Below are 125,535 nucleotides of genomic sequence, written 5' to 3'. Positions count from 1 at the left end.
CTGTAATACCAACATGTTTCAAGCAGACCACCATAGTCCCTGTGCCCAAGAACCCTAAGGTAACCTGCCTAACTGACTACCGACCCGTAGCACTCACGTATGTAGCCATGAAGTGCTTTGAAAAGGCTGGTCTTGGCTCACATCAACACCATTATCCCAGAAACCCTAGACCCAATCCCATTTGCATACCGCCCCAACAGATCCATAGATGATGCAATCTCTATTGCACGCCACACTGCCCTTTCACACCTGGACAAAAGGAACATCTATGTGAGAATGCTATTCATTGACTACAGCTCAGCATTCAACACCATAGTGCCATCAAAGCTCATCACTAAGCTAAGAACCCTGGGACTAAACTCCTCCCTCTGCAACTGGATCCTGGACTTCCTGACGGGCCTCCCCCAGGTGGTAAGGGTAGGTAACAACACAACCGCCACGCTGATCCTCATCACGGGGGCCCCTCAGGGGTGCGTACTCAGTCCCATCTTGTACTCCCTGTTCACTCATGACTGCACGGCCAGGCACGAATCCAACACCATCATTAAGTTTGCCGATGACACAACAGTGGTAGGCCTGATCATTGACAACGCTGAGACAGCCTATAGGGAGGAGTTCAGACACCTGACCGTGTTGTGCAAGGACAGCAACCTCTCCCTCAATGTGATCAAGACAAAGGAGATGATTGTGGACTACAGGAAAAGGAGGACCGAGCACGCCCCCATTCAATTGGGCTGTAGTGGAGCAGGATGAGAGCTTCAAGTTCCTTGCCTTCCACATCACCAACAAATTAACATGGTCCAAGCACACCAAGACAGTCGTGAAGAGGACACAACAAAACCTATTCCCCCTCAGGAGACTGAAAATATTTGGCATGGGTCCTCAGATCCCCAAAAGGTTCTACAGCTGCACCATCGAAAGCATCCTGACGGGTTGCATCACTGCCTGCTATGGCAACTGCTCGGCCTCCGACCGCAAGGCACTACAGAGGGTAGTGCGTACTGCCCAGTACATCACTGGGCCAAGCTTCCTTCCATCCAGGACCTCTATACCAGGCGGTATAGAAAAATTGTCAAAGACTCCAACCCTAGTAATAGACTGTTCTCTCTGCTACTGCATGGCAAGCGGTACCAGAGCGCCAAGGCTAGGTTCAAGAGGCTTCTTAACTTCTTGGATATAGGGGGTGCTATTTTAATTTTTGGATGAAAAACGTTCCCGTTATAAACAAAATATTTTGTCACGAAAAGATGCTCGACTATGCATATAATTGACAGCTTTGGAAAGAAAAAACTCTGACGTTTCCTAAACTGCAAAGATATTGTCTGTGAATGCCACAGAACTGATGTTACAGAAAAAAACCAGATAAAAATACAATCAGGAAGTGCCGCCTTTTTGAAACCGCCTCATAGCAATGACTCCTTATATGGCTGTGGAGGAGCTAGGAGTCAGCTTACCTTTTCCACGTTTTCCCCAAGGTGTCTGCAGCATTGTGACATATTTGTAGGCATATCATTGGAAGATTGACCATAAGAGACTACATTTACCAGGTGGTCGCTTGGTGTGCTCCGTCGCAATTATTGCGTAATCTCCAGCTGCAGTATTTTTCCGTTTGCCTCTGAGAAACCGACTGCCAGGAATGATTTTTCATCGAATAGAAATGTGAAAAACACCTTGAATATTGATTCTAAACAACGTTTGCCATTTTTCCGTCGATATTATGGAGCTAATTTGTAAAAAAGGTCGGTGTTGTAAGTGACTGCATTTTCATTTTTTTTCTTAGCCAAACGTGATGAACAAAATGGAGCTATTTCTCTTACACAAATAATCTTTTGGGAAAAAATGAACATTTGCTATCTAACAGAGTCTCGTCATTGAAAACATCCAAAGTTCTTCAAAGGTAAATTATTTTATTTGAATGCTTTTCTTGTTTTTGTGAAAATGTTGCCTGCTGAATGCTAGGCTTAATGCTATGCTAGGCTATCAATACTCTTACACAAATGCTTGTGTAGATTTGGTTAAAGCATATTTTGAAAATCTGAGATGACAGTGTTGTTAACAAAAGGCTAAGCTTGTGTTTCAATATATTTATTTCATTTCATTTGCGATTTTCATGAATAGGAAACGTTGCGTTATGGTAATGAGCTTGAGGCTATGATTACGCTCCCGGATACGTGATTGCTCAACGCAAGAGGTTAACAGGTTCTACCCCAAAGCCATAAGACTCCTGAATGTCTAATCAAATGGCTACCCAGACTATTTGCATTGCCCTGTATATAGCCTCTATTGGTATTTTACTGCTGCTCTTTAATTATTTGTTGCTTTTGTTCTTATATTTTTGGGGTATTTTTCTTAACTGCATTGTTGGTTAAGGGCTTGTAAGTAAGCATTTCAATGTAAGGTCTACCTACACCTGTTGTATTTGGCGCATGTTACAAATAACATTTTGATTTGATTTGTAAGGGCTATTTGACCAAGGAGAGGGACGGAGTACTGCATCAGATGACCTGACCTCCACCCTCACCTGTTCTCAACCCAAATGAGATGGTTTGGGATGAGTTGGACTGCAGAGTGAAGGAAAAGCAGACAACAAGTGCTCAGTATATGTGGGAACTTCTGCAAGTCTGTTGGAAAAGCATTCTTCATGAAGCTGGTTGAGAGAATGCCAAGAGTGTGCAAAGCTGTCATCAAGGCAAAGGATTTTTATTTGTTTAACACTATTTTGGTTACTACATGATTCCATATGTGTTATTTCATAGAATGTAGAAAATAGTAAAAATTTAGAAAAATCCTGGAATGAGTAGGTGTGTCCAAACTTTTGACTGGTACTGTGTGTGTGTATGTATGTGTGTGTATATATATATATATATATATATATATATATATATATATCACTGCTCAAAAAAATAAAGGGAACACTTAAACAACACAATGTAAGTCCAAGTCAATCACACTTCTGTGAAATCAAACTGTCCACTTAGGAAGCAACACTGATTGACAATACATTTCACATGCTGATGTGCAAATGGAATATACAACAGGTGGAAATTATAGGCAATTAGCAAGACCCCCCCAATAAAGGAGTGGTTCTGCAGGTGGGGACCACAGACCACTTCGCAGTTCCTATGCTTCCTGGCTGATGTTTTGGTCACTTTTGAATGCTGGCGGTGCTTTCACTCTAGTGGTAGCATGAGACGGAGTCTACAACCCTCACAAGTGGCTCAGGTAGTGCAGCTCATCCAGGATGGCACATCAATGCGAGCTGTGGCAAGAAGGTTTGCTGTGTCTGTCAGCGTAGTGTCCAGAGCATGGAGGTGCTACCAGGAGACAGGCCAGTAGAAGTGGAAGTGGAAGTGGAGGAGGCCGTAGGAGGGCAACAACCCAGCAGCAGGACCGCTACTTCCGCCTTTGTGCAAGGAGGAGCAGGAGGAGCACTGACAGAGCCCTGCAAAATGACCTCCAGCAGGCCACAAATGTGCATGTGTCTGCTCAAACAGTCAGAAACAGACTCCATGAGGGTGGTATGAGGGCCCGACGTCCACAGGTGCTTACAGCCCAACACCGTGCAGGACGTTTTTCATTTGCCAGAGAACACCAAGATTGGCAAATTCGCCACTGGCGCCCTGTGCTCTTCACAGTTGAAAGCAGGTTCACACTGAACACATGTGACAGACGTGACAGTCTGGAGACGCCGTGGAGAACTTTCTGCTGCCTGCAACATCCTCCAGCATGACAGGTTTGGCGGTGGGTCAGTCATGGTGTGGGGTGGCATTTCTTTGGGGGGCTGCAGAGGTAGCCTGACTGCCATTAGGTACCGAGATGAGATCCTCAGACCCCTTGTGAGACCATATGCTGGTGCGGTTGGCCCTGGGTTCCTCCTAATGCAAGACAATGCCAGACCTCATGTGGCTGGAGTGTGCCAGCAGTTCCTGCAAGAGAAAGGCATTGATGCTATGGACTGGCCCGCCCGTTCCCCAGACCTGAATCCAATTGAGCACATCTGGGACATCATGTCTCGCTCCATCCACCAACGCCACGTTGCACCACAGACTGTTCAGGAGTTGGCGGATGCTTTAGTCCAGGTCTGGGAGGAGATCCCTCAGGAGACCATCCACCACCTCATCAGGAGCATGCCCAGGCATTGTAGGGAGGTCATACAGGCACGTGGAGGCCACACACACTACTGAGCCTCATTTTGACTTGTTTTAAGGACATTACATCAAAGTTGGAATAGCCTGTAGTGTGGTTTTTAATTTTTAATCTTAATCTTTAATTTTGAGTGTGACTCCAAATCCAGACCTCCATGGGTTGATAAATTTGATTTCCATTGATCATTTTTGTGTGATTTTGTTGTCAGCACATTCAACTATGTAAAGAAAAAAGTATTTAATAAGAATAATTCATTCATTCAGATCTAGGATGTGTTATTTTAGTGTTCCCTTTATTTTTTTGAGCAGTGTGTATATATATATATATATGTGTGTATGTGTATATACAGTGGGGCAAAAAAGTACTTAGTCAGCCACCAATTGTGCAAGTTCTCCCAGTTAAAAAGATGAGAGAGGCCTGTAATTTTCATCGTAGGTACACTTCAACTATGACAGACAAAATGAGAAAAAAATCCAGAAAATCACATTGTAGGATTTGTAATGAATTTATTTGCAAATTATGGTGGAAAATAAGTATTTGGTCAATAACAAAAGTTTATCTCAATACTTTGTTATATACCCTTTGTTGGCAATGACAGAGGTCAAACGTTTTCTGTAAGTCTTCACAAGGTTTTCACACACTGTTGCTGGTATTTTGGCCCATTCCTCCATGCAGATCTCCTCTAGAGCAGTGATGTTTTGGGGCTGTTGCTGGGCAGCACAGACTTTCACCTCCCTCCAAAGATTTTATATGGGGTTGAGATCTGGAGACTGGCTAGGCCACTCCAGGACCTTGAAATGCTTCTTACAAAGCCACTCCTTCGTTGCCCGGGCAGTGTGTTTGGGATCATTGTCATGCTGAAAGACCCAGCCACGTTTCATATTCAATGCCCTTGCTGATTGAAGGAGGTTTTCACTCAAAATCTCACGATACATGGCCCCATTCATTCTTTCCTTTACACGGATCATTCGTCCTGGTCCCTTTGCAGAAAAACAGCCCCAAAGCATGATGTTTCCACCCCCATGCTTCACAGTAGGTATGGTGTTCTTTGGATGCAACTCAGCATTCTTTGTCCTCGAAACACAACGAGTTGAGTTTTTACCAAAAAGTTATATTTTGGTTTCATCTGACCATATGACATTCTCCCAATCTTCTTCTGGATCATCCAAATGCTCTCTAGCAAACTTCAGACGGGCCTGGACATGTACTGGCTTAAGCAGAGGGACACGTCTGGCACTGCAGGATTTGAGTCCCTGGCGGCGTAGTGTGTTACTGATGGTAGGCTTTGTTACTTTGGTCCCAGCTCTCTGCAGGTCATTCACTAGGTCCCCCCGTGTGGTTCTGGGATTTTTGCTCACCGTTCTTGTGATCATTTTGACCCCAGAGGGTGAGATCTTGCGTGGAGCCCCAGATCGAGGAAGATTATCAGTGGTCTTGTATGTCTTCCATTTCCTAATAATTGCTCCCACAGTTGATTTATTCAAACCAAGCTGCTTACCTATTGCAGATTCAGTCTTCCCAGCCTGGTGCAGGTCTACAATTTTGTTTCTGGTGTCCTTTGACAGCTCTTTGGTCTTGGCCATAGTGGAGTTTGGAGTGTGACTGTTTGAGGTTGTGGACATGTGTCTTTTATACTGATAACAAGTTCAAACAGAAGCCATTAATACAGGTAACGAGTGGAGGACAGAGGGTCCTCTTAAAAAAGTTACAGGTCTGTGAGAGCCAGAAATCTTGCTTGTTTGTAGATGACCAAATACGTATTTTCCACCATAATTTGCAAATAAATTCATTAAAAATCCTACAATGTGATTTTCTGGATTTTCTTTTCTCATTTTGTCTGTCATAGTTGAAGTGTACCTATGATGAAAATGACAGGCCTCTCTCATCTTTTTAAGTGGGAGAACTGGCACAATTGGTGGCTGACTAAACACTTTTTTGCCCCACTGTATATGTATGTGTGTATATATATATATATGTATGTGTGTGTGTGTGTGTGTGTGTGTGTGTGTGTGTGTGTGTGTGTGTGTGTGTGTGTGTGTGTGTGTGTGTATATATATATATATATATATATATATGTGTGTGTGTGTGTGTGATATATATATATATACAGTGCCCTGCGAAAGTATTCGGCCCCCTTGAACTTTGCGACCTTTTGCCACATTTCAGGCTTCAAACATAAAGATATAAAACTGTATTTTTTTGTGAAGAATCAACAACAAGTGGGACACAATCATGAAGTGGAACGACATTTATTGGATATTTCAAACTTTTTTAACAAATCAAAAACTGAAAAATTGGGCGTGCAAAATTATTCAGCCCCCTTAAGTTAATACTTTGTAGCGCCACCTTTTGCTGCGATTACAGCTGTAAGTCGCTTGGGGTATGTCTCTATCAGTTTTGCACATCGAGAGACTGACATTTTTTCCCATTCCTCCTTGCAAAACAGCTCGAGCTCAGCAGTAGTCATCCCAAGGAGTCATCCCAAGGAGTTTTTTATTTCACCTTTATTTAACCAGGTAGGCAAGTTGAGAACAAGTTCTCATTTACAATTGCGACATGGCCAAGATAAAGCAAAGCAGTTCGACACGTACAACAACACAGAATCACACATGGAGTAAAACAAACATACAGTCAATAATACAGTAGAAAAATGAGTCTATATACAATGTGAGCAAATGAGGTGAGATAAGGGAGGTAAAGGCAAAAAAGGCCATGGTTACGTAAAGTAAATACAATATAGCAAGTAAAACACTGGAATGGTAGATTTGCAGTGGAAGAATGTACAAAGTAGAGATAGAAATAATGGGGGGCAAAGGAGCAAAATAAATAAATAAATACAGTAGGGGGAGAGGTAGTTGTTTGGGCTAAATTATAGATGGGCTATGTACAGGTGCAGTAATCTGTGAGCTGCTCTGACAGTTGGTGCTTAAAGCTAGTGAGGGGAATAAGTGTTTCCAGTTTCAGAGATTTTTGCAGTTTGTTCCAGTCATTGGCAGCAGAGAACTGGAAGGCGAGGCGGCCAAAGTAAGAATTGGTTTTGGGGGTGACCAGAGAGAGATATATATATATATATATATACCTGCTGGAGCGTGTGCTACAGGTGGGTGCTGCTATGGTGACCAGCGATGTGAGATAAGGGGGGACTTTACCTAGCAGGGTCTTGTAGATGACCTGGAGCCAGTGGGTTTGGCGACGAGTATGAAGCGAGGGCCAGCCAACAAGAGTGTACAGGTCGCAGTGGTGGGTAGTATATGGGGCTTTGGTGACAAAACGGATGGCACTGTGATAGACTGCATCCAATTTATTGAGTAGGGTATTGGAGGCTATTTTGTAAATGACATCGCCGAAGTCGAGGATCGGTAGGATGGTCAGTTTTACAAGGGTATGTTTGGCAGCATGAGTGAAGGATGCTTTGTTGCGAAATAGGAAGCCAATTCTAGATTTAATTTGGATTGGAGATGTTTGATGTGAGTCTTGAAGGAGAGGTTACAGTCTAACCAGACACCTAGGTATTTGTAGTTGTCCACATATTCTAAGACAGAACCGTCCAGAATAGTGATGTTGGCCGGGCGGGCAGGTGCAGGCAGCGATCAGTTGAAGAGCATGGATTTAGTTTTACTTGTATTTAAGAGCAACTGGAGGCCATGTAAGGAGTGTTGTATGGCATTGGAGCTTGTCTGGAGGGTTGTTAACACAGAGTCCAAAGAAGGGCCAGAAGTATACAGAATGATGTCGTCTGCGTAGTGGTGGATCAGAGACTCACCAGCAGCAAGAGCGACATCATTGATGTATACAGAAAAGAGAGTCAGTCCAAGAATTGAACCCTGTGGCACCCCCATAGAGACTGCCAGAGGCCCGGACAACAGGCCCTCCAATTTGACACACTGAACTCTATCAGGGAAAGAGTTGAACCAGGTGAGGCAATCATTTGAGAATCCAAGGCTATCAAGTCTGCCGATGAGGATGTGGTGATTGACAGTCGAAAGCGATTGGCCAGGTCAATGAATACGGCTGCACAGTATGGTTTCAGCTCTGAAACCAGATTGCATAGCGGAGAAGGTATGGTGGGATTCGAAATGGTCGGTAATCTGTTTGTTGACTTGGCTTTCAAAGACGTTAGAAAGGAAGGGTAGGATAGATATAGGTCTGTAGCAGTTTGGGTCAAGAGTGTCCCCCCCTTTGAAGAGGGGGATGACCGCAGCTGACAAAAAAGAGAGGTTGAACAGGCTAGTAATAGGGGTTGCATTCATTTCGGCAGATCATTTTAGAAAGAAAGGGTCCAGATTGTCTAGCCCGGCTGATTTGTAGGGGTCCAGATTTTGCAGCTCTTTCAGAACATCAGCTGACTGGATTTGGGAGAAGGAGAAATGGGGAAGGCTTGGGCGAGTTGCTGTGGGGGGTGCAGTGCTGTTGACCGGGGTAGGGGTAGCCAGGTGGAAAGCATGGCCAGCCGTAGAAAAATGCTTATTGAAATTCTCAATTATAGTGGATTTATCAGTAGTGACAGTGTTTCCTATCCTCAGTGCAGTGGGCAGCTAGGAGGAGGTGGTCATATTCTCCAAGGACTTTTCAGTGTCCCAGAACTTTATTGAGTTTGTGTGGTAGGAAGCAAATTTCTGCTTGAAAAAGCTAGCCTTGGCTTTTCTAAATGCCTGTGTGTATTGGTTTCTAGCTTCCCTGAAAAGTTGCATATCACGGGGGCTGTTTGATGCTAATGCAGAATGCCATAGGATGTTTTTGTGTTGGTTAAGGGTAGTCAGGTCTGGAGAGAACCAGGGGCTATACCTGTTCCTGGTTCTAAATTTCTTGAATGGGGCATGCTTATTTAAGATGGTGAGGAAGCCATTTAAAAGAAATAACCAGGCATCCACTACTGATGGGATGAGATCAATGTCCTTCCAGGATACCCTGGCCAGGTCGATTAGAAAGGCCTGCTCGCTGAAGTGTTTCAGAGAGCGTTTGACAGTGATGAGTGGAGGTCGTTTGACCGCTGACCCATTACGGATGCAGGCAATGAGGCAGTGATCGCTGAGATCTTGGTTGAAAACAGCAGAGGTGTATTTAGAGGGCAAGTTGGTTAGGATGATATCTATGAGGGTGCCCGTGTTTACGGCTTTGGGGCGGTACCTGGTAGGTTCATTGATAATTTGTGTGAGATTGAGGGCATCAAGCTTAGATTGTAGGATGGCTGGGGTGCTAAGCAGGTCCCAGTTTAGGTTGCCTAGCAGCACGAGCTCTGAAGGTAGATGGGTGGCAATCAGTTCACATATGGTGTCCAGAGCACAGCTGGGGGCAGAGGGTGGTCTATAGCAGGTGGCAACAGTGAGAGACTTGTTTTTAGAGGTGGATTTTTAAAAGTAGAAGTTCAAATTGTTTGGGTAAAGACCTGGATAGTAGGACAGAACTCTGCAGGCTATCTCTACAGTAGATTGCAACACCGCCCCCTTTGGCCGTTCTATCTTGTCCGAAAATGTTGTAGTTCGGAATGGAGATTTCAGAATTTTTGGTGGTCTTCCTAAGCCAGGATTCAGAAACGGCTAGAACATCCAGGTTGGCAGAGTGTGCTAAAGCAGTGAATAAAACAAGCTTAGGGAGGAGGCTTCTAATGTTAACATGCATGAAGCCAAGGCTATTACGGTTACAGAAGTCATCAAAAGAGAGCCCCTCGGGAATAGGAGTGGAGCTAGGCACTGCAGGGCCTGGATTCACCTCTATATCACCAGAGGAACAGAGGAGGAGTAGGATAAGGGTACGGCTAAAAGCTATGAGAATTGGTCGTTTAGAACGTCCACAGAACAGAGAGTAAAAGGAGGTTTCTGGGGGCGATAAAATAGCTTCAAGGTATAATGTACAAAAAAAACCATAAAACAACATTTAGTTCATTAGTAAAGACATCACTCATATTTCATGTCTTGTTGGTTGGGAGCCGGTCCATGGGCCTCTTGACCAAATGTTGGTTAAAGCCAACTGGACACTTCGGGGACTGTTGAGAAAAAAATAGTTAAAAAATACAATTCTTTGTAAGCCTAAAAAATAAGCCTAATAAATGTCACAATTTAGACGCTGGGTTGACGCACTATTATTTTGTTCAGTTGTTATTTGGATAAATATCTGCTACTGTATCTCGACTGGAGTGTGCTAGCTTACTCCAAGCTGGAGGAAGACAACGAGTAAAGAGGGAGGCCTTATTTCATGGAACATTTATTTGCTATGAGCCTTCTCCTGATTCTACTAAGCACTGCTATTAAAACGTGGAGATTATAAAGCAGACCAAAAGAAAAGTTTAACAGTCATCAGACATGGAGAGTATGTTTCCTGTTTTTCACACTCTACTTAGCAACAGTATATCTCAGCACCACTCACCAAAGGGGATAGGTGTTCGGCAGTTTCACTTTACAATGAAACAGGAAGCTAATAGACTATATATAAATATCACATGATTTGAGCACAGTCCCAAATCAGACCTACAGCCATCTATCTACACTAGAGCTAATAATCAACCTAGGTAAAATTCTTCCTTTTGTTGTACATGCATAAATCTATAGTCTCTGTATGTATGTATCTCTTATGCAAATTATGTTAACAAAATTATCTTTATTTGCTGATTTGCTGGATATAGTTGAAAAAAAGTTGTTTATGGTATTTTATAAAAGCAGTACTATTTCAGAGGAACAACACTGTATATCTCTCCATATAGGGTGTTAAGCATGTTATCCCTCCTAATACTGCTGCTGAATCTTACCAATCATGCTTTTGGACAAAATCCTGCAATAAAGGCCATATTGACAAATAAAGGACTTCAATATGGTAAGAAAATGCTATTTCCTCAATTGTCTTGAGTTAAAATACCAAACCAGAGAAATTGCATTTCAACAGCTACTTTATTATTGTATCCTCCAGGGTCACACATTGGGGCTGATTGGATGCAGGAGAAGATAGGTAGTGTGATCATACCAGATGTCAGAGGTGGTGTTGACATTGGTATAGGAACGGTGCACTACGTCCTTGACGGGTACGTGTTGTGGCTTTTATTTATGAAATTAAAGTAAACCATTACTGTTTAGAATCTCAGAATAACGTTTACCTTAATCATCATTAGTCAAAGAACCTGCTACAGACATTTTGTGCTTTGTCCTTTGGTGGCAAAGTACCAAGAATGAGTTTGGGTCTAATATTATAACATAGTCTCCGAAGATGTTCTATGATTTAAAACAGTGCTATTGACACAATGTGCACAACATTGACTGTCTCCACCATCCTTCTCTCTAGAATCTCAGTGTCTGGGTGTGATGTTCCAGAGCCTTCAGTGGAGTTCTATGAGGGCGTGGGACTCAAGGCTGTGATCAGTGGCCTCAGCATTTCAATGAGTGGAAATTGGCACACACGTTTTGGCATCATGTGAGTGACAGCGATCAGTTTCTGTTGTCTGATTGGTGCCTGTTTTTCTATTTTTCCATCGTTTAATCTTTCCATGCTATTGGATTATGAGGGTCAGGTACATTATTGATGTCTGTCTCCTGAAAAGGGAGAATCTTTGTTAAATGTACTGGTAACACAACTACTGGTGACACAAGGTAACACAACTCCTGGTAACACAACTGCTGATGACAGTATAACAGGAACTGATACACTGATACACTAAATCTGTACAGAGAACAAACATATTATATCTGGGACCAGTCAGATAAGAATGAGTACAGTAGTTCTCTCAACAGCTCATCCTGTTTTCACATCAGAAGATTTGAGCTTTGAAGCCTGTTTCTTTTGTAATGACTTCAAAACAAATCAAATTTCTAATAACATTATGTCTTGTTCCACTCTCTGTGTGTTTGCAGAACCGATGGTGGCTCATTTGACCTGGCAGTGTTCAATGTGGATGTGACCTCTGTGGTGCAGATAGGAAGTGATCCGAGTGGACACATTTCTATCTCCAGCAAAAACTGTGATGCCAAGGTCGGCGAGGCATCAATCAATTTCCATGGAGGCGCTAGGTATGTTTCAAAATGTATTTAGAGAGAGAGAGAAAGAAAGAGATTTATAATCATCATTATAATTTGGTAACCATTTTGTTAACAGTTTGATCTTCCAGCCATTTGTGAGCCTTTTCCACCATCGCATTAAAGCTATAATTGAGGAAAGAGTGAGTAAATTGATTCACTCATGATTTGTATTCCTTATACCAGTAAATGTTCAAATGATGTGGGGTGTTTTTCAACTGACTGCATGACCATACAATGTATATATATCACTGCACCCAGATCTGCCCATTGGTTGAGGAGCATGTTACCGATTTGGAGCGACATCTAGCAGAAATGCAAGGTATTGCAGTAGGGAGGACAAAGGAAGAAAATAGGCTTCACAAATATTCTTTCTACCAGTATTGTGGTGCTCATGGTGTTGTTTTTTCACTACAGTGTCCTTCAAGGTCAATTCTGCTCTAGTTTTGGACGTCCCCCTCACTAACTCACCCCTCGTCGATTCTATTAGCCTTGGTCTGGATTTGAAGGTAGCTTTACCTGATGTGAATGGATACAACATAACCCAATATGATTGTGTTACATGATGAAAATAGGGTGGGGACTGGGGGTATCATACTTTGAATCAGTAACAAATGGTGTCTTTTTTAAAACTCAGGATCCTTGCTCAGATTGACTGATTTCTGTGTTCCAGGGTGAGTTCTACAGTGTTCAGAGTCACACAGATCCTCCTTTTAAGGCAGAGCCTTTTCATCTGGCAGAGGACAAAGGCCACATGCTCTCCCTGGGCCTGTCTGAATTCACTGTCAACTCTGCATCCTATGCTTACTTCTCCGCTGGACTCCTGCAGGCCCAAATAAACGACAGCATGGTGTGTGTGTGTGTGTGGGGAACAGAAGTCCTTACAAGGATAGTAAAACAAGGAAAATTGCTATTTTAGGTTTAGAAGTTAGGTTTAGGGTTACAATTAGGGTTAGGTTTAGAATTATGGTAAAGGTTAGGGGTTAGGTTAAGGGTTAGCGGTTAGGGAAAATATGATATTTAATGGGAATCAATTGTTTGGTCCCCACAAGGACAGTAAAACAAACGTGTTTCTCTGTGTGTGTGTGTGTGTGTGTGTGCGTGTGTGTGTGTGTGTGTGTGCAAATGTTCATGTCTGTCTGTCTGTCTGTCTGTTTTTCTGTCAACTAGAGTCATTTCGCTCCTTTTGATCTAAGTATGCAAACTGTTGAGAAACCTTCGTATTTAACCCTTCCCCTTACTTCCTCTATTTATCTCAGATCCCCAAGACCTCTCCTTTCCGTCTCAACACAACCTCCTTCGGGCCTCTCATCCCTCAGGTAACACCCAGAAAGTCCTTGGCCGTTGCCAAAGGTAAAATGAATTCAGTGGCCAGTTTATTAGCTACACCAATTTAGTACCGGGTCGGACCCACATTCGCCTCCAGAACAGCCTGAATTCTTGTCGGAAACATTCCACAGGGATGTTGGTCCATGCTGACGCGATGGCATCACACAGTTGCTGCAGATTGGACAGCGGTACATTCATACTGCAAACGGCCCATTCCATCTCATCCCAAAGATGCTCTATTGGGTTTGGCCAGCAACAATGTTCAGATACACAGTGGCATTCAATCGTTGCTCAGTTGGTATGAAGGGACCTAACATGTGCCAGGAAAACATTCCCCACACCAGTAATGACCGTCACCAGCCTGTACCGTTGACACCAGGCAAAATGGATCAATGGACTCATGCTACTTATGCCAAATCTTGACTGCTATCAGCATGATGCAAAAGGAACCGGGATTTGTCAGATCAGGCAATGTTTTTCCACTTCTTAACTGTCCAGTGTTGGTGAACGCGTGCCCACTGGAGCTGCTTCTTCTTGTTTTTAGCTGATAGGAGTGGAACCCTGTGTGGTCGTCTGATTCAATAGCCCATCCGTGACAAAGATCGACGGATTGTGCGTTCCGAGATGCCGTTCTGCACACCACTGTTGTACTGCGCCGTTATATGTCTGTTTGTATACCGCCTGTTAGCTTGCACACATTCTTGCCATTTTCCTTCGACCTCTCTTATCAATGAGCTGTTTTCACCCACAGAACTGCTGCTGACTGGATGTTTTTTGTTTGTCGCACCATTCTCTGTAAACCCTAGACACTGTCGTGCATGACAAAAAGACCAGGAGAGTAGCCGTTTCTGAAATACTGGATCCGACATGCCTGGAACCCACGATCATAGCACCCTCAAAGTCGCTTAGGTCACTAGTTTTGCCCATTCTAACATTCAATCGAACAGTAACTGAATGCCTCAATGCCTGTCTGCCTGCTTTATATAGCAAGCCAAGGCCACGTGAATCACTATCTGTAGGAGCGATCCATTTTCGTGAACGGGGTGGTGTACTTAATAAACTGTCAATGAGTGTGTATGGACAGTGTAGTTTTGCCCTTGAACAAAATCTTTCTAAATGCACTATTTCATTCCCCCCAGCTTCCCAAGCTCTTCCCCAACATGCTGATGGAACTACAGGTGTATGCCAGGGACCTTCCAATGTTTTCCTTCCAGGCTGATAAGTTGACAATGGAATTTCCAGGTGCTGTTAAGGCCTTTGCCATCCAGCCAAATGCTTCACGGACTCCACTGTTCAAGCTCAATGTTGTGAGTTAGCTTTTTTGGTTCAGGGTTCATGTAAATCCTTTTCAGTTAATATTTACTTTCAGAATGCATCCTGTGCAGGGTTAATTCCAATCAATTCTTCTCTTCCAGGACTCCATTTTTAGTGGGACGATACGCATTTCAGAAGAGAAACTCAAAGGCTTGGTGGAACTAAGCAAGTAAGATGAGTTTCAGTTCCACTTGAATTTAAAAAATATATTTGATTTGTAAATTAATTGAGTAATACAACTCTCCATTTGCTAGTTTTACCCTGACACTTGCATCAAGTGAAGTGGGAACATTCCAGGTAGGATGCAAAGACACTGCATTACCTTTACAATGATATGGTGCACTGCTTAACCTCAGTGGGACGGTTTCTCCATTAGGCATGCTTGTTAGTCCAGGACTAAGCTTAATCTGTATCTGGGAAACTGGCCCTGTATGGATAAATAAAGAGCTACCAAATGTTGACAACGATCACTATTTTCCAGACTGCAGCCCTGGAAAAGTTTATGAAGCTGGGGATGAAGATTTCAGTGTTAGCTAAACTGAATGGTAAGTTCTGAAATGTATGTGGGAAAAAGAGCATACAATCCTAGAGTAGTACTACAGTAGGCCTATTCATGTTCATATTGACCATATACACATTGTCAAACCACACTTCATCATGGTATTACCTTTTAACATACAAAACCATTGTGTGTAAACCTAATGACTGGACTGCAGAAATAGTTACCCTAAACTACTGGTTTTTGTTTGTTGCAGCCAAACTGGAGGAGGGCATTGTTTTACCCACCATGCACCACATCCATCTGGTTAACCCTGCGCTGAAGATCCAGCAGGTCTGATACCATGTATTATTTTATTGTGTTACTTTTAATCTTTTTTTTTAGAAACTTTAAAACAAATTCTTAACTCTTATTTTTCTTAAGACCGCATTGTTGGCTTGTAAATAAGCATTTTACGATAAGGTCTACTACACCTGTTGTATTCGGCGCATGTAACAAATCAAATTTGATTGGATTTGATCTATTAGTGTATCTTTTAAACCAGCCTCAATTAGTATAGGTTGGAAATCTGTAAATGTTTTTAATTTGCCAGTTTTGAGTATGTTTTGAGTATGTTTTGAGTATGTTTTGCCAGTTTTGAGTATTTTGAGTATGTAAGTGTGTGTCAAATCAAATGTTGTGTTACATGCGCCGAATACAAATGGTGTAGACTTTACTGTGAAATACTTGCTTACGAGCCCTTCCCAACAATGCAGAGTTTAAAAATAAAATAGTAACACTAAAGAGAGTACCAGCACCAGATCAATGTGTAGAGGTGCGAGGTATTTGAGGTAGATATGTACCTGAAAGCAGGGTAAAGTGACTAGTTATCAGGATAGATAATAATAAAAGTAAAATAAAGAACAGAGTAGCAGCAGCAAATGATGAGTGTAAAAGTGTGTGTTTATGTCTGTGCGTGTGTGTGTAATATGTATGTGTGTTATGTGTGTGTGTATGTGAATGTGTGTGGGTTTTGTGTAGGAGTGTCAATGTAGTGTGTGTGTGTGTGTGTGTGTGTGTGTGTGTGTGTGTGTGTGTGTGTGTGTGTGTGTGTGTGTGTGTGTGTGTGTGTGTGTGTGTGTGTGTGTGTGTGTGTGTGTATAGTCTAGTGAGTGTGCATAGGGTCAGTGAAGATAGGGTCAGTGTAGATAGTTTGGGTACCATTAATTAACTATTTAACAGTGTGTATGTGTATCTTTACTTTCACCAAAGTAGTTCTGGGAGATACACCAGAACTAGGGGCGGCAGGTAGCCTAGTGGTTAGAGCATTGGACTAGTAACTGAAAGGTTGCAAGATTGAATCCCGGAGCTGACAAGGTGAAAATATGTTGTTCTGTCCCTGAACAAGGCAGTTAACCCACTGTTCCTAGGCCATCAATGAAAATAAGAATTTGTTCTTAACTGACTTCCTAGTTAAATAAAGGTATAAAAAAGACAGTATTTTGGGTTCATTCAGATGTTTTTTTCTCCCACAGGGATTTGTGTCCATTGCATCAGACCTTGATGTTAAATCTGGCGAGGGAGAGAGCCTTTCTGAAGGGATTTACCATTACCGACTGTAGGTGGTGCCTGCTAATGTCATTCATTATTATCCCAGAAAAAAATGATACATTACTAATTTCTTAATGTAGAACTGCAAGTAGCTACACAGTAACTAATTACTAATTAATGGTTACATTTTTGCACCAAAAACACCAGACGATTGTCATAGATTTTAAAACCTATTATTCAAGAGACAATTTTCAGCTTTGCCTAGTTTTCAGTTAATCAATTATCACAAGTATCACATGAAATGTACTGCTTCACCTGAAATTACATTTGAGCATTGCCCCATTTTGGATAACTCACTGATTAAAGAGAGGAACAAGACAACTTCTACTGTAACGCTGCTAAAAACAACTGATTGCAGCTCACAATAAACCTGATTGCAACTGTGGACAATAAAGCTGTGTGGTGCAATACAATGAAGCACCACATTAATATACTGAAAAATTATTGTTTTACTAAAAGTGAATTTCTGTTTTCTTGAAGTGTTCGCTATGGCAAGGTTTACAAGGCTACAGTAAACATGTAGTCCCCCAAGCAGTGCTTAATTTGAGCCAGAACAGGATCCGGCACCTCTCAGATTTGATTTATTTCGTTCAGGTGTGGTGTCGAAAAGATCCCCCCTGCCAGAATCCCCCCCCCCCCTTCACGTGAACACGCACACACTCAATTCTTCATTGTTGCAACTTGAAAAAATAAATCTCTTTACCAACATTCGTCATCTCTCCCATCTCTTATTGGCCTAGTAGTTGTTGTGAAAGGTTTATTGCTTGCCTATATTTTACTCCCTCCTCTATGTTTAATATAACACACATACATTCATTATTCATTTCGGTTGCCTATCCTGACTTGAAGTTTGTTCTATAGAAAGTATTTGACTCTGATGTGTGCCACAGAAAGTACTTGACTCTAGCTACAAAAGTAAGGCTATTTTCTTGCCTGCCAACCCCCCCTTCTATCATGGGACTGCAAGGCCTGGCACACTTCAGAATCAATTTTGGTGACTCTAGTCACAAAAGGAAGTGGTTATTTCAGCAATAATATCTTTCAGAGGCCTCTACTGCTCTCTCTACCCATCCCTCAATCCCCCATCCCATCATGCTTTTCCCTCTTATGGCTTTTCCTAAAATGTTTTACAACTTTTCTGTTTTAGTTTTTAAGAATGTAGGTACAGTAGTAATAATAAAATAATAATAACAATAATAAATGAAACGTGTACTCTGGGAGAATTTTTTTTATAAATGTATAATAATATAATAAACAAAACTATGACTGAATGTGTCTCCATGAAGAATCCCTCCCCAATAGGTCCCTTTTGTCAAGACTTCCTCCGAAGTCGGTCCCTCTCCTTGTTCGGGCGACGTTCGGCGGTCGACGTCACCGGTCTTCTAGCCATCGCCGATCCACCTTTCATTTTCCATTTGTTTTGTCTTGTCTTTCCACACACCTGGTTTCAACTCCATCAATTACATGTTGTGTATTTAACTCTCTGTCCCCCCCATGTCCTTGTCCGGTATTGTTTATTGTAAGTGCTTGTGCACGTTATGTCTGGTGTGTATTTAACCCTCTGTCCCCCCCATGTCCTTGTCCGGTATTGTTTATTGTAAGTGCTTGTGCACGTTATGTCTGGTGTGCGTCGGGTTTTGTACCCATTTAATGATTGTTCTGGTTTCCGGTGAGTTTTTATTATTAAACTGCGCCGTTGGAAACACAGTTTTTGCTCTCCTGCGTCTGACTTCTCTGCCACCAGCACGTACCCCTTATACCTTTGCCCTCAATAGGACACCGCCAGCACCTCCACCATCCCCATCAACCTCCACCCACCCCTCAACCACAAAACACAATAATGACAATAATAATATAAATTAAAATACAAAATATATATACCAAGATATATATACACATACACACACATGTACAGTACATATACATAAACATATTCATAAGACACTCAACTTTGCCCTTATCTCTTTTCCTACATCAGATATGCAGGTGACATTTCCACCTGGATGACAGCACATAATTAGCTAGACGGAGATGCTCTTCATCCGAGGGAATGCCTGCCCATTCTCAGAAATTAGATCATCTGAGATGATCACGTCGTTTACATTCCAGTCCTTGTCAGCTCCATATTTGACGACTACAACTCACACCCTGCTGGAATCTCTGCATTATCAGATTCCCCTCTGTTATTAATCTCTATATTGTAATCAAAAAAAGTGTTTCAAAATGCTGTACTTTTATTAATATATATGTTCAGATCATTCTTGAGAAAGAAGGGGTGTAATATCTCCAGATGGGTGTATGGTTGTCATGCCCTGGCCATAGAGAGAGTTTTATTCTCTATTTTGGTTAGGCCAGGGTGTGACTAGGGTGGGCAATCTAGTGTCCTTATTTCTACGTTTTCTATTTATTTGTGTTTGGCCAGGTGTGGTTCTCAATCAGAGGCAGCTGTCTATCGTTGTCTTTGATTGAGAATCATACTTAGGTAGCCTTTTCCCCACCTGGATTTGTGGGTAGTTGTTTTCTATTTTGTGTCTGCAACAGACCGAACTGTTTCGTTTTGGTCCGTTGAATAAATTATCATGAACCCGTGCTGCGCTTTGGTCCTCTTCTTCAGACGAGCGTTAGTGGTGCCCTTCCTCACCCATGCCAAGAAGATGTTACTTCTTGTGGGGTCTTTGCCTTGAAAGTAAGTGTGAGAGTATAAGTAATGTTAAATTAACCTACTGAAAGTATACGGACTAAAAAGCAAAACAGAACTGTCAAATTATATTATAGCTATGACGTTGTATACTGGCGAATTAGAATCTTAAGTGTAACAATTTTGTTGGGGAAACAAATGCCATTTGAATTTTTTTCCCCAGTCAGCTGAATGTTTTTTATTTATTTATTTTACCTTTATTTAACCAGGTAGGCAAGTTGAGAACAAGTTCTCATTTACAATTGCGACCTGGCCAAGATAAAGCAAAGCAGTTCGACAGATACAACGACACAGAGTTACACATGGAGTAAAACAAACATACAGTCAATAATACAGTATAAACAAGTCTATATACAATGTGAGCAAATGAGGTGAGAAGGGAGGTAAAGGCAAAAAAGGCCATGGTGGCAATGTGTTCTGGAGTCAATTGTCTTGTCAAATACGGACAAAGATGATAACATCATGAGAGAAGAAATAGCAGTCACACTCCTCAAACACTGGTATGTTCAATTTCTAATTTAATATAATTGTAGATAAAAAAAAATAAAAAACATTTACATGGATCTTTCAAGGTTCTCTGAGCCAACTTCTGACTAGATGGCCACTAAAACACATCTATTTAAATAATTATGTTACAATAAATCTATACTGTTCCATTTGCTCAGAAAAATAAATGTAAAGATGTATAGACTACTTGACATTGTTTTGCTAGATGACCTGAGCCAACTGTGCCACTTCTGTGGGGAGGTGGACAATGAGGGAGACACTAACTGGGTAATAGCTTGTTCACTTCTAAAGGCACATTTTTAGCAGTATGAATATGTATAAGCAGTCAATTTTCCAGAGGTAGTATAATCTTTGTCTGATAATGAAGTAATTCAAGAAAATGGATTTAATGTTAAATATATTAATTTGTCATCATAAAGTTGATTGATTGTGACCGCTGCCCACGATGATTCCACCAGTCCTGTATGAAAACCATCTCATCATTGGACAATTTATTTTTTAAACCTTTAAACTGAGCATTTGCTATCTAACTGAGAGTCTCCTCATTGAAAACATCTGAAGTTCTTCAAAGGTAATGATTTTATTTGAATGATTTTCTGGTTTTTATGAAAATGTTGCCTGCTGATGCTAACGCTAAATGCTACGCTAGCTGCGCTAGCTGTTACACATGCTTGTTTTGCTATGGTTGAGAAGCATATTTAGAAAATCTAAGATGACAGTGTTGTTAACAAAAGGCTAAGCTTGAGAGCTAGCATATTAATTTCATTTCATTTGCGATTTTCATGAATAGTTAACGTTGTGTTATGCTAATGAGCTGCGGGGATAATTACACTCCTGGATACAGGTTTTTTTCGTAGCTAAACGTGACGCACCAAACGGAGCGATTTCTCCTAAACAAATAATCTTTCAGGAAAAACTGAGCATTTGCTATCTAACTGAGAGTCTCCTCATTGAAAACATCTGAAGTTCTTCAAAGGTAAATTATTTTATTTGAATGATTTTCTGGTTTTTGTGAAAATGTTGCCTGCTGATGCTAACGCTAAATGCTACGCTAGCTGCGCTAGCTGTTACACAAATGCTTATTTTGCTATGGTTGAGAAGCATATTTTGAAAATCTGAGATGACAGTGTTGTTAACAAAAGGCTAAGCTTGAGAGATAGCATATTAATTTCATTTCATTTGCAATTTTCATGAATAGTTAACGTTGCGTTATGGTAATGAGCTTGAAGCTGTATTCACGATCCCGGATTTTATTTATTTTTATTTTTTATTTTACCTTTATTTAACCAGGTAGGCAAGTTGAGAACAAGTTCTCATTTACAATTGCGACCTGGCCAAGATCAAGCAAAGCAGTTCGACAGATAAAACGACACAGAGTTACACATGGAGTAAAAACAAACATACAGTCAATAATGCAGTATAAACAAGTCTATATACAATGTGAGCAAATGAGGTGAGAAGGGAGGTAAAGGCAAAAAAGGCCATGATGGCAAAGTAAATACAATATAGCAAGTAAAATACTGGAATGGTAGTTTTGCAATGGAAGAATGTGCAAAGTAGAAATAAAAAATAATGGGGTGCAAAGGAGCAAAATAAATAAATAAATAAAAATTAAATACAGTTGGGAAAGAGGTAGTTGTTTGGGCTAAATTATAGGTGGGCTATGTACAGGTGCAGTAATCTGTGAGCTGCTCTGACAGTTGGTGCTTAAAGCTAGTGAGGGAGATAAGTGTTTCCAGTTTCAGAGATTTTTGTAGTTCGTTCCAGTCATTGGCAGCAGAGAACTGGAAGGAGAGGCGGCCAAAGAAAGAATTGGTTTTGGGGGTGACTAGAGAGATATACCTGCTGGAGCGTGTGCTACAGGTGGGAGATGCTATGGTGACCAGCGAGCTGAGATAAGGGGGGACTTTACCTAGCAGGGTCTTGTAGATGACATGGAGCCAGTGGGTTTGGCGACGAGTATGAAGCGAGGGCCAGCCAACGAGAGCGTACAGGTCACAATGGTGGGTAGTATATGGGGCTTTGGTGATAAAACGGATTGCACTGTGATAGACTGCATCCAATTTGTTGAGTAGGGTATTGGAGGCTATTTTGTAAATGACATCGCCAAAGTCGAGGATTGGTAGGATGGTCAGTTTTACAAGGGTATGTTTGGCAGCATGAGTGAAGGATGCTTTGTTGCGAAATAGGAAGCCAATTCTAGATTTAACTTTGGATTGGAGATGTTTGATATGGGTCTGGAAGGAGAGTTTACAATCTAACCAGACACCTAAGTATTTGTAGTTGTCCACGTATTCTAAGTCAGAGCCGTCCAGAGTAGTGATGTTGGACAGGCGGGTAGGTGCAGGTAGCGATCGGTTGAAGAGCATGCATTTAGTTTTACTTGTATTTAAGAGCAATTGGAGGCCACGGAAGGAGAGTTGTATGGCATTGAAGCTTGCCTGGAGGGTTGTTAACACAGTGTCCAAAGAAGGGCCGGAAGTATACAGAATGGTGTCGTCTGCGTAGAGGTGGATCAGGGACTCACCAGCAGCAAGAGCGACCTCATTGATGTATACAGAGAAGAGAGTCGGTCCAAGAATTGAACCCTGTGGCACCCCAATAGAGACTGCCAGAGGTCCGGACAGCAGACCCTCCGATTTGACACACTGAACTCTATCAGAGAAGTAGTTGGTGAACCAGGCGAGGCAATCATTTGAGAAACCAAGGCTGTCGAGTCTGCCGATGAGGATATGGTGATTGACAGAGTCGAAAGCCTTGGCCAGATCAATGAATACGGCTGCACAGTAATGTTTCTTATCGATGGCGGTTAAGATATCGTTTAGGACCTTGAGCGTGGCTGAGGTGCACCCATGACCAGCTCTGAAACCAGATTGCATAGCAGAGAAGGTATGGTGAGATTCGAAATGGTCGGTAATCTGTTTGTTGACTTGGCTTTCGAAGACCTTAGAAAGGCACGGTAGGATAGATATAGGTCTGTAGCAGTTTGGGTCAAGAGTGTCCCCCCCTTTGAAGAGGGGGATGACCGCAGCTGCTTTCCAATCTTTGGGAATCTCAGACGACACGAAAGAGAGGTTGAACAGGCTAGTAATAGGGGTGGCAACAATTTCGGCAGATAATTTTAGAAAGAAAGGGTCCAGATTGTCTAGCCCGGCTGATTTGTAGGGGTCCAGATTTTGCAGCTCTTTCAGAACATCAGCTGAATGGATTTGGGAGAAGGAGAAATGGGGAAGGCTTGGGCGAGTTGCTGTTGGGGGTGCAGTGCTGTTGTCCGGGGTAGGAGTAGCCAGGTGGAAAGCATGACCAGCCGGATCCGGGATGGCTCGCCGCAAGAAGTTAACTAGGTGACTTGCCTAGTTTATTTTTATTTTTTTAAACCTTTATTTAAGTTAAGAACAATTCAGACTGTCTGCGCTGCCTGTCAGGACGAGGTTAGGCTTGAGTTCCAGGTGACGGTATCACCTGAAACTTCCATAAAAAGTGGACTAAACGTTCAGTCGAGCTGTTGCAGCTTTCCAATATTTGTTTTGTTATTTATTGTCATTTTATTTCTTACTATGCAAAGATCGAAATTTGTATTTAATGTTTACGAACTTAACTTTCTGTAATGTGTTTATTGTGTGATATTTGTGTATTTTCTTACATGACAATGTTTCTTAAAAAAGAAAAGTTTCTTAATACTCTACTTTTGTTTTCTGTAGCACAATACTGGTCAACATGAGCTACCACAATGATTATGAAGTGTGCCAGGCCTTGCAGTCCCAAAATAGAAGGGGGGGAGAAGTCCCCCCCCCCCCTCTAATTTCCTTAATTGTGTGGCTTTTATTTTATTTAACCAGGTAGGCCAGTTGAGAACAAGTTCTCATTTGCAACTGCGACCTGGCCAAGATTAAGCAAAGCAGTTCGACACAACAGTTACACATGGAGTAAAACAAACAGTCAATAATACAGTAGCATCTATATACAGCATGTGGTAGGATAAGAGAGAAGGCAATAAATAGGCCATTGTGGTGAAGTAATTACAATATAGCAATTAAACACTTGAGTGGTAGAGATACTAGGGTGCAACGGAGCAAGATAAAAAAATACAGTATGGTGATGAGGTAGATTGGATAGGCTATTTACAGATGAGCATGTACAGGTGTAGTGATCTGTGAGCTGCTCTGACAGCTGGTGCGTAAATCTAGTGAGGGAGGTAAGAGTCTCCAGCTTTAGTGATTTTTGCCGTTCGTTCCAGTCATTGGCAGCAGAGAACTGGAAGGAGAGGTGGCCAAAGGAAGAAATGGCTTTGGGGGTGACCTGTGAGGAGCGGGTGCTACAGGTGGGTGCTGCTATGGTGACCAGTGAGCAGAGATAAGGCGGGGCTTTACCTAGCAGAGACTTGTAGATGACCTGGAGCCAGTGGGTTTGGTGACTAGTATGAAGCGAGGGCCAGCCAACGAGAGTGTACAGGTCGCAGGGTGTGGGTAGTATATGGGGCTTTGGTGACAAAACGGATGGCACTGTGATAGACCATCCAATTTGTTGAGAAACGTGTTGGAGGCTAATTTGTAAATGACATCGCCGAAGTCTGAGTATTTTTTATTTTTTATTTCACCTTTATTTAACCAGGTAGGCTAGTTGAGAACAAGTTCTCATTTGCAACTGCGACCTGGCCAAGATAAAGCATAGCAGTGTGAACAGACAACACAGAGTTACACATGGAGTAAACAATTAACAAGTCAATAACACAGTAGAAAAAAGAGTCTATATACATTGTGTGCAAAAGGCATGAGGAGGTAGGCGAATAATTAAAATTTTGCAGATTAACACTGGAGTGATAAATGATCAGATGGTCATGTACAGGTAGAGATATTGGTGTGCTAAGAGCAGAAAAGTAAATAAATAAAAACAGTATGGGGATGAGGTAGGTAAAAATGGGTGGGCTATTTACCGATAGACTATGTACAGCTGCAGCGATCGGTTAGCTGCTCAGATAGCAGATGTTTGAAGTTGGTGAGGGAGATAAAAGTCTCCAACTTCAGCGATTTTTGCAATTCGTTCCAGTCACAGGCTGCAGAGAACTGGAACGAAAGGCGGCCAAATGAGGTGTTGGCTTTAGGGATGTGAGATAGTGAGATGGGTGGTATAAGGTGCTTTAGTGACAAAACAGATGGCACTGTGATAAACTGCATCCAGTTTGCTGAGTAGAATGTTGGAAGCAATTTTGTAGATGACATCGCCGAAGTCGAGGATCGGTAGGATAGTCAGTTTTACTAGGGTAAGTTTGGCGGCGTGAGTGAAGGAGGCTTTGTTGCGGAATAGAAAGCCTACTCTAGATTTGATTTTCGATTGGAGATGTTTGATATGAGTCTGGAAGGAGAGTTTACAGTCTAGCCAGACACCTAGGTACTTATAGATGTCCACATATTCAAGGCCGGAACCATCCATGGTGGTGATGCTAGTCAGGCGTGCGGGTGCAGGAAGCGAACGGTTGAAAAGCATGCATTTGGTTTTACTAGCGTTTAAGAGCAGTTGGAGGCCACGGAAGGAGTGTTGTATGGCATTGAAGCTCGTTTGGAGGTTAGATAGCAAGTGTCCAAGGATGGGCCGGAAGTATATAGAATGGTGTCGTCTGCGTAGAGGTGGATCAGGGAATCGCCCACAGCAAGAGCAACATCATTGATATATACAGAGAAAAGAGTCAGCCCGAGAATTGAACCCTGTGGCACCCCCAAAGAGACTGCCAGAGGACCGGACAGCATGCCCTCCGATTTGACACACTGAACTCTGTCTGCAAAGTAGTTGGTGAACCAGGCAAGGCAGTCATCAGAAAAACCGAGGCTACTGAGTCTGCCGATAAGAATATGGTGATTGACAGAGTCGAAAGCCTTGGTAAGGTCGATGAAGACAGCTGCACAGTACTGTCTTTTATCGATGGCGGTTGTTACGGATACAGTTATCCTGTGTGTGTATCCTGTGTGTGTGTTTCTTTTCTCTCCTTCTCCCCTCACAGGTGAAAATCATCACTCCCCAATCAGTCAACAATCAATCATCAATCAGAAGACACACCTCCTCCTATTTCCTACCCTATCACAGTTCCTTCCCCATGGTTTAAAAACCCAATCATTTGTTTGCTCTAGAGCTAGCTCAATCTCTCTGTAAATGCCATGTATGTAGATCTCTGTGTTTCACTCTCTCTTTGTCTTAAACCTCTCTTTTGTTTGAGCACCTCCATAGCACTTTGTCATCACCTGTGAGTATTGTTTTGGTTATGGTGTTTGTTTGTTGCTGGTGGGAAAAGGGGGAAACCAAGACAAGTCGCCCATGGGCATACACTACCCGTAGGTGAACTTTGTTAAATACACTAGTTAGAACTGGGCGGACCACCCACTGTATTTTTGGTTGGTTAGTTAGCTGTTAAAGTAGGCTAGTCTAGCTTAGGGGTGTTTTTGTATATTTATTGTTTCTTTCCTTGGGTCCAGCTCAGCCCCTTTACCTGCTCCCCCCATTACCGTGTGTTTTATAAATAAACTTTGAGTTTGACGGTAGATTTCAGTTGTCCTGGTTATTTCGTTCACACTTTTACTTTGTCACAATTATAATTTGCATGAGTTATGTTACGGGTCTCATTACCATCCCCCCTAGACTGTCGGGCCAAAAGGGATTCGTAACAGCGGTTTTGATATCGTTTAGTACCTTGAGCGTGGCTGAGGTGCACCCGTGACCGGCTCGGAAACCAGATTGCACGTACGGTGGGATCGGTAGGACGGTCAGTTTTACAAGGGTATGTTTGGCAGCATTAGTGAAGGATGCTTTGTTGTGAAATAGAAAGCCGATTCTAGATTTAATTTTGGATTGGAGATGTTTAATGTGAGTCTGGAAGGAGACTTTACAGTCTAACCAGACACCTAGGTTTTTGTAGTTGTCCACATATTCTAAGTCAGAACCGTCCAGAGTAGTGATGCTGGACGGGCGGGTAGGTGCAGCTTTCCAATATCAATTTTGTGGCTAAAGTCAAATACTTTCTGTAGCACACACTACTGGTCAACATAAGCTACCAAAAATGATTATGAAGTGTGCCAGGCCTTGCAAGAAAATCAGTCAAATACTTTCTATAGAACAAACTTCAAGTCAGGATAGGCAACTGAAATGAATAAACAGAGGGAGTAAAATATAGGCAAGCAATAAACCTTTCACAACAACTACTAGTCGAATAAGAGATGGGAGAGGTGACTAATTTTGGCAAAGAGATGTATTTATAGTCTAATACACTTGAAAAAAATTGCCAAACCGAAAACTGCAGACATTACTTGTGCCTCCCCCGCTATCAAACCGATATCAAAAATAAATTAAACTCAGCCGAACGTGATCAGAAATGTCAACTAGCAAGCAAGTCGCAGCAATGAAGAATTGAGTGCGTGCGCGTCCACGCTAAGGATGGGTGGGGGAGAATTCTGGCATGGGGGAGCTTTTCGGCACAACACCTGCACCTATTTACCCGGATACAGTACCTCTTGCGGCACGATTGATTCATTGTGTCAATGTTCGCCCTGTAAACATTCTAATAAAAGCGATGAGCGTTAAATCAAGTTGCTTCCTCGTTATTTCTCCCGCCCCTAGAAAGACCATTACGTCAATGCGCGGTGATCCTTCTGTGTAGTCATCGAGTTTGATTAAATGTTGATTACAAAAATCCAGAGAAAACTGGTGAATCGAACCCAGAATGAGACAGAACTATCAGTGCCGGCCGGAGGAAAGGAGTGAGGGGCAAACTGTTCCTGATGGCGATGCCTTAGCTAGAAGCTGTTCATCCCGCCAGTTCAGCATCACCAGCCACACCTCCACTAGCGAGTCAGACTGAGCAGGAGAGGGAAACGGGGAGCAGATGCAATTTGCAGTTCAAGAAAACGTATTACCCCTGGCTTGTCATGCAGAATTAAAAACTGGGCTGTACAACATGCAAAAAGATGGGGAGCTTGGATCTAGAAACGACTGGAGGGATTAAACTATCTAGCAAAAGTGTGACTGGAATGTACAGTATCATCCTCTGCCTTTGACATTTAAAAAAAGAGTCCTCAGAAAAAAGGTTTTTGAACATGCCCGAACCAAGGCCCATTTGGTTCGGCATGTTCAAAATCAACTGTCACTGTCCAATTATCCTGAACATAACCCTGTCCCAGTGTCCACTGTTGACGTTCACTGACTACACCCAACACTAATGTTGTGTAAATCGCATACTGTAGTAATGGTCAAGCCATTTGTTCAACTCTTCCCAACTTATTCACACTTGTTACTTGGGTGCTGCTTTGTAAAAATAAATTCAATAAATTAAAGTCCGTAAAGGGGTAATCAGCAGTTGCTACAAACATTTTGAATGTGATTGGGGGGGGACATGTTTAGAATAATGCTGCTTTCTAATAATCTGTCTTGGTTGGGTTCATGCAAGTGACATTGACTACACAAGAGTACACCCAGAACATTGCTCTGGGATCTAGGAGTATCTCAGTTTTAAGGTAAGAAGCCTGGCATCTATCAGTCAGTCTCATGCAGGAACCAACCATGCTTATAAGACTTGTTTGTGTAGCAGTACAAAGGGAATGCCCCTTTTCAGAGTTTCATCAGGCAGTTTGTGAACCTCTCTAGCCATGAGAAAGATTTCTTCCATTACTTTAAATTTGAGTCCTAAGTGGTGAATTTCCCCAACAGTACTTCTAAATTAATGATGTACCCATGGATTGAAGGATATAACACATGTCTCATGAGCTTAGTTCAACTGTCTTACCGCATCATAACCAGAACATTTAAATTTGTCAACAAAATAAACTGTAAACACTAGCCTCAAAACTATAATTTTGTTATGTCTGAATTTGAGTGGTTACATTTCTCCAGCACCATCCTTTAGCTTTTTACCAAAACAGGGTTGGGGAGGTCATTTTGTTATTGTTTCTACTGCTGATTGCTGCTTTAAAATTCAAGTTTGCATTCTTGAATATGTAGCAGTGACTTTACATCACAAATAAAAGACTCAAACAAGCATAAAAATATATTTTATCTTCTCAGTAAGTGAACAGTTCCATGAAAATGACTGACAGCCTTTTAAAGATTGGTAAGTACATGGCTTGCATAGGCAACATAGAATGATCTTAAATGGAATGGTCAAGTGCCAGAGTAAACCTGTTAGACAGCCGACCATAGAATAACAATAGAAAAAAGATAGGAGGAGAATAAATAGAAACTTGATGACCTATAGGCACGGTGTGATTGAAAACGTTAGACTACAAATCCCATGAGCCTCAAATGCAACTTGGCTCCACCCTGTTCAATGTCATCAGCTTCACTCTGTGTACCCAACAGCATGTACCCTGCTTGTAAAGACAGTCCGCTGAGGGAATCGTGTGTTCTTGTGACAAGATGAGTGGACCAATACAGGAGGTGGCTGTGCTGGCAGATAAGGTTGGTCTCCCCTTTCAGGGGAAATGTCTGAGGTACATTGAGATGAAGGATGATCATTTCTCTGTGACTGCTGCTGCCATGGGGATGCGGATTGTGGCCTGTGCAGTCGCTGCCAGCTCCTCGATCTCTGTGTTTAACCGCCTGATGACCCACTCCATCGCCTCTCGTCCCTGGACACAAAACACACAGGGGAAAGTTAGGGGCTGAACATTTCCACTCATAAATATTTAATCCAGGCTGCATGTGCGAAGGATAGAGGTCATACTTTGCCTGCATTCGCTGAGATGGTTTTGGCCATGAGCCCCTCCAGGTAACTGCTCAGACTAATTCCTTTCACAGAGATCAGTGCCTCTTGTGTCAGTATGGTCCTAAACATAAGGATAAACAGAAAAAAAAGTTTAGCTGTGAAAACGCAAAGCTATTTATCAATTTTCCCGTATATAAACTCAAACCATCAACAAATCACATACTTTTCGGGATCCTGCGGATGCGGCCTGTATGTTAACTTTTCGTCCACAGATACTATGTTAGTACATGAAATCTGAAAGCAGAGGAAAGTGCATCAACGTTAGCCAAGAAGGCTAAAAGGTGGAGTTATCTATAGTATTCACAAATGAACATCCGACAACAGCGGTGAACTCACATTTGTAGATTGTAGCTCAAATGTCTTTTCCTTGGGGTCTACCACCGAATGTTCCTGGATGTATGTGTTTGTTCGTGTTATACCAATGAGCTGTGAGAAAAGACAATGACATCCTCACTGTCAGTGAAATACGTTTGACATCACTAACAAAATAATACATCCTCAGATCTGCTGAATGCACTTCTCAGGAGAATCGCATTAGTGGCAACATTGGAGACAGGCATCCACTGTGCTGAGGACTTACAGTCTTGGCCAAGGAGGGCAGTCCCCACTCTGTGCTGAGCAGCCTGTTGCTGCATAGCCGACCTTGTGTGTCCACATGTCTGTTCAACACGTCCACCCCTACCACGCCAGGGTTCATGGGGTTGGGGTACTTCTGCATTGCCGCCTTGGTCACTGTCTCCCACGGGTGGCTGTGGGGGGACAACACAGGAAATCAATATTACTGTAATAATACAGTATCATAATGTGTGCATATCATCATGTTACCATGTGTGCATGTGGACCTACTGGTGTGCCCCCACATGAATACATTTGAAAAACTGTCCTGACATTGTACTGTGTTATGTCGATTGGGTTAAGAAATATGAATTATGGGTTCAGTAATACAAGGTACTTGGTTTGACCGTGACAATGTTTATTTTACAATCCCTATTCATGATGTGAGGTAAACAGAGGCATTTCTTCACTCAATTAATTCCCCAAAGAGTATTAAGCCCTGAATATATAGTGACATAACAACCATGATTCCACCATTGACAGAGCCTCCGGTATAGCTAGTTGGATTAGAAATACCTTTATTCCAGTCTCAGAGAGTGCATGCCTAGTGGTGCGGCACGGGACATCACCAAAAAGAACATTGAGCTAAAATTCGATTAATAGATGAATTCACATGACCTTAAACAAGTAACAGTTAGCTGAAGCAAAGCACCGGAATCCCGTGACACTCTGCTGTAAAACTTCGGGCTAACAGTTAACGTTAGCTACTTGTAATGCAGCTAACTAATGTAATGTCAAAGATATGGTAATGTGGCTGGCTAGCTTGCATTCACTTACTGTACTGTCTTTGTTGTATAGCTAGCTAACTATCATTATTTTTCCTAGTTTAGGAATGGTAAAATGGAAGTTTGATGTGTTGGCTAGCCAAATATTTGGCTAAAGTCAGCTGTTTGCTAGCTAAAACCCATTGACTTGTACCAGAAGTTAGTTGACTAAAAGCAAAGAGCTAACGCGCGCTAACTGGTTGGTTGCTAACCTAGCTACAAACTTCAATAAGCTAGTTAATATCTATGTATTTCAATTAAACACGTTTTAGAACTTTAATAAATTACCCACTTGAATATGTGTTCTGAGGTCCAGATCTTCATGTTTTAAACCGTTCAGTCAGTACTTGGGCGCCGGTGACTTATGACAGCAGCTATAAAGGAAAGATGTTGCCAAATTGCCCAACAAGTGGTGCTCCCTCTGGTGGCGACCGGAAGTATTTCATCCGACTAGTGATTGGTCGTTCGCGAACGAGTCGGTTCTAAGAGCCGGCTCTTGTAGGTGAACGTTGGGAGACGGCTCGCATATCAGAAGAGCCGAATCACTTTATAAAAATATATACAAATTAAGATATTAATAATCAAAAGATTTAAATGAATAGAATTAGCTAATTCAAAGAACGAAAAAATAAATATAATAATATGGGTCTAAATGCTCAAGCCCACACATTCGTTCTGACTGTCTGCTCAGACGAACAGCCTCACCTGTTGTTCCTGTCAATCAGACATGCAGTGTCAACCAATGAACCAAAGATGGGTAAGGGAGTGCCGAGCCAACTCACTCACAGTCACACACTGAGCAGCCAAGAACAGTGAGGAAGGACAGCTGTGAAAACAACAGCTGGAAAATGAGTCGGAAGCATAGTAGCATTTGGATGCATTTTAATAATGTAGACAATGTTGGAGCACCGTGTAGAATTTGCCAAAACAAAATCTCATATAAAGCCGGTTCTACGCACAACCTTCACCGGCGTATGCGAACTGTCCACCCAACTGTGAAGCTAGCTGTAGCGGAGCTTCGAGAAACTAGCGGGCCTGCTAGTGATAGTGGTGGAGCCAGCACCTCCACACGTGGAGATGCATCCACTCAGTCAAGTAGGCCTACTCCGCGACCCACAGCAATGCAGTCTTCTATGGACCAATTTATGCCAAAGTCTATGTCTGTAGCAAAACAAGGCCAAATTGATATTGCATTGGCTAAAATGATTGCCACTGATTTCCAGACATTTTCGATCGTGGAGGACAGAGGTTTTAGAAATTATAGCAATAGCCTAAATCCAATGTACACAATTCCAAGCAGGAAAACCCTTTCAAAATCACTTATTCCATAACTGTACGAGAGCAGGCTTCAGTGTGGGAAAGAGTAAAAAAAAAAAAAATAAGCTGCAGTTTGCCTTACCACTGACTTCAGGACATCAAGGGTAACCACTTCTTACATGTCAGTTACATGTCACTTCATTGAAGATTTTTCAATGTCTAGCTGTTTTCTGGACTGCTTTGAGTTCAGCCACAGACACACCTCAGAGAATTTGGCAGAGGAACTGTTGAGAGTGGCCAGAGAATGGCAAGTAGATGGAAAAGTGGACTGTTGTTAGCAACAATGAAGCTAACATAACCATTTTTAAATGGACTCATCATCCATGTCTTGCCCACACAATCAACCTGGTTGTAAGAGATGCTCTGAAGGTGATGAAACCCACTGTGGACAAAGTGAAAGCAGCTGTGGAATACTTCCACAGGAGCACAGTAAGTGCTGGAAAACTAAAGTCTACACAACGCCAGATGGGGATGCCTGAGCTGAGGCCTAAACAAGACTGCACTACAAGGTGGAATTCAACATGTTATATGTTGAAGTGGTTTCTTGAGTCAAAGGATGCCGTCATCTCTACCCTGGCCATTGTCAATGCACCTGTTGATGCTCTGACCCAAGAGGAATGGGAGGTGGTGGAGGAGGTGTGCAGAGTCCTGGAACCCTTTGAGCAGGTCACTGTGGAGATCAGTGGAGAGAGGTACAGTAAGCAGTTATTACTGCATCATTATTTAATCCAGTATTATATATGTATATGAGCAGTAGATGAGAATGTAATATCAGTAGACAAAACATGAACCTGAACTGTTCTGGGACAAATAATTACTGAAAGAAATCTCATCAGCTCCTCAAAAGTGAGGCATTTCTGCATTTCTGAATGCAACTCTCCCATAAAAGCAAAATATGGTCAGCTTTGCTGTGTGCTGCTGGTTATAACATGGCAATAAAGAAGAGAGAGAAAAGAGGGACCAGTTTAATGTTTTAAGTGGGATCCTGCAGTTTTGCACATTGTTATTTATTTGTCTTTGATATGGTGCAATATTGTATTATTATGTTGTTGAGATTGTATTCGTTTTGAATTGTTACATTTATATGCATTTTGTTTATATACATTAAAACAGTTATACTTTAAATGCACATGTGTAATAGCATCCTTCTATTTTTACATTCATTTCAATTTGTGGGATGCTGCAGTTTTGCAAATTGTTATTTATTTTTCTTTGATATGGTGTACTATTTTATTATGGTGTTCAGATTGTATTCGTTTTATATGCACTTTGTTAATAAACATTAAAAAGTTATACCATATAGCGTTCTTTTTCATAACAAACCAATCAATTTTTTAAATACATTGTGGTTAAGTTAGAGTATGATGTCATTTAATAATTTAATTATAATTGTTTTAACACCAATCATAGACAAACTATCGCAAACTGTTTGACTTGAAAAAATTACAAAACAACTTTTTTTTTAGAACTCAAATCCCCTTTGAGTAAAAAAACGTCACTCATCAGATTTTGCATACTGTCGATCATAAAGCGCAGATAAAAGTCCCGCCCCTGGAAGCGTGTCAACCCTAGCGACGTCATTCTCGCCTCTTCCGCCCTGTTTTTATAACATATCCGAGTTGTCCTTGAGCGGAATATCACTGGCAAAATGGTTGCATACTGGAGACAAGCGGGCCTTAGGTAAATGTATTCAATATTGAACAATGTCAGATTTGGACTGTATTCTGATTGTACGGTCATGCACTTATACGATGTAGCTACTAAGTTGCATATTTGCTTGACGGCTCTGGTGTGATCGATATCCAGCTAGCGCCTAGTTAGACGATAGCGTGTTTCCCGTGCGTTATAATCAAAGTGGTCATATCACGGTCAGTCACACCAATTATATCACTCTGTCTTACGTATCGACATTATTTTTAGGACAAAAATTCATTGAAATTTGTATAATCGAAATGCTATACCCAGTCTGTTTAAAGCAGAACTGCCAACTTGTGCGTTGGCCGTGACACGCATTTGAACGCTCACGGCACATATCTCACGCATTGAAAAGTACTGCAATTATATTTCTAATTAGTCCATTGTATAGTCAGTGCGTTTAACTTTTCAACTGTTCTCCAAATCGTGTTGAACTCGGAACATCTGCGATTGCAATTTAACACAAGCGGAACGTCTATCCTTGTCCTGGTTTGCCACAACACTGACCCGCGCCACTTTGACGCATATGATTGGTCTAGTTAAGTAAGGGATAAAGTGGATTGGATGCATTTTTTTAAAGAAACACCCCTCAGGATTAGAGTGGCGCTGAATGGAGAGCCAGAACGTTCTCTGCGTTTATAACTGTAAAAAGAGCAGCATGGTAGCGCTGTTTTATGTACAATGTGGTAGGCAAGATGAGGTTGCTGTTTACTCCCGTCCCTATTGCAGAAATCAGCCTTTTGACAGCATGTACTAAAGTCGATTTAATCCGTACTTGCATTAGTCCCCTTGTTTGGCGATTGAAATTTAGGTTGTGACAACGAAAAGGCAGCAGAGACCTGCAGTATGTAAGCAGGGAAGTTTGGTAGGGTGACCTGACTTGTAACTATGAAAATAATTTTGTCAGATTGTGAAACCAGAATTGTACGTTAGGATTCTAGAGGGCGAACAGTACATCAAAAAATATTTTGGTTAGGGTGTAGGGGCTAATTGATGTCGTCTTGACTTCAGCCGATTTGATCTATTTGCTTTGTCTGAGAGGAACAATTCTCAATCTTAACAATGTGCCAAAACAGAGTAATTACTGTTTTGTCTGCAAGAACACTTATTCCACACCCTTTTTTAAAATTTGACTTCTTCACAATTTTTTCTGTTTTAAATCTGATATGCCTACTTGTCTTTGTAAATGAATTGAGGCTATGTATTTTAGCAGCCATTCATGGACAGTTTTGAATAAGTTGTACAAATAAGCATGGCATATTAAATGCTAAAAAAAAATCCAAAATAATTTGACATTTTAGTATTTTGTACATGCTAGGGGAACTCATAAACACATCCTATGTAGAGTAAGATAATGGCAAGGATATTCCACTAGTAGGCATCAGCTACCTGAATGTTGATATTCATTAGATTTTCTTAAAGGCTGGGTGATTTTGAGAAATGAATTGTTATAGCAAGAACACTTTCAAACACCCAGCACTTGGGAAACAGATCAGGGGTAGCCAACCTTTCCTGGAGAGCAAGAAGGATTTTCTTTCAGTCCTATTTGAAAGATGCAACATGTTTGTCCTTACCTTGAAAGGAGTCTCTTGACAAGGAGACTGCAATCTATGGTTTGGTTACCCAGTGTCATCAACCATGAGTATTTCCTGTGCAGAGCCTTGGTGTAGTGGTTACACTCCCCGGGCACATGTCATGTACAACTTTCCACCTGACAACAGGAATCAATCCCTGCTTCCAACCTTCCCACTGTTTCTCCCATTTCCCTATCACATTTCATTACTGTCTGAATGTGTCAAACCACCCAAGAACTTTAATTTCATCCCCTCCAAAAATCTGTTACAAAGTAGCATGCCAGGGGGGAAAGGAAATTCATAGAAAATCTCACTCTAAGCTTTCTTCAAAAGGTGGCAGCCCTGGCTAAAGTGTTTTTTTTCTGTGTCCACTGCAGCTACATTCGCTTCTCTGCGATCTGCGCGAGTGCAGTGCGAGCGGCACTGAAACCACAGTTCAAAGTCGAGGCAATGAAAGTTGCAGAATCCAGCGTCAAAGTCTATGTCCCAAAGGCTATAGCATGTGAGTATTGAAAGGACAAATCACTACAATCTTTTAAAATAATACTTGTATCCATCTACCACCTAAGCATCATACAATATTGCCTCATAAACTCTTGCTGCTTGGGCTATCACACCTGATTTATATTGGTTCTATTTACTGCAGCTGCCAAGTAAGCATGTCAATGTCAAATCAGTCTGCTTTAATAGGCAAGTCAACTTTCTCTTTGCCATAGATGTAGAACACTACAGAACTGCAGATTATCAGACAGTAATCACCATAATTATATTGTCTATGGGCATTACTCTCTTTTTGTCATCTGCAGTTCTCAAGCAACTAGAACAAGTAGCTAGATAACATCAATAGTTAAAGTTTCCAAGATCAGTCTAACTTGACATGTTTCCCTCTCTTTATCTTGCAGGATCCGAATAAATGTAATGGATGTTCTTCAGGGCCAAGAGGATTTTTCAAAGTCCCTGCCAACATGTCTCTCTTTGTGAATGGATGAAAATGCAAGGGTTAAATCTAGATTTGTGGATAGATAGGGGACCTAACAGAATGGAGATATTTTTCCTTTAATTTGTAATTAAGAAAATGAATTAAAACTCCTATCTAAAAAATGTCTGCTGGATTACTTGAGCTTGCATCCATGACTCTTGTTTGCCCCTGTTTTGTAAAGATTGCCAAGTGGCTTGAGAAAGTATTCACCCGTGGCATTTTTCCTATTTTGTTGCCTTACAACTTGCAATTAAAATAGATTTGTTGGGGGGGGGAGTTTATCATTTTAATTTACACATGCCTACCACTTTGAAGATACAAAATATTTTGTGAAACAAACAGAACTTGAGCATGCATAACTATTCATCCCTCCCAAAGTCAATACTTTGTAGAGCCACCTTCTGCAGCAAATACAGCCTCAATAAGCTTGGCACATCTAGCCACTGGGATTTTTGCCCATTCAAGGCAAAACTGCTCTGGCTCATTCACGTTGGATGGGTTTCTGCTGGTATACAGCAATCTAAGTCATACCACAGATTCTCAATTGGATTAAGGTCTTGGCTTTGACTAGGCCATTCCAAGACATTTGAAATGTTTCCCATTTTAAACCACCCAAGTGTTGCTTTAGCCGTATGCTTAGGGTTATTGTCCTGCTGGAAGGTGAACCTCTTTCTCGGTCTTAAATCTCTAGCAGACAAACCGGTTTCCCTCAAGGATTTCCCTGTATTTAGCGGCATCCATCAGATTGGATACTCCAATCGCCGCTATGGAGCTTTGCAGCTCCTTTGGGGTTATCTTTGGTCTCTTTGTTGCCTCTGATTCAATGCCCTCCTTGCCTGGTCTGTGAGTTTTGGTTCACCTTCCCTCTTGGCAGTTTTTTTTATTTTTTTTTAATTTATTTTTTTGATGGTGCTCCATGGGATGTTCAAAGTTTTCAATATTTTTTTTTTTATAACCCAACCCTGATCTGTAATCCACAACTTTGTCCCTGACCTGTTTGGAGAGCTCCTTGGTCTTCATGGTGCCACTTGCTTAGTGGTGTTGCAGACTCTGGGGCCTTTCAGAACGTATATATATATACTGAGATCATGTGACACTTAGATTGCACACAGGTGGACTTTAACTAATTATGTGACTTCTGAAGGTAATTGGTTGCACCAAATCTTATTTAGGGGCTTCATAGCAAAGTGGGTGAATACATATGCACATATGCACTCACCACCTTTAATTTTTTCACTTCACCAATTTGGACTATTTTGTATGTCCATTACATGTAATCCAAATAAATAATTTTAAATTAGTTTAATGCAATAAAATAGGGAAAACGCCATGGAGGATGAATACTTTTGCAAAGCCCTGTGCTTTACCTGGCAACATGGACTGTGAATGGATCTTCATAACTTAACACTTCAGGAGTCTTATGTAAAAGTAGGATATAATCTCTGAATTTTATTCATTTAATTAAATACTGTACATAGACGGAATACAGTGTGAAATGAGAGAATACTTCTAGATGAGCTTTTCAGTGCAATGAAACAGGGTTGTTCAGTGGGATGTGTAAAGTTGCAGAATGTTGAGAGAAATACATTCTATAGAGCAGATGTGCATCTGTAAGCTCTATACAAGCCATTTGAATCTAAAACGGCTTAATGTTGCATCTCAACTTAAATTAAATATAGTTTCACACTTGGAGCACATTTCTATGATTATGGCCTACGGTCTTCCTTTAAAAAATTTGAATCACTTAAAAGTAGTCAGTGATTCAAAATGCATGCATTGTACAGTAGGAATACAAACAAATCGTCCTTTTCGTAACTAAAATGTCATAGTGCTCTCTAGTCTCTCTTCTCTCTGGTCATCTTGATCATGGTCTCTGGTGAGCGATACAGGAATATGAGCTTCTCAAACAGTGTTTCCTCCAGCTCCATCTCACCAGTCTCTCGCACAACAAAGATGTCCGTGCAGAGCTTCAACACCCGATCCACACACGGCAGCTCCTCAAACATGATGGAGCGAGATATCCCGTTGAAGAATTCCCTGACAAACTTTCCAACGACCAGCACCACAGACATGTACAGGCCCACAATTCTACCGTAGCAAGGTGGAATGGCACAGGAGGTGGTATCAGGTTGCAGGTCGAGGCCAGACAAGCAACATAAGTATATGGGATTTCATGGAAAAGAGGACAAAGAGTTCATTTAGCAGTGAGAACAAATCAACAAGTCCAAGCGTCAATCAGCAGTAGAAACAATAACAAATCAATCGCCCTGCCCCGGGTTTGGTAAAAGCTGAGTGATTGGGCTGGAGAAATGTAACCACAGAAATTCATAGACAAAGCTTTGGATGCAAGGACTGATCCACAATATCAAAATTATAGTTCTAACCAAGTTTTGAGGCTATATAGTGTTTGTTTACATTTTGTTTGGTAAAACAAGCTTATATTTTGGGTTCTGATGGGGAACGACAGTTGAACTAAGCTCATAATTATAAGTTATATTCTTCAAGAGTCAATGGGTACATACAGTATTAATTTATAAGTCTAAAACTGGCTGTATCAACTGCTGATTGTCACTTTGAAGGGATAGTTCTCTTAAAATGTAAATAGCTCCTGGGGCAGCATTGAGTTTTTTCCTTTACCTACCCCTGTCCTGCTAGAGCACCCAGGCTGGAGGGGCTGACTTTGTCGTTGAACACCACTATCTCAATGCTGTGACAGCTGCTCTGGATGTGCCCTTGTCCAGGAGTGCATTCCTCCACCATCCACCACTGACCCCCCTCTGCACTTCCACTGTCTTCTGCCCGCTGTAGTTTGATGGACAGGGGTCGGTAGAAGGCCAACATCTGCAGGTCCTCAGGCCTATCTGAGTGTTCTGGGATGTTGGAGATAGGTCAGGGAAGATTTGAATAAGTGAGAAGCAGAGACCATGACCTTCAGTTGACTGGTTAAGATCCATGGTTATACAAGCATCTGCATTTGTTAAATGTATTTTCTGTACAGTATGATGGTTGGATAGAGGGTTACTTACCTACATCCAGACGGGTGGCCATCTTGGACTCCAGTCCTCCGGGACCTCTGATGAACTTGGGCAGGAGAGACTCAATGACCCTAGCAGAGAGAATGAATGACAGCATATCAGCACCAACATTCTATTACCATTGTGATCATATCTTTTGTATGTGGAGTTCTTTTGAATGCAATAGGTTCCTCTACAACTAGCTTTCAGAGTGGTTATTTTAGGTTATTTTATTGACAGTAATGTCATGTTGACTGTGGCTGTAAATTCTAGTAACAGTTGATGATGTAGTGAGAGTGCTGTGATGATGAGACTCACACAGAGTCACTGCGTGTCCCTATGAGCATCTGAACTATCTGGTCCCTCAAGGCCCTGTCCTCATACTTGACAGTGTGTTCCCCCACGGTCTCCACGTTCATCGACAGAGACGCATTCCTGGGGAGGAGGGGCACACGTACACACACATACACAGAGTGAAATCACTACCACTATCACTAACTGGTTAAGTTGTTTATTATAGCTGTATCATATGGCATATGTTTATAGCACAAACCATACAATCTTAGCTTTGACACAAGGTCACAATTCAGACCTCAAGCCTTAACGGCGTTATATACCCCTTTCACATGTAACCAACCTAGAGCCCTATCCAACCCTGCTACACTGTACCTGAGTAGTACCCATCGCAGGGTGATGTAGATGTGGGTGGAGTTGCTGAGTTCATGGATCATAGCATCACGGCTGGCAGGGCTGATGCTCCACATTAGACTGGCATCACTCTTGATCTTTGCAATGACAATGTCCTCGGCCATGTAGTTCACAAGGAACTGCATGGCTGACTGAGAGAGTTAGAAAGAGGAGTATGTTAGAGGTCCTTAGGGTCAATTCCACAGTCCCTCAAACTTGCAACTTGTTGTAACAAGATCCTCTTACCGGGTGAGTGGCATAGAGGTTGGTGAGCCGGTTGAGGCCTGCCTCTGAGTATGGCATCAGGTTCTGCTCCTGGGCACTCATTGTGAAAAGTGGCTGTATAAAATGTACACAGAAAACATCAGCACTAACAGTCTCACAGAAGGAGAACATTTTACCAAAATAGAAAGATTGTGAGTTTATGAGGTCATCTATACCTCATATCCTGCTATGCTGAGCTGAATTGAAACATCTAGAGGCTGATTGGTCACCCCAGCCACTGACTTGACCAATGACATGAAGAGGAGGGGGAACCAGATGACACTGATGAGGAAGAATATGATGAAGCCGCCCATTCCATACTTCACCACCATTTTCTTCTTCTGCCCTGGGGTGTGTGGGTATTTCTGTACAAATTAAAGAGACAAATGATTCATAGTTCAACACAATTTCGGTCAGTTCAAGTTGTAATTATTAGCCCACAATTGTTCTTGATACAATAATTCTTAGTCTAGTGTTCATAGAGATATATAAAAAAAACTTGAATTCTACAGCGATTCACCATAAACTATCAGTCAGATCTACTCTCTATGGAGGTGAGTTTGAGATTGACAACTGCTGCCAGACTATTGGCAGTTCGGCATCCCAGTTACCTTCTCCGACTCCCTCCAGCACTTGAGTATGAAAATGTTGGCATAAATGTCCTCGACACAGATCCAGCTGCCCAGGCTGAGGGTGGTGTCAGTCCAGACCCAGTCCATCACGGCACGCAGCTCTATGAGGAACGGAACCAGGCGGAACCTGAGGAGGAGACAGGGACAACCCATAGAGATAGTTAGAGGACACAACATTGTATATGTCCCATTATGGTGTCTGTGAGAGCATGGCAGTGCCATTGAGGCCATCTTCATTTTAAAGTAGTCCATTTTATTATTCTACAAATGTGAGTTGGAAAACAAACTGTTTACTGCCACCTAGAGGTATAAAGCCAAGGTTGGTGATTTACTACCAACTGCAATTATGGAATGTTTTCTCACAAGTATAATTAATTGGCTGATCCCTCCTGATGACGTGGATTGCTGAAATAAATCATTCTCTATACTATTATTCTGACATTTCACATTCTTAAAATAAAGTGGTGATCCTAACTGACCTAAGCCAGGGAATTTGTACTCGAATTATCAGGAATTGTGAAAAACTGAGTTGAAATGTATTTGGCTAAGGTGTATGTAGACTTCCGACTTCAACTGTTCATTTAAAAACATGAACATGAACATGTTGTGTGTGTGTGTGTGTGTGTGTGTGTGTGTGTGTGTGTGTGTGTGTGTGTGTGTGTGTGTGTGTGTGTGTGTGTGTGTGTGTGTGTGTGTGTGTGTGTGTGTGTGTGTGTGTGTGTGTGTGTGTGTGTGTGTGTGTGTGTGCGATCGTGATGTTATCCGTCCCCATAGGAAGTACCACCCAGTTGACTACTTCAAAATAGTGGAAGTCCTTAATGGTGCTGCCCATGTTAAAACAGGCTTTTGGGCCCTAGAGTCCTCACTATCTCTGTGGGACAACTCTGGTATTATGGGATGTTCTGGCCTTTGTTAATCTATCATAGAGCATTGACTGTACCCTTGAAAGAGGAATAGGTTGAGGTAGTTATAGTTCTTGGTCAGGAAGTTTCCCAGCACACGATTTGGGTAGCCACACTTGATCTGGTAGGCTGAGAGGCCAAAGTAGATGCACTTCACAAAGTACCACAACTGTGCCACCTGGTTCATGTTGAACCTCCTAGAACACAAGAGAAGGACCATGAAAAAGGTCAATAAGCAGCTCCTTTTTTGATGGTTACACATGTATTCACACTGTAATTAAATTAATGAACATTAACTCTGACCTCTCAGTCACCCCAGGGAGTATGAAAAACATCCAGAAGTGGATACCAAACACCAGCACCACTTGGAAGACACATTTTCCTACAAGGGTTTTGCGGAGATAGAGAGCACGGTCCACTATCATGGTCCCAAACTGGATGAGCAGCATGACCAGGAAGGCCGATGGGACCTGGTCCTCCCCAAGAGCATCTGTGATGTCAGCAGCAGCACTGTGTTTCTGTTCCGACACAAAAAACAGTGGAAGAAATCCACTTGAAACAAGTAGGCCAAATAGCTTTCCAAATTCAATTGTGACTCAAGACAGGTATTCTCTTTTTTCTCTTTTCTCACCCCAAAAGCCCAGTATCCAAATATTATGACAACGAAGTTGACCACGTCAATCAGAAACATGAGAGCGTAGACATCACACACTGGGCTGTACTCTGGGTGAATGATGTCATAGAAGAACTGCCTGATAGGTAGGTATATGTGTAGGGCACTGCGAAGACAAAAGAGGACCATGACTGAAAATGTCCATTCATTCTTAACCCAGTACTTAAACATGCACTCATGTCCCGTCAAAAGTCCTGCCTCCAGGATTTGTTTGTAAACTGCCAGTTATCACCGGGGATATGGAATGAAAGTAACAGAATACACCTACAATGAATATCCGTAAGTATAGAGTGCTAAATGCTCACACTTCTATGATAGCAGCTTTAGCCTCTAGCATCCTTTCTCTGATCAGCTTCTTGATCCTTTCCTTCCTGGTCAGGGGAACTTTATTGTGGTGCCTCTTCTTCGAGTGGCGCTTTTTGAGCTGCATATCATCTGCACGAATATCACATTTACATCAAGATACATTAGTATATTCAGGTTGGGTAACATTTCCCATCTGTTCAGGCAACACTCCATTTCAACTAGAATACCCTCTCAAACAAACTCATTAGTTCAGCACTGTTTAGTCTCCTGAATGTATGTACCGTTTGTCTCAGTGGAGTTGGCTTTTCCCCGTCTGCGAAACAAGGATGCAGTTGAGGCTTGTAGAGGAAGGAAGGGCATTCTTCGCTTCGGCTGATCCCCTGCTTTGTCTCCTCCACTCATCTTCTTCTTCTCAGTCTTCTTCTTTAACTTCTTGAAGAAGTCCGGCATCTCAACCTCTTTGTTATCCCAAAGACCGTGACACTACGGAGAGAAGAAGAAGTTTTGCAAAATTGTGCTTTATTATCTTTTATATGATGTTCCACAGAAACCAGCATTCCCGTCAGTACCTTTAGAATGGAGCGATGGAAGAACAGAGCCAGGAGTTGTATCAAGTCAAAGAGAACGTAGCCATCTTTCTTCTCCACCCCAATGATGTTGGGCAGAGCAAAGGGCCGGTCCGCATTGATGCCTCGGTAGGCCGAGGTGGTCCAGGGGAAAAAGCCAAACTGGAAAAAATACTTGACCACCACAATCAGCTGGAAGAGATAGGAATCATCAATTACCCATACATAAAATGTATGCACGCATGACTGTAAGTCGCTTTGGATAAAAGTGTCTGCTAAATGGCATATATTGTTATATATAGATATACACACAACATTACCAAAAGTATGTGGACACCTGCTCGTCGAACATTTCATTCCGAAAGCATGGGGATTGATATGGAGTTGATAACCCTTTGCAACTATAACAGCCTCCAGTCTTCTGGGAAGGCTTTCCACTGGATGTTGGAACATTGCTGTGGGGACTTTCAATTCAGCTACAAGAGCATTAGTGAGGTCGGGCACTGATGTTGGGCGATTAGGCTTGGTTGGCAGTCGGTGTTCCAATTCATCCCAAAATTGTTCGATGGGGTTGAGGTCAACGCTCTGTGCAGGCCAGTCAACTTCTTCCTCACCGATCTCGACAAACCATTTCTGTATGAACCTCACTTTCTGGACTGTGGCATTGTCATGCTGAAACGGGAAATGGCCTTCCCTAAACTGTTCCCACAAAGTTGGAAGCACAGAATCGTAGAATGTCATTGTATGTTGTAGTGTTAAGATTTCCCTTCACTGGAACAAAGGGGCCTAAACCGAACCATGTAAAACAGCCCCAGACCATTATTCCTCCTCCACCAAACTTTACCGTTGGCACAATTCATTCGGGCATGTAGTGTTCTCCTGGCAGCCACCAAACCCAGACTCGTCTGTCAGACTGCCAGATGGTGAAGCTTGATTCATCACTCCAGAGAACGTGTTTCCGCTGCAAGCTTTACACCACTCCAGCCGACGCTTGGCATTGCGCATGGTGATCTTAGGCTTGTCTGCGGCTGCTCGGCCATGGAAACCCATATGATGAAGCTCTCAACGAACAGTTCAAGTGCTGAAATTGCTTCCAGAGGCAGTTTGGAACTTGGTAGTGAGTGTTGCAACCGAGGACAGACGATTTTTACACACAATGCGCTTCAGCACTCGACGGTCCCATTCTGTGAGCTTGTGTGGCCTACCGCTTCGCAGCTGAGACATTGTATCTCTTAGACGTTTCCACTTCACAATAACAGCACTTGCAGTTAACTGGCGCAGCTCTAGCAGGGCAGAAATTTGACTAACTGAGTTGTTGGAAAGGTGGCATCCTCTGACGGTGCCACATTGAAAGTCACTGGGTTCTTCAGTAAGGCCATTCTACGGCCAATGTTTGTCTATGGAGATTGCATGGCTTTGTCCTCGATTTTATACACCTGTCAGCAACGATTTGGCTGAAATAGCCGAATCCACTCATTTGGAGAGGTGTTCACAAACTTTTGTATTTATAGTGTATATTATTTTTAATTAACCATCAATCTAAATAATCAATCAACCAGCCAACCAATCAATCAACATATCACTTAATTGGGGGTGCCTGCTGTGCGTACCTCTGTGTAGATGATGGCTGCCATCCAGAAGCGCTTGGTTGGGCGTGGCACAGACAGCATGGCCCAGAGGAAGATAAGGATGGGCAGGATCAGACTGAGCAGCGAGGCCGACACCATGTGATTCAAGATGATCACAAAGTAGCACAGCATCTCTGACTTAGACACCATGGTGTTGTACAGGGCAAACACCAGTCTCAGGTGTCTCGGGAGAGACTGGAAGAACTGATCAGACGCTTCAATTTCATCGTTCCCAAACATACTGCAATAGAGGAGAATCACAGTACGTGAGAAAACTTGATAAGGTACTGTGATACAACTGAATGGGTACACTTGACTATACCATGATTGTAACAAGAAAAACCAAGTCCCAATCTCCCATGACTGACTTGTTGAGCAGTAGCTCGCTGGCCGTGAGGTTCCTGGTCTCACTAAGAGGCCTGGAGGAGTCTGGGAAATCTTCGCTGTTCTCATCAAACTCCAGATAGTCCAGGGAGATGGATCCTGAAATCATCACAGCTTTTTCCCTCTCCTCCTCTTCTTCCTCCCTCCATTCCTCCTTCTCCATTCTATATTCCTCCTCCACTTTATATTCCCCCTCCTCTTCTTCATATACATCCTCTCCTTCTTTACTGTCCTCCTTATTGGGAACAGTATCATCATGGCTGATGAAAAATGTAATTCAGAAAGAAAGATGGATATAAGATGGAGTCAAACAAACTATGAGTTTATAGAGGGGTATAGAAAGTTAGTAGATATGAAACCAAATATACAGCAAGTCAAATAAAATAAGAGTTTATTTGTTGAGGAGGAGCTGGAAAAACGGCCACCTTCTCCATTGGCGCCATCTTGAATAATGGTTTACGGTATACAGAGCAGAGGAAACCATAAGTGCATAAGTGTCACCATCACCTTAGTGGAGGGTCTTCAGTGTCAAATGAGTCAAGGTCCAGGTTGGTAGTTTTCAGTAGTTTCCGTCTGAGTTGGTCGGCAGCGGCCTGGAGTATAGGAGGGTCATCCAGCTCATCCAGAGTGGGCTGACGAGACCCAAGCAGGGTCTCATCCGTCATACAGCTAAGACATGATGACAGGGAAACATGTTGACCATCCTGGTCCTATGAAGCCATTCATAAAGCCTCCATAAAGAGGTTATAATGCAGAATAGCATAATAGTAGAAATACTCAATAATACATTTAAAGCTGATCGGTTCTGTATAATAGATGCAGCCTGCTAATGGAATAGGTAACCAATTTCACAAATTAATGAATCAAGACTCTGTAGGGGATGCTGACCTGGACAAGCTGCTACCCCAGGATATTTTGGAGTGGGTGTGTTTCAACGTGGAGTAACCTCGTGCTGATGACGGCACAGGTGGAGGGGAGGAGACAGGGGGAACTATGTCTTCCTGGTCTTCCAGGGAGGCCAGGGTGTTCTGTCTGGACATCCAGTTCTCATAGAAGCGCTTCACGCTCTCCTGTGTCACCTCTTTCCCCTGTAAAAGGAACATTTTGTTTTTGTCAACACTGCAGGGAGGACATAACTTAAAACAGGGTTTTACAAGTGAAATGACGTATCCCCTGTGGATGAATGTTACTTCACCTTCTTCTGTTGCTGGCCTAGAAGAGCCCTTTCAAAACGTAGCACTTTGGAGATGTCCAGACCATCTTTGCAGAAGGAGTTCAGGCCCTCAGTGAGGTCATCCAGAAGGGACAGGATAAACACCCATAAAAACTTGAGCGAGTCGATAATCCTCTGAAATATATTTTCTGTGAGAAGACAGAAACATTGTATCAAGTTAGTGGCAGTACACGGACTTCTAGAGTTATTCTACTGTATATCCATGAAGGGTCTGTTGAGGTGGAATGTTGACCTTTCTCCTCCACTTCATTTTCCTCTTCCAACTCATCCTCACTAGACTCGTCCCTCTCAATGCCTTGGATCAGACAATTAAAATCATGATGACACAAAACAACACATTAGTTATTCTGTCTCTATGACAGAATTATGCAAACAGTCCCATACAAACCAGACCCTCTACCTTGCTGTCTCTTTGCCCTCCTCTTCTCCTCTTTTTTCATCTTCGACTCTTCTTTTCTGTGCAAATTTAAGGCTGCTTTGGAGCTTGTGACCCATGCCTCATAGGCTAACTGTGGAGAAAGGAGGCACATTCAACAACGTACCCTAACACTATTTTACAACTCCTTGTAGTTTGTCTTCTTTGTCCCTCACCTGAAAAGCAGATTTCTTCTTTGTTAGTGTCTCTTCCTCTTTCTTTTCCTGGACTTCCTCCTCTTCCTCTTCACTGTCACTCTCAAATAGATGGTAGCCACAGTTGTTTTCAACTGGAGGAAAGACAGTAGTGTGAAACAACAAAGACATGAACTCCTGCTCATTCTACTTTATACTATTGCAGTATGTGAACTGTTTTGATCACTTAAAATTCCTTGAGTTTGAATTAAAAAAAGACAATTCATAAGGAGATTAAATGAAAACGTTTGAACCATATCCCCCTATTGAAGTTCTGTTTGTAACTGAACAAATCTGAATCTTATTACTTAGGTCTATGGAACACTTACCACCAGGCCGTGAAACCCATGGTCTCCACCATTTCTCCTGATCATTCTCTGCCTTCTCAATTTCACCTGGAAAACATATTCCCCCATTCATCCCATCCCTCCATCATAAATGTATCCTTTCATTCAGTGAGACTGAGAAGAATAATGAGTTGAGTCTCCCCCACCTTAGAATGTAAAGCGATTTGAGCAGTTTTAATAGTCTAGTGCTATTGAATCTAATATTAAAGCTGGAGGTAAACATTGCCCCTAACCACAGAGCTAGGATCAAACTATCTTACCTCCCAATTCTAGTAGGGGTAAATACAAATATCAGAGTATACGTTTAAGAACAGACCCTTTCTTCAGTGGTTATGGACAACTTCTACTAGCTCCATGACGCTCACCCTTTGGCACTATATCAGTAGGGGGCGCTGCTACGTCTCCTTGGCCAGGCTTACTCTTCTGTTTGGATTTGATCTTCTCCATCCTAGAGGAAGGGTTCAACACAGTGAATTAAAACAATGCAACAATAGCAAACCCCTTTGACTGAACACTAGATGAGAACAAACAAGCTGCTGTGGCATAAGTCTTACTGCTTCTTTAGCGTCTCCACAGACTTCTTCTCCATCTCCAGTCTTGCAGCAACCAGTTTCTTCACTTTGGCTTCAAAGAGCTCAGCACCCCTTGAAATATGAAAGAAAAACAACCTATGTGGTCATACATTCAGCTGGTTCCATTCAATAGATTAATAAACCGTCATCTCAAAACTTTACTGGTAAGGAAGTGATCAGGTCAGCAACTAGATCATTCTAACCTGGAGGCCAGGATCTTGGAGGCCTTGAGATCAGACACCACATACAGGAAGTAGTAGCTGAGGAAAACCCTCCTCTGAGCCAGGAGCACGGTGAAGCAGATCGCATCCCACACGATGCCCGCCTCCCCCTCCGGCAGCTCACACTCATCATCAGGAGCAGCTGGGGAACACACACATATACACATATGTAAGCACACACGCAGGTGTGCACGTAGCTAAACACACACAGACACAGATAGAACAGGCTACATAAATGCACAACAACACACACAGTGTGTTAATGTGATTATCAGTCACACTTACGGAGATCATAGCCTTTGATTGTACAGACCATGCTGAAGGCCTGAATTAGCCAGCAACCATTCTTCAACAGGCTGTCCAGATAAGCGCATGAGCCAAGCTGTGGACACACATACAGCAAGACAGGTAGCTCAGAGGAGACAGAAGACGGGACATGAGACACTGATAGTCAGTAAGTGGAGCTGTTACATTAGCATCAAAGAATGAAGACTAGATTAGTGCAGTAACACAGAACAGGCTGTTAGCATTGATGAGTGATTACAACCAACTGTGTTATTAGCATAATACAATGTGGTACACATAGTATATGAATGAAAAATCCCTTTTAAGCAATGAGGATAGGCTAGGTTTAAGGATAGGCTAGGTTTGAGGATAGGCTAGGTTTGAGGATAGGCTAGCTGAGACAGTGCGTGATTCGCTGGCTAACATACAGATAGCAGGTTCTTCATGCCGATGACAAAACAGGTGTAACCGATGAGCCAGTCCCAGAGCCTGAGGATGTATCGTACAGGCTGCATGAGCAGGCTGCCCCCGAACAGCATGAAGTAGAAGCAGGCTAGCAGGTAGCCCAGGCAGAAGATGTTAATGCGGGTGGTGCCTGTGATGAAGATGAGGCACAGCACCAGCCAGAAGAAGTAGCTGAACACAAACACCTTGACCATGTCCAGGTAGGACCTGAGGGAAGGAGAGACATCCATATTACCAATTGAGTAGGTGCAGGAGTTTTTCTATACCATGTAACCAGACTGGGAAAAACTCTGGGCCGTAGTTGTAGGCTGTAAGTTGTTTCATGAAAACTATAAAAGAGTTGTCTAAAGCACTTACAGGTCTGCGGCCACGCTAGCTTAGAGAGTCCACTGACCTGCAGTGGAGGAAGTTGTTGACAGGGATGTACTGGTTGAAGGAGCGTGGGTCCAAGCTGCGGCTGATCTCCACGTTCTCCCCGCCCATAAGGCGCACCAAGGCACGGTTCTCCTCCTCAAACACCTTCCACTGCAGCGATGAGCACATGAGCAGGAGGTGGTCGTCTGGACACGCAGAAAAACAAAATGGCTGCCTTGATCACTTACACTACATGACCAGAAGTATGTGGAAAACTTGCCCGTCAAACATCTCATTCCAAAATCATGCGCAATAATATGGAGTTGGTCCTTCCTTTGCTGCTATAACAGCCTCCACTCTTTTGGGAAGGCTTTCCGCTAGATGTTGAAACATTGCCACGAAGACTTGCTTCAATTCAGCCACAAGCATTAGTGAGGTCGGGCACTGATGTTGGGCGATTAGGCCTGGCCAGTTTAAATTCATCCCAATTCGTTCCAATTCATCCCAAAGGTGTTCGATAGGGTTGAGGTCAGGGTTCTGTGCAGGCCAGTCAAGTTCTTCCACACCGATCTTGACAAACCATTTCTGTATGGACCTCACTTTGTGAATTGTCATGCTGAAACAGAAAAAGGCCTTCCCCAAACTATTGCCACAAAGTTGGAAGCACAGAATCGTATGCAATGTATGCTCTAGCGTTAATATTTCCCTTCACTGGATCTAAGGGGCCTAGCCCAAACTATAAAAAACAGCTGCAGACCATTATTCCTCCACCACCAAACTTTGGGCAGGTAGCGTTTTCCTGGCATCTGCCAAATCCAGATTCGTCAATCAGACTGCCAGATGATGAAGCATCACTACAGAGAACTCGTTTCCACTACTCCAGAGTCCAATGGCGGTGAACTTTGCACCACTCCAGCTGACGATTACATTGCTCATGGTGATCTTAGGCTTGTCTGCGGCTGCTCGGCCATGGAAGCCCCTTTCATGAAGCTCCCGATGAACAGTTATTGTGCTGACATTGCTTCCAGAGGCAGATTGTAACTCGGTAGTGAGTGTTGCAACTGAGGACAGACAATTATTTTATGCACTATGCACTCGGCGGTCCCGTTCTGTGATCTTGTTGTTCTTAGACATTTCCGCTTCACAATAACAGCACTTACAGTTGACCGGGGCAGAAATTTACGGAGTCACAGAGCTCTTCAGTAAGGCCATTCTACTGCCAATGTTTGTCTATGGAGATTGCATGTTTGTCAGCAACGGATCTGGCTGAAATAGCCGAAACCAGTAATATATATATAGTGTATGTAGGGGATACAAATTGATGTTGTATGAATGGATTTACATTACACACTATATACAGGGCATTCGGAAAGTATTCAGACCACTTGACTTTCTTTTGTTACCTTTACAGCCTTATTCTAAAATGTACTAAATTGTTTTTCTTTTCTCACCAATCTACACACAATACCCCAAAATGACAAAGCAAAAACAGGTTTGTAGAATTTTTAGCAAATTCATAAAAAATAAAAACTGTACTATCACATTTACATAAGTTTTCAGACCCTTTACTCAGTACTTTGTTGAATCACATTTTGGCAGCGATTACAGCCTTGAGTCTTCTTGAGGATGATGCTACAAGATTGGCACACCTGTTATTGGGGAGTTTATCCCATTCTTCTCTGCAGATCCTCTCAAGCTCTGTCAGGTTGGAGGTGGAGCGCTGCTGCACAGCTATTTTTAGGTCTTTCAGGTCTCTCAGGTAAGTCTGGTTCTGGCTGGGCCACTCAAGGACATTCAGAGACTTGTCCCGAAGCCACTCCTGCATTGTTTGGCAAGTGTGCTTAGGGTTGTTGTCCTATTGGAAGGTGAACCTTCGCCCCAGTCTGAGGCCCTGAGTGCTCTGGAGCAGATTTTCATCAAGGATCTCTATGTACTTTGCACCTTTAATCTTTCACTTAATCCTGACTAGGGTAGGGTAGCCTAGTGGTTAGAGCGTTGGACTAGTAACCGGAAGGTTGCAAATTCAAACCCCCGAGCTGACAAGGTACAAATCTGTCGTTCTGCTCCTGAACAGGCAGTTAACCCACTGTTCCTAGGCTGTCATTGAAAATAAGAATTTGTTCTTAACTGACTTGCCTAGTTAAATAAAAAATAAAAAACTAGTCCCTGGTGCTGAACAACATCCCCACAGCATGATGCCGCCACCACCCTTTATTTAAGTCAGTTAAGAACAGTTAAGACGCTTGGCATTCAGGACAAAGAGTTCAATCTTGGTTTCATCAGACCAGAGAATCTTGTTTCTCATGGTCTGAGAGTCCTTTAGGTGCGTTTTGGCAAACTCCAAGCGGGCTGTCATGTGCCTTTTACTGAGGAGTGGCTTCCGTCTGGCCACCCCACCATAAAGGCCTGATTGGTGGAGTGGTACAGAGATGGTTGTCTATCTGGAAGGTTCTCCCATCTCCATCAGGATCTTGGTCACCTCCTTGACCAAGGCCCTTCTCCCCTGCTCAGTTTGGCCGGATGGCCAGCTCTAGGAAGAGTCTTGGTGGTTCCAATCTTCTTTCATTTAAGAATGATGGAGGCCACTGTGTTCTTGGGGACCTTCAATGCTGCAGACATTTTTTGATACCCTTCCCCAGATCTGTTCCTCGACACAATCCTGTCTCGGAGCTCTACGGACAATTCCTTCCACCTCATGGCTTGTTTTTTTCTCTGACATGCACTGTCAACTGTGGGACCTTACCTGTATATAGACAGGTATGTGCCTTTCCAAATCATGTCCACTCAATTGAATTTACCACAGGTGGACTCCAATCAAGTTGTAGAAACATCTCAAGGATGATCAAAGGAAACAGGATGCACCTGAGCTCAATTTAGAGACTCATAGCAAGGGTCTGAATACTTATGTAAATACATTTTTGTTTTTTATTTGTAATACATTTGCTGAAATAAAAATAAACTGTTTTCGCTATGTTATTATGGGGTATGGTGTGTAGATTGATCAGGACTTTTTTTATTGAATCCATTTTAAAATAAGGCTGTAACGTAACAACGTGTGGAGAAAGGGAAGGGGACTGAATACTTTCCAAATGCACTGTATAGTAGACAATGGCCTGAATCCTTGAGATATGCATTCATACTTTCATGTAAATCAAGAAAGATTGTCAATAGGAGATTTCCCCCAAATGACTGAAATTGGAAATTTCTGGGATGAAGACAGAGAGACTCACAGAAAATGAAGTAAGGGGCAGGACGCATGGCGAAGTCAGGCAGATAAAGCCACTTGATGAGGTTGGAGGTCAGGGCCTGACTGGAGGTCCTCCATGGATAATCTGACAGATAGAGGAGAAAATTAAGAAAGCAGTGATAGAAACTATTTACTATTCTATCACAGGGTAACTGCACATGTTTTTAATGGCAGTAACTCTAGAATGAGGCCTATGTAATATGCAATCGTGTGACTCAAATCCTAATCACACATCAATTATGGTGTAGTTACTACTGTAGTACATTGTAATCTCCAGATATCTCTCCTTACCGACACAGAGAGCGGGAGGGATGCCGATACAGAGCAGGTACTGCAGCACCATGAGTCCTGCAGTGAAGCAGCAGTACTTAGGCCACACCTCCCCTATGGCCTTCCTGCGTCGTCGTGACAGAACAGCCATCAGAGCACAGGAGTGCAGCAGCGCATAGAAATCCATCCGTTGGCCAATCACATTCACCGCCACCACAAAGCACACCTGAGGGACAGGAAGACCATCTCAAAGAGCTATGCAACCACTGTGACATGATGATCCTTCAAAATGAAAACATATAGATTAATAGCACAAAATCTCAAATGGAAGCAACAGTAAAAGAGCTATATTGGTTGTAGCTACTCTACCTCCAGGCCAAACTTGTAGAAGAAGTAGTTGATGAAGTACTTGATGCAAGGCAGGATACCTTGGTCCAGGTGCTGGCGTGTGATGCCTTGGAAGATGATGCTGAAGGTGGGGACCTTGAGGTCATTGTGGAGGCGATAGTAGAGCTGGTGTCTATGGACCGTCACCTCAAACACCAGCAGCCCCAGCACCATCAGGTGGTTCTGACATCAAAGAAAAACACAACCAAAGAACACTCAGACGATAGAACCACAGATTAATGAAGCTACCACACTAATAATAGGATATTCACTTATATGTACCATACTTACCATTATGTATTAATTAATCTGTTATTAAAATGCATACATCTCAATATCTCTCTTTCAATGGTTTTCATGGCATCAATAGTACTAAATAACCACAGACACTGAGTGAAAAGCTTGTCTTACCCTGAGACAGGGCAGGATCCTGTCTTCACACTTGCGCAGCTCTCCACACCATATGGCTGGGTCAACAGGCTTCACATAAAGCACAGACCTCCTCAGCAGCTCTGCCATGTTCCCCTCCATCTCCAGCCCTGTCCCATTAACTGACACCAGGCTCTGCACAAACAGAGATGCACAAACAGAGATGCATACTACTGTAAATGTAGATAGTCACACGCACACACATACATAAATAATTAATTTTCAGTATTTGGTCAGTGTTTTGCATTCTAGCGGTAAGTGAACTCACAGTGGTACAGTTGGAGGAGTACTCCAGAGGTTTGATGACCTTGAGCTGGTACAGCATCTTACACACCACCATGACACAGGCCCAGACTGAGGACACACTGGAGGCGATGGGGCGGAGCCGGGGGAAGGGCAGGGCAAAGGCCCACAGTACCAGAAACAGGAAGTTCATCAGAGACACCTTGGGCAAAGGAACGCAAAGCATGAAAGCACATGTTTAGTGCAGACCCCCTACACAGCATTTGTGGTGAAATCAGTGCAGTGTAAATGCAGTAGATGCACTATAAAATGTACTCTAAATGGGGTCAAGGTACAATGACAACATGGAGTTTCAGGGTCACATAAAGACATCTGACCTCTTGCAGGGACACCCAGATAATGCCGGTAGAAACGATCTTGAGGCTGTGGAGCTCCAGCAGCCTCCAACTTATCTCTTGAGCCAGCTGGAAGACAGCCAGAGCCTGGAGCAGCAGCAGGCCAGCCCGGTCCACCATCAATCCCCACTGGGTCAGACGCTCCTCTGGGGCGCCTAGCGGGCACAACAAGGACAGCAGACTCAGGGTCAGAAAAAAGATGTGATATGCTGTGCTCGATTTCACAGACTGTTCTGTTTATGTAGCATATTTGTTTGTATTGTCTATGTGCTGTTAAAATGAGCTTACTTCTGGTACAGTGAATTAGAATCTGAATCTCAGTGGCACACACCTGTTCCCTCCCGGTCCTCCTCAGATTTCTTCTCTGATGAGGCAGACAGTCCATCACTGTCCAACGTGTGCTGACTCCCCACACGTCCTGACTCCTCACTCATCTGCTTTCTCTGCTCCTTCGCCATCCTAGCAGGGAGACGGTAGGCAAGTCATATAATAATGAATACACTATATACAGTACATACGGTATAACAATGATACAATACATGAAAAGGAAGGAAATGTACGGATAATTTACCGTTTCTGTAACTTTTCAATGTTTTCTTTAATTCTGATGAAAGATACAAATCAGTTAAACATTGTACTTAGAGTGCTAACATTCTTTTAAATTATCTGAAAAATATTACGTTACCATTTTTAAGAAATTGTAATGGACTGATGGAATGAAATGATATCACCCAAATATATTTTTGCAACACATTATCAAAGCATGAGCTTGACTCCTTTTTTTATACTTTACGTTTGTCCAACTAAGGGTGTTTAAGATTTCTGAAATACTGGGCAAACCACGGTGTGTGAAGCATGCCATTCACAGAGACAGAAATGCAGCTCTTACATGTCAGCTATCACATTGACTGATTTTCTCAGCTCTTCCTCTCTGGATGAAGAGAGATGGACAGAATAGATGACACACAACGTAGAGATGAGTGGAGAATGACAGCATGATTTTCCAAAGAAATAAACATAATTCGAGCAATCAGATCATTACATTAATTTACTCCGTTTTCAATTTTTAGATTTATACTGATAACGCCATTGTACATCTTTTTTTATTAAAGGCCCAGCGTAGTCAAAAACGTTATTAAATATATTTCCACAATATGAGGTTGGAATAATACCGTGAAATTGTGAAAATTATGATAATGCCCATTTAGTGTAAGAGCTGTTTGAGAAGACCACCTGAAATTTCAACCTGTTTTGGTGGGAAGACATCACCAGATGGTAAATTAGTTAATAGACCAATAAGATAGAGCTTGTTTTCTGTTTTCCCCTCCCCACTCAGACCACTCCCAGACAGTCATAGCAAAATTATTGCTTGAGAAATTGTTCTTTGCTAAGAAGCTTTTTTTGCTTCTTGTTGACCATTTTCATTGAAAAAAGGTACTTAATTGTTACACAGAAATGATTTGATATTGAGATGAAAACAGCTGCATTGGACCTTTAAGAAAATGCCTCTAAAAATACCAGTTGGCATGAAAATGACATGAAAGGACCACTTTGATGGACTAGTAACAGTTCCCTCTTCCCTGATATAAAGCACATTATAAACTGGGTGGTTCGAACCCTGAATGCTGATTGGCTGAATGCCAAGGCATATCAGACCGTATACGTTGTATGACAAAACATTTGTTTTACTCTTCTAATTACGTTGGTAACCAGTTTATTATAGCAATAAGGCACCGCCGGGGTTTGTGGTATATGGCAAATATACCACAGCTAAGGGCTGTGTCCAGGCACTCCACATTGCGTTGTGCGTAAGAACAGCCCTTAACCATGGTATATTGGCCATATACCATACCCCACGGGTCTTATTGCTTAAGTATCCCAGGGGTTGTGATCAGGTTAGCTGTCCCACCTGGTTTGTCCCTGGCGGACAGGTATGTTGTCGAGGTTGGTGAGCTCCAGGAAGTCCTGGTTGAAATAGTGCAGCTGCAGGATGCAGGCCAATAGGAAGGCTGCAGGGAGGAGGATCCGAGCAAACAGCTCCACAGTGTCGTACTGCTCCAACCCCAGATCACGGAGACTAGAGGACAGAGGACAGGGACAGCACTGAGCACATAACGTCTACCAGTGGTGTTATCGGTTCTAATGTAATGACATCAGACACATGGGAACCATATGTTTGATGTATTTTATACCATTCCACTGATTCCGCTCCAGCCATTACCAAGAGCCCGTGCTCCCCAATTAAGGTGCCAGCAACCTCCTGGGATGCCTACAGTATGTTATTAGTCATGGATCATCAGGGAGACTTTCAGACACAGGGTACAAGATATGTGGAATTTCTGGCCAATGAATGACTCAATGAATCAATTAACACTGTAGCACTTTAAAGTCTTGGGGTGACTCCAACAATAAGGAGGCATAAGAAGCACTGTGAATGTATAGTGTAGGCCACGTTGCCACCATACACACTCACCCTTCCTCAGACATGCCCATGATCTGTCTGAACAGGCCAGACACGGTCTTAAACTGGTACATGTAGATGGCTATCAGGACGACCATGGAGTAGCCCACCACCACCGCCCAAAAATACTTCAGCACTCGCCTCCACACGTCATAATGGATCTGAGGAACGGTAACATCGATACCATGATAATCAAGGTCAAATCACTCTACAAATACTAATCACAGGGAGCAATGTTATTTTATAAAGATCATTCAAGCACTCTGATTTCCCTCAATTACGACACACATTTCATGACAACAGGCGTCCACAAAATAAGTTGTCTTTTCAAACCCATTTATCATCGCAGTCTTCGAGAGAAAGACTCTTTTCACACCACTTCGATACGGCTACACTCTTAGAATAAAGGGTTATTTGCGGGGGGATAGGGTTCTACCAAGAACTGTTTTGATCTGAAGAACCCTTTTAAGAAGACAAGGGTTCTTTGTAAGGCAAAGGGTTCTACTTAAAACCTTTAATAGGCTGACCACACCGCAAGCGTCGCGTGCACAAGCGTTGCAAAATAAATGAAGGAATCTATGTTATTCAATTATTGCGCCCACAAGGCTCGTGCGCGTCAACGAGCGTCTGTGTTGCCAAGGGCTAAAATAGAAATCATTCCTATTTCTGACGCAGATCACACTGCAAGTCCTGCCTCTCCCATCTCCTCATTGGTTTATAGAAGCAGGTACCCACGTGCCCTCTCCTCATTGGTTATACCCACGTGGGTGATTGAAAGACGAACTTTGTTGCCAGTCGTTGTGGTAATACTATGAAAGTTTAGATGCCAATCACCATATAAGTTCAAAGATGAAAAAGCCTGGAAGGAGGAGAGATGACTAGAAACGATTCGGTTGACCGTTTTATGTGTGGATTAATTGTCGGAGTGGAGGACCTTGTGCATTTCAGGTAAAATAACAACTCAATGTTTATATCCCAGGACAAATTAGCTAGCAAGTGCAAGATACTGTAGCTAGCTAAATTGCCATACATGTTTAATGCTTTTCGACCTGTCCCCAAATTAATGTCATTGGTTCAGAATTTGTTTTGATATTTTAACCTGTGTGTCATGATCGCGTTTGGTGTGGGGGGACAAAATAAATGTATGCACGATGGCGCACGCGCGCAGATGGTTTGGGTTCCGTGTTACACGGAACTGAATTCAGGTTGCAGGTAAGGATCCAACCCTTTTTATCCATCTTCGCATAAAATGACATACCCAAATCTAACTGCCTGTAGCTCAGGACCTGATGCAAGGATATGAATATTCTTGATACCATTTTAATGGAAACACTTTGAAGTTTGTGGAAATGTGAAGTTAATGTAGGAGAATATAACACACTAGATCTGGTGAAAGATAATACAAAGATCCTGTAGAGGTTAACAAAGGGGCAAAGATCCTGTAGAGGTAATAACTCTGGATTCCAATAGGAATTACACATCACTTTGCAAGCCAGCATAATGTGACTTGCAGGCCTGATATGGCAACATCACTATGTCAGGGTATTATTAGCCCCTCAAATAAAGGCCTTATGATATATGTAATGTATTATCATAAATAATGCAATTGTAAAGGCTAATAAGGCTGTTGGAACTGCTCATAGCGGGTTCTAAGAAGAACCCTCCAAAGATAAAAGGGTTCTCGGTAGAACCCTTCACAGACAGTTCTAGGAAGAACCTTTCGATGATAACCGCTTTATAATGGGTTCTAGGCAGAACCCTTCATTCAGGGTTCTAGGTAGAACCATACACAAGGGGTTCTTTGAAGAACCCTATATAGAGGATTTTAGATAGAACCCTCTGCAAAGGGTTCTACACAGCATTAAAAAAGGTTCGAGCCCCTTATGGTTCTACTTAGCCCCTTTTTAATTATTATTATTTTTTTACCCCTTTTTCTCCCCAATTTCGTGGTATCCAATTGTTGTAGTAGCTACTATCTTGTCTCATCGCTACAACTCCTGTACGGGCTCGGGAGAGATGAAGGTTGAAAGTCGTGCGTCCTCCGATACACAACCCAACCAAGCTGCACTGCTTCTTAACACAGCGTGCATCCAACCCAGAAGCCAGCCGCACCAATGTGCCGGAGGAAACACCGTGCACCTGGCCACCTTGGTTAGCGCACACTGCGCCCAGCCCGCCACAGGAGTCGCTGGTGCGCGATGAGACAAGGACACCCCGACCGACCAAGCCCTCCCTAACCCGGGCGATGCTAGGCCAATTGTGCATCGCCCCACGGACCTCCCGGTCGCGGCCGGTTACGACAGAGCCTGGGCGCGAACCCAGGGACTCTGATGGGTTAGCCCCTTTTTTTCTAAGAGTGTACGACCAGAAGTTACTTTTTTAGCAGGTTAGGAAAACTTACGCATTAGGTTGGGAGAATTAACTTAGCAGGTTAGGAGAATTAGGTTAAGGCTAGGAAAAGGGTTAGGGTTAGTGAAAATGCTCTGCTAACCTGCTACAAAAATCACTTCCAGTATTAGCTGTATCAAAGTGGTGTGAAAAGAATGTGTCCCCTGTCTTCATATGTTAATTACACATTCACAATTTATATACATAATAATAACTAAATTATTAAATGTAATGCAGCAATATGCACAATATCTACACTGCTCAAAAAAATAAAGGGAACACTAAAATAACACATCCTAGATCTGAATGAATGAAATATTCTTATTAAATACTTTTTTCTTTACATAGTTGAATGTGCTGACAACAAAATCACACAAAAATTATCAATGGAAAACAAATGTATCAACCCATGGAGGTCTGGATTTGGAGTCACACTCAAAATTAAAGTGGAAAACCACACTACAGGATGATCCAACTTTGATGTAATGTCCTTAAAACAAGTCCAAATGAGGCTCAGTAGTGTGTGTGGCCTCCATGTGCCTGTATGACCTCCCTACAATGCCTGGGCATGCTCCTGATGAGGTGGCGGATGGTCTCCTGAGGGATCTCCTCCCAGACCTGGACTAAAGCATCCGCCAACTCCTGGACAGTCTGTGGTGCAATGTGGCGTTGGTGGATGGAGCGAGACATGATGTCCCAGATGTGCTCAATTGGATTCAGGTCTGGGGAACGGGCGGGCCAGTCCATAGCATCAATGCCTTCCTCTTGCAGGAACTGCTGACACACTCCAGCCACATGAGGTCTAGCATTGTCTTGCATTAGGAGGAACCCAGGGCCAACCGCACCAGCATATGGTCTCACAAGGGGTCTGAGGATCTCATCTCTGTACCTAATGGCAGTCAGGCTACCTCTGGCGAGCACATGGAGGGCTGTGCGGCCCCCCAAAGAAATGCCACCCCACACCATGACTGACCCACCGCCAAACTGGTCATGCTGGAGGATGTTGCAGGCAGCAGAACGTTCTCCAAGGCGTCTCCAGACGGTCACGTCTGTCACATGTGCTCAGTGTGAACCTGCTTTCATCTGTGAAGAGCACAGGGCGCCAGTGGCGAATTTGCCAATCTTGGTGTTCTCTGGCAAATTAAAAACGTCCTGCACGGTGTTGGGCTGTAAGCACAACCCCCACCTGTGGACGTCGGGCCCTCATACCACCCTCATGGAGTCTGTTTCTGACCGTTTGAGCAGACACATGCACATTTGTGGCCTGCTGGAGGTAATTTTGCAGGGCTCTGGTAGTGCTCCTCCTGCTCCTCCTTGTACAAAGGCGGAGGTAGCGGTCCTGCTGCTGGGTTGTTGCCCTCCTACGGCCTCCTCCACGTCTCCTGATGTACTGGCCTGTCTCCTGGTAGCACCTCCATGCTCTGGACACTATGCTGACAGACACAGCAAAACTTCTTGCCACAGCTCACATTGATGTTCCATCCTGGATGAGCTGCAATACCTGAGCCACTTGTGTGGGTTGTAGACTCTGTCTCATGCTACCACTAGAGTTAAAGCACCGCCAGCATTCAAACGTGACCAAAACATCAGCCAGGAAGCATAGGAACTGAGAAGTGGTCTGTGGTCCCCACCTGCAGAACCACTCCTTTATTGGGGGTGTCTTGCTAATTGCCTATAATTTCCACCTGTTGTCTATTCCATTTGCACAACAGCATGTGACATTTATTGTCAATCAGTGTTGCTTCCTAATTGGACAGTTTGATTTCACAGAAGTGTGATGGACTTGGAGTTACATTGTGTTGTTTAAGTGTTCCCTTTATTTTTTGGAGCAGTGTATTTACCCTCAGTCAGACTGTATGTGAAACAACTATGCTGCTGGCAATGATAAACAAAAGGGTAATATTGGCTTCCTTACAGTATGTGTGGTGTGGGGTCGTAGTTAAGCCATTAAGCTTCTGTAAGTGCTCAGAGCTAAAAGGTCAGCAGAAATACAAGATGGGGAGGGAAACCAGGAAAACAGCAGCATAAATGTTTTGTGTCTGTGTTTACGAAGTAGGATCAATATTCATAACCGGATCTGTATTGATGAGAGTCTCGAGCTGTCTTTGAGGTATTGGATGCGAAGGGGCAGTAAATGTGTCATAACATTTTGTTGACCCTCTTCGCTTCTTAAGTGCCGTAAACAGCTAATGATGACTATTAGTTAGTTAGTTAGTTAATTACCATATCAGTAGCATCACTAGAGTGTGAGACAATCATACTGTGTAAGGGTGAGTGGGGTCAGTGATAAGGTACTGTATTTACAGAGCGAGGGTCTGAAATTAACTTTTTGGTCAACTAGATTTTACGGCTCTTAAATCAAACAATTTTCATTTGACACAATCTTTCACTCAGTTTCACCCTTCTCTTTTTAATAACATTGTAGATAGAATCTTATATAATATAAACTTGATTTATATAGCACAATCCATATGGTATTTCCTGTGTAGTGTACACAACTACATTGGTTTAACATTATCTAGAAGTAAGTATGAGGCCCACCTGATAGAGGACGACACAGAAGAGGAACAGCACAATGTAGAGGATCTTGTAGACCATCACCTTCCCGGAGAAGCTGACCACAAAGAACATGGAGCAGCAGAACAGGATCCAGTACTTCACCAGGGTTCCCTTGACCGCTGAACCCAGCATCTCCATTATGAGGGAGGTATCACCTTCATCCGCTAAGAGAGAGGAGGAACACAACATAGAACTGGTTCAAAGGGTCAAACACCTCTGTGGGTTAGAGCACTGTTCAGTGAAGAATGTTACAGACACCTGGGTACAATATCATTTTCATTTCTAATGCATTTGTTACTGTATTAGAGAATGTGACTTTATCAGTTTGAATCCATAAAGTATGCATAAAAGGAGAAGAGTCCAGACGTGGTAGCACTTTGACTTCATCCAGAGACTCTTCTGACTCCTTCAGATCCTGCTCTTCCTGTTTCTCCTTCAGTTGTTGACGGAACAGAAGCAAGAAGCTAAAGGCGTAGAACACCTTGGCTCCCAGGTGGACGCAGGGTGCTGGGTAACTGGCCATGTCAAAATCTACCAGCACAGCGTGGGCTAGGTCAGGGTATAGCTCGTTCCTCCGCAGCCTCAGACTGCTCAGGAAGGCAAGCAGTAGCAGCACGGTGCCGTACACTGCCAGGAAGGGAGCACTCATCATGGCGTAGCGCCGACGGTCACGCATTATCCAGATCAGACACGACCACACCAGCAGGGCAAACGTCAGCCAGCTGTTATAGGTGATGCTCCACACCTGAGGGGTTGAAGGAACACAGGACACAGGGATACCTAGTCAGTTATCCAACAGAATGAATCAGAGGTGTGGGGGGCTGCCTTAATCGACATCCACATCTTCAGCACCCGGGGAACAGTGGGTTAAACGCCTTGCTCAGGGGAAGAACAACAGATTTTTACCTTGTCAGCTCGAGGTTTCCATCCAGCAACCTTTCAGTTACTGTCCCAATGCTCTAACCACTCGGCTACCTGCCGCTGACACTCTACCCATCTTAAATACATTCTTAGAAAAATGGGTTCCAAAAGGGTTCTTCAGCTGTCCCCATAGGAGAACCCTTTTGGGTGCCATGTGAGAACCCTTTGAGGAATGGGTTCTACATGGAACCCGAAACAGTTCTACCTGGAACCAAAAAGGGTTCTTCATAGGATTTTGCTATGGGGACATCTGAAGAACCCTTTTAGGTTGTAGATAGCACTTTTTTTTCTCCTAGTGTAGTTGTATAACCATGTTTATGTTACAGAGATGTGAAGGTAATTGATCTCTATTCAGTTAGACTTTTAAAGGAATTGTTTTCGGAAAGTTAATTGTTCAGTAACTAAAGTGGTTTACCATCATGATGATGAGTGCGCTGACGTAGCTGTGCTTCATGATGAACAAGCCGAACACAACCAGTCCACTGGGGCCAGGAGGGGTGGGAACAGTCTCTGTATCACTCATAGACACCTCACTCCTCTCCTTCTCTTCCTCACTCATCTCTTTCAACTCCTCTGACTCTGAGAGAGGAGAAACAGCTGGAGGAAGGAGTTTAGAAGAGTTTCTATTCCATATAATTGGCATATTTTAAAACTGTGCCATGTCAGTTTCTACACTACTGAGGGATATTTATTCAATATCAGTTTACTACCATTTATTCATGACTGGGTAAGATCAAAATATTCAGGTAGATATAAATAATACGGTAACACTATTTGGACAGTCCATCTGTAGATTCTCTACAGACTATCAGTAACATTTAAACTATTTACTAATCCTAACCCTACCTCAAACCCTAACCTTAACCTTTAATCTAACCCTAAACTTAACCCTTACCCTTATTCTAAACCTAACCGTAACCCTAACCGTAACATTAGCAAGCAGGTGCTTATCAACAGATAAGCATTCCGGACTATCCAAATAAAATGTGACCAAAACAATGTGACCATCTACCTTGTGAGGGTGCCAAGTCTATTCCTTCATATTGTGGTGGAGGGTAGCAGTTTGTATATCCTGCCGCTGGCGCTCCCATCAGTGACCCCATCTCCTGTCCTCTCAGGTCATGCCATGATCTGCTCATCAGTAAAACCATTGGCTGCAGAGGAAAAACTGTTTACTATGAATTTTGGCTTTGAAGATAAGTGATGCACATCAAATTTACAGTGTCTAACCAGACATTTAAAGTCTCTTTAAAGTAGTTATAACAACAACAATTTGGAGTACATTGGGAGAGCAGAAAGTAGTTCATGTACCTCCTCGTCTGGCATGTACGCTTCATCATCCATACTGGTCAGTAGCTGTGATAGACAAAGAAAGACAACTGTTCAAGAAATCTGTAGAATCATGTTGGTAACACTACAAGAGGCTAGATTGGGAAATGTAGAAGATTTTAACACCTCCAGTCTGTCTCCTGAGATGAATAAGACCTTGGAGAAGCTGGGGGGATCCTCAAGGGATTCTACTGGACTCTCAGACTTCTCCAGAGTACCCTGGCAGAAATACACAGACAGCACCATGAAATGACTGACACACAATGAACACGTCCAGTAAAGCATAAACCAGCAACTTAAACCCCATTTTTCTTTCATTTAACAACTCATTGGCTGCATATGAAATGACACCCTATACACTATATAGAGCCCTAGCCATATAGTGGTGAACTAATTTTTATTTTATTTCACCTTTATTTAAAGAGGTAGAGAACAAGTTCTCATTTACAACTGTGACCTGGCCAAGATAAAGCAAAGCAGTTCGACACATATAACAACACAGAGTTACACATGGAGTAAAACAAACAGACAGTCAATAATACAGTAGGAAAAAAAAGTCTATATACAATGTGAGCAAATGAGGTGAGATAAGGGAGGTAAAGGCAAAAAAATACAATATAGCAAGTAAAACACTGGAATGGTAGATTTGCAGTGGAAGAATGTGCAAAGTAGAGATAGAAATAATGGGGTGCAAAGGAGCAAAATAAATAAATAAATACAGTAGGGGGAGAGGTAGTTGTTTGGGCTAAATTATAGATGGGCTATGTACAGGTGCAGTAATCTGTGAGCTGCTCTGACAGCTGGTGTTTAAAGCTAGTGAGGGAGATAAGTGTTTCCAGTTTCAGAGATTTTTGTAGTTCGTTCCAGTCAGCAGCAGAGAACTGGATGGGAATAATTGGTTTTGGGGGTGACCAGAGAGATATACCTGCTGGAGCGCGTGCTACAGGTGGGTGCTGCTATGGTGATCAGCGAGCTGAGATAAGGGGGACTCTACCTAGCAGGGTCTTGTAAATGACCTGGAGCCAGTGGGTTTGGTGACGAGTATGAAGCGAGGGCCAGCCAACGGGAGCGTACAGGTCGCAGTGGTGGGTAGTATATGGGGCTTTGGTGACAAAACGGATGGCACTGTGATAGACTGCATCTAATTTATTGAGTAGGGTTTTGGAGGCTATTTTGTAAATGACATCGCCGATGTCGAGGATCAGTAGGATGGTCAGTGTTACAAGGGTATGTTTGGCAGCATGAGTGAAGGATGCTTTGTTTGCGAAATAGGAAGCCAATTCTAGATTTAACTTTGGATTGGAGATGCTTGATGTGAGTCTGGAAGGAGAGTTTACAGTCTAACCAGATACCTAGGTATTTGTAGTTGTCCACATATTCTACTTAGGGAATAGGGTGCCATTTCGGACACAATTAATAACTTAGGCCTCTTAGTTGCATTGGTGCCTCAGTCTTAGTTGAAGTACCTCCTCCTCCTCAGTGATGTTGACCCACTTGTGCAGCAGAGCCACTAGTGTGTAATAAAGGAGCAGCAGCACCATGGGGTTGGTGAGGACAGGCCAGCTGATGTCTGGCTGCAGACCCAGACTGTATGGCTCAGTCTCATTGGTTTGGATGACCGCTGTTATACCAAACAGCCTGAACAAAATCAGAGAGAGATGCACCAGATCGGTTAACAAACAATATTCACAGTGGATAGATGGCATGTATCAGTTTATGAAATTGAACAGGGATTTGTGTATGTCTGTGTCCAGTGTAGTAGAGTGTGTCATTATTTTCTATTTCAACAATATGAATAAATACAATAAGTTTTTCAGTGGCTGGGTTTCAGCCCGCAAACCAATATGGTAAAAAGGACTGTGTGTATCTGTATAGTCAGTGTCCAGCCAGTATCCTGTGATGCTACATCCTGGTCCCGTGGCCCTACCTGGCGTAGATGTCCTGTGGGGGTACGATCTGTTGGGCCAGGGGCAGCTGGTACAGGTAGAGGCTCAACAGGTGACCGGCGCTGAATATAGCCATCATCACACAGAGGGTACCGAAGAGCAGCAAGCTGAGGGAGTGGAGAAAAACCCACCACCACACCAGGCCCAGGAACGTCCCGAAATATACCACTGAGGTCAGGGAGGGCAGAGCGATGCCTGGTACATGGGGATTAGCACCAGTCAAGGGGAGAAAGGAGAAGATTATGGTAGTGTGGGGGAGCAGATAGTAAATGAGTTGCCTTAATTTGGCTGGGCTATACAGCGGAGAAGGCTGAGCCAATGCAAGACTTTGAGTCTGGCTCGCAAGAATAGTACATAAGAGTCAAAAGTGACTTCTTTGAATGCAATGAATTAGATTACAATCCACAGCAAGGAAAGGAAAGCCTTTTGAGATGTACCTGCCAGCCCTAGTAGTATGGTGACCACTACTTTCCCTGCTGTGTTCATGATGGCGGACAGCAAGAGGCGCAGTCCAAGGGAAAATGCCATGAACTTCTGGACAAACTGAGGAAGGGCTGCCGGCACCGCTATGCTTTCATCCGAGCTGTCATAAGACGAGCCGTCTGTGACTTCACTGCCGACCTCAGACTCTGAGTCGGACATCTCCACATCCTGCTTGTCAAAAGAGCACTAGTTTGACAGACATAACAACATTTGACTTTGTAACAGATTCAATCTAAAGGAGTTCCATGTTCAAACCACTAGAGAAGAAGTGTTGAAATACTGCATTCAAATTCTTTACAACATATTGGAATGTATGATGTACATTTCTAACACTCTCATTTAAAACAATAATGGTTCAACTTCTGTGAACTGTGAATTGAACAAAAGAGGCAGGTGAAATTGGCCATGTGCATACCTCAGGGTCAGAGGGTGCGATACAGTTCTGGTTAAGTTGGGGTGTGGGGCGCAGCAGCTTCCTGATCAGGCGCAGTATGAAGAGCGCTGACAGGAAGAGCCCCAGATCAGGGGCTAAGAGACGCACAATGTTCCCTGCATCCACCAAACTGAACCTGGGGACACAACACACAACAAGTGATTAACAACACCCACATTAGAAAAAACACCAAAGTCCGTTTTTGAAAAGTAAAGAAAATGTTGACATACCGTACAATGCCCAGATGGTAGAGAATATTCTCCCAATATTCGTTCTCTGTTGAACAACAAATAGAAATCAAGTCTCGTCTTATCAGCAAAATTCCAAAGCAACATCCACCCTCATAAATGTTTTCTTGAATGAGTAAGTTCATTATACTCTCCGTGTATGAAAAGGCAAAAAAAAACATCTGTCTCTCTTTTGGTTGCTGTCCAGCAGCATCTCAGAGTATTTTTTGTTAGTAACTCAGTGAGCCGATAGAGGCTGGTGTTATCTTACCATACTGAGGCACATAGGCAAAAGTGATCTGCATGAAACACTGTAGAGCCAGAAACGTCACGCTGGTAGAACAGATGAGCAGCAGGAACGTCCCTGTTTTTCCTTCAGAAATAGAAGACCAGAGACACAGATTATTGGGGGAGAATAGAATAGAATGGAAACTTCACTTTCAATTTTTGTGAGAAATAATATGTCTTTCTTCCTATTCCCTACCCCTCCAAGACACATACAATGTATTCAGATCAGCCAGTCGGTATTCTGTTATCATCCATAGGGGGTTCACAGGCAGGTAGCCTAGTGGTTAGAGCATTGGACTCATAACCGAAAGGTTGCAAGATCAAATCCCTGAGCTAACAAGGTTCAAATCTGTCATTCTGCCCCTGAACAAGGCAGTTAACCCACTGTTCCTAGGCTGTCATTGAAAGTAAGAATTTGTTCTTAACTAACTTGCCTGGTTAAATAAAAAATGAATGACAAAATTAAACTACATGTAATTAGGCTGTTACTTTTAATGGCCTTTTTTACTCAATTTTCCCCCATCTTAATGGCTGAGGCTAGTGGTAGAGTCTACTGTGGGAATGCAGATACTATAGGTCTCTGTACTTACAGATACATAGTGAGCTGTGCTTACTAAACGAGGATGGTCACATTCTGCCTTTCCAAAGGATGCCTAACAGCAGTATTTAAACCACGGAGTCATTCTGTGTCTTAAGAGCAGTTTCTGTGATTGATAGTTTAATAAAGTAGGCTTCATGGTTCTGGATTCCCCTGAACAGCAGAACAAATTCAATCAAAAAAAGATAACAGTTGTACTTAACAAAGACATTTGGTTTCAGTTTAATTGTGTGTGTACATCGAATACATACAGAATCTATGAAGACAAAGATTTATAATGCTCTTGGAAATGTGTATGTCTTTTCTTTATATTAAGGGGTGTTCTTGAAATGTTAAAATATTCAACACCAACAAAAGCCAACAATTTCCGTTGTAGGCAATAACCGAACAGAACAGAGCAGTAAGACATCAGTGGCATATTAACAGAGGCTGACCCCTATAATTAAGAGAGAAGAGTGAAAACAAGGCCTGGTGGAATGGTGCAGCATTAGCTGAGCCAGCAAATGGGCTTCCGATGCCCGGGTTTTTACTAAAAGCTTTGTTTCATTTCTGCTCTACTAAGTGAAGGCCGGTCAATTCTGCTTCAGTATGATGTGTTTAATCTCTGCACCCCACCCCTGACCACTCAACCCAGGGGTGGTGTCATATTAGCAAGACAAAGATTGAAAAATGATCAACAAAGCTTTTAAAGAGAAAAAGGCTAACAGTCCCGCATGCAACCATCTCGCAAACGCTGACACCACAACATTTCATCCCACTACAGTATGTAATTAGTAGGTTATACATTATAGATCAGGCCATACTGGCTACATCCCTTTACAAAGTACACAGACAATATTTTAATTCATCAACTTTATTGATAAACATACAATAGAATGCACCCACGTTTGTATGTTGGTCAATATGAGTTGAGGAATCACACAAACTTGCACACACAACACACACACACACACTGCAACACTCTTAGAAAAAAAAGGGTTCCAAAAGGGTTCTTTGTGGAGGGATAGGGTTCTACCTAGAACCTTTAACATCCTACGATGATTGTTTGGAAGGCAAGAATGATTTTTTGAAAGGCAAGAAGGGTTCTTTGGAAGGCAAGAAAGGTTCTACATGGAGCCATATTTCCCAGCATGCTCTATTGTGGGTTATTTTCAGAATTGTTTGTTTTAATATCTGTGTTTTTGCATGTACATTGATTGGTTGATACATTTTATGATACACAAAGATAAATAACCTTTTTTTAAACTAATCCAATCTGTTAGTACTTATTACACACAACTTATTATGCCCGTTACTGGGATTGTAGTTCTAGTTTAGATGATTGAGGTAGTCTCAGTATTCAATCTTCCCTACCCTAGCAGTCATTCTGTAATGCAGGTTGCGGATGATAAAAATTTCAATTTGTTGGATATCCTGACTCTGGCTAGAATCCAGTAGGAATTACACATCTATTTGCAAGCCAGCATAATGTGACTTCCAAGCCTGATGTGTGAGGGTATAAGCAGGCCCTCAAATAAAGGCATTTTGATATATGTAATTGTTGTTCTAAAGAATGTTATTTTAAAGGCTAATGAGGCTGGTGGAACCATTCATAGACGGTTATAGGAAGAACCCTCCAAAGATAAAAACGGTTATCGGTAGAACCCTTCATAGATGGTTCTAGTAAGAATCTTTAGATTATAAAATGGTTCTTGGTAGGACCTTTCATAGAGGGATCCAGGCAGAACCTTAAACAGAGGGTTCTATGAGAACCCTACATAGAGGGTTCTAGGTAGGAACCTTTGCAAAGGTTTCTACCTAGCACCAAAAAGGGTTCCCCAATGTGAACAATCCGAAGAACCCTATGAGTGTAATTTAACACTATTCTATAAATAATAGACAGGCAGCCCAATAAACATGAACATAAAAATGATTTGTCTCCCAAGGGCCACATTGATCAAACATGGTGTTTATTAGCAAACGTTAAAATGATTTGTCTCCCATGGGCCACATTGATCAAACATGGTGTTTATTAGCAAACGTTAAAATGATTTGTCTCCCAAGGGCCACATTGATCAAACATGGTGTTTATTAGCAAACATTAAAATGATTTGTCTCCCAAGGGCCACATTGATCAAACATGGTGTTTATTAGCAAACATTAAAATGATTTGTCTCCCAAGGGCCACATTGATCAAACATGGTGTTTATTAGCAAACATTAAAACATATAGAGGACCCTGTAGCACAGAACAAAAGACAGTGTAACTTGGAATAAAAGTCTAGAACTTGAGGTGCCATTTCAGACCCAGTGATGTTCCTCTGAGGTCTTACCTTGCATGGAGGTGAGAGAGGGGTTTGGCAGCAGGGGAAGGGTGAGCAGGAAAAGGAAATACACCACAGACAGACCATTGTACCGGAAGGATGACGCTATGGAGAGATAACAAAGATTTTACATGGATGTTTATTTGTATGTACAATATAATATCTAGGTATATACTGTAATTTTTGTCTTGGGTGCTGTATTTTATGTGATTGTTCATTATGTTGAGTCCATCTCCAAATAAGCACAGTTGAAACAGAAACCCATAATTAATCAACAGCTGCTAGAAATAAATAGCCTACTGTTTCATCCATCAAAGAGAAAAGGAATTGGTAATAGAATGCTCTGATCCATTGCACCTACTAGTACAAAATGCATACGTGTTGGACTGAACAAAGCCCCATCACACAGTTAACAAGTAGCTAGCTAAAAAATAATGCTGCTTACTAGTCACACCACATTTTATTTTATTGTTGGTCTTCTTCAACCAACAATGCCAATGAAACTGACAACAAAATCATGGATCCTAGTTTGAACTTAAAACTTTTAATAATACAAAACACAAAGTATAATTTAATTAGTATTATATTTCTTTCTTATTGAAATTACTTGGAATCTTGATTTGCTTTACTTGATGGTGAGGTAGAAAATACACTTTAAAAAAATACAATTAACATGGAAAATGTGTCTTAAAAGTGAAAGGCAAAAGTTTCCCTGTTTGTTTATTTTTCCTTTCTTATACAACAGCTAAATACATCATAAAATGATCTGCAATAATATTTTGGTCAGAGTTGATTTTGTATCCTTGATATAACATTATGAGAGGCATGGCCAGTTGTCAACATGCTCCTTAGGAATACTCAGAAATGATGTCATTTAAGGGCAAAGTGAAAATTCCACAATCTGAAAAGTTCAAAGTTATCTGATTTTAGTGCACAATTACACACATCTCTGAACTCACATGCTCAATATTGTACTGTTGAGAACAGAACAATACAATAAACATACTATTCAACAACTCAAACATTTTATTTCCCATTACAGTTTTACGGCACAATTTACTCAATGACTACATGCTCACATTATTACAATGTTTCTGTGTCCACTCAAAGAATTACCATCAGGGGAAACAAGAAATAATGGCTTAATCTTTGCATTCCCCCAGACAACATGTCCAAAATGGTGTTTCTAACAGTATTCTTTAAGCACTTTATAAAAGAAAAATCTCTCAATTGAACTGGAAAAACCACTGCTATGAAATAAATAACTAACAAGTCCACCATCCTGCTGTATTATTACCAAACACTTGAATTCTTAACTTACATTCTTCCAAACCCAACTTACCTGCAAGCAGAAGAAGAGGTAGTACTAAATTATAGAGTATCCCCACCACAATATCCCCCGCCATGTCTCCTTAGCATGTGAGAGACACCCAGCTCTCTGTTCAGACTACTCTCTAGGCTGCCTGTGGCTGTAGGTAACTCCCATCCTCTGACACATTTCCCTACTGCAGAGACACTGGCTTGAACAGTAGAATCCCAGACCTCAGCACACAGACAGACAGGACTGGAAAGACCAGGCACATTGATACATTGGAAGAATGATCCCACTCAGCGGTCCTGATTTAGAGGAGCTTCAGTCAAAATGAAAGGAAGTTCCAAGACAAGAGGAGCAAGAACTAAATGGTGTTTCGTTGGTTTTAGATGCAGATGTGTGACTCTCTTCCTCAGTCTTATTTTGACCCCCTCTTTCTCCATCTCTCTCTCTCTCTCTCTGAGTATTCATTAGGCAGCGCAAAATCAAACACTTAGTCATAGATGTGGCTAGACTATTTCACTTTGTGGCCATTTGTTGGTATTGTCAATTACTGTTACAGAGACCAAGCTATACAATACAAATAAAATATGGGACATTGATGTGTTTTATTTAAGCTCTTGACTGGCCCATGTATTTTATTGCATCTCATCATAAGTTTCTGCTGGTGAGGGGAAGTGTATCTAAAATTCATGGCCGTAAGGCCATTAAGAGCCAGTGACTGCGGCAGCAGCGCATGGTGAACACAACAAATTGTCTGAGTGGAGAAACTAGGCTACACATCGTGTTTTTCTTTTTACTAGGGACATTTAGTAATCAGGTCATTCAATTCAATTAACGTGCACCTTCAAATATTGGAGTTCTAAACTAATCCAATCTTAGATCAACACTGAGATCATGGAATATGTTATTGAATATGAAGAGATCTCACTGATGGGGCAGACTGCCAATTCTGGCAAATGCCAGATGGACGGGTCCATCTTTAGCCCAGTGGGCCTGCCCGGGCCGATTTCTGGTCCTAGTCTGTCCCTGACTCAATAATAGAGCAGGTCTAGAGTCCCTTCAAAGTAAATCAAGCATGGTGTTGATACTGTAAGCACATGTGAAGCTCTGAGGGGAAACATTTCACTGTTAGTCAATGATCGGAGCAATAAGGAATAATTGCAGTTATCGCAGGGATATTTATCAAGCTATAGCAAGACAATTATTATGTGGATTATAATTAACAGACATTTTTGTAGAGGTTGATACATTTTCATTAGGGCAAAAGAAGTCTGATTTATCAAAGTAGAAATTACAAACTTTAGAATCCTTTTTAAAATTCAAATACACAACAAGTTTGCATTTGCTGCTGTGCAGTGCAGAAAAAAATTATCAGCAAGAAAATAGTGATCAAATTAAGATACTACATTTGTACTGTAGGTGTTCCTTTCGTCCAGGTGGGAAAGTGCAGTGTGGAGTGCAATAGAGATTGCGTGGATCTGCTGCTGTGCAGTGCAGAAAAAAATTATCAGCAAGAAAATAGTGATCAAATTAAGATACTACATTTGTACTGTAGGTGTTCCTTTTGTCCAGGTGGGAAAGGGCAGTGTGGAGTGCAATAGAGATTGCGTGGATCTGTTCGGGCGGGATGTGAATTGGAGGTTGTCCAAGGTGTCTTGGACGATGAGCTATAACCAGCCTTTCATAGCATTTCATGGCTACAGATGTGCATGCAACGGAGTGACAGTCATTTAGACAGGTTACCTTTGGCGTTGAAAATGTCAGTGAAGACACTTACCAGCTAGACAGCACATGCGCTGAGTATGCGTCCTGGTAATCTGTCAGACATATAACTCATATTTCTATGTGAATTTGGTTGGGTCCATATTGCAGCTTCAAAGTAACTGTCCAGTGTTTCGGCGCTCTTAGTTGCCGGGGACTTTAATTAATGCAGGCAAACCTAAATCCGTTTTACCTCATTTCTACCAGCACGTGACATATGCAACCAGAGGGGACCACCTTTACTCCACACACAGACGCATACATAATTCTATCCTCCTGATTCCTGAAAACAAGCAAAAACTGAAGCAGGAAGTACCAGTGACTCGCTCAATACGGAAGTGGTCAGATGACGCGGATGCTATGCTGCAGGACTGTTTTGCTAGCACAGACTGGAATATGTTCAGTCTGTGGCATTGAGGATTATACCACCTCAGTCATCGGCTTCATCAAAAAGTGCATCGACGACGTCATCCCCACAGTGACCGTATGTACATATCCAACCCAGAAGCCATGGATTACAGGCAACATCCTCGAGCTAAAGGCTAGAGCTGCCGCTTTCAAGGAGTGGGACACTAATCCGTACACATAAGAAATACTGCCATGCCCTCAGACGAACCATCAAACAGGCAAAGCGCAAATAAAGGATTAAGATTGAATACTACTACACCGGCTCTGACACTCGTCAGATGTGGCAGAGCTTGAACTATTACGGACTACAAAGGGAGACCAAGCCGCGAGCTGCCCAGTGACGCTAGCCTATCAGACAAGCTAAATGCCTTTTATGCTCGCTTCGAGGCAAGCAACACTGAAGCATGCATATGAGAGCACCAGCTGTTCCGAATGGCTGTGTGATCACGCTCTCCGTAGCCGATGTGAGCAAGACCTTGAAACAGATCAACATTCACAAAGCCGTGGGGCCAAACGAATTACCAGGACGTGTACTCAAAGCATGCGCTGACCAACTGGCAAGTGTCTTCACTGACATTTTCAACCTCTCCCTGCCCGAGTCTGTAATACCTAAATGTTTCAAGCAGACCACCATAGTCCCTGTGCCCAAGGAAGCGAATGTAACCTGTCTAAATGATTACCGCACGTAACACTCACGTCGGTAGCCATGAAGTGCTTTGAAAAGGCTAGTCCAGGCTCACGTCAACATTATCAGCCCAGATACACTGACCCACTCCAATTCGTATACTGCCCCAACAGATCCACAGATGACGCAATCTCAATTGCACTCCACACTGCCCTTTCCCACCTGGACAAAATGAACACCTATGTGAGAATGCTGTTTATTGACTACATCTCAGTGTTCAACACCATAATGCCCACAAAGCTCATCACTAAGCTAAGGACCCTGGGACTAAACACCTCCCTCTGCAACTGGATCCTGGACTTCCTGACGAGCTGCCCCCAAGTCGCAAGGCTAGGCAACGTGTTGTTGTCTGCCACACTGATTCTCAACATAACAGTGGTAGGCCTGATTACTGACAATGAAGAGACAGCTTCTAGGGAGGAGGTCAGAGACCTGCAGTGTGGTGCCAGGACAACAACCTCTCCCTCAATGTGAGCAAGACAAAAGAGCTGATTGTGGACTACAGGAAAAGGCAGGCTGAATAGGCTCCCATTAACATCGAGAGGAGCGGGTTGAGAGTTTAAAGTTCCTTCGTGTCCACATCACCAACTTTTGCAGGATCTGGGGACCCATGCAAATATTTTCAGGACCCCAAAAAGTTCTACAGCTGCACCATCGAGAGCATCCTGAACGGTTGCATCACCACCTGGTATGGCAACTGCTCGGCATCTGACTGTTAGGCGCTACAGAATGTAGTGCGTACGGCCCATTACATCACTGGGGCCAGGCTTCCTGCCATCCAGGACCTATATGCTAGGCGATGTCAGAGGAAAGCCCAAAATACTGTCAAAGACTCCAGTCACCCAAGTCATAGACTGTTCTCTCTACTACCACATGGGAAGCGGTACCGGAGCACCAAGTCTAGGACCAAAAGGCTCCTTAAAACCTTCTACCCCCAAGCCATAAGACTGCTGAACAATTAATCAAATGGCCACCCAGACTATTTACAGTGTTTTTACTCGCTGTTTATTATCTATGCATAGTCACTTTATCCCTACCTACATGTACAAATGACCTTGACTAACCTGTACCCCGCACATTGACTCGGTACCAGTACACACTGTATATTCATTATTGTTATTTTATTGTGTTACTTTATTATTTTTTACTTTAGTTTATTTGTTAAATATTTTCATTACTCTTTATTGAACTGCATTGTTGGTTAAGGGCTTGTAAGTAAGCATTTCACGGTAAGGTCTACACATGTTTTATGACAAATAAAGTTTGATTTGATTTGCAGATTTCTTTGAAATATGACCTATAATTAGCTCTTCTGTGTTGGAATGGTGTGGGCTTATATCGGTAATAAAAAATATTCAGACAAGTATACTGCTGATTGATCAGTTCATCCTCCTCAGGAGGATGACATCATCCTTTATATGGACATAGCAAGCATTTTTTAAATGGTCTGTTTGAGATAAAAGTTTGAGGTCAGGTTTTTGAAGTGTTTTTTCTTGAATTTATGCTTTGGCCACAAATAGGAATATATGATGAGTCAGCAATATTATTTGGTTAACAGCATGTGAGATTTTCACTGGATAGTTACTTTAAAACATCAAAATGTTCTCTCAGCCTCATGGCAAAATGTGTAGAGTAGCAGGAAATTAGCATTAAAACTGCAAAATGTTCTCTCATTCTCATGGCAAACTGTGAAGAAAAGCATGAGATGAGCTATAAAACAGCACATTTTTCTCTCTGCCCCATGGCAAACTGTGAATTGAAGGAAATGCGTTTTAAAATGTTCATCCCCCCATTATCTCCACTGAAAAGTCGTTCTTGTTTCATAGCTTGCTTTCATCTCCCATAGAATCCTACTATTTTAGGTTGTCTCCCATTTAAAGTAAGGTTTTCATTTATCATTTACATGCATTTTGCTATATAGCAAGCAAACTGTAGTGTATTTATAAATTATTCAGTCTAGAGATACTGTACCTTATCAAGATTTAGAGTTATTCACTTACCGTGAACTTAACTACATGCTGAAATAGTAATCATGTTATAAACCAAACTACGGGATAACATAATCAACTGTGTTCGAGTGGCCGTTCCGGATCAGAACAAGGCCCGGAGGTAAAGTCTTTAACCAAGGAGAAATCCACTCAATTACTCTCTGAGGAAGATTTAAATTGATTACGCCAATGAGTGCTGAGCATGCAACTAATATTTAATTGACAGTGCAGTTAAAAGTGCTGTGAGTAGACTGAGAGAACTATTAGTGTATGTGGAAGGAAGCAGGAGGCCAATGGGCCTTACAGATGCCTGGGTTACTATAGAACTGTTGGGAACTGTCCCCTGGACACAATAGTCACTCTTAGGAATAAGTCAAAAGTAAGAGTAAGTAGCCTTGTCCAAGTTAGAGTAAGTAGCCTTGTCCAAGTTAGAGTAAGTAGCCTTGTCCAAGTTAGAGTAAGTAGCCTTGTCCAAGTTAGAGTAAGTAGCCTTGTCCAAGTTAGAGTAAGTAGCCTTGTCCAAGTTAGAGTAAGAAGCCTTATCCAAGTTAGAGTAAGTAGCCTTGCCTCTTAGACAAAATCGTATCATTAAACAATTATTTGGGGCGGCAGGGTAGCCTAGTGGTTAGAGCGTTGGACTAGTAACCGAAAGTTTGCAAGTTCGAATCCCTGAGCTGACAAGGTACAAATCTGTTGTTCTGCCCCTGAACAGGCAGTTAACCCACTGTTCCTAGGCCGTCATTGAAAATAAGAATTTGTTCTTAACAGACTTGCCTAGTAAAATAAAGGTAAAATAAATTTAACAGGAAAGGGAACTGAGCAAAGTACAATGTACACATTATATACAGTGCCTCTTCCAATGTATTATAAACAGTGCATTCGGAAAGTATTCAGACCCCTTCACATTTTGCACATTTTATTATGTTACAGGCTCATTCTAAAATGTATTAAAGAATCCCCCCCCTCGTCAATCTACACACAATAACCCATAATGACAAAGCAAAAAAAAGGTTTTTAGACATTTTTGAAAATGTATTACAAATTAAAAACTGAAGTATTACATTTATACAAGTATTCAGATCCTTTACTCAGTACTTTGTTTGTAGCACATTTGGAAGTGATTACAGCCTTGAGTCTTCTTCGGTATGACGCTACAAGCTTGGCACAGCTGTATTTGGGGAGTTTCTCCTATTCTTCTCTGCAGATCCTCTCAAACTCTGTCAGCTTGGATGGGGAGCGTCACTGCACAGCTATTTTCAGGTTTCTCCAGAGATGTTCGATCGACTTCAAATTCGGGCTCTGGCTCGGCCACTCAGTCTGAGGTCCTGAGTACTCTGGAGCTAGGTTTTCATCAAGGATCTCTCTGTACTTTGCCCCATTCATCTTTCTCTTGATCCTGACTAGTCTTCCAGTTCCACACAGTATGATGCTGCCACCACCATGCTTCACCGTAGGAATGGTATTGGCCAGATGATGAGCGGTGCCTGGTTTCCTCCAGACGTGACTCTTGGCATTCAAGCCAAAGTGTTAAATCTTGGTTTCATCAGACCAGAGAATCTTGTTTCTCATGGTCTGAGAGTTCTTTAGGTGCCTTTTGGCAAACTCCAAGCGGGCTGTCATGAAGTGTTATAATGGAGGAATACTTTGACTTTCAACTACAATCCTGGAGAAAGTGATATTACACTTGCACCTTTGTTAATGGTTTGGTCGCCATTTGATATCTCCATTGGCTACCCATTACAAAGGCTCTCAGGTGAAGACATGAAGGTGTTCCTATGTCTGAGGGGAAAATAGTAGTAGAAATTAAAACTTCAAAGTTAGTTCACAGGACACAGTGTGATTTAGGTTAGCAATACCATTTCAACACAAAAATTCAAGGTGATGAAATTTAATCAATGTGGACAACTGATTGGATTTGCAAAAAGTAATCAATGTGAAGGAATTTCTTACTTTTTCAACCAAGTTTTAACTTAAATCCAATCGCATTTTTGGTTGCTTTCACATTGAATTTATGTTAGTTGACAACTAAACCAAATGTCCATCAAAACTAGTCGTTGAACTGGCATCTGTGCCAGTGGGATCGTTCGTTGAATGTTTGATGACATGAACTGGATCATTTCACTTATACCACTACTTACATAGACTACTTATGCCTGTTCATAAATCCAATGTCATCCATATGGACCATAAAACAGCCATATGAATGCTTTTGGTAAAGTGGTACGGAAAGGGACTCCCATCTGTTCTGCTGATGGACCACAGTTCCTTGGAGAGTTTCTCTAATTGACCCCAATGCCCCAAAGTCGAACAGATCAGCAGCATCAGCATGCCCCAGAGCATACCTTAACGCCCAAAGGATTACCATATCTTACTGGGCTTTTAGGGCCTTTCAGTAAGCATAGGTCCACTCAGGAGCTTATCATGCACTCACCACCAGAGAAGTCCATCCACACTTGCTCATGTTTGTAGGGTTACTTAGGCATGTAGTGGCTATCAATTGGGAGCTAATGGATGTATCACAAGAGGACTAATTCTACACTTTGGCACAGGTAGGGTTGCAGATGTTCATAAATGCTTGCAAAAGAAACCCCTTTCCAAACATAGATCTTTGGTTGGGTTTTTTACCTATTTATTAGCAGCAAAATACATCAATAATTCCATACTGGCAGATGTAGTTACCGTAAGCGCATATCATTCCAAAATTGTTACTGGTGAACATGGTAACGACTGTGTAGCGCTACTTCTTGATCACCTGTGTGCCTATACATGTGACCAGTGACCTATGACCCAAAAGTGTGACCTCTAGTCAGTGGTGGAACCCAATTGTCATACTTGAGTAAAAGTAAAGATAACTAAATAGAAAATTACTCATGAAAAAGTCACCCAGTAAAATACTTGAGTAAAATGTCTAAAAGTATTTGGTTTGAAATATACATAAGTATCAAAATGAAATGTAATTGCTAAAATATACTTACGTCTCAAAAGTATAAATGATTTCTAAATCCTTTTAGCCAGATGGCACCTTGTTTTTTTAATGTACAGATAGCCAAGGGCACACTACACTCAGACATCATTTACAAATTAAGCATTTGTGTTTAGTGAGTCCACTAGGTCGGAGGCAGTCGGGATGATCGCTTGAAAAGTGTGTGAATTGGACAATTTTCTTGTCTTGTTAAGCATTCGGGGTGGCAGGGTAGCCTAGTGGTTAGAGCAACCAGAAGGTTGCAAGTTCAAACCCCCGAGCTGACAAGGTATCAATCTGTCGTTTTTCCCCTGAACAGGCAGTTAACCCACTGTTCCTAGGCCGTCATTGAAAATAAGAATTTGTTCTTAACTGACTTGCCTAGTTAAATAAAGGTAAAATAAATCAATACAATTCCAAATGTAACGATCACTTTTGGGTGTTAGGGAAAATATATGGAGTAAAAAGTACGTTATTTTCATTAATAATGTAGTGAAGTAATGTAGTAAAAGTTGTCAAAAATATAAATAGTAAAGTAAAGGTAACCCTGTAACGAGTGCGCTGGGAGTCGGGAAGCAAGTTTAGGGAGTGAATAATTTATTAAGTGAAAACATGACAGACATGAAACTGAAACAGAAACAACGACGCCTGGGGAACCAAAGGGAGTGACATATAGGGCAGGTAATCAATGAGGTGATGGAGTCCCGGTGAGTGTCATTATGTGCTGATGCGCGTAACGATGGTGACAGGTGTGCGCCATAACGAGCAGCCTGGTGACCTAGAGGCCGGAGAGAGAGCGCAGGTGACAACCCCAAAAAACTACTTAAGTTGTACTTTAAAGTATTTTTACAGTCAAACTGTTGACAACACAACACAATAACCACATAAGTAGGCCAAAATCTCTCTTGCGCTTTTGAGGGATAAAATTCCTTAAAAAATACAGGTAAATGTGGTGAATTTACAATTTGAAGTCTACAATGTTCAGACATAAATTGAGTGTTTTTCAACCATATTTAAGATAGAATAGTCAAATCTTCCATAAATTCTGACAAATGCATTTGCATATTATATCATGAATGACCGGAGTAATGATAGAATGAGGTGTTTTACCATATGCTGAAACTGTATTTGTACAATAAAGCGTGAAAACTAGTAGTGCATGGTATTATACCTTGTTAATAGCCAAGTTATTACTGCCCTCTAGTGCCCAGAAGATGTGACAGCAACAGAGGCTAAAACCATCACAGATATCTAGGCTACACATTATCACAATGTATGGTGACAATGGCATGGAAGTCATGAGATGTTTATAAATGTGAACACCAATACATCTCTAGAGCATAGAACCTACTAGATGATCTCATTTAAATACCTTTCAAACCACTGGGGATGATGAAAAACTATATATTGAGATTTTGAGTCAAAACTGAGAATATGAACAGGGACATTTTTGATGACATTCTATATACAGAGAACTGTCCAAATGGAATTCCAGTAAGATATTAAATAAAACAATCTGAACAATGACAGTGACACACACAAGAGTCCCATTGGATATCCAAATACAGCCCATGAAATGGATTCATAATAGAAATCATGATTCACATTCAGATTTGGAGATCTGACATGATAAAGTCTTACATTGTGGCAGACGGTGTCAGTGAAAGGCTTTGTCGTGTGGGTAAGAATGTCACCCAAATTGGACAAATGTTCTATCCCAAATGTGGCCTACGCTGTATTCCATCAAAGCATACAGTTGGGATTATAATCAAATTGGGATTATAATTCAGAATTATAATTCTATAGTTCCATTCTGAAGTGGCAGAACTCAGCCTATGTAACCCCTGGATATACAGATGTAGACTGTACGGGATTGATCAGTACTCAGAGCATTCTATTTCATTTCCAGTCCAGTAATAAAGAATCAATTATAATTCACAATTGAAAAAACACCCCTGTCTACTCAGTACCCAAAATGACTACCAACCTCAACTAGGCTAGGCTAAAGTCCTATGTCTCTGGAGCATAAATGAACCTGTTTGCCCATGATATGATAAAAAAAAATAATAATAATAATAATAAACACTGGGAACATATATTCTAAAATCAATTGGGTAATATAGTGCCACTGCGCGTCAAAACATCGGGAAATGGAAAGGGCCCCAGTTATTCGAGTGGCCCGTGCTGAGGGTCCCAATCTACCCTTTCATTGAAGAGGGCGCCGTTTTCTCCGCAGAATTTCACCATGCTGACGTTCTGTACAATCATGTGATGAAGCTCTGGTCCTTCCCAGAGTTCAATGTGCGCTGTTTGCCCCTCCCCATCTATTCTGCTCTGTCTATCTCAATGTGCTATTCCCGGAGAAAAAGGGGAAAATAATACCTTCAATAATTGGTTATTCCCGTGTTTAATCTCCCACGACCAGCCCAGGAGGGAACTGCCGTCATAGTGGAATGTGTTATTACAATCCGCGTTATATTTATGAATGTATATGCACATGTAAGCTCTACCTACCATTCGAATTCAAAAGAAATATGCAAGAAACTGGAAACATTCGAAGGATTTTTGTATTTTCTTCATGTTTAGAAGAATCAGAACCCATTTAAGAATGTGTTGGGGACTATCAAAGCGCTATTAGGAACCTTGCTGATGTGAGTAGGGGTACACATTTCAGCAACAAAAGAAAAGACAGAGAAGGCCCTTTGGATTGAGAAAAAAACAGCAAAGAACAGCCATCACAGAAACGGGAAAAATCAGGAAAATTCTATTATTTCGGGGATCTAAACTGAAAATCGGACTCACAGTTTAGATCGAGGATCATCTTATGGATATAAAAGGAGTTGAAGACGGAAGCAATGGAAATATTACACATGTAGTTCGTTAAGTGTAGCCTTAATCTAGTTTTATTTATCTAGTTTATCTATAGGCTATGCGTAGAGAAATGCCGTTTTAAGGAAATACACAGAAAATACGCCTTTCCCCAAAATATGTTTATTATAACTTTTGCCAAAAAGATCCATGTCATTGTACAGCCGAGTTTCTGTGTCATGCCGAGTTTGGGTCCCTGTCACAGGCAACAGTGAGACGTGAGACCCGGGCTGTTCGTGAGATGAAAATAAGCTATTTATCCCCTCCTCAATTGAATGTGAAAGAGGTAAAAGCCTCAATCAACCTTAACATCTGTGGATGGTCATCAATATCGGTATATAAAAACTATATGTGAAGAAGGAAAACCCTAACAGAATTGACCAAGTGAGAGGGCGGCCTGGGTGTCGTCATCAACAGTCTCCTACCCTCTGACAGCAAGATCTACTGAAAATACGCATTATGTACACATAATTACAAGCGCGGTAGGACAACGTTTTAAAACGAATTAGTTCGACGTAACACTAAACAACAAGACTGTATACATGTCGTTAATATTATTCTCAATTCCGTGGGTCAACAGAGGGATCTAGAATAGTTTGTTTATTATTTTTTTCACATTCCCCCTCCCCTGGACCCTATTTCTTGCGGGAAGATGGGTTGTTTGGGCAACAGCAAGACTGAAGATCAGCGAAATGAGGAGAAGTCACAAAGAGAAGCAAACAAAAAGATAGAGAAACAACTTCAGAAGGACAAACAGATATATAGAGCAACTCACAGGCTACTACTTTTGGGTAAGTTTGTTGAAGGAAATCTGATGTGTTGTAGGCAAGGCCTCATTGGCAACATTGTTTCTATTTCTATATGGCACACTATTTGATGTTGTGATATAGGATATTGTTGTCTCTGTAGGCCTTCCTCTTACACTCTAGTCTCATTTAACTTTTTCATATGTGACATGGTTGCTGGAATGATGTTTAAGTTGGGTATCAGTTAGACTTGATTCTCTAACATAATTGAAGTCTACTTATTGCTACGTTGTTATTGTTTCTTCACATTTGATACATTTAGTCTTGAGCCTGTGTGATTGTAACAGCTTGTGCCTAATCTATATCAAACATGGGTGTTGAGGCTCTGCATGTGTGTTGTGGGTTTGTTTTCAGAACTACTAGCTGCTTGACAACTTTCAAATTCATAGGCCTGTATATTTCAAGGTGGGCCTATGTGTGAATTAATGAATGGTGAACATTTCTACCACTGACACTTCTGTACTCATGGTACTGTTATCATGTAAAAGCAGTCAAAATGTCCTCTCTTAATTATAATATTTTATTAGAATTTGCCTGATGCCTTAGTATTGAATGACATAGCGGTATTTCTGTTGGAGAGGAAGTTGTGGTAACTAAAGAAAGCGGAACAGAACTCACATTTAACCATAACAAAAGCTTTACTACAATGCTGCTTTAGATATAGCACTGTGCTCTTTGCACTTTTATATGATATGACATGTTTTGTTGTGTGTGCCATTGGCAAGTTGTCAGATGTTGGCCTATTTGTGAGTAAGAATTTTGTTGGACAGTGTTGATGGAGAAACATCCGACCATGAACCAACCATGATAAGCTCGTAACATTTGAGATCACTGCTATGGGAAAGAAGATGTTCACTTTCATCATTACTGTCATCTATTTGATTTGACAATGACATGTGTGTATTGTTGACACCTTTATGCTTGATTCACACTATAGGTTCAAACCAAGCTGTACTGAGCTAGCCTACTTATGCATCCACCACGAGAACTGTGCTGGAAAGAACGGTGTGAAAAGACAATATCAGAGCCAACACAGTCCAGTTTGGGTTGTCCCTATAGTGTGAATCAGGCATTCGAATGGATCTGTGATGAAGAACTTCCTTAGTTATTTTCACATGGGGATGTCCACACACCTAAACTAGCCAATTGAAAATAAATCAGACTTGATAGGTTTTACGTGTTACTTTGTGTTACCATTACATCCCTGGTTATAAGTGAAGCTGGTAATACTATTGCATTAGTAGATTTCAACAGGTTGATATTGCACCCATTCATTTACATCTTACTGTATGTGTGGATTCACCAAACCTCCCACTATTGTAAGTTGTTTGACTTGGACAGCGGTGATCTAAAGATCAAGGTAGAAGTTGCCCCTTACCACATCAGTTTATCAAACTTAAATCCTGACCGTAACCAACTGGAAGATAAAACTATATCTGACCCATAGAGAGAGCGAGAGGCCTCATCGTTGTATCCGTGCCATTATGGCGTCGTTGACGGCATGGGCAGTGCCATTGAAGCTATATCCATTTAGAAGTTGTCAATTTCTTCTTCACTATTAACTGATGCCTCTTGATGACCTGGTTACACATAACTGGGACACCAGGAGGAATCAGCCAATGAAGTTGGAAGTTCCACCCAGCTGACCATATTCAAATGGTGGAAGCCCTCAATGGCGCTGCCCATGCTAAAATGGCCTTTTGGCCACTAGAGGCCTCTTAACATTCTCTATGATCTGACCCTAGATCAGAGGTTAAGGGCAACTTCCTCCAAATCCTGGCCTCTACTGGTGCTGAGTGAGACCTCGGTCAAGTGGCATAATAACCCATTTCAATTAGAATAATTCCTAATGTTTATTTCACAGGTTTGATGTGCTGAACTATAACTTTGAACGTGTCTCTCTTTACAATATTTTTTTTTGTAGATGACTTCTGAGCATCGCATTCCAAAAGGCTGTCTCTGTTGGCTGTCAGGGTAGGGCATTTCTCTATACTCTATGAAATAATTCTAACCATCTCTTCCCCCCCCACCCACAGGGGCTGGTGAGTCAGGGAAGAGCACCATAGTGAAACAGATGCGAATCCTCCATGTGAATGGCTTCAATGCAGAGTAAGTATGGTTTCCTTCTCCAGACTATGCTCTACAACTGTGAATATAGATCAGGGTTTGAGACTTTACAAGCAGAGTGATGGGGGGTAATCTCAAAGGAACCAAAATGTATTGGTCTTGCAATACCTGAATTGTAGAAAACGCATTAGATTCACCTGTGCACAGCACATGATGAGAGGCTAGTAACAATTGATGGTATCTCTCAGTTCAATAGCCACTATAATGTACTGTCTAGGTGTCTCGCCTAGTTTTTACTGTGAAGTCTTAGATTTCGATTTAAGAATTATTAGTCTGATTTTATGGACAGATGTAAAGACGAGGATTTAAACTTCCTTCAGAAACAAATACTGTGGGGTTCAAGGCCCTGGTTTGGTGACGGGGCTTCAAGGCTCTAGTGCATTGTTTGGTGACTGGTGCTTCAAGGCCCTAGTGCATTGTTTGGTGACTGGTGCTTCAAGGCCCTAGTGCATTGTTTGGTGACTGGTGCTTCAAGGCCCTAGTGCATTGTTTGGTGACTGGTGCTTCAAGGCCCTAGTGCATTGTTTGGTGATGGGTGCTTCAAGGCTCTAGTGCATTGTTTGGTGACTGGTGCTTCAAGGCCCTAGTGCATTGTTTAGTGACGGGTGCTTCAAGGCCCTAGTGCATTGTTTAGTGACTGGTGCTTCAAGGCTCTAGTGCATTGTTTAGTGACGGGTGCTTCAAGGCCCTAGTGCATTGTTTGGTGACGGGTGCTTCAAGGCCCTAGTGCATTGTTTAGTGACGGGTGTTTCAAGGCCGTTTGGCGTTGTTAGGAGATCGGTGCTTCAAGGCCCTTGTGCGTTGGTTTGTGACGGGTGCTTCAAGGCCGTTTGGCGTTGTTAGGAGATCGGTGCTTCAAGGCCCTTGTGCGTTGGTTGGTGACGGGTGCTTCAAGGCCCTGGTGTGTTGGTTGTTGGAGGTTTAGGCTCAGGCAAGTAGGTTGGTTGGGGGTTTAGGCCTGAATCTGGTGTTGGTCCAGGAATCTGTGCATTGGTGGGTTATGGTTTAATCTCCAGTTTGTGAGGTTAGGTTTTTGGAGGTTCAGGCACTGGTTGGGTGTGAGTGGCTTGTGTTAGACAAGCATATCAGCAGCTAAGGCCCCCAGCTGCGTGTGACCCATCTCGTGACTCCACAACACTTACAACTGCAGCGCTTGTGTGTGTGAATATGCTCAGTTCATCACTTGGTCACATCCTAGACATTTCAGACATTCATTGATTTTTTGGTTCTGTCTGTGTGATAACTTAACTGTACTGTGTATCACTTAAACTTAAGGATTGCATTAGCAAATGGATACAGTGCAGGGCAGTGTGTCTGACTCCTCAATGTTTTTTAGTCAGTCCTGGAGGAACATATACTGTACAAGGAAAAGGAAGATAAGGAATTGCTGGAGGTTTTTGGTAGATTCCCTAAATCCTGAAGTATGATGTTTTTGCATTCAGTAACTTCCATTGATAAGGTTCCAGGCCTTTGAAACACTGGACCAATTATATTTTATCTTCTTAGATTAGGAAAGGATGTATATCATCACACATGCTTTCTTCATATACAGTGGGGCAAAAAAGTATTTAGTCAGCCACCAATTGTGCATGTTCTCCCACTTAAAAAGATGAGGCCTGTAATTTTCATCATAGGTACACTTCAACTATGACAGACAAAATGAGGGAAAAAAATCCATAAAATCACATTGTAGGATTTTTTTAAATAAATGTATTTGCAAATTATGGTGGGAAATAAGTATTTGGTCAATAACAAAAGTTTATCTCAATATGTTGTTATATACCCTTTGTTGGCAATGACAGAGGTCAGTCTTCACAAGGTTTTCACACACTGTTGCTGGTATTTTGGCCCATTCCTCCATGCAGATCTCCTCTAGAGCAGTGATGTTTTGGGGCCGTTGCTGGGCAACACGGACTTTCAACTCCCTCAAAATATTTTCTATGGGGTTGAGATCTGGAGACTGGCTAGGCCACTCCAGGACCTTGAAATGCTTCTTACGAAGCCACTCCTTCGTTGCCCGGGCGGTGTGTTTGGGATCATTGTCATGCTGAAAGACCCAGCCACGTTTCATCTTCAATGCCCTTGCTGACGGAAGGAGGTTTTCACTCAAAATCTCACGATACATGGCCCCATTCATTCTTTCCTTTACATGGATCAGTTGTCCTGGTCCCTTTGCAGAAAAACAGCCCCAAAGCATGATGTTTCCACCCCCATGCTTCACAGTAGGTATGGTGTTCTTTGGATGCAACTCAGCATTCTTTGTCCTCGAAACACAACGAGTTGAGTTTTTACCAAAAAGTTATATTTTGGTTTCATCTGACCATATGACATTCTCCCAATCTTCTTCTGGATCATCCAAATGCTCTCTAGCAAACTTCAGACGGGCCTGGACATGTACTGGCTTAAGCAGGGGGACACGTCTGGCACTGCATGATTTGAGTCCCTGGCGGCATAGTGTGTTACTGATGGTAGGCTTTGTTACTTTGGTCCCAGCTCTCTGCAGGTCATTCACTAGGTCCCCCCGTGTGGTTCTGGGATTTTTGCTCACCTTGTGATCATTTTGACCCCACAGGGTGAGATCTTGCGTGGAGCTCAAGATTGAGGGAGATTATCAGTGGTCTTGTATGTCTTCCATTTCCTAATAATTGCTCCCACAGTTGATTTCTTCAAACCAAGCTGCTTACCTATTGCAGATTCAGTCTTCCCAGCCTGGTGCATGTCTACAATTTTGTTTCTGGTGTCCTTTGACAGCTCTTTGGTCTTGTCCATAGTGGAGTTTGGAGTGTGACTGTTTGAGGTTGTGGACAGGTGTCTTTTATACGGATAACAAGTTCAAACAGGTGCCATTAATACAGGTAACGAGTGGAGGACAGAGGAGCCTCTTAAAGAAGAAGTTACAGGTCTGTGAGAGACAAATCTTGCTTGTTTGTAGGTGACCAAATACTTATTTTCCACCATAATTTGCAAATAAATTCATAAAAAATCCTACAATGTGATTTTCTGGATTTTTTTTCTTCTCATTTTGTCTGTCATAGTTGAAGTGTACCTATGATGAAAATTACAGGCCTCTCTCATATTTTTAAGTGGGAGAACTTGCACAATTGGTGGCTGACTAAATACTTTTCTGCCCCACTGTGTATATATATAGTTATTGCGTATTCTCTCTCCACACACACACACATCATATGTACACACACAGTCACATACAAGTGCGCACACACACTACTTTGTAAGAACCATGTGATAAAAAAAAAAGTGCCTACTGATGGGTTGTTGCAGCTCAGTTACCACTCTTTAAGATGGGATGATGTTTGACGTCTGATTATTTGTAGTTATCATGGCAGGTAGAGCATTTTCATTAAAGTCCAATGTAGGCACTGGGAGACTGGGACCTGTTAAAGATATGAGTTTCACATAGTTGAAGATGTATGTGTCACAGTCATAAACATTGTCAGGTTCAGAAGGAATGATATTGGGAAATTGTGCATGTATGCCAGCTGTTGGACAATTATCTACATACATGTTTGTTTTTTGTTTGCTGTATCATCAGCATATGTGTTGTGTATGACAATGATTTTTTTTTTTTTATAAAAAATTACAACATGGATGACTGACTTTGAGGTTTTTGTTTTTTTGCAGAGAGAAAAAGCAGAAAATTCATGATATCAAGAATAATATTAAAGAAGCTATTGAGGTGAGTATTCGGTTTGAATCTTTGTAGTTCATGTCTCTGTAGGTAGATACTATGTAGAATAAAAAATTCTAAACAGCTAAGCATGAATCATGAATATTTTATCATAGAATATAATATACCCTAAGACAATCCTGTGTTGTCACTTGATTTGTATTGAATGTGTTTGTTTGTGTCGCTCTTTAGACCATAGTAGCAGCTATGAGTACACTGACACCTCCCGTTCAGCTCGCCAATCAACACAACCAATACCGAATCCAATACGTCCTCAACCTAGTCAATCAGAAGGACTTTGAATTCACATCTGTGAGTATGACAATGTTTCTACCACACACACAAATCATTATAGATAGACATTGTCTTTGCATTAACGTATGTTAGAGCCAGATCAATATGATTTGAGGGGACAAAACTTACCGATAACTGGATATCTGCCAATATACTGTTTTACGCCGGGGAAATTAAAAAGTAAAATTTTTACACACGGAATTCTCAGAAATTGCCATCTAAAACAGCAATTGGTCAAGAAAATATGCTTCAAATGTTCATTTCCTACATTGTAAAATTAATGATACATACTGAGAATGGCCGCAAGTGCTCAGGTAAGCATGAGTGTCCCTTTTTTCATCATATTTATTTAATATCGGTTGCATTATCGTCCGATACTGATATGCCGTTAAAAGGCAGATTTTAATATTAGTGAACCAATATATCGGTTGAACTCTAATGTATGTACACACCTGTGTGAGTGAGCATTTGTACAGTACCAGGAAAAAGTTTGGACACACCTACTCATTCAAGAGTTTTTCTTTATTTGAACTATTTTCTACCTTGTAGAATAATATTGAAGACATCAAAATATATGGAATCATGTAGTAACCAAAAAAGTGTTAAACAAATGAAAATACATTTTAGATTTTAGATTCTTCAAAGTAGCCACCCTTTGCCTTGATGACAGCTTTGCAACTCTTGGCATTCTCTCAACTAGCTTCATGAGGAATGCATTTCCAACAGTCTTGAAGGAGTTCCCACATATGCTGAGCACTTGTTGGCTGCTTTTCCTTCACTCTGCGGTCTGACTCTTCCCAAACCATCTCAGTTTGGTTGAGGTCGGGTGATTGTGGAGGCCAAGTCATCTGATTGTAACGTAGATGCTGGGAGTCAAGAAGCAGGTGCAGATGGTAAATTTAATTTAACAAGACACATGGAACGATACAACGTAGGAGTAGTGTCTAGACATGAACAACAGAAAACAATACTGCCTGGGGAAAGAACCTAAGGGAGTGCCAGATAAAGGGGATGTAATGAGTGAAGTAATGGAGTCCAGGTGTGCCTAATGATGAAGCGCAGGTGCGCATAATGATGAATACCAGGTGCGCGTGATGATGGTTCCCAGCACTGGTGGTTAGTAAACCAGCAACGTCGAACGCCGGAGGGGAGGAGCAGGAATAGATGTGACACTGATACAGCACTCCATCATTCTCCTTGGTCAAATAGCCATTACACAGCCTGGAGGTGTGTTTTTGGTCATTGTTCTGTTGAAAAACAAATGATAGTCCCACTAAGTGCAAACCAGATGGGAATGGTGTATCGCTGCAGAATGCTGTGGTAGCCATGCTGGTTAAGTGTGCCTTGAATTCTAAATAAATCTCTGACCGTGTCACCAGCAAAGCACCACCACACCATCACACCACCTCCTCCATGCTTCACGGTGGGAACCACACATGTGGAGATCATCCGTTCAACTACTCTGCGTCTCACAAAGACACAGTGGTTAGAACCAAAAATCTCAAATTTGGACTCAGACCGAAGGACAGATTTCCACAGGTCTAATCGTCCATTTCTCGTGTTTCTTGTCCCAAGCAAGTCTCTTCTTATTATTGGTGTCCTTTTAGTAGTGGTTTCTTTGCAGCAATTTGACCATGAAGGCCTGATTTCATACAGTCTCCTATGAACAGTTGATGTTGAGATTTGTCTGTTACTTGAACTCCATATGACACATTTATTTGAGCTGCAATCTGAGGTGCAGTTAACTCTAATGAACTTATCCTCTGCAGCAAGAGGTAACTCTGGGTCTTCCTTTCCTGTGGCAGTCCTCATGAGAGCCAGTTTCATCAAAGCGCTTGATGGTTTTTGCGACTGCACTTGAAACTTTCAAAGCTCTTTAAATTTTCCAGATTGGCTGACTACATGTCTTCAAGTAATGATGGACTGTTTCTCTTTGTTTATTTGAGCTGTTCTTGCCAAATAGGGCTATCTTCTGTATACCACCCACCCCTACCTTGTCATAACACAACTGATTGGCTCAAACGCAGAAGGAAAGAAGTTCCACAAATTAACTTTTAATAAGGCACACCTGTTAACTGAAATGCATTCCAGGTGACTACCTCATGAAGCTGGTTGAGAGAATGCCAAGAGTGTGCAAAGCTGTCAAGGCGAAGGGTGGCTACGTTGAAGTATCTCAAATATAAAATATATTTTGATTTGTTTAGCACTTTTTTTTGGTTACTACATGATTCCATATGTGTTATTTCGTAGTATTGATGTCTTCACTATTGTTCTACAATGTAGAAAATAGTAAAAATAAAGGAAAACCCTGGAATGATTAGGTGTGTCCAAACTTTTGACTGGTACTGTATATGTTCCCTTTGGAATGACCATCCAGTAGTCACTGATGCAAGTGCAGGCCTCGTGGTATTGGTATCTCTGTGGGTTGTGGTACAGTATAGTAATTGATGGGGCGGCAGGTAGCCTAGTGGTTAGAGCGTTGGACAAGTAACCGAAAGGTTGCAGATCGAATCCCCGAGCTGACAAGGTAAAAATCTGTCGTTCTGCTCCTGAACAAGGCCGTTAACCCACTGTTCCTAGGCCGTCATTGAAAATAGTTCTTAACTGACTTGCCTAGTTAAATAAAGGTAAAATAAAATGCAAAATTAGCGAGTAGGGCCTCGATGCGATGCCTGTTAGCTAATTGACTGCCCTGAGGGAAGGCCTGGAGGTCTCCGAGTACCACTGGTTTACACTGATTGTGCCTGTAACACCACTAAATACCTCTCTCTGGTACCCACATGTTTCTGTGTCACACTGGGATGCCCATCTGAACAACAGGGTGCTTGCTGGTAGTTGTCAGGCTGTTAGGACTTGGCTGGGAGGGACATAGGACTCTATTCAAGCTAAGCAGGTACCAAGTTTCTGGATAAACATAATCCATTGAATCTATAATGGATTTATAAGTGCATCCAATAACTTTTGTTTTATATTGATCACAAAAACCTTGTTAATGTTTTTTTTATTGAATAGGGCCCATAGTGTCCTAGAGATAAGTAAAATTATCTCTAGAACAGATGACATGTTGTCACTCAACAAAATGAAAACATATTTTTAGCTGTTATTATGCTTTAATTTAGATCCCCTTATGAGTCTGGCTGAAAGAATATTAACTATTACAGTTGAACAGTTGCTTCTCTATCATTGCGCGATTGACTGTCATTGAAGATTGCCTTGTCCTTTTTCTGGGCCTAGCACACCTGCCATAACACCTCTCTCTCTCTCTCTCTGAGTTTGGGTGTGTAGGCCTACATGTGAAAGGGATATGATTGACTGCAGTCTTGCTCTGTGGTGTTTGAATGTCTGCGATTTCGTTCCTAATGGAGGAGAGTTGAATGACTCGAAGGTCAGACAGTGTAATACTGTTGGCAAAGCCTCCCTCCCTCTCTCTCCCTGCTTCCTCTCTGGCACCCCCCAGGGCTGAGGGGGAACCGGTTCTACTGGTCACCTAATCTCAGAGTACAGATAGAAAAAACAGACGGTGGGGGACGTTTGTATGGATACCTATGGTCTGGGCTGTTCATTTCATGTTTAAATGCGTTGTTGTGGTATGGGATTTGTTTTCAGACTGCTGATTAATCGACTGATTAGAATGGTTTCGGCCCGTTGCCGACCTCTGCTTTATAGGTTGTTATTCTTAACGCCACTAAAATGTAAATTTTCTCAAATTCAAAGCTACCCGGCTCCTCACTTCCTTATCCTGTCTCTGGCTACATGATGCTTTTGTAGTGGAGTTGACCATAGTTAGAATGCCAGAGGGGACATTCCCATTCAGATGCATTTTACATAGCACATGATCATGTGCAGAACGTAATAGATGGTTGTTTATTAACCAGGAAAAGGCAACCAGTTGCTTTAAGATCAAACTCCCTGTGATATGCTTAGCAAAACACCACAAGCCTTTGTGTATTTGACAAAAGGCCATACCAAAGGATGAAATGGAAATTATTATGGAAAAAACTAAGATCAGACAAGCCAGTGAGCAGAGAGAAACAATCTAGCATTGAGTTGTAGCCCCAAAGGATTCTGGGTCGGCTGCTGTAATGCAATGAGCAGTTCCTAGAGAGGCGTTTTTATTTTTTTTCTTAAGCGCATGACTGATGATAAAGGAGGACTCTGTTACTAAGACACATGATGAGTGCTCTTTTATGGAGTGGATGCAGGGATTTTTATAACTCTTCAAGTAACCCAAGCCAGCCGAACGGTGGGACAGATATATATATATATATATATATATATATATATATATTAGGACAGCAAACCTAAATGTAATGCAAGTGTGTGCAGATGCATTGTTCCACAATGGTCCAGTTGTCCAGAAGATGTTGTTTTATACATGACAGGGTTTCTTGTTCCATGGTCCAAATGGAGGGAGATGATGGAGGGAGATGATGAGTATATCTGCCTTTCTATGTGCTTTTTTAGCCCTTTGAATGTTGTCCATGGGGTGGTCACTCTGGTCCTTTAATAAGCTATGTGGACATTCCCACTTTATGCAACAGATATCAAACAAGGAAGTAACAGATTGGCCTTTAGATATGCCAGTTGACTGGAATCATTACACCCGCACAGCTTTTGTTTGCTAAATGAATGTAATGAAATATGATTCATTCAATGTTATGAGATTTTGACGTGATTATGAGTCAACTGACCCTCCCTAGCCTGTCGACCATATGTCATCTTTATTTCTCCTCATTAATGGAAATGTTGAAAAGGTTGTAAAAACATGCCTTGTTTTTTCGTTTTTTTTCATATTTAAAGGCACATTCTTTAATTTCATCAGCCTGACCATGCCACTTTGTTTTTCTTATATTGACACTCCCCTTGGTAGTTACCCTCACTGGCCACAGAACCTGTGGAAATCCACTCCTGTCAATAAATGCTAGATCCCTAATAGGTGTGCTGCCCCATTGGAATGTAAAAAAAGATGTGGCACATCAGTGCCCTCAGTCATGACATGGATGATGGACAGTGTCCTCCTTTTCTACTTGCTTTAATTTAGTCGATGTATTGTTATTGTACCATGTGAATTAATTGAGTCCTCTTTCTCTCTTCCACTGCCCCTCTTCTTTCATTCACTCTCTCTCCTTATATCACTCTCTCTCTCTCTCTCTCTCTCTCTCTCAGGAGTTTTATGAAAATGCGAAGACTCTCTGGCAGGATGAGGGCGTGAGGGCGTGTTTTGAGAGATCCAATGAGTACCAGCTGATCGACTGTGCGCAGTAGTAAGTATGCACTGCACTGCCGAGAGGGGACCAACTGTCTTGAATAGCTACAGTGCCCTTGTACAGGCCTGTGTTGTTGAAAACAAACACTCTAAGCCAACGATTAGGGGCACACATGGGACTGTAGTTCAAGGCTGACATGCTCAGATTTAGCAGGCGGATAAAATACCAGCTAAAGTTTGTAAACCCCAAATCTAAAATGTATTTAATCTCATCAAAACTTTATTGTAAAAAGCAATTTCCTAGAGAGACCCGTTCTAATTTTCAATGGCAAGATAATAGGCAAGTATTCTGCCTGAAAATTATGTGTGGTAGCGGAGCTCTGTGTCATGGAAGTCATCTTGAGCTCATGCTCTTCCTCCGCAGCTCCTCATCGTGTCTGTGCACACACGCAACAGTATGACATCACCAGAGCTTTCTGCATCAACACTGCCACCTCTGGCTATGTGTCTCTCTCTTTCACTCTCTCGCTCTCTCCTCACTTTCTTTCTCTTGCTCTCTTTCTATCTCTCTGGCAAGCGGTCCCTCGTACTCTCTCGCACCACACTCTCTCACACACGTTCTCTTCCTCTGCTTTCTTTTCCAACTGTTGTGTGGCTCCGCATCTGTGATGTAGGATATTTGCAGCAACGGGGACCAAAAATGGTAGGTCCTGAGTCATAAAAAGGGAGAGACAGAGATTTCACCAGCGGTTGGATGGGTGGAGGGGAACAGGGGAGGAGGGGGAAGTAAACCACAGTGACTGGAGCCTCAGAGTTACGTCTGTTATAGTGGTATTTGATTTGAGCTGATTGTATAAAAAATTCATATTGTGCTAATGTTTGAAGAGGGCTGTTTATATGATTGTGTTAATTAACAGTCTAGGACAACCCCTTCAGGTGGTTTAGGTGGTCCAGTCTTTTGTTCCCTCCCTCTCTCTCTCTCACTCTTTCCCACTCCCTCTCTCCTGCTCTCTCCCTCCCACTTCCTCTCTCTCACTCTTTCCCACTCCCTCTCTCCCTCCCTCCCTCTCTCCTACTCTCCCTCCCTCTCTCTCTCTCTCTCTTTCCCACTCCCTCTCTCCTACTCTCTCCCTCCCACTTCCTCTCTCTCACTCTTTCCCACTCCCTCTCTCCTGCTCTCTCCCTCCCACTTCCTCTCTCCCAGTCCATCTTTCTCAATCTCTTGCTCCCTCATTTTTTTCTCTGGTTCTCTCCCTCTTTTTCTTTCTCCCCTCTCAGGCCCTACTCCAGTCACACAAGATTTTGAGCTGATAGTCTATTTATAGAGCCTGTGGTTCTGTCTCCATGGTAACCATGCTGGAGGCCAGGGCACTAGGGAGCTATTTTTGAATCTGCTCTGTAATGTCAGACTACTCTTTCTCTCTTCCCCTCTCTCTCTCTCTTTCACACACACATGCACACACTTTCTGTCTTTCTCACCATTTCCTTCCTACCTATCACCCTCCCTCTCTTTCTTCCATCTCTCTCTACGCCTTTCCTACCTTATTCTCTATCACCCTCCCACTCTCTCTCTATCCTTCCCACTCACTCTAATACACTCATTCAATCTCCCAGTGCCAGAGACTAATTTAGAGATATGTATATGTCTGTTTGGGTTCAGGCTGATGGGCTAGGTCAGGTTTGTGAGTGTGAACCCTTGTGAAAGGAGAGTTTACAGTTCTAACTTTTACAACATTCTTCAGTAACGTGTAGGAAAGGAAAGAGTAAGAGTTCATCTCCCCACCTGTGTTCTTCTGAAGTCTGCATAGTTATCTCTGGCCATCTTTGTTGCCATAACAAAGAATGGTAAATGCACATGAGCGCATACACACTCACATAATCTCTGTGTTTCTCCTAGTCCCTTTGTCTCTCCCAGTGAGTGCCGACTCATTCCTGCCATGTCTTACCTGTACTTAGACCTGTCACATTTCACCCCTCTGTGTCACATTCCTGGTTATCCAGAGGCTCGGCATTCCTCTGTTTTCAGTATGCTTGGGAGACCGGCATTCAGCTGTCACACACTGTTGGTACAGTTTGTGGCGTTCAGTTGTATTAGACACTCTGTAGGTACTGTTTAAACCCAAGTAAAACAGTTGTTAACTACACTAAGACAGGAACACCTGCTCTTTCCATGACAGACTGACCAGGTGAATCCACATGAAAGCTATGATCCATTATTGATGTGACTTGTTAAATCCACTTCAATCAGTGTAGATGACGGGGAGGAGACAGGTTAAATAAGGATTTGTTTTAACCTTGAGACAATTGAGACTTGGATTCTGTATGTGTGAGTTTTTCCACACTCAACAGTTTTCTGTGTGTATCAAGAATGGTCCACAACACAAAGGATATCCAGCCAAATGCTTCCCACAACTTTGGGAAATATTGGAGTCAGCATGGGTGCAACTCAATATTAGGAAAGGTGTTCCTAATGTTTGGTATACTCAGTGTATGTCATGAAATTGGACATTAGTCCCAAAGTCAGTATGACTCCAGAACGATTGCTATTCCTCTCAGCTCTAAGTGTCTGTACCAATGATGTCTATGTTGGTGTTTCTCTCAACCGCCTTGTTCCTGGACGGACACTGGTCCCTGGGATGTTACTAACTGGCTGCTCAATTAGTTAGCTGACACTGACTGAGTCACTTCTCAAGTCTTAGAAAGAAACTAAGTCGTCCTCCAAAGAGGAAGTAGCGATGGCTTACCACAGGTCAGTCCCTCCCTGCTACAAAACAGTTGGCGAAACACAGGGGTATATAATTATATTGAGCTCAGTGGTCTCTACCTGTCCACAAACCAAGACAAGCTCACCATGCTTTTTCACTGCCCCTGCTGTCTGAATTCAGCCATTTTGTCCTGTCCTGGTCATCCTTCTAAATCTGTTTTTTTTTCTTCTCTCCTCAGCTTTCTAGACAAGATTGACATTGTGAAACGGAGTGACTACACTCCCACTGATCAGGTGACTTTCCGTGGTCTCAATGCCACCATTATCAGAGGCCCAGGGATACATTTCAAATGGCACCCTATCCCCTCTATAGTGCACTACTTTTGGCCAACGTCCTCCATTTGATACACATCCCTACTGTCCTCCAACTTCCTTTCATAATATTGATGAAATATAACACAGATGAATGACTCCCGTCTTTCTCTCAGGACCTACTGAGATGCAGAGTGCTCACCTCTGGGATCTTTGAGACCAGATTTCAGGTGGACAAAGTCAATTTTCAGTGAGTATAACCCAGGATTATCTTCCGATTTGGTTATTAGTACTATACCTGAAGATCAACCTCCAACTCAGTCCTTTAGACATGTATGAGTCCATACAGTGCAGCTTACATGTGATTCATTACTACGCCACAAGGTCGTAGCGTGTGGTATATTTATCGCACTGACATCTCTTCCACAGCATGTTTGACGTTGGTGGTCAAAGGGATGAACGTCGGAAATGGATCCAGTGCTTTAACGGTAACATTTGTGTTGCCATTTTATCTGGCCAACCCAATAGAGAATCACTCAAACACAATTCATTCTCATTGATACTTTTTTAGGGGTTCTAGACGGGTCCTCCATAGTCTGTAGCCCTGTTCCACTACAGGTTTCCTCTACTTTATCACCTTTTGCTTTTTCTGCCATTACTGTGTGTTTCGGCCTTAGCCTTAAAGCTAATTGCCTTTTGCTGTGCCATTGATTTCGCTTAACAAAACCAGGTTGTCTGAGTCCCTCCTCCCTCTGTCTTCCTCATTCCTCACAGATGTAACAGCCATTATTTTCGTGGTGGCCAGTAGCAGCTACAACATGGTGATCCGGGAGGACAATCAGACCAACCGTTTGCAGGAGGCTCTAAATCTATTCAAGAACATCTGGAACAACAGGTGACACGAGCACAACCCATGACACCCTCTCCCCTCAAATATTTATGGAATCAATGGAGTTTTATTCTATTCCTCTGTTTTATTGAAATACTCTCATCATAATAATGTACAATTTGCTAGCCGTAAATGACCACTGACTGCTTGTTACCAGTGTATTTAGCCTGTTGTTACCAGTGTATTTAGCCTGTTGTTACCAGTGTATTTAGCCTGTTGTTACCAGTGTATTTAGCCTGTTGTTACCAGTGTATTTAGCCAGCCTCTCTGTGTGTGGGTTTCTATTTTTAGGTGGCTGCGGACCATTTCTGTCATCCTATTCCTCAACAAACAGGACCTGCTAGCAGAGAAGGTGTTGGCTGGGAAATCAAAAATTGAAGAGTACTTCCCAGAGTTTGCACGCTACACCACACCGGATGATGGTGAGAAGTTGTTACACTTGACTGGATGTTTACTGTACACACACACACGGTGCGCACACGCGCACACACAGTGCTTCTGCTTTTTACCACGGTAGATGGCTCTTGAATGTTCTTTCCTGTGGCTGAAAAGTAATCATCATAGCGATTAATGACACTGAAAATGTGTGATTGTGTACTAGAATCGAATCATAACACTCATCAGTCACTTACTATTCTATAGCAACACCAGAACCAGGGGAGGATCCACGCGTCACGAGGGCAAAGTACTTCATACGAGATGAGTTCCTGGTAAGTGCAGAAATACAATGTTTCCCCTGCTAATGTTATATAGAATCTTATGGTATTGATTACAAAATAGGATCCAATCAAAACCAAAGATGCCAAATGAGATGACTTGCTTGTATTGGATATGTTAGCATTGTCTTCATGTGGATGATGTCCTGATGGTTGTAGTATTTGTGTTTCACTGTGTGATTTCAGAGGATCAGCACAGCCAGTGGAGACGGCAGGCACTATTGTTACCCCCATTTTACCTGTGCCGTCGACACGGAAAACATCCGCCGGGTCTTCAACGACTGTCGGGACATCATTCAGAGGATGCACCTTCGGCAGTACGAGCTCTTGTGATGGGAGGGGGCTGCAACACAGACTCTGAACCTCCACCTCCGGTCTCTCCCTGACCCCCCCTGAAACCCACCCCTGTCGACCTGCTCCTAACTCTGTGTACTCTTGGGGACTCCTGAAGTCAAACTAGACATGAGCTACAGAGTAACCTGGAAAGACTATTGAAATACTGCAAAACACAGAATACATCCAAGCCAGATCAGCTGAACTCCACTGCACTTTAGCACTGTGCTCAGGACTCGAACCCATTTCACCACACACACAAGCGTATACATGCTGACATAACACCGAACTCTCTCTTTTTCACACCATTAGTTTATATTTTGAGACACACACACTTAGACACACTTGCTCTCAAATATACCCTCCAACAACTGCTTGCTGTTCTGAAAAAGAACACGCTTTTACTCGACTACATGGTCCTGGACTGGGTGAGCTGCTTACTGTCTGCAGCCACAGATTGACTGGCTCAGTGCTTTCAATGACTTCACAGCCAAGATACCTACTAGGAGCAACATTGATGACTGACAATAAACCAGAGAAGCATTGTGGTGGGCAGGGCATGGGGGGAGGGGAATATCTATGTCAATTTGGTGGAGCTTGGACACCATGACGCTCACAGGATTGTCACATGACTTTGCCTTGTTTGTACAGCAGCGGGAGGAAAACGGCCACCGTTCACAGAACTCAACGGAGTGCAAAAAACATATACAGTACCATATAAGTGAAGAGAAGTCCGATCAGCCCTGTTTCTGTCTCCAGTTGTTTTGTCTGTGTAAACTTTTGTGCCATTGTGCCCCCCTCTCTCTTTCATCACCCCTCCTCCCTGTCCACTCTCTTAACCTCACCTCATACCCTGCACTGTTACTTTACTGGCAATGCTCTTTGTTTTATTTTTAAAGAAAAAAGTAATCCTGAAATGTAAAAAAAAGATATCTAAAAAAAAAGAGGAAGAAGATAATGATATGGGATTCTATTCCCCCCTCCACCCCCTCCTTCCCAAGGCTATTTGTATGTCTTTACTTTACTGCTGAACTATTATTCTTGTACAGACTGTAAAATGTATTATTTTGTACAACTTTATTGAAAAAATAGAAGATCCCTGTGCCTTGATCACGACTGTACGTGTATAATGAGCTAAAGTCGGTGTTATACTGCGCTGTATAGCTGGGCCAGTTTCCCCCATCTCTCCAGGGAAGGAGGACAACCATTCGTAGTTTTTTATTTGTATTTCTCTCCCCCAACTCTCCTTTATGATTTAAATGCTTATTTTTGGATCCATATACCAAAAGAAAGATAAATATATGAAATGTTTATGGATTTTTAAAAGTATTTTATTAGAATCAAAGACACAAATTGTACACTTGATATAGTGTGCGTATTGCTAGAACTTAAATCCTTTTCAATTAGGTTTTGTTTCATTAGTGACTTCTGCAAACAACATTTTGAAGGGTGAGTGTTTATTTACCATTTTTAGCTTTAAGGTAAAGGGTGATGGAAAAATATCCAAATGCAAAACATTGCTTGTTTCTACATGAATATTTTCTTTTTCTAAAGAAAACAACAATCAAAGAATGTTATTGTTTTGGGGTCCTTCCTAGTGTTCCACAACAGAGGCAGACTGTACACTATTACATGTTCACTTCAGTGCCCTAGGTTTCATGTATTATGTACATCAAACATGGGTTTCTACTTTCAGAAGAGGAGCTCTGCAAAATAAAGTTGTTTTGGTGCAGACAGCAAGAGGCCTGTCCTTACACACAATCACAATGGCAAGGACAAACATACACCAGATAAAACCACATCTCATTCACCTGCCTTTAGACCTGTCTTGAGTCATGTCCACTGTCCTTAGACAGTTCTTCATCTCCTCATACAGTGCCCTATACTGTTACTTCACTACTTTTAACCTTTTATCATCAGTTCTATTCTACTTTTGATTGAATCTATAACATGCATCATGACTGTATTCAATTCAGTCTGTTGTTTTCCAACCAAGGCGATGTATTTTCTCATTTAACCCAGACACAGGCATTCTACTTCACCACATAGCTTTTTTTGTACACATACAAACAGTTGTGGTTTATGTTATTAGAGCGTGGATCTTTAGGGTATTTGTCTTTGCATTTTGGTCTTGACCTACACCATGACAATTGTTGCTGAATGTCTTTCTCTTGTCAGGAGTGTAGCTCAGGGAAGTACAAGAGAATAAGAACTGCAGTATTTGAATGTGGATGGGAATGCAAAAGACTCAAGTATGAGCCAACGGGTCAAAGGAAGTAAGAGGAAAGGGGAGGCAGGATTGTGATGAAAAGGGCAGAGTGCTGTTGGAAACAGGGTTTCTTCAGCCCAACATGAATGTCCCTTGATATGATTACACTGTTCAGTGCCATGCTCCCTGAACGCGAGGAGTGAACTGCCAATGACACAACTGAGCAGAAAGTATGTGTCTTATTTAACTTGATGGAAAAGAGTCTTCTCATTGATATTGAGCCAGATCTACAGGTTGGTTGCCCTAGGAACTGTAATTGTGTTATCTATGGCCTGAATGATTGTCATTGCTTGCTATTCCTGGTGACTGTGAGGGCTGGGTTCATAGTCTGTGATGCTCTGTGACATCCTAATAGCTTATGTGTCACTGTTGTGTGGGTATTGAACATGGAGGCTTCCACAATTTAAGGTTTGATTGATATGTCATTTTCCCCCCATGTTCTTGTTCCTCATATACAGCTGAATGCTCTACCACTTTTCACCACTAGGTGCTGACAACCCTATTTATGTCAGAATAATACCGTCCTGTCTCCATAAGAATGATAATTTAAAGTTGTTCTAGCAAACATTCATATTTGAACCAGATTACATCTGTTAAGTAATAAGGATTATTATCAGTATAATATTTTCTGAGTTATTCTGACTGGAAATAAACAGGTCATATGTTGAGGGAGGGTCCAACGTTTAGTCATGCAGGGATTTGGTAAAACCTTGGTCCTGTAGAACTCAGCTGTGTTAGCAGGCTTATGAGGTATTGCTCAAGGATTACACATTCAATCTTCATAAATAAACCCATAAAAATTTAGATAAACTAACTAAGACTAAATCTAGCATCCACAAAATACTGTTTGTGTGGCTACAGGCCCACACACACACACATATCTCCCCCTGTCCGGGGGTGTCCTCGGATGGGGCCACAGTGTCTCCTGACCCCTCCTGTCTCAGCCTCCAGTATTTATGCTGCAGTAGTTTATGTGTCGGGGGGCTAGGGTCAGTTTGTTATATCTGGAGTACCTCTCCTGTCCTATTTGGTGTGCGTTCTCTAATTCTCTCTTTCTCTCTCTCTCTCGGAGGACCTGAGCCCTAGGACCATGCCCCAGGACTACCTGACATGATGACTCCTTGCTGTCCCCAGTCCACCTGGCCGTGCTGCTGCTCCAGTTTCAACTGTTCTGCCTTATTATTATTCGACCATGCTGGTCATTTATGAACATTTGAACATCTTGGCCATGTTCTGTTATAATCTCCACCCGGCACAGCCAGAAGAGGACTGGCCACCCCACATAGCCTGGTTCCTCTCTAGGTTTCTTCCTAGGTTTTGGCCTTTCTAGGGAGTTTTTCCTAGCCACCGTGCTTCTACACCTGCATTGCTTGCTGTTTGGGGTTTTAGGCTGGGTTTCTGTACAGCACTTTGAGATATCAGCTGATGTACGAAGGGCTATATAAATACATTTGATTTGATTTGATATACAAATTCGCTCCCAGAAATCATGCAAAACACTGACTGGGGCCATTCTAAACACCCAAAGGCTGTACTTTGCTTAGTTCTCCTTACACAACGAATATAAGAGTAGGCAAATGCATTTAATTCATTATTATGATTATGATTATGCTATATGTGCTTTTTCCATCTATAATAATTGTGCTTTCTGCTATTTTACTGACTTACTTGTTTAAAACTGTATACAATGATTGTGGTTAGCCTTTATGTTGTAATGGTCTGAAGCGCCATTGCAGTTTTTATGTAGTGTTCACAGCTCAATTCTCCATCCAGCCGCCCACAATCCAAGCCCCTCAGGCTACACAAAGACATGGATTTTAAATACAGACAGTAGAAACCAAGTCAAGAGAGAAAACACTCCATCAACTAGTCCCGAGATGGTCCCTTTTGAAAAGACTAATATTTGCTGCTGCGTTTAAAACACAGGAGGGAAGAAAAAAACTATTCAGGTTTTTCCATGTAGAGTAGACACTACAGTGCATACGGAAATTATTCAGACCCCTTCACTTTTTCCACATTTTGTTAGGTTACAGCCTTATTTTTAAATGGATTAAATTAACTTTTTACTCATCAATCCACACACAATAACCCATAAAGAAAAAAGTTTAAACTTTTTTTTTTTACATTTTTGCGAGAAAAAAAAAAGAAATACCTTATTTGCCTGAGGAATTATCCGTAGCGCTTTGAGACAGGATTGTGTTGAGACACAGTACTGGGGAAGGGTACCAAAACATTTCTGCTGCATTGAAGTTCCCAAGAACAGGGTGCCCTCCATCATTCTTTTTTCTTTTCTTACCTTTATTTAACTAGGCAAGTCTGTTAAGAACAAATTCTTATTTTCAATGACGGCCTAGGAACAGTCGTTCTGCCTGTTCAGGGGCAGAACGACAGATTTGTACCTTGTCAGCTCAGGGGTTTGAACTTGCAACCTTCCAGTTACTAGTCCAACGCTCTAACCACTATGCTACCCTGCCGCCCCAAATGGAAGAAGTTTGGAACACCAAGACTCTTCATAGAGCTCGCCGCCCGGCCAAACTGAGAAATCGGGAGAGGAAGCTTTTGTTCAAGGAGGTGACCAAGAACCCGATGGTCACTCTGACAGAGCTCCAGAGTTCCTCTGTGGAGATGGGAAAACCTTCCAGAAGGACAACCATCTCTGCAGTACTCCACCAATCAGACCTTTATGGTAGAGTGGCCAGAGGGAAGCTACACGTCAGTAAAAGGCAGCCTGCTTGGAGTTTGCCAAAAGAACCTAAAGACTCTCAGACCATGAGAAACAAGATTCGCTGTTCTGATGACTCAAAGATTGAACTCTTTGGCCTGGATGACAAGCGTCATGTCTGGAGGAAACCTGGCACAATCCCTACGGTGAAGCATGGTGGTGGCAGCATCATGCTGTGGAGATGTTTTTCAGCAGCAGGTACTGGGAGACTAGTCAGGATCGAGGGAAAGATGAACGGAGATCAGCGAGAAAACCTGCTCCAGAGTACTTAGGACCTTAGACTGGGGCGAAGGTTCACCTTCCAACAGGACAACGACTCTAAGCACACAGCCAGAGCCGGGACCTCACCCCGATCGAACATCCCTGGCAAAACCTGAAAATAGATGTCCAGTGACACTCCACATCCAACCTGACTGAGCTTGAGAGGATCCGCAGAGAAGAATGGGAGAAACTCCCCAAATACAGGTGTGCCAAGCTTGTAGCATCATATCCAAGAAGACTCAAGACTGTAATCGCTGTCAAAGGTGCTTCAAGATAGTACTGAGTAAAGGGTCTAAATATATATATAATTCTTTTTTTTTAAACTATTTTATAGTAAATTGTAAAATAATAGTGACGACATCAACACTATGACATAACACATATGGAATCATGTAGTAACCAAAAAAGTGTTAAACAAATAAAAATATATTTTATAATTGAGATTCTTCAAATATCCAGCCCTCCACACTCTTGGCATTCTCTCAACCAGCTTCACCTGGCATGCTTTTCCAACAGTCTTGAAGGGGCTCCCAAATATGCCGAGCACTTGTTGGCTGCTTTTCCTTCACGTCCAACTCATCCCAAACCATCTCAATTTGGTTGAGGTCGGGGGATTGTGGAAGCCTTTGTCATGCAGCATTCCATCACTCTCCTTCTTGATAAAATAGCCCTTACACAGCCTGGAGGTGTGTTGGGTCATTGTCCTGTTGAAAAACAAATTATAGTCCCACTAACCCCAAATCAGAGGGGATGGCGTATCGCTGCAGAATGCTGTGGTAGCCATGCTGGTTAAGTGTGTCTTGAATTCTAAATAAATCACAGACAGTGTCACCAGCAAAGCACCCCTACACCTTAACACCTCCTCCTCCATGCTTTACGGTGGGAAATACACATACGGAGATCATCTGTTCACCCACACCGCATTTCACGAAGACACAGCGGTTGGAACCAAAAATCTCCAAAAGACAGATTTCCACCGGTCTAATAATGTTCATTGCTCGTGTTTCTTGGTCCAAGCAAGTCTCTTCTTATTATTGGTGTCCTTTAATAGTGGTTTCTTTGCAGCAATTTGACCATTAAGGCCTGATTCACACTGTCTCCTCTGAACAGTTGATGTTGGAATGTCTGTTACTTGAACTCTGTGAAGCATTTATTTGGGCTGCAATTTCTGAGGCCGGTAACTCTAATGAACTTATCCTCGGCAGCAGAGGTAACTCTAGGTCTTCCTTTCCTGTGGTGGGCCTCATGAGAGCCAGTTTCATCAAGGCGCTTGATGGTTTTTGCGACTGCACTTGAAGACTTTCAAAGTTCTTGAAATATTCCGGATTGTCTGACCTTCATGTCTTAAAGTATTGATGGACTGTTGTTTCTCTTTGCTTATTTGAGCTGTTCTCGCCATAATATGGACTTTTATCAAATAGGGCTATCTTCTGTATACCACCCCTACCTTGTCACAACACAACTGATTGGCTCAAATGCTTTACGAAGGAAATTCCACAAATTAACTTTTAACAAGGCACACCTGTTAATTGAAATGCATTCCAGGTGACTACCTCATGAAGCTGGTTGAGAGAATGCCAAGAGTGTGTATCAAGGCAAAGGGTGGCTATTTGAAGAATCTCAAATATAAAATATATTTGGATTTGTATAACATTTTTTTGGTTACTACATGTGTGTTATTTCATAGTTTTGATGTCTTCACTATTATACTACAGTGTAAAAATAAAGAAAACCCTTGAATGAGTAGATGTTCTAAAACTTTTGACCGGTAGTGTATGAAAATGTAATATTTCATTAAAAAAAATAAAAAAAATACATCTGTTTTTGCTTTGTCGTGATGGGGTATTGTGTCTAGATTAATGAGGGGAAATAAACAACTAATCAATTTTAGAATAAGGCTGTAACGTAGCAACATGTGGAAAAAGTCAAGGGGTCTGAATACTTTCCGAATGCACTGTATATGGGAGAATTTGATTTGAATACATCTTATCAAAACTTCAACAAGTATGCCCAGATGATACTCAAAACTAAAGCAAAGCACTAGGACACAAAGTAGCCAACTATCAATGCAACGTAATGAGTCCAAACCTATCCTTATATTGTCGTGTACTGTACATAAAAAATGTATGTTGCATATTTGTAAGGACCCCTTAAAATTAAGTGTTATCGCATAATTCTATTAACTCCCCTGCAATCAGCTGATATGACTTAAATCACCTCCAGGATTCACTTAAGCTAACATAATTTGCTGTCATCCTGATAGAGAACCACAGTATGAGTCATAATACCCATAAAACCTAGCGGTCAAATGGAATGGTTCCAACTGTTTTTCCAGCATTCATTTTTCCTATAGGGGATTTTAGAAACACTTAAAATTAGGATTTGTAGACTTTTTTGATAACCATGTAAATCTCTCTCGGACCAGTTGACTTGTATCAATATATTCGCATATATTTAACGCCAACAAATGAAACGTTAGTTAGCTGTTCATGTGGCTATCAAGAACTACAAATTCCATGATGATCTGGACGAGACTGCCGAATCGAGGCAAAGGTAAGAATCTCTGGATTAATGATCTAATGTTAGCTAAATGTAGTCATTCATAAATTGGATATATTTCTTTAAATGTACCTGCTAGCAAAGGTGTCAGCTAGAGATGACGAGCTTGGAGGGATATGTAGTCTACTAGGATGCCAATTAGCATTTTTGAAACTGTGTGAATCTGTGTAAATAAGCTTAATATATTGATCAGTCACCTTGTCCGAGAGACATTTACATGGTTATCAAAACATAACACCAGGGTAAGCCTACACGAAACACAGCCCTTATTTAAAGTTTCTAAAAACCCCTATGGGAAAAATGAATGGTGCGAAACTACTGGAATTATTTCCCTGTTTGACCTCTAGGTTTTATGGGTATTATGACACCTCTAATGTGGGGCTCTATAGGCCAATGTTGTATCACTGTTTCTCTCTCCCATTTAATGAGTCGTTCCTTTCAGTCATTAGTCATTCAACCAAATCGGTGCCTTTTGAGATGTGTATTTTTTTTTATACATTCTGTCATAATGAACCCATGTTAAACTTAAATAAAAGTTAAGTAAAAAAGTACTACTTACTATTACTATAGTAAGTGGCTATACATTTCCAAATGTATGCCACATTTACGTACTAGTAGGAACTAGGAAACTTGGAAATGTCTGACTGAGCAAAATATGGGGTTGACAAAAAAGGCTCTGCATGGTCAAACCAACATCTGCAATGTCCTTACAGCATTTACTGCAATGGGGACTCCGCAGAAGTCAGGTGCATTCATACGTCTGCACTTTATGGAGCAGAGCAGAGCGGTTGTGAAGGAAGTTAACCCTTGCAAGGCTGCCGGCCCAGACATCATCCCTAGCTGCGTCCTCAAAGCATGCGCAAGTGTTTACGGACATATTCAATCTCTCACTATCCCAGTTTGCTGTCGCCACTTGTTTCAAGATGTCCACCATTGTTCCTGTACCCAAGAAAGCAAAGGTAACTGAACTAAATTACTATCGCTCCGTAGCACTCACTTCTGTCATCATGAAGTGCTTTGATAGGCTAGTTAAGGATCATATCACCTCCACCTTACCTGACATCCTAGACCCACTTCAATTTGCATACCGCCTCAATAGATCCACAGACGATGCAAAAGCCATCGCACTGCACACTGCACTGCACACCTCCACTACGCTAATCCTCAACACAGGGGCCCCACAAGGGTGCGTGCTCAGCCCCCTCCTGTACTCCCTGTTCACCCATGACTGCATGGCCACGCACGCCTCCAACACAACAGTAGTAGGCCTGATTACCAACAATGACAAGACAGCCTACAGGGAGGAGGTGAGGGCCCTGAAAATAACCTCTTCCTCAACATCAACAAAACGAAGGAGCTGATCGTGGACTTCAGGAGACAGCAGAGGGAGTACCCCCCTATCCACATCGACAGGACCGCAGTGGAGAAGGTGAACAGCTTCAAGTTCCTCGGTGTACACATCACTAACAATCTGAAATGGTCCACCCACACAGACAGTGTGCTGAAGAAGGTGCAACAGCGCCTCTTCAACCTCTGGAGTCTGAAGAATTTAGTCTTGGTCCCTAAGACCCTCACAAACTTTTACAGATGTGCAATTGAAGGCATCTTGTCGGCTGTATCACTGCCTGTTACAGTAACTGCACAGCCCGCAACCCCTGGGCTCTCCAGAGGGTGGTGCGGTCTGCCCAATTCATCACCATGGGGCACAATGCCTGCCCTACAGGACACCTACAGGCCCTGATGTCACAGGAAGGCCCCCCAAAAAAATCAAGGACATCCACCACTTGACCCACAGCCTGTTTACCCCGCTATTATCCAGAAGGCGAGGTCAGTGCAGGTGCATCAAAGCTGGGACGAAGAGACTAAAAAACAGCATCTATCACAAGGCCATGCTACAGTAATATAAAGACTGAATGCACGTCTAATTTACCCATCTCCATCTGGCTTTCGGGGGTCACCTTATATTTTATTTGTAAATAGTTTTTTATTTGTATTGCAGCTGCACTCAAATATCATCAGGGCATTCATACTTTTTGTGCTTTGCCAAGCAGCTTAGAGCTGTTGTGAAGGAAGTTGTCAAGGAAGTGATTTTGTGATTATGCAGGACCTCCCGCCCTCACCTACTGTCAACCAATCATGTCAATGTGGAGCTATACAGAGCCCTCCACAATGTTACAAAATTTGAGATGCGCACGCAATGCCGTACAGAGCTCAATTTGGCCTCTGCATGCCCCCAGAGGGCACGAAATTGCATCACACCATCCATACAGCGCCTCTGACCACATTTTCAGATCAAGCATACATTTCTTTAAGCACACCTAACCTATTATTTTTTCTTGCCCAAAAGGAAACCTTTCTGGCTGGTCTCAGGGAATGTAAAACAGTTAGGAAGAGTGACTTTTAAAACGGGATTGAATGAAGTAGCAGCAAATAATATGATACATGAGCCACTAATGTGCATGGAGAGCCTCATAAGTTTGGCGAAATCACCTAATATCTTTCAGTCTAATACTTCTATTTACTTACTTTTGTAGTCAGACCGAACTGTCCTCTCCGAGTTTATTTTTAAATTTAGCCTGAAAGGGATTGGAAAAATATGATTGGTTGATGATAGGCATATGACGTTGGCCAACATCTGGTCTTGCACTGCGCATAATATTAGATCTACACAACGATTGGAGAAGTGTTTAACATCACCAGTACCACATCCTTTTAATAGGCTATATACATTACATTACCAAAAGTATGTGGACACCTGCTCGTCAAACATCGCATTCCAAAATCATAGCCATTAAAATGGAGTTGGTCCCCCCCTCTCAATGTGCTATAACAGCCTCCACTCTTCTGGGAAGGCTTTCCACTAGATGTTGGAACATTTGCTGCGGAGACTTGCTTCCATTCAGCCACAAGAGAATTAGTGAGGTTGGGCACTGATGTTGGACGAATAGACCTGACTCATCCCAAAATTGTTCGATGGGGCTGAGGTCAAGGCTCTGTGCAGGCTCTGTGCACACCGATCTCGACAAACCATTTCTTTATGGACCTCGCTTTGTGCACGGGGGCATTGTCATGCTGAAACAGGAAAGGGCCTTCCCCAAACTGTTGCCACAAAATTGGAAGCATCGAATCGTCTAGAATATAATTTTATGCTGTAGCTTTAAGATTTCCCTTCACTGGAACTAAGTGGTCTAGCCCGAACCATGAAAAAAAGAGTGCATGGCTGTGTGATCGATTTTATGCACATCAGCAAGGGGAATGGCTGAAATAGTCTAATCGACTAATTTGAAGGGGTGTCCACATTATTTGTATATATATTGTATATTTTAATTAGCGCAGCGTGACTGCAAGAGACAGGTTAGAATGTCTGACTGAAATACAGGACAAATCAACCTTTTTTCAAGATTAGTGGTGTTTAGATTAGGGTGACCACATGTCCCACATTTTATCCCTTTCTCCAACGATTGTTTCCTTGGTGGAGAAAGGGATCAAATGTGGGACTGTCCCGCACAATCCGGGACATGTGGTCACCCTAATCTATGTATGGATTAAAGCCAATTTATGCTTGATCTGAAAATGTGGTATGATGATTTGTATGGAGGTTAAGACGCAAGCCTCCGGAGGCATGCGGAGGCCAAATCAAGCTCCTTACCGCATCACCATGTGCCTCTCAAATTTTGTAACAATGCGGAGGGTTGCCCATTATTATTGGTTGACGGTAGGTTGGGGTGGGAGGTCCCATATAAATACAAACTTCCTTGACAACTTCCTTCACACTAGCTCTGCTACGCGAAGGACAAAAAGTATATTTGCTCTGTTTTCTGCAGAGGCTGTATCACAGTAAATGCTGTACAGCCACTTCAGAGCCTGATTGACCATACAAAGCCTTTAACAGGGTGAACATGTTATGCTCCACCCGCTCAGTTGTCCATAGTGCTGACCAAGTGTTTTTTGAGGTCGGTTCAGTTACGGTTCGATCTAGTAAGAAAAAATATATAATTGTTTTCGATTTCAGTTTCTATATTTTTTTTTTTACATTAAATGCATTATAAACTATTTACCACAAATCACCAGAACATGACCAAAAAGAATAGAACCAGCTCACCTGATTTTACTCTAAGATTTGACTATTAGATGTTTAATGTTCCTTTAAAAAAATATATTTAAAAAAAGTAGTGGCTTCACCATATTAAAACAAGTGTTTAGTTCACATAACAGGGTTTACCTTGAATGAGGGACATTCGTAAATAAACCACTAATCACATGAAATACATCATCTTCAGAAATGACTGTCAAAGCAACAAAATAACTAGCCTTTGCAATTATGGTGAAACTTGGAGACATTTTGGGATTAAGGGCTCAATTCAATCAGATCCGCTTTAGCCGATATCCGCATAGCGGTTGTTTTGGCATGTCGGAGGTGGAACTGGATATTCCCTAAAACATGGCACTTCAATACATCTATGACCGGAAGTTACTTTTCCATAGCAGGTTAGAATTTACGCAACAAGTTAGGAGAATTAGCATAGCAGGTTAGGATAATTAGGTTCAGGTTAGGAAAAGGGTTAAGGTTGGCAAAATGCTCTCCTAACCTGCAACGAAAAGTTACTTCCAGTTGTAGATGTATCAAAATGGTGTGTTTTTAGGAAGTCCCATTAGAGCTGTCAAATCAACAAGCAGCTCCCGGCATTATCTAAAGTGGACATTGCCATTGGCTGCATAGAGTAGCATTAAGAGAAATCCATTGCAGCCTTGTTTACAAGCTCAAACACTGGAATGTGAGATATAATCTCACCTCCATTAGGCTGATCGAAATCCTCATTATTTAATTTTATGATTTTCAATTTGAGTGTCATTATTTCTATAGGGTGAATTCAAAAAGAGTAGGACGTTATATAAACTGGGACACCATAATCCTGACATGTTTATTTATTGGTCTGACAAGAGCAAATCAAAACTAATGTTACTAAGCCCTTGCAGAGAAACCACATGATCAAAATCACATCACTTCATTTTTTCTGTTTTGACGTTAAGGTTCTAAAACGACCAGAAATAACGCAGTGCCAAATTCTGATGTCAATGTGCATACTATGTACTGATGCATCAAAATACATTTAAAAAATTGCCAATATTATGTTTAAATTTTGTAATTCAGTCATGTTTTTAGTTGTCCTGTTTTACCAACTATAGCTAACTAAAGTAGGACAGCATGGAGTAGCTAAAGTGGGACAGTCTTATAAGCTATTCCAATGGAGGAAATGGATCCAATTTACATTAGGGAACCCCTGTACTTAGGTTAGGCAAGGTTCTGGTTCGTGTAGTACTATATCCTGTAAAAAAAATGTATTGTACTGTTATTTGAGTGATTTCAGAAAAAGTGGGACACTTTTTGCATTTACATCTTCTGTAACTGCTTCAGACATCTGTTCATCATCTGTTGGGCTAATATGTTGAATTTCTGAATTCCTCAGATGTTTCCTAATCACACAAAATGTACTTGAATTGTCATTGGGGTACAATTAGGACTATAATAATGGTGTCCCAGTCTACCAAATGCAAACTGAAAATATGGTTTTGTACACAAATGTCATGCCTCCTGTGAATATGAATGAATTTGTTTTGTTTTTTGGGTGATTAGGGAACATCTTGAGGATTTCAGGAATGTATCACGTGTTGAGATATGTTGGATAGATGTTGAAAAAGGTTACAGAACACAGATATGAAAAAAAGTATCTCACTTCTTCACCCTATAGTCTACACTTTCTCGTTCTGAACTTCTAACACAAGTGTGTAATTGGCATGCTGACTGCAGGAATGTCCACCAGAGCTGTTGCCATAGAATTAGTTCATTTCTCTACCATAAGCCGCCTCCAACGTCATTTTAGAGAATTTGGCAGTTGTGGCTTCTGAACGATCAGAAGAGCGGCTCCAACAGTTACACCTCGGTTACCGCCACAACATCAGAAATGCGGGTGTCGGCTATTGCCTGTTAACGCTTGATCGAATTGAATCTAGGCCTAAGTGCAGTAAAATCTTCCTAGAAGTGTCAGCGTTGACGGAGGGATGTCAAAATTCAGAATTTGGGCAATTTAGCAATCCTTAATTCATGCAAAAAACAACAGATTTATTGAATTAATGTGGTCTATGTAAAAGGGCACTTAATTTAATATAACAAGACTTAAAATTCAATATTGGTGCAACATTTTTACTTAAAATATCAGAGATGCAAAAGGCACCACCCACATACTGATCCTGAAGACATCCTTCACAGGCTGGGGCTTTGACCAAATTACAAGTCACCAATTCTGTGCCTTCACCTCAGAGACTGTCACTAAATTACACACTAAAATGTGTAGACCTAACTCACTGCAGCACTATGAGACAGTACATATTCTGTGATAGAAATGTGTTTTTAATCTAATTGATTATAAAAAATAAAAAGCAACCTACTGCATTGGACAGGGGTCTGTCTTGGACAAAATTATGGTTAACATTTTATTTTTCAGTTACCCCCCCCAAAATCCATTTTATGTTTCATACAGGAATCAGTTGGATGACAGGATTTACATAATTACCCCCCTTCATGCTAAAATTCACCGGCAGCCTCTCGGTCTCCTTGCCTTAAAAAAGCAGTGATTAAAACATTCACACAATGTCATAGAACTCAGTCACATTAGTTCTGCTGTAGGAAAAGCCTTGACCTTGCTGGAACACATTGCTATCATTGATGCTTATAGAACACAACGTTGCAATTTCCCCAATCCCCACACAATGATTTGTATTGTATCTGTGCAAGTAGGGATGGAAAATACAGTGATTAAAAGGCAAGACGACTCGTGACCGGTTCTTTTCATTATTTCACTAGATTACCTTTGCTTTTTTATGGTAAATAATTTCACAACTCAAATAAACCCATGTGATATTGCATTATGCAAAAAAACAAGTACACATCCCATTGTTGTTGTTTTTTTTCGGTCCTCCGAGCATGCTGCCGCTGGCTACATCTACAGGGCCAATTTCCCGATGATGACACCGATGACGGAGAACAGCACGCAGAGCGCCAGCACGCGGGTACTCAGGCCCTCCTCCCTTATCATGGCCTGTGAGGAAGATGAGTGGGGAGAGGACGCCATGGACGTGACCTTCCTCTTCCGCAGACCATCCTCCTCCTGGGTAGAAGGAAGGAGTCACAGGACAAATGTCAGTTATTTGCTCCATCTGAAACAATGCAGACTTACTTAATAGGCCTCATATTTGAGATGGGTAATTGACTGATTTGAGATCAGTAAGTGCTTTTCACTGTTATTGCTTAAAAACAGCTGTTATATATTAAACGAGGCCTATTAAGTAAGTCTGCATTGTTACAGATGGAGAAAATAAAATGCATTGTGTCGAACAGATCTGATTGTTGTGGGTTCTAGGGACATTTGAGTCTCACCCTGATCTGTTTGTTCTCTTCCCGTAGCCTCTGGACCTCCATCTGCAGCCTCTTGCACTCCTCCATGATCTTCTTCACCTCGCCGTCATCCAGGGAGGAGCTGGCAGACTTAGGGAGTGAGGAGAGCTCTGACTTTATGGGGGTAGAGGACACATTTGTGTTGCTTTCACTGTCATGCTGTGGAAAGGAGTGGAGACAGAAACATGCAGATGAATAACAGAATGGGGATGAGAAGCACAAAATAAAAAACAAAACATGGCAACGGCTGTTTCAGAGATGCAATGGAGTGGAGATGATCGAATCATTCAGAATCTATTTGTGAATGGAATGAAGGTGCTCTGAATTAATCTTACACTGTACGGTGAACTCTGAGGGAAGGAATGTCAACAACAACAAAAAACATGCATGTATGTTGTAATATGATAAGATGTAGGAGATACTTACAGTTTTGTCATTCTCTAATGGCAGCTCAAATGCACATCTCAACTTGGAGTCCATCAGCTCCTCTGGCTTTGCCTCTTTCCACTGTCGGCCAGAAGGATAGAAAGAATGACAGAGAGAAAGAGAGAAAAAGAAGAAGAGGGCCGAAAGAAAACTGAATAATAAGGCAACACCAAGATGACCACACCCAAATAGGGACTCCATGACACTCAAAAGAGAAGCATATCCTGACAGCACATTTGTCCCACTTGCAACGCATAAACAAGTAGATGCTTGAGACAGTAAGACAGAACTAGAAATGCAGATTGAATAAACTTACTGTGATCATCAGATCATAATTAGTGACATTCAGATTTATCACATTCCATTTGGACACTTACCACCCCTTCCATGTCAGTCATGTCATATGGAGCAAGCATGGACTGCACCATGAATTTGTGTTTGCTCTTTTCATTGGGATCATAGTCGAAAGGCTGTAGCATAACTGCAAAACAAAGCAGACAAATGGCATCAAGCAAACTCTTAGCAACAAGTTACCTTCCGTTGACCAGCTCAACATACTATTCGTTCCTGAGATTATTCTGCTACGATCATCTATAAATCAAACTAAAAGATACCAACCAGATACATTGATGGAAGTGCCTGCGTCAATGATGCCACTGTTTGGACGGACACAGTATCGACGAGGCGCTGTCGTCTTCACTTTAAAACACACATTTCTGTCTGTTGGGTTGCCTAGCTTCAGGGTGGCCGTGACGACATCTGTAAATGGACCTGGAAAAGATGGAGAGAATAGACAACAGATACACTACATGACCAAAAGTATGTGAACACCTGCTCATTGAACATCAAAATCATGGGCATTAATATGGAGTTAGTCCCCCCTTTGCTGCTATAACAGTCTCCACTCTTCAGGGAACGCTTTCCATGAGATGTTGGGACATTACTGCGAGGACTTGCTTCCATTCAGCCACAAGAGCATTGGTGATGTCAAAACTGATGTTGGGCGATTAGGCCTGGACCGCAGTCGGTGGTCCAATTCATCCCAAAGGTGTTTGATGGGGTTAAGGTCAGGGGTCTGTGTAGGCCAGTCAAGTTCTTCCACACTGATCTTGACAAACCATTTCTGTATGGACATCGCTTTGTGCACGGGGGCATTGTCATGCAGAAACAGGAAAGGGCCTTCTCCAAACTGTTCCCACAAAGTTGGAAGCTAAGAATCATCTAGAATGTCATTGTATGCTGTAGCGTTAAGATTTCCCTTCACTGGGGGAAAAAAAAGTATCTGGACACCTCTTCAAATGAGTGGATTTGGCTATTCCAGCCACATTCATTGCTGGCAGGTGTATAAGATTGAGCACACAGCCATGCAATCGCCATAGACAAACATTGACAGAATGGCCTTACTGAAGAGCTCTAAGCTGCTTTAAGCTGCTCTGACAGCTGGTGCTTAAAGTTAGTGAGGGAGATATGAGTCTCCAGCTTCAATGATTTTTGCAATTCGTTCCAGTCATTGGCAGCATAGAACTGGAAGGAAAGGCGGTCAAAGGGGGAGTTGGCTTTGGGGGTGACCAGGAGGAGGAGTTGGCTTTGGGGGTGACCAACCGATCGCTGACCAGCGAGCATGCATTTAGTTTTACTTGCATTTAAGAGCAGTTGGAGGCCACGGAAGGAGAGTTGTATGGCATTGAAGCTCGTCTAGAGTTTCACAGCGTCCAAAGAAGGGCCAGAAGTATACAGAATGGTGTTGTCTGCGTAGAGGTACAACACTCACTACCAAGTTCCAAACTGCCTCTGGAAGCAACGTCAGCACAAGAACTGTTCATCGGGAGCTTCATGAAATGGGTTTGCATGGCCGAGCAGCCGCACACCAGCCTAAGATCACCATGCCCAATTTTTCATGGTTTTGGCTAGGCGACTTAGTTCTAGTGAAGGGAAATCTTAACGCTACAGCATACAATGATATTCTAGACGATTCTGTGCTTCCAACTTTGTGGCAACAGTTTGGGGAAGGCCCTTTCATGTTTCAGCATGACAATGCCCCCGTGCACAAAGTGAGGTCCAAATAGAAATGGTTTGTCAAGATCGGTGTGGAAGAACTTGACTGGCATGCACAGAGCCCTGACCTCAACCCAATTGAACGCCTTTGGGATGAACTGCGAGTCAGGCCTAATCGCCCAACATCAGTGCCCAACCTCACTAACTCTCTTGTGGCTGAATGGAAGCAAGTCCTCGCAGCAATGTTCCAACATCTAGTGGAAAGCCTTCCCAGAAGAGTGGAGACTGTTATAGCAGCAAAGGGAGGACATATTAATGCCCATGATTTTTGGAATGAGATGTTCAACGAGCAGGTGTCCACATACACTACATGACCAAAAGTATCTACAGGAATAAGATTGATCTCGCTTGTGTTGCATGTTTGTGTGTTTGTTTAATAGCCAACTGATTCCGTGAACACCAAGCCTCACGCAACACATGTCAGATAAACAATTTCACAAATGTGGCTGTTTTTAATCTTCGTTTTGCTGTACTAAAGTTGTACACTTGTTTTCGTTAGAACATCCTCTCTGAATTTACTTGTAATGTATTTAGTGTTGTTTACACTGTTCCAAATTGTCAGAAAATGTATATTTATAATAACTAAACTTTTTCTTGATCTCCTTATTGTTATTATCATCATTATAATAAGTAATGTCATTATCATTAGTAGGCTTAGTTGCCTTGTATAACTACCATCGAGCTGTAGGCCTAAGAGCGCATCCTGTTTAGTCTTAACACCGTAACTTGCTTAGGCCTATATTTCAATACTTATATTGGCTACTATATCAATCAATTAATCGTTCATGTCATCACACAGCATACGAGTCATTCATATGCAATCAAGCATTTTAGGTTTAAAATAAAATCGACCTTGAATAATTAGCATAACAATAAATAAACCGTTTGGCAATTGCATTCATGAATGCATGCGACTGTTTTGAGTCTTTGCTGTAATAAAGGCTTTATACCTTCTTTTTTTTTAAAGGTTACAACAGATTCTCTGGTACCCTTTACATTTATTTAGTGTTGTTTATAGTGTTACAAACGGTCAGAAAATGTATATAGTAATATAAAAGCACCTGTTTGGTACATAATGTGAACGCAGAACTGGCTCCTTACCTTCTTTTTCTTGATCTCCAGTATTTTCCACAACTAGTCAAATGTATTCCACACATCTGAATTCCCCTTTACCTCATGTGCAACCAGTGAACATTCCCCAGTTTAGTTTATTTGTCATGTCCTCAGCATCCATTTTGCTGTCACGTATTACGGTGTTCAGAGTTTGTTATAACCAATTTATTGATGTAATTATGATATGCTATAGGTCAGATTGGTCACATTTATGCGATGCATACGTGTCACGTAAAGAGAGCAAGGCCAAGGGTTGAGGGAATAGGGAATGTTTTTCCAAAACAAATGAGGGATTTCGGTAACAAAACTTTTCAGTGAGAATGTCTGTAATCATGTTGCAGGTTCAACAACACGGACAGTGTGATAAATACTGTTGATGTTCTGTAGTCTTTGCTGCAGCAAGGAGGAGGGAGAGACAACCGGTGCTAGTCACACAGTCACTCGCTGTAAAAACAAAAATTATACAGTGCAGCAAGTCTGAGCCCGGCCCGGCACAATCAAATCAATTGCAGTCGGACTCCCTGGTCGGACTCCCTCTAGTTATTTGTGTGTCTTAATATTTCATCAAACATAGCGCTTAAAGCATCAGACAAGCTCAGTGCATATAGTTGATTTGATTAAAACACATAAGATTTGTCTATATATGGAAAAAATACACGTTTAAAAATGTCAACCAATCGATTGGTCGAAAGAACCTGATGACTCAGTCAGCCAATTTTATTTTTAGTTGGGGACAGCCCTAATATAATTCTCAAATCTATTCATCAATTATAGCCTGTTCAATAACTCAATTACAAGCGGTAAGATGGTCCTACTCAGAACCTTACAATTCTGCTAAAACTCACTGATCCTGCGCCTGACAATTGTCAACAGTCACTTTTCTACTGCAGTATTTCTCAATCAATTCCTGGGGGTCCCCTAGGAGGTGCACAGTTTCAGGCCAACAATAACACCAATCAAGGGCTGATTCAACTAATCAAGGGCTTATGTGTGGTCAAGGCTAAAACAAATATGTGCCCCACGAATGGATTGAGAAACTTATATGTATCCATAAAGGTAATTGTGAAATGGGATTTTCATTAGTATCGCTCTGACCTCAGAAAGTACTATAAATGAATTAATTATACTTCATTTAGCTAGCTAGTAACGTTAGTAGATATAGCAGAAATATCTTAATTTATGGTGGCAAAAACTGACTCGCAAGTAAGGGAGATCGTGATTATGATAGTAACTGAATAACATGCAACTAACATTGATTGAGGAAATTACCAGGGCCTGGCTTTTTATTGCAGGCTAAGATAGCTAGCTAGCCACTGAAGAAAATGACAGCTAGCCATTAGCCGGTTAGCATCGGTAGGTAGAAGACGTTGCTATGCAATGTGCCTTTGCTTGTCACCGCTCTAGAAACCAAATATGATACGCCGTGTGCAGACCCATTGTTTAGTTATCAACAACACTACTGATAATGCGTCGACGTTAGCTAGCTTGGAACAATGGTCAAATACTTGCAGACCAAACTGCCCGGCCCTGCCCTCTTACCTCTAAATTTCAGTTCGTGTGGTGGCTCAAGCTGGAGGACTTGCTCTTGTCTGGCCATGTCCCAGAGGTTCGAAAGCCTTTCTGAAATAAGTACCTGGTCTATATGTCGCAGCTTTTGTTACTACAACTATTGTAAAATACGACCCGATTTCGTTAAGGGATAGCTGGAGGATCACAAATGCACCACTTGGACAGCCAAGAGCCAACAGCTGAAGCTAAGCTAGCAAGCAAGCAGGAAGGAAAGGATCCGTGTGACGTCGTGGGAGGGGACAGGTCTGTGGAATGTCAGCAAAGAGATCTTTGTAAAGTTGTTATATTTTTTCTGGCAACCCGAAAAAACCTCTGATCTGGCAGCTATTTGAGAATGTAAAGTCATTTTCATTTAGAGGCTGTTTCAAGCAGATATCCTTATTAATTGACAAACTGGGTGATGCCCAGAAAGGCATTTAACGATGCTAAGGAATCAAATCAAACTTTATTTGTCACATGTGAAATGCTTACTTTACAAGCCCTTTAACCAACAATGCAGTTCAAGAAAGAGTTTAGAAAATATTTAACAAATAAACTAAAGTAAAAAATTATAAAAAGCAACACAATAACATAACAATAACGCGGCTATATACAAGGAAGCGGTACCGAGGCAATGTGGTTACAGGTTAGTCGAGGTAATTTGTACATGTAGGTAGGGGTAAAGTCACTATGCATAGATATTAAACAGCGAGTAGCAGCAGTGTAAAAACAAATGGGGGGTAAATAGTCTGGGTGGCCATTTGATTAATTGTTCAGCAGTCTTATGGCTTTGGGGTAGAAGCTGTTAAGGAGCCTTTTGGTCCAAGACTTCGCACTCTGGTACAGCTTGCCGTGCGGTAGCAGAGAGAACACTTACCTGTACCCTGACATATTGCCTCGGTACCGCTCCCTGGAGTCTTTGACAATTTGAAACTCTCGACCCGCTCCACTACAGCCCTGTCAATGTTAATGGGGGCCTGTTCGGCCTGCCTTTTCCTGTAGTCCACGATCAGCTCCTTTGTCTTGCTCACATCGAGGGAGAGGTTATTGTCCTTGCACCACACTGCCAGGTCTCTGACCTCCCCTATAAGCTGTCTCATCGTTGTCAGTAATCAGGCCTACCACTGTTGTGTCGTCAGCAAACTTAATGATGGTGTTGGAGTCGTGTTTGGCTACGCAGTCGTGGGTGAACAGTTAGTACAGGAGGGGACTAAGCACGCACCCCTGAGGGGCCCCAGTGTTGAGGATCGGCTTTGCAGACATGTTGTTGCCTTCCCTTAGCACCTGGGGGCGGCCTGTCAGGAAGTCCAGGATCAAGCTGCAGAGGGAGGTGTTTAGTCCCAGGGTCCTTAGCTTAGTGATGAGCTTTCTGGGCACTATGGTGTTGAACGCTGAGCTGTAGTCAATGAACAGCATTCTCACATAGGTGCTCCTTTTGTCCAGGTGGGAAAGGGCAGTGTGGAGTGCAATTGAGATTGCGTCATCCGTGGATCTGTTGGTGCAGTATGCAAATTGGTGTGGGTCTAGAGTATCAGGGATGATGCTGTTGATGTGAGCCTTTCAAAGCACTTCATGGCTACCGACGGTAATCATTTAGGCAGGTTACCTTCGCTTCCTTGGGCACAGGGACTATGGTGGTCTACTTGAAACATGTAGGTATTACAGACTCAGTCAGGGAGAGGTTGAAAATGTCAGTGAAGACACTTGCCAGTTGGTCCGCACATGCTTTGAGTACACGTCCTGGTAATCCGTCTGGCCCGCGGCTTTGTGAATGTTGACCTGTTTAAAGGTCTTGCTCACATTGACTACCGAGAGCATTATCACACAGTCGTCCGGAACAGCTGGTGCTCTCATGCATGCTTCAGTGTTGCGTGCCTCGAAGTGAGCATAGAAGTTATTTAGCTCGTCTGGTAGGCTCGCGTCACTGGGCAGCTCGCATCTGGGTTTCCTATTGAAGTCCGTAATAATTTCAAGCTCTGCCACATCTGACAAGTGTCAGAGCCGGTGTAGTAGGGTTAAATCTTAATCCTGTATTGACACTTTGCCTGTTTGATGGTTCGTCTGAGGGCGTTGCGGGATTTCTTAGTGTCCGGATTAGTGTCCCGCTCTTTGAAAGCGGCAGCTCTAGCCTTTAGCTTGATGCGGATATTGCCTGTAATCCATAGCTTCTGTTTGGGATATGTATGTACGGTCACTGTGTCTTAATATTATAATATGATATATTGTAATATCTAAATACTACAGTGATATGTATGTATTTTTAAAAAAAAAAGTTAAGTGGGTGCTTATTATTTATGGAGTATTTTCCCTGTTTTTGAATGTCAGTAAAAAGGTCTGCAGACCATGCTTTGGTGTTTTGCTGCCTCGTGCATCCTGAGGGTGGCAGTAAGATGGCACCAAGATGGCATAGCAGTCAGACGTCCTTTGTCCTCGTCTTGTTGTGTCCTGTGTCTATACATATTTACATCTTTCTTCACATATCTTTTATATTTTCTCTTCCAGAATCTCAACTTAAAAACTCTCTCCTGCAACCCGCCTCACCAATTTAAAAAAAAGTATTTGTACCTCAAATCTGAAATCCACAATAGAAGCTAGCCAGAAGCTAACCAGAAGCTAGCCAGTTTACTGGCTAACGTTAGTATTCAGCTAACCACGGTTTGTGGACATCAGCTATCCTTTAGCTCAAAAAGCTATCACCAGTTTTGTACAACGACGGAAACGCACGAGGTGGCTAAAAACAGACCTCCATGTCACGCCTTGGTCTTAGTATTTTGTGTTTTCTTTAATTATTTGTTCAGGCCAGGGTGTGACATGGGTTTATTGTGTTGTCGTATTGGGGTTTTTGTAGGCATTGGGATTGTGGCTGATTAGGGGTGTGTCTAGCATAGGCTTGGCTGCCTGAGGCGGTTCTCAATCAGAGTCAGGTGATTCTCGTTGTCTCTGATTGGGAACCATATTTAGGTAGCCTGGGTTTCACTGTGTGTTTGTGGGTGATTGTTCCTGTCTCTGTGTAGTGCTCACCAGATAGGCTGTAATAGGTTTTCGCGTTCCGTTTGTTGTTTTTGTTTATATATAGTTATTTCATGTATCGCTATTCTTCATTAAAGAACATGAGTAACCACCACGCTGCATTTTGGTCCGACTCTCCTTCAACAGACGAACGCCGTTACACTCCATCCTATGCTAGCTTGCTACCGATGGCCCAGCTAGCTGTCTGAATCGCCGTGACCCCAACCAATCTCACTACTCACTGGACCCTTATGATCACTCGACTAAGCATGCTTCTCCTTAATGTCAATATGCCTTGTCCAGTTTATTGGCTTATTTCACTGTAGAGCTTCTAGCCCTGCTCATTATACCTTATCCAACCTTTCAGTTCCACCACCCACATGCAATGACATCACCTGATTTCAATTATGTTTCTAGAGACAATATCTCTCTCATCATCACTCAATACCTAGGTTTACCTCCACTGTATTCACATCCTACCATACCTTTGACTGTACATTATACCTTGAAGCTATTTTATCGCCCCCAGAAACCTCCTTTTACTCTCTGTTCCGGATGTTCAAGTCGACCAATTCTCATAGCTTTTAGCCGTACCCTTATCCTACTCCTCCTCTGTTCTTCTGGTGATGTAGAGGTGAATCCAGGCCCTGCAGTGCCTAGCTCCACTCCTATTCCCCAGGCGCTCTCTTTTGATGACTTCTGTAACCGTAATAGCCTTGGTTTCATCCATGTTAACATTAGAAGCCTCCTCCCTAAGTTTGTTTTATTCACTGCTTTAGCACACTCTGCCAACCCGGATGTTCTAGCCGTGCCTGAATCCTGGCTTAGGAAGACCACCAAAAATTCTGAAATCTTCATCCCTAACTACAACATTTTCAGACAAGATAGAATGACCAAAGGGGGCGGTGTTGCAATCTACTGCAAAGATAGCCTGCAGAGTTCTGTCCTACTATCCAGGTCTGTACCCAAACAATTTGAACTTCTACTTTAAAAAATCCACCTCTCTAAAAACAAGTCTCTCACCGTTGCCGCCCTGCTATACACCACCCTCTGCCCCCAGCTGTGCTCTGGACACCATATGTGAACTGATTGCCCGCCATCTACCTTCAGAGCTCGTGCTGCTAGGCGACCTAAACTGGGACATGCTTAACACCCCAGCCATCCTACAATCTAAGCTTGATGCCCTCAATCTCACACAAAATATCAATGAACTTACTAGGTACCACCCCAAAGCCGTAAACACGGGCACCCTCATAGATATCATCCTAACCAACTTGCCCTCTAAATACACCTCTGCTGTTTTCAACCAAGATCTCAGCGATCACTGCCTCATTGCCTGCATCAGTAATGGGTCAGCGGTCTAACGACCTCCACTCATCACTGTCAAACGCTCCCTGAAACACTTCAGCGAGCAGGCCTTTCTAATCGACCTGGCTGGGGTATCCTGGAAGGATATTGATCTCATCCCGTCAGTAGAGGATGCCTGGTTATTTTTTTAAATGCCTTCCTCACCATCTTAAATAAGCATGCCCCATTCAAGAAATTTGGAACCAGAAACAGATATAGCCCTTGGTTCTCTCCAGACCTGACTGCCCTTAACCAACACAAAAACATCCTATGGCGTTCTGCATTAGCATCGAACAGCCCCCGTGATATGCAACTTTTCAGGGAAGCTAGAAACCAATATACACATGCAGTTAGAAAAGCCAAGGCTAAGCAGAAATTTGCTTCCTGCAACACAAACTCAAAAAAGTTCTGGGACACTGTAAAGTCCATGGAGAATAAGAACACCTCCTCCCAGCTGCCCACTGCACTGAGGATAGGAAACACTGTCACCACCGATAAATCCACTATAATTGAGATTTTCAATAAGCATTTTTCTACGGCTGGCCATGCTTTCCACCTGTCTACCCCTACCCCGGTCAACAGCACTGCACCCCCCACAGCAACTCGCCCAAGCCTTCCCCATTTTTCATTCTCCCAAATCCAGTCAGCTGATGTTCTGAAAGAGCTGCAAAATTTGGACCCCTTTCTATCTAAAATGTCTGCCGAAATTGTTGCAACCCCGATTACTAGCCTGTTCAACCTCTCTTTCGTGTCGTCTGAGATTCCCAAAGATTGGAAAGCAGCTGTGGTCATCCCCCTCTTCAAAGTGGGGGACACTCTTGACCCAAACTGCTACAGCCCTATATCTATCCTACCCTGCCTTTCTAAGGCCTTCGAAAGCCAAGTAAACAAACAGATTA

General features: G+C 42.2%; 6 protein-coding genes and 1 long non-coding RNA gene across 8 annotated transcripts in view; 4 read left to right on the top strand and 3 right to left on the bottom strand.

The window, feature by feature from the left end:
* The first annotated feature begins 10,535 nt into the window (after positions 1-10,535).
* LOC109869309 (lipopolysaccharide-binding protein) lies at positions 10,536-17,585 on the top strand. 2 transcript variants are annotated; one of them, XM_020459377.2, is made up of 17 exons: positions 10,536-10,651; positions 10,844-10,953; positions 11,047-11,158; positions 11,416-11,544; positions 11,982-12,137; positions 12,223-12,286; positions 12,405-12,465; positions 12,561-12,652; positions 12,817-12,993; positions 13,403-13,462; positions 14,612-14,779; positions 14,888-14,955; positions 15,041-15,083; positions 15,268-15,331; positions 15,542-15,618; positions 16,800-16,882; positions 17,470-17,585. In XM_020459377.2, the coding sequence occupies exons 2-17, from the start codon at positions 10,854-10,856 to the stop codon at positions 17,558-17,560; spliced, it is 1,545 nt and encodes a 514-aa protein (XP_020314966.1). In that variant the 5' UTR covers positions 10,536-10,651; positions 10,844-10,853; the 3' UTR covers positions 17,561-17,585. The 2 variants fall into 2 exon arrangements, with proteins under 2 accessions (XP_020314966.1, XP_020314967.1); XM_020459378.2 differs by having other exon boundaries at positions 17,356-17,585.
* Positions 17,586-29,092: 11,507 nt separating this feature from the next.
* Positions 29,093-31,625, bottom strand: LOC109869733 (PRELI domain containing protein 3B-like). Its single transcript, XM_020459997.2, has 6 exons — positions 31,494-31,625; positions 30,403-30,571; positions 30,159-30,248; positions 29,986-30,056; positions 29,781-29,883; positions 29,093-29,685 (listed from the first exon to the last, which is right to left on the bottom strand). The coding sequence occupies exons 1-6, from the start codon at positions 31,523-31,525 to the stop codon at positions 29,569-29,571; spliced, it is 582 nt and encodes a 193-aa protein (XP_020315586.1). The 5' UTR covers positions 31,526-31,625; the 3' UTR covers positions 29,093-29,568.
* Positions 31,626-34,065: 2,440 nt separating this feature from the next.
* On the top strand, positions 34,066-36,890 carry atp5f1e (ATP synthase F1 subunit epsilon). The gene is made up of 3 exons (XM_020460114.2): positions 34,066-34,198; positions 36,165-36,289; positions 36,690-36,890. Coding segments are annotated over exons 1-3 (159 nt in total). The 5' UTR covers positions 34,066-34,166; the 3' UTR covers positions 36,692-36,890.
* Positions 36,891-38,202: 1,312 nt separating this feature from the next.
* Positions 38,203-72,221, bottom strand: LOC109869748 (piezo-type mechanosensitive ion channel component 2-like). Its single transcript, XM_031804357.1, has 52 exons — positions 72,158-72,221; positions 70,825-70,920; positions 67,899-68,000; positions 67,631-67,676; positions 67,383-67,536; positions 66,922-67,153; positions 66,466-66,679; positions 66,005-66,176; positions 64,695-64,757; positions 64,521-64,565; positions 64,222-64,363; positions 63,625-63,788; positions 62,655-63,033; positions 62,271-62,452; positions 57,354-57,502; positions 56,790-56,957; positions 55,212-55,339; positions 54,863-55,035; positions 54,511-54,687; positions 54,225-54,344; positions 53,796-53,996; positions 53,448-53,652; positions 53,140-53,241; positions 49,950-50,115; positions 49,519-49,762; positions 49,091-49,187; positions 48,788-48,947; positions 48,567-48,656; positions 48,378-48,460; positions 48,273-48,281; positions 47,702-47,760; positions 47,457-47,565; positions 47,289-47,351; positions 47,018-47,184; positions 46,711-46,910; positions 46,330-46,491; positions 45,807-46,082; positions 45,421-45,679; positions 43,814-44,002; positions 43,526-43,727; positions 43,244-43,373; positions 42,897-43,044; positions 42,569-42,783; positions 42,304-42,462; positions 41,343-41,490; positions 40,908-41,096; positions 40,714-40,806; positions 40,450-40,619; positions 40,099-40,215; positions 39,793-39,872; positions 39,408-39,636; positions 38,203-38,854 (listed from the first exon to the last, which is right to left on the bottom strand). The coding sequence occupies exons 1-52, from the start codon at positions 72,219-72,221 to the stop codon at positions 38,602-38,604; spliced, it is 7,944 nt and encodes a 2,647-aa protein (XP_031660217.1). The 3' UTR covers positions 38,203-38,601.
* A 10,003-nt stretch (positions 72,222-82,224) lies between these two features.
* Positions 82,225-101,610, top strand: LOC109869198 (guanine nucleotide-binding protein G(s) subunit alpha). Its single transcript, XM_031804010.1, has 12 exons — positions 82,225-83,593; positions 85,645-85,717; positions 89,375-89,429; positions 89,613-89,732; positions 94,881-94,978; positions 97,864-97,918; positions 98,113-98,186; positions 98,366-98,424; positions 98,711-98,831; positions 99,117-99,247; positions 99,468-99,535; positions 99,728-101,610. Exons 1-12 carry the CDS (start codon positions 83,455-83,457, stop codon positions 99,872-99,874), a joined length of 1,140 nt encoding a protein of 379 aa, XP_031659870.1. The 5' UTR covers positions 82,225-83,454; the 3' UTR covers positions 99,875-101,610.
* Positions 101,611-112,593: 10,983 nt separating this feature from the next.
* Positions 112,594-120,548, bottom strand: LOC109869804 (vesicle-associated membrane protein-associated protein B). Its single transcript, XM_020460064.2, has 6 exons — positions 120,272-120,548; positions 116,183-116,335; positions 115,942-116,045; positions 115,565-115,645; positions 115,121-115,297; positions 112,594-114,851 (listed from the first exon to the last, which is right to left on the bottom strand). The coding sequence occupies exons 1-6, from the start codon at positions 120,327-120,329 to the stop codon at positions 114,687-114,689; spliced, it is 738 nt and encodes a 245-aa protein (XP_020315653.1). The 5' UTR covers positions 120,330-120,548; the 3' UTR covers positions 112,594-114,686.
* The window catches only part of LOC109869806 (uncharacterized), an 18,555-nt gene continuing 13,457 nt past the window's right edge, over positions 120,438-125,535 (top strand). Inside the window, exon 1 of the long non-coding RNA XR_002252062.2 lies at positions 120,438-120,544. This is a non-coding gene — a long non-coding RNA (uncharacterized LOC109869806). The remainder of the gene's footprint in view (positions 120,545-125,535) is intronic.

The sequence above is a fragment of the Oncorhynchus kisutch genome, linkage group LG24 (genome assembly GCF_002021735.2).
Source record: "Oncorhynchus kisutch isolate 150728-3 linkage group LG24, Okis_V2, whole genome shotgun sequence".
Taxonomy (NCBI): Eukaryota; Metazoa; Chordata; class Actinopteri; order Salmoniformes; family Salmonidae; genus Oncorhynchus; species Oncorhynchus kisutch.
The sequence above is the reverse complement of the archived record's forward strand: the minus strand, read 5'-3'. Positions and strand labels throughout refer to the sequence as shown.

Bases quoted from the DNA above. Each gene is read 5' to 3' on its own strand.
- LOC109869309 (XM_020459377.2), top strand. From the start codon at position 10,854: ATGTTATCCCTCCTAATACTGCTGCTGAATCTTACCAATCATGCTTTT. The intron at 11,545-11,981 runs GTGAGTGACAGC...GTGTGTTTGCAG, and splicing joins CACACACGTTTTGGCATCAT to AACCGATGGTGGCTCATTTG. The intron at 15,084-15,267 runs GTAGGATGCAAA...ACTATTTTCCAG, and splicing joins GTGAAGTGGGAACATTCCAG to ACTGCAGCCCTGGAAAAGTT.
- LOC109869733 (XM_020459997.2), bottom strand. From the start codon at position 31,525: ATGAAGATCTGGACCTCAGAACACATATTCAA. The intron at 30,572-31,493 runs GTGGGTAATTTA...GTCCCCCCACAG, and splicing joins ACCTCAGAACACATATTCAA to CCACCCGTGGGAGACAGTGA. The intron at 29,686-29,780 runs GTATGACCTCTA...TTTTGTGTCCAG, and splicing joins TCTCAGCGAATGCAGGCAAA to GGACGAGAGGCGATGGAGTG.
- atp5f1e (XM_020460114.2), top strand. From the start codon at position 34,167: ATGGTTGCATACTGGAGACAAGCGGGCCTTAG. The intron at 34,199-36,164 runs GTAAATGTATTC...TGTCCACTGCAG, and splicing joins TGGAGACAAGCGGGCCTTAG to CTACATTCGCTTCTCTGCGA.
- LOC109869748 (XM_031804357.1), bottom strand. From the start codon at position 72,221: ATGGCGGGGGATATTGTGGTGGGGATACTCTATAATTTAGTACTACCT. The intron at 53,997-54,224 runs GTAAGACAAGCT...CTTTGATGTCAG, and splicing joins GGATCCTGCCCTGTCTCAGG to AACCACCTGATGGTGCTGGG. The intron at 43,374-43,525 runs GTACATACATTC...ATATTCGTGCAG, and splicing joins CAACTCCACTGAGACAAACG to ATGATATGCAGCTCAAAAAG.
- LOC109869198 (XM_031804010.1), top strand. From the start codon at position 83,455: ATGGGTTGTTTGGGCAACAGCAAGACTGAAGATCAGCGAAATGAGGAG. The intron at 89,430-89,612 runs GTGAGTATTCGG...GTCGCTCTTTAG, and splicing joins ATATTAAAGAAGCTATTGAG to ACCATAGTAGCAGCTATGAG. The intron at 89,733-94,880 runs GTGAGTATGACA...TCTCTCTCTCAG, and splicing joins AGGACTTTGAATTCACATCT to GAGTTTTATGAAAATGCGAA.
- LOC109869804 (XM_020460064.2), bottom strand. From the start codon at position 120,329: ATGGCCAGACAAGAGCAAGTCCTCCAGCTTGAGCCACCACACGAACTG. The intron at 116,336-120,271 runs GTAAGAGGGCAG...CATCTTTTCCAG, and splicing joins ACACGAACTGAAATTTAGAG to GTCCATTTACAGATGTCGTC. The intron at 114,852-115,120 runs GTGAGACTCAAA...CCTTCTACCCAG, and splicing joins AAGAGAACAAACAGATCAGG to GAGGAGGATGGTCTGCGGAA.